The sequence below is a fragment of the Larus michahellis genome, chromosome 10 (genome assembly GCF_964199755.1).
Source record: "Larus michahellis chromosome 10, bLarMic1.1, whole genome shotgun sequence".
Classification (NCBI taxonomy): Eukaryota; Metazoa; Chordata; class Aves; order Charadriiformes; family Laridae; genus Larus; species Larus michahellis.
Genome location: NC_133905.1, coordinates 4,221,821 through 4,365,999, shown reverse-complemented (window position 1 = coordinate 4,365,999; position 144,179 = coordinate 4,221,821).

Below are 144,179 nucleotides of genomic sequence, written 5' to 3'. Positions count from 1 at the left end.
TCTTTCACTCAGCAATGTTGTAAATGTGGACTTCGAGTGACCTCAGGTAGACATTTACTTGAATAACCTTTTGGTGTGATCTGAATTCACATTTGACCTTTTCTTTGGTAGGTGGTATGGAACTGTTACAGTAATGAGAGCTTTCACTTGAAGGAAAGCTCCAAAAAAGGGTCTTCTCAAGCTGTATGTCACTACAAAACACAGACTGTTTTTATGACCATGATTTTCTTTGCTCAAAGTCTTACACAGCCTCAGATCCTTGAAAATTCTCCTTTTTTTTTTTTTTTTCAGGAGAAATACAATTCATTCTAAAACACATACAACAATCCTGGAGGAATTTCAGAAGTCCAAATATTTTGCTTTTCTCCTTTATTTACATTCCATTTGCTTGTTTTAAAAAACCATTTGGGTTTTTTAAAAAAAGTTCTTTGCATTCTTATGTTGGAATAATATTATCCGAGAAACCGCGTAGTCATGCCTTTTCACAAACATAATGCAGTTAAGGCATAAGTAGTAATTTAAGAATGCTCTTAAAATAATCTTGCATGGCAAATCCCTTTGTTTATGAAGATTAGAGAACAAATGATAAATTTTTAAGCTCAGCTTACTTTGCATCATGGTGATTTTGAAGACATATTCATGGACTCACTGTGAGTCATTCTTAGTGTTGAATACACTCAAGAAAAAAGATTCTTTGTAGAAACTTGGATAAATCCTGTGCCACCTGGACATAACCCCTTTCGCTGTTGACCAGTCAAAGTCATGCAGAGCTCAAGGATCTACCTGGAGACAAGAAATGATGGTTTCCAACACCCTTCCTATCAGGTTTTGTAGTGTTCACACAAAAAAACCCGGTAGTCCTGGACCATCAGTTATGTTTATATATCGCATATGAGATGATACTTCTGCATTAAGGATCATGGTTGTCTATCAACTTAAGCTATGAAGACCAAGAGCAGGTCATTTGGAGGAAAAGGTTTCTGAAGAAGAGGAAGAGGAGGAAGCACTTGACAAAGCCTAACAAATTACCTGATGCTCATCGCACTACTGATGCTCACTGGAGCTAGCTTATTCCCCCTCAGTGAGAGCCACTCAGAGCTGCAGAGAGAGATTTGTATCTGTGCTGGTTTTAATTCTTCATATTCCCTACAGAAACTGCATCCCATCCTCTATTCTTGCTCCATCCATGGAAAAGGTGAAGAAACTCTTTAGCGAGGAGCAGCATACCACTGTCAATATCTATAGCTATGACTGTTGCCATTTGCGAGGGGCTAGGGAAGTCAGGAAGCTCTTAGCCACTGACAAACAATTTCACCCAATAAACGGTGTTGGTATTAAGCTTTTAAAGGCTGGTAAATCTTCCGCTCTATTAAATCCAAACCCATGGAACCCATTAATTGGTGTCTTTCTTACAGTGAAGTGCTGGTTCTAATTTGACATATATTTTATGGATCACTCTACCCTTTGGTTCATAAAAATGATCTGACTTCTCCTCGCCTCGCTGGTCGAGGCCACTTTCCAAATGCCTGTCCATAATCTTAGATGAAAAATGATAGCCCTGGAAAGGTGATGTGTCGAGGAGTGTGAGACGCACCGACACACATGCAGATGCAAGGCAGCAATCTGCTGAATTAAAAGTACAGAGAGAGGAAATGATGAACCGTCTCGTTAACTCAGCTTGTCACTCCGATGGCCTCACTCCATGTAAATAAATAGGGGATGGGGGGAAAAAGAGAGCATTATTAAAGCACAGCTAAACCAAGAAAGTACTTGTGTCATCACCTGCTCTAAGCGACATCGCTAATGATACAGCAGTAGCCTCATGATGGCTTGGTCACCCTGGCCTCACCATGGCACTTCCAATGTGTGATCATATCCTGCAAGAGTCCGAGCACTGCGAGGGAAAGTCTCAGCATGTCCAATTCCTCTGGTTGTATTGATCGTTCAAGGAATCCATCCAGACAATGCTCGGTGCTTAACAGAAAAGACCCTACACTAATCTCTGAGTATTTCTATTTTTTTAAAGCTTGAAGCCCTACATGTTCCATATTGGACATTTTTTCCTCCTTAAGATTCTCTCCAAATATTGAATAAGCTTTGCAACAAAGAGACTTTTCTACCTGCTTTTAATCATCTAGTTAAATACACAAATAAGCTGAAATTCTGGGGTGCTCTGAAAGTGAAGGTATCTGTTCAACACCAGCAGCTCAAAATGATGAATACCACGCTCACTTCTAACTGAAATGCAGAAAGCAGCTTCATGCTTTAATAAAGCCACTAGGAAAAGTAGAATGAAAAAACTACCCACATCACGAAGCCAAAAACGTGTGTGACAGTTTTGGAAATGCTGTCTGACCTCGTGTTAAACAAGGTCCCCAGTAAATCACCAGGAAACACTAGTGAAAGGGCCAACTTTCTGCTGAGAGGCGCACTGAGGCTACCAGCCTGCAAGGGTCCATCTTCAACATCGCACTTCATGTAGGAGGAGCAGTACGAGCCCAGGGGAACTTGCTTAGCTCCAGACTTGCTGATTCTACTCTGCATTCCTAATTACACCCTGAAATTACTTTTTGTTACAAGGTAGCTATTTCTTTGCTTATCCCAGCTTCCTTGTACACTTTTAAAGCAATGATAGTACCTTCCAGCATCCGTCAAAGAGCTTGTACACAAACATATATGTATATGTCCATATTTACATCTATCTATCCATCCATCCATCCACCCATCCATCCATCCATCCATCCACCCATCCATCCATCCACCCATCCATCCACCCATCCATCCATCCATCCATCCATCCATCCACCCACCCATCCATCCATCCATCCATCCATCCATCCATCCATCCATCCATCCATCTACCTACCTACCTACAGCAACAACTGGACCAGGATCTCTCTTGTGATTCACAAGCAGCTCGCTGACGTAAGGGGTTGTGCCTGTTTTTCCTATGGACACAGGAATTTGCCCCAAACTCTTTCCTCTCAGGCGAGGAGGAAGTCTCTCACCTGAAGTTAACGCAAAGGCTTGAGGAAAGAGTTTAGACCTGCGTATTTCAGAGCGCCGTATTCCACACGAGACTGCTGGTAATTTGTGAAAATGGTAGTAAAATAACAGGAAAAACCATAATACATCTTTTCTCCTTCATGCTTTCCTCCTTTACTGAAAATGTGGTAGTAAAGGGAGGCACTGCAAGAGCTCTGAGTGGCCTCCTTTGAATTTCCTCATCAGCATCTATTTCTGCGGACTTTCTTCTGCTCAGCTGCACATCGGCTGCACAGAGAGGGCTGCAGCACTGTGTGAAAGGCTGCTCTCGTGGGCTACCCAGGCTGAGCGAATGCTAAAGCCTCCCCAGCAATGTTTTTCTCAAGTGGTTTCCTTATTTTGTGGACTTCAGAGGTCTCAGTTATTTCAATTACGGATAGCATGATCCACTTATCCAGATGCCTATATAAGTTCCCAGAAACTACAGGCTTTTTGTCTTTTGTTTCTCTATTCTTTCATATATATTGCATTTCCATCAGCGTGCGCTACTATCAGGCCCTTCACTATGACACTAGAGAGCAAAACTTGTCCCTAGAGACTGCACTCAATTTGTATGATAACAATAGCCACATTTGATAGCCATATACTACAAATTCTCAGCCATCAAAGGGGTTTCAAAAGAAATGGGGGGATTTGTTAAGTTTTTATTCTTGTTTGCGCTCCTACATTTCTATCGGGTGCTTAGGGGACACCGGTGGAGATGGGAGGGACTTGCTGGCAAAGGAACAGATTTCTCTCAAAAAATCAGATCAGAGGTCAGAAAAGGCTTTTCCCCGAGACGTGTATGGGCGGTCAGCCTTTACAGCCTTTTCAGTTTTCAGTGGCATCCACTTCTGGCCATCAGTTGCAAGGCTCTGACCAAACCCAAATCAATACGACTACCTGAAAACCTTCTGCGAACCCGCCCCTCGTGCCCACAGCTGCTCGGTGCTCCAAGTCACCCATGGGTTTTCTCCTGCCCGCAGCCGGACGGAAAGAGGCTGCAGGAGCCAGATGGCACGCAGGAAAGAGCACTTTGTCATCCGCACCCATCAAGGAGTTGTCCTCTGGTAAACTTACCCGTCTCTTCTGCTTGTCGTCTTCTCCATCCTCCCTCACCCGTTCACTAGCGGTAAGAGCTCCCTTGCCCTGCAGACGCAGGCTCTGCTCTGTGCTGCAGGAGGGTCCCATTAGCCCCCCTGCGGTCTTTGTCAACATTTGGGGCAGCTACACACGGGTGGATATGCTTTCACGGTCTCATCTTGATGCCCCTTATTGAACACAGCCTACGAGCAGAGGTGTGTGAAAGGTAAGAAAGAGAACGGGTGTGAAAGAGGCATTTCCTATCCGTATTTCTTTCTGTGCCATGAAAACACACCTCCATCCCCTGTAGCATTTAATCAGATCACTTTAACTTTCCTCCCAGCGCACAGGGGGAGGGGGAAAGTCCCTGGCTAAACCCAGAATGCCATTTTGTGGCAATTTATGAACAAACAAGCTTCCCATCAAACCAATCCTTAGAAATGTCACTCCAGGCTGGCACTAAGCAGAGATTAAACGATGGATTGTCAACCTTCCTTTTTTATTTGATGTTTTGAATTTCACTGTTCCCCTCTTTCATTAAAAATGAACTAGAGGGAAAAAAAAGCAGAATAAAATAGAAGCCTTTTACATCTAAAAGTCAAGATAATTATCTCTTATATCCAACCCACTCCTCCAAGACTCTGAATGAAGCCATCATTAAAATCTGTGTCCATCTGGTGACTTTTCCACAGCTAATTAGGTGAAGAAGCCGGTTAACATATACGTTCTGCTGAAATCTCTCTCTTCTGCCTTTAAAAAACTTACAGACATGGCCCATGTACAACCTGGATGCTGCTTGTTCTGTCCCTCAGGTGCTAGGAGAACAGGAGAAGAGACAAGGTGGGAGACGGCTGCTTTGGCGAGCTCTTCACCAAGGTGCTTTCATAGCATCAGGGTTGGGAAAAAAGGAGGAAGAGGATGCAAGGGACAGCAGGTTTGACTTCCGCTGTGCGGGAAGCCCTTTCGGGAGCTGGTCGGATGTTTTGCTGGCAATGTTTCAGTGCGTTTCTGCGTGGGGCTTCTTTTAATACTGTGATTTTCTCCCTGTGGTTTGTCAGGCACTCAGCCAGCCTACTAAAGACTCTCTACCAGATACCCATCTGCTGCATTTGTTAGAGCTTGTCACCCTAACACCTAGGGGCTGAAAGGTATTGATTCCTCCTGCGTCCAGATGGATGGTCCGTGGGATATTCCCTCCTCCTCCCAATCCTGCACCAGCTCTACTGTTGGCACTTAGAGGTCTGCCAATTTTCAGGACAGCCCCAAACTCACAAGAGCGCTCCTGTGGGAACCCTCCGAGACGGAATATGGTCCGCACTGGCTATTATAAATGCGAGTGGAGGAGTGAGCAAGGTGCACTGACTGCACTCCCGGTACAGTACTGCAGGCAGCATCAATCTCGGAGCGCTGAAACCTTCTCTAGGGTCACAGGAGAAAACTTCAACCACCCTTCCACCTTATAAGAGATTGGATCTCATGTCAAGGACAGTGGGCAAGTATTTGAGTGTGGCAACTGAGGGCATAAATCCATGAACGATGCTGCCATCAAGGACCCGGGAGTTCTGGCCAGATACGCACATGGCACATTGCCCAGGGTCAAGGACGGCTGACTGATGGACTTTCAGTCCAGACTGTAGCTCGCTCATCCAACCTAGTTTTCCCTTTGCGCGTGTAGTTGGCAGAAGCCTGCTGCCCTTTTCCACAAAGATCCCAGGGCTCATAGCCCCATAGCTCATAGCCCCATAACTCATATCACTCCAGTTTTGTGATCAGGCTTGCAAGTAATTGCTGGCAGTGCTGTCTCTTGTGTGTGTGCAACACACTTCCATGACTACATGCACATCCATCACAGGCCGGAAAGGCCCTTGGGATTTTTGAGGGCTTTTTTCCTTGTGGTCCCTCCTGGTTGAAGTCGGGCCCCACTGCTTTGCTGCTCAGCCGTCTCTATTTAGCCGTTCTGTTTGAGAAAATAAGCCCCTGAGAGTACGAACACTGCCTTCCTCTCTCCCTCTCTCTGGAAAATGTCTGCCTCAGTTTGGCACAATTATATTAATATAGTTATAATTCTAGAAGGATTGTAACAAGTGAGTAATACAATAACATCCCAATCTTCTCTCAAAGAGATGTAGCAGGGGCCACAAAGACTCTGAGACAAGGAAAGCAGGACACGGTGACCCAAAAGATCCTGGCTGCCTTTAATTTCTCTGATTGAGTTCATGAAAAGGGAAAATTACTGGAAGGATTTTAATTTTCATTTACCTCCAAAGTCTGAGTCCAAATGTTAAGAGAGCCCAGAAGGGTTAACGTTCACTGGAGTTCATCTCTAGCCAATGACTCCCTGCTGCTCCTAGATTTACATCATGCAATTGTCATTATAGCTAGAGATGACAAAACTTGATAAAATGAGCCCTGTATGGACAACGGATTGAAACAGAGCTTGGGAAAGAATTGTAGCAAGGGAGGGATTACAGGCCATAAATATATCACAAGAAAAGGACTTTTTAGATACAATCATAGCTCACTACAGCGTCATCTAAACTGCGATACATCCTGTTTTGCGCTCTACCATTCATGAGCCGTATAGGAAGGGCTGTACAATTCAAGCACACAAAGAGAATGAACAAAGACTATTGCCTTTAATGGTACTGCAGTTTTCAGGAACACTGGGTTTCTTCAAGGCCATGCAAGGAAGGTGCTGAGCCAATTAAGATATTTTTCATATCTCGTGATAAGTTCACTGTATTGGAGTTAACTCTGCCTTGTACATCTTCATCAACAATGCAATATCCCTTATACCAATTTAATTTTACATTGCCAGCAAGATAAAGGCAATTTATAAGTTTCAATGAGCGCAGCCTGGCTGGGCTCCAATCCAATCCAGGGAGTGTAACGTTTGCTGGGGAATTGCTCGAGACCTTAATGTCTGGCATATGGTGAGCTGCTTTCATTTCTGACCTGTGCAATTAAGGTCAGCGGTGAAAATTACATTAAAACAGTTCTTTATTAATCATGTTCTATCTAGGGCAGATGATGACGACCTCTAAGCACAGAGATCCGGCAACCACAAAACAAAATACTGTGAGTCTCAAAAGCTACTCACTAACAAAGCGTTGCAGTAGATTTTCTTTGGTGCTTTGTCCATGGCCTTGAAATATGAAAGGTTGGTGGTCATGTCTCGGGGGGAATAACAGGCAATCAGTGCTAGAGGGAGATCTTCATTTAAAGTGTGGTAGATTTCAGAGGGACCTGAGAAGGGAAATCCAAGGGGATTTTTTATGCCTCTTTCCTCTATTGGTGAAAGAGGTACTAGTTCTCCAAGGTGCTAGTTGCTGAAATGGCTCTGGTGTTTCTCCAGAGATATGATTGCCCGAAAGACCAACTGCTCTCCCTTTTGACATGCTGCAAAAATAGTGTTGCCTGGAAGCTTAGGCTTAGCAAAACTTTTATTTTCCTGAAGCTCAGCTCCTCATTTTCCCCAAAGAGACACAAATAAAAATAAATTCACAAACTGCCATGAATTTGTATCATGCAGCAGGGAGAAAGCCGCCACCCTTTCGTACTCCAAAGGACCGATCCAAAGCCCACTTAGAGTCTCAGACAGTGGTTTAAGCCATTTTTGCTTGTATTCTGTCCTATTCTGTCCTGACACATCCTCCAACCTTGCAACGCGAGCACGCGCTGCAGAGGTCTGTGGAGCTATTGACCCATTTGAACCCAACTGACGATCAAGTCGTACCGAGACCCTTCAAATCAACAGGTGCTTCATCCTGACATTGATGAGGCCGATTGTTGCAGTTTTTTTGCTGTACGACTAATGCAATGACGTTGTGACCCACAGTGTCATGAGCTCGTTCCCAATGTCTGGAAGAGAGAGAGAGAGGGAGATGAAAGGAGAAACAGACAGAAAGACCGTACCATTAAGCAGTGCCCCAGTGACAACTCCAGCCTATAAACGGGGGACGGTGTCAGAGTCCGTAGAAACAGAGCGATGCTGGGTCTGAAACAAGAAGTAGTACAAAAACTCAGCACATTGGAAATGAAATGTAAAACAGAGGAATCCAGTCAAAGGCAAAGATGAATTTCTAATTTCTATCAAGAGAAATATTTAAATGAGGGAAAGACTGTCTGAGCCCACATATCTTTATTTCAGCGTTCACAAGCATCTGCATTAGGAGCTAATAATAGCAATACTATCTCATCTCCCTTCTCATTGTTGTACATTACTAATGCTAAAAGAAAGAGGAAAAAGAATGAAAACGAGGTGTTCCTGTCCCTATTGTTCATTAAAACATCAAACAAGATTCAATTTGAAAAGAAAACAATAGCCAAAAAGTTCTGGTTTACAGTCAAATACGTTTACAATGTCAATTAATAAAATGAAGAATAAAGCAGGATTTCACCAAAGCTGGCCAGCCATCAGGAAGCCATTCTGGGAAGTTTCTCCCTGAAAATACCAGCCTGTTTTGGTGGGGGATTTTTTCTGCTCTCTTTGCAATTTTATGGATGGTGCAAACACCGTGAATTTTTCTAACAGTTTTGGTGTCTGCTTTCTTGTCAGGGTAAAGGCACAGAGAGCCTCCACACTGCTGCCACAGCTCTGTCCCAGGCTGGCGAGAAGGAGACGCTCTGTAGATTTCACGTCAGTGTTCAATATTAAATAGTGATCCAGACTTAAACAAATTACTGAGAAAAACCTTTTAAAGCTGAAAGCTGTATTAACTATCATACTCTTTGTACGATCATGCTTCCAATTTGTTTCTTAAATTTCAAGGTTAGAGGAGAATCACCATCATGGGAGAGGTCTTTGTTGCCAACAAAGGTGCAGGAAAACTTTTTTGAGAACATACATGTTCTGCAAGCAAAGATGGGGCACGGCTTTGTGTAAGCCAGGCTGAAAATGCTTAGGGAAGAACCTTGGATTTTGTAGGCCTCAAAGGTCGCTGACTACATCTTCATTGGGTTTTCCAGCTGCCGTGTGAACTAGCAGACATTGGGATGCTGAAACCTCGGCCTCCAAAGTTAAAGGCACCCTTTCAAATTATTTCACCAACATCAGGGCTGCAGCCAAAATCTTGCTGCTCACTTTGAGATGAACTTTCCCATGCTGGATCTTCAGCTATTGAGTGTGAAAACTGTTCATGGTGCGGGTGTGGTTTTGCTTTACACGTGTAATGGGGCAGGCACAGCTCCCTCTCTCAAACCCATTCCATTGTGACCCTCCGGGAACCTCCATTGCTGGTGCTCAGTCTCCTTAAACTCTCCAAATAGGAGGTTTCTGTTCCCAAACAAATGTCAGGCTTTGCTCCATCCTACCCCCTGGCAGCCCAGCCCCACTGTTAGGTCTATTTTTTGTCAAGGAAATATGGATTTACAGGGATCCAGCTGCTTTCTAGCCAGGTTTGGACAGGTATGAAAACATCAAGTGGCTCGTGAGAGGACACTCAGTAAGCTGTGGCTTCCACGGGAGCCTTTGCTTGCTGAAGGCTTGTTATGCAGATTATTTGTGTGCTCAGATCTCTGCTGCTTCTCCCACTGTCTACAGCAGACCGCCGAAACCCATGTTCCCAGGTAACACGACCAAGGATGCATGAAAAGCTGGGACTGGGCTAAAGCAGCCTGCTGCTGGGATCACCCGCCTTTCAGCCAGGACTGAAGAGCTTTTCCAGGTTTGGTACCGCTGGGATAGGCTCTATTTAACATGCTTTTGTAACGGAAATGTAAATCCTAGTTTCATTGGCTTCTGAGATGATACATCAGGCCATTACCAAGCCTGAATGTGACTTTGAGGAAAGTTAGAGAAACGCTGCGCCACTCGGTGTCTGTCTGTCTGCGTTGAGCAGCATCTGGACTGCTGGGGACTGGACTCATGCTGGACAGCATGGGGACTGGAACATGTCTCCTATGAAGAAAGGCTGAGGGATTTGGGTCTCTTCAGTCTGGAAAAAAGACGGATGAGGGGGGATCTCATCAACACTTATGAATACTTAAAGGGTGGGTGTCAGGAGGATGGGGCCAGGCTCTTTTCAGTGGTGCCCGGGGACAGGACAAGGGGTAACGGGCACAAACTTGAGCATGGGAAGTTCCACCTAAACATGAGGAGGAACTTCTTTACCCTGAGGGTGGCAGAGCCCTGGCACAGGCTGCCCAGAGAGGTGGTGGAGTCTCCGTCTCTGGAGACATCCCAACCCCGCCTGGACGCGTTCCTGTGCCACCTGCTCTGGGTGACCCTGCTCTGGCGGGGGGTTGGACGGGATGATCTCCAGAGGTCCCTTCCAACCCTATGATTCTGTGATTCTGTGATCTCACAGCAGCGGTCCATAACCTTTAAAGATGCCGTGCCTGGAGGTGGAGCGTGCAGCCGCACACCCCCGTCTTTCCTGCTGTCCCTACGCACGCAGTCATCCTACCCCGGCTCGCTGTAATTAGCCCCATAACTTTTGCCTCGAATAAATGTCTTCACTTCTCCTCTCTCCTCTTCACCATCTCTCTGAGGATTTTCTGAGGATTATTTTCACTCTGTTTTGGTTGTGGATTTTTTTTTTAACTAATTCCTTTTTAAACGTTAGCTGTGCGCCACCCTGCCCTTTCACCTTGCCAGTGTGACCTCTTTCTCTTTCCATCTACCTGATACGTGTAGCTCAGGACTTCTGTTATCCCTGTGATAGGTTTATTTATCACACTCTAATGATTCTTCTGTCCACGCTCCGCATCTCAAAGGCTGGCTCTCGGGGAAGAGGGTGAGAGGTTGCTGTGTAGCAATCTTTGTTTATTTTAAATCGCAGTAAACCATTTGAGCTGGAGAGGTGGGGAGAAAAAAAAAACACCTGTGTCGTCTTTTTCTTTTTTTTTTTTTTTTAATGGAAAAAATACGCCTGCAGCCTGGGCTTCTCAGCACATGAACCTTCCTAGCCGGAAACATCTTACCGGTTGAGAGAGAAAGAAATATGCAGCTACAAGATGTATTTTACCCCCACTTTATGTCTTGAGCGAGCAACAATATGTGACACATAGATCAAGATAAGTAGCTGTGCGGGCTCGCGCTGCAGTGAGCATGCCGATGTGATGTATTCCAGGCACAGATGAGTTCACAAGCCAATGCTTTACGCCCTTGGTCCCAAGACCATTCATGTCAGGGATATGCAGGGCCAGCTCGGTCTCAGGGACTGAGCTGAACTGAATCTGGCCTGGAAACTGGGCTACCTTTCGCCGTAACCAGCTGGAGAAGGCAATGTAAAGTTTCTTCAGGTTTTAGGCTGCAGGATAAGATCCTAACACCAGGTCCCACAGAAAGCCAGCTGATGCAAAATTAGCCCACCAGTGTTTTTCGAGCAAATTTGAACTGTCAGAGCAAGCATCCACCAGATCAGTGCTTTGCATCGTGCAGCCGCAGCGTAGCTGGTCCAGTACTGGCAGCTGTAAATCTGGATTTATTGTATCATCAAACCAGGGGTGTAAGAGTCTGTTGGTGTGGTGGGAAGTGGCTACGTGTCTTCAGTCCCATGGCAAAGCGACCTGTACCTGACCAGAATACGTTACATAGATATCATCTGTAGGAAAGCGTAGGATACTGCCTGACATTTTAGCCTGTGTTGGGGATGAACAAGAAACATCTGTCACAAATCTTAACAGAGGGCAGCTCCTGTTGTCCTCTATAATAATCACAAATAAAAATCACAACAGGAGTAAGGATTGGAGCGATGAAAGGCAATCGGTAAAACATCTGCAGCATTCAAGGTCCTGGGAACTTTTCATCTGTGCAAGTTAAACAGCCCTTCATTTCTCCTTCTAATAACTTACAAGCCCATTAAAAATATATATCTCTGTATTCCCTCACCCCTAACCCTCCCCAAAACCAAATCTTTAATCAGCTACACCTTTTAATGCAGAATCAGCAGCAGCAGCAATGAAGAATGACCCTGTAGCAGCAACCCGGGTGAGGATTTTTTTTCCTTTCGTTTTTTTTTCTTTTGCTTTTTTTTCTTTTCCTCAGCAGCTCCAATTGTGCCTTTGAAACATCTTTAAGCACTGGAGCTTCATCCTTTTGATTTCCTCCTCCTGTTTGTGTATTTTCCAGATAGAGCCCCCGGAAAAATGTTTTTTTATTGTTATTAGCAAGTCAGACATTTCTGCTCTTTCTTAAAGTACATGTTATCCTCCCGGGCTGTGCAGTCATCTGCTGCTTCGTGTCTGGACAGTACTTGGCACATGCGCTCCCTGTCCAAAAATGAAATCTCAAGGCACCACTGCAATGCAAGGAATAGCCACAGTAGAAACAATTATCCTTTTTAAGACCTCTTCTTATTCCAAAATATCCCCCATACGTAACGTCTCAGTCTCAGCTCTTAAATCCAGGATGACCTGGAAATTTTTAACAGAAGAGCCAAAGGCAGAAACGTAGTCTGATGATGATCATTGTTATTCCCCTTCATTAGAAAACCATATCCATTAGGTGACTGATATTTACGGGTCTTTCGAGTCAGTGTTTTGCTACATCATGAAAAGCCTCGGCTCTTAGAAATGTCAGCTGTGTGTTGTGGCACTGGTGAGGACACGGACAGGGGCCGGGCAGGTTTCCCACGCAGCGCCATCAGCTCACCTCAAATGTGACCGGCAGCGTCTCCTGCCACTCCAGCCTTGCCTGCCCCCAAAACTCGGTCAAAGAGCCCCAGGCCTGAAAATGTGTGTCACCCCAAGAGACCATGAAGGGATGGAGATAAAAGAACAAACTTCTTTCACCAGTAAAAAGAAACTGAGCCTTGGAGGCAGCTTCCAGAGGAGAAAGCTAGTATATTAATGTCTTGCAATCCTGGAACAGATCTCACTAAAAACCAACAAGCCTTACAGTACAAGTTTCGGTATTTTCTGCACAATCCTGCTCAGCATTAGTTATAAATCTTATCAGGTGATAGACTGTTTGTTCTCACACAAATAAAATAACAAATGGAGTGGAGATCGCAGAGAGCTGACAATCACCAGAGGCAATGCAACACTCAAGGCCCTTGGAATCAGAAGAACTTTTCAGCTCAAGAATCTTAACAGCTCTTCATTTCTCTCTCCAGGAACTTACGAGCCCATTAAAAATATATATCTCTGTATTCCCCTCCACCCAGAAGCCTTCCTCCTTCAACCAGCTGCACCACTTAGTGCAGACTCAGCAGCAATGAAGAATGGTCCTGTAGAAGAACCCCAGGGAAAGAGGTTTTTCTTTCTTTCCTTCTTTTCTTCCTTTTTGCAGATCCAGTCGCGCTTCTGAAATCTCTCCAAGCACCTGGCACCTTGTCTTTTCTTTTTTAATTTCCTCCTTTTTTTTTGCGTTTCCAGGCAAGGTAGCTGGGAGAGGCTTTCATCTTCATTAGGGCCATACGCTTCTGCAGGTTCATTAGGCTCTTTTTTTGTTGCTATTGGTGTGTAGTTGTCTGCAACAAGAAAAATAGCCTCAAACATCATTAGTCTGCTAAAGAAAATTTCAGTGCTCCTTCCTGGGGCTTTGGGAATTTGTGCTGTGTTGAAACTTCAGCAAAATCAAGAATCTGACATCAGGCTTCTTCCTTTATTCTATCTCATGACAGACATCGTTCCTCAGGGCCCAATCTTGCCTTTACATAAACTGTGTTGTAGTCTTAAATATAAGCCAGGGCAAACCAAGACCCTGATGTTTTTCCAAGGCAGCAACACACCTGCAACGATCGCTCCCTGAGGCGTGAGCTGACCCATTCATCATGAAGGGTGTTGACTCTTCACATAAAAATGACAGCTTAAATGGTATTTAATGATATTAGCGATTTCCCAGCTGATCATTTTAGCAGATTCATTCAACCGTGTGCAAGTTGGCAAAGCTTGGGGCGAAAGGCCACACCTGGCCATTCAGAAACAGCCCCCTTGGCAGCTGAGTGCAGGTGAAATCAAGGCCCATTTGTTGAAAAGCTTTTCATCTCATGTCAGCTATCGGGAGGGCTCCAGGACTCCGCTCTGCTGACCCCAAGGCTAACACACAGATACAGTGCGTGCAAGTTCCTCCTAATGGTTTTTGGCTTGCAGTCCTCTCCTCAGCATCTGTCTTGCTTACATTTGAGGCCAGTATTTTTTCCTAATTTATAGACCAAATAAACAAATCCACGACCTCTCAATAGACACCCTGCCATGCCCTGCTGAACACCAGGATTATTTCTAGCTGAGTGAACTAAACAGCCTGGAAACGCCAAAAGAGAATTTAGATGCCAAAGCCTGAATGTCGGTCCTCCAGAATTATTGGCCAGTGCTTGAGATAAAAGAGACAACCTTCTATACCAGGACTCTGCTCTCAAGGACAACTCTGTCTTAATCAAACTCGTAATCAATCAATCAGTCATATGTCAGCCAATCCCCAAAGTCAAATTTATGTAAACACCATATTCTTCTAAATACTCTAGCCACTTTACCCATCTTTATAGATGACTCCAACTCCCAATGGGCTCTCCTGGCTCTTCCCAGTATTTCTGTCTGTATGTGCACATATACCGAGAACTGTTTTAATCTCACCTGCCTGTTTTCAGGAGGACCTACGAGTCCCAAGGTTATCCTGCTTCTAACACTTCTCTCCATGGAAGGACCCATAAAATAAACAACAGATCATCTTTTGCTCTCCTGGCTATGTTTCACATATCTTCTGCAAATGACCAGTCAAATGACAAGTGCTGCCCTCATAAACTTCTTAAGGCATCTTCCAGAGACACGGTGGGCTCTGCACCGTGCTGAGCTTGCCATTGATCTCCATGTACATGGTATAAAGAAATAATCTTAGCCAGGCAATGAGAAACTGGAAAGGAGAATGTATTGCAAGCATATTTCATCAAAAAAAAAAGTCCTCAGACGTAATTGCTCAAACTAGACAGGAAAACTAATTGAACATAAGAACTGTGATAAAGCTCTCTGTACTTCATGATGGAGGCAGCACTGTTGGCTGACCTTAATCTGGCGGTATGGCACATGGGTGACACGGAGAATTGTTTGCAACCCTAGGAAACAGCCTGCAGCCTGGACAGGCTTAACATAAACTATGTGGCCACCCATTCAACTTCCTTGAAAGTAACAAGTGATTTTGAGAGACGTAGACTATGTGAGGTTTCCGTAGCCAGCTATTTTCTACTTAAGTGACTACATTTTAACCTTCCTCTTTAACAGTTTTTACTCTGCTGATTAGTGTTGTGAATACAAAATTTATGGCATCTTGAGTGAGACCAGGAGATTCAGGGAGAGCAAAATAAAATGTAATTTCACATCAAAATAACTCACAGAGAAGCTGCTTCACTGCCTGTGAGATTAATTGTCATATTTAATGCATTATAAACCTCTACTTGTTAATTTATATCAAGTAACCTCAAGATTTCCAGGCTGTTGCACCAGGCGGTTACTGATTGCAAGGTAGCTTGCTCTAATATTTAGGTCCAGCATAGCTATAATCCATTAGGATCTTACTGCTCAATTACAAAAGGATCATTAAAAAATTATTTCATCCCATGGCATTGATAATAAATCAGTTCTTCAAGACCGAGGTTTATTCGGCAATAACTGTGCTTTAGCAGATCAGTTTCAAAACCTTGAAATTTTGTTTTGGAAAACCTTGAAAGCTTTTGAAACCTTATTTTTGTTTTTGCATCCCCAGACTCCTGAGACCCATCTCCAATTCAATCACCTGCGAAGATGAAGACATCGCCTTCCCCCGAATCTAAGCCTGTCCTTGTGCCACAAGCCATTGGACAAAGCATCGAAAGGGTTATGCCGATTTACCTACCCACTTCCTAAGAATGATCCCTAAACATTTATTATTGTCCACCGTTCAAGACAAGAGATGGCGTGAGCTGGATCTTTGACCTGACTTGGCATGGTCCTCCTTGGAGCATATCCCTGGCTCTCCTTGTAAGTCAGTCTACCTGCCTGTAACAGGGATGAGGAGCAAGTTTGGTAACAGTGGCGTAAAATGAGAGCAATATTATTGAGGCTGTGTAAAGCCAACATCCATGACATAGGAGTGAGGCCCAGAAATCTGTTGTTCTCACAAAGGGAATTGGATAACTCCTTCGAGATTGTCTGGATTTACGTGCCGCGCTGTATTGCTGCCGCTGCACGGTAAGCACGTTTTCCTTCAGACAAGGGCAGATCACAACAGGCAAAGGAAACCTCGGTTTCAAGCAAATTTAAAGACTATCCATGCATGCTTTAGAGGCGCAAATTAACCCACCCCCCCCCCGACAAGCCAATCAAACAGCAGTGTCGTAAACGTGGAGGCATCAGAGTGCAATATCCCTCTCTGACTCTCTCCGCACACCATACACACACACACAATGTTCGTCTCCGGGTCAGTGGGAAAGTTAATTAGAAGAATGGAGTTTCTTGTGAAGGAAGATGCCACCCTGATATGATTCTGAGTCCTCTCTCTGCTTCTGATGAATTACAAATGACAGCAAGGGAAGTGAAGGACACCGGCGGTGACAGTTTGTCAGCCACGCTCGCTCTGTGTACGTTTTTTTGGGTGGGTAACTTTTTCTCCTCTGTTCATCACACACCATTCGCTATGACTTCCCTCCTCCCTTCTACCTCCTCTCCCTTTCCTTTCATTTGCCAGCAGGTGGCTGGAAGGTGAGAGAGAGGGAAGCCCCTTTGAGCAGACCTCGTGAGCCACAAAGGGAGGGATATGGACAGGGGCAGAGTAGGAGACCTCTGGACGGGGCTTTCAGACGTGATGACTGCTGAGCAAACAACATCTGCGAATCCTGCTGGAGCAGGTGCAGGACTGTGCGCGGGGTTGTCACTTGCCTCCAGACAGACAGGCAAAAAAGGAACCCAGCAATGAAACATTTCTTATCAAGAGATGATGCTTCGTTCCACCACCCTATGCATCCCTCCATCAATCAAGAAGCCAGCAAGTCGACTGGAACAAGGCTTACTCAATCCCAGTTCTTTAATTCTTCTGTGTATTTTTGGAAGTTGTTCATCCACTACTACAAAGTTGTTGCTTTTCTTAGGGGTGCTGTTACGGGAGATGGCTGCTATCGTCCTGGTACAACATGGGCTGGGCAGCAACACCCTCTGCCCAGTGTGATTTCTCCCATTTCAGTATTTTTCGCCTACCAAAATACAGGTTTCTTCCCCTTAAAAAAAAAAAAAAAAATTTAGTGGGTTTTACAACTTGAAACATTTTGGGGAAAACCTTTTTTTGAAGTTGTAAATACATTTCAGTGAATTTCAGAAGAAGAAAATTCTGCTTTTATTTTCTTGCAAGTGATTGCAAGACAGCCTGGGTTTGGATGAAAAATCTTGGGGGCTGTGGAAGTTTTACCAGGGCAGCAAACGCTCTGTGAGTGTTTGGAGTGTACTGCACTACTCCCAAGTGCTTCTCCTGCACAGAGGCAGCTGTAACGTGGGGGCCCTGAGTCTTGATCTTGGGGCCAGGATAAGGATTTGAGCACTTATTTCAAAGGATGGAAATTAAACAAATAGTAATAGAGAAAAGTATATGTTCATGAATCAGATTATGACCATGCCTGAGTGAAGACGATTGGTTGTTAACTCCAGTCCTATTAAAGTTCATAATCTGAAAGGCTACACAGCCCCTAAATAAAAGCTGAAATAGAATTCTGTGCTAACTTCAAGGTCATGTTTCTGCAGCATTATGGAATACATTAAAATGCTCAATTTATGCCTTGTAACTCACCAAAAATATAAATGAAGCTTATATTAAATAAACCTTTGCCAGGATCTCTTCCTCTATAACTTTTTCTCCTTTGCCCTCTATACTTAATAGAAAAATGTATTTCAATATGAGAAGCATTTGCTCTTTCCTCAGTGGAAGCCATCATTGCCCCAGGGGAAAAATAAAAAAAATATCTTTCCAAGTGAATGAAGAATCAAAGGTCTCAAGCCTCCTCTTGTCCACAAGATCCACTGACCTCAGTCCAACTATTTATTGTCCCTAGTCTAAGAGAGCAATGGTAACAACCCTGATTTTCTTTTGCTTGGGCCTAAGCCTGAGTTCTTTCCCTATGAGCGGGCACATCCCATATTGTGTGCAAGTAAGGTTGTTCCTCTTCCTTTACTCTCACCAGGCAGACACAGTAGTTTTGGATAGCAGAATTACCAGCCCATGTATTCAAGGACCACCCAAAAAATCACAGTGAAGCACTGGAGCATAAACGAGGATAACGGATGCGTTTCTTTGTTATTACTGCCTGCTGCTGCAGGAATTAAAGGAAAATGCCACATAATTAATTAAGAAGTGCTAGAATCCTCTGGGGAACGCTCCCACCAAGGAGAGTGCAGCACCCTGTTAAAAATGACCATATGCTCTTAGGCTGGAGTGGGATTACATCTGACCGTCTTGGAGCACTCACAGAGATTGGCCCCCTTGGCTCCTGCCAGGGAAGATACAGCTTCAAAAGTATATTGAGTGGGATGTCTGCTGAGTCTGTGCTTCTTTCACAGTGCATCCATCAAAATCCTTGTAACTGTGTCCTTCCCTGCACCCTTTCCATGGGAGGAAAGAACAGGGTTTGCCCTTTGAGGTAGGCTCAGATTGGAGTCACAGACTTGGCCACCCCGAGGGTGGGGAGGCTGAGGATCAGCTTCAGATCTCTTTGAATTCAACTGGAAATACCCTGCGCCTTGTGGCACACCTTGTGTTTAAACTTGTCAGGATATTAGCCCTCTGCCATGGATGGTGCTCTAGTGTAGATCCAGGAAGACCGGCCAAAGCCCCTTGCCAGAGCACTGAGCACCGTAGGATAATCCGGAACCACAGGTCCCTGCCTGGGAAGAGTGTCTATGGGCTGAAATGCCAAAATAATTATTATTTTACCACCCTTGTATTAAGTCCTCTACTGCTCAGACATCAGCTCCCAACCATTTACTTTGCTTCTTCCACCCAGACTGAATTCCACAGGACGTGTAGGCTTTACTGCTAACACACCAGCCCTTGCTCTTTCTGCCACGTCTACAATGCTAGTGATTTTCTTGGCTCTTGCAGACCAGATAATGCAGCAGAGAGGCTTTCGTTCACCTTCTTGCTGCGTCCCTTGGGCTCACTGGTGGCACCGTGTCCCATGGCTTTTGCCCTGAGCTGCTCTGCCAAATGGTTTCACATTTTGAAGTTCGAGAGGAAGCTGTTTCCTGCAAACAGATTATGAATTGAAATATTTCCCTCAGCTCCTGTTCACAGGATTTCTAATGCACTGGGCATCAGCTTATCCCTCTGATGAATCAAAGTCATTTTGCAAAAATGGCACCTTAGTGTTGCATATATATTGCCCCACTACAGCATCCCTGGCATATTTATTCAGTTTACTAGTCGAAACTAGTTTCATGCTACACTAAGCCCAGCAGGGTCAACACCTAACCTATGAAAATCAAGCTGTCTCTTTTCTCTCTGCTCCATACATCATCATCAACCAAAGCTGGATAATAGAAAGCAGGTTTTGATCCTGGAAGGATTATTGCTGCTGCTGCCTGGGATGTGTCAGGAAGAAAGAGTGAGTTTGCACTGGTTTGATCCTGCAGAACCTGGGTAAAAAAGCAAGTGTGGGGTCGCTTGTCATATAGAGCGGGGGCAGCATGTGGACAAGGCCTGTGGGTGTCTGTGGTGAGGCTGCAGGTGCGGCTGTGGCTTCATACGGACATACGAAAACACACCAACACAGAGAAGAGCTGCAACCCAAGGGTCGTGGCAGTACGATCTATCACATTCTGGTGAAGTCCAGATTAAAAAACACCCAATCAATGGACTTCTTGGTTGCAGCCAGGAAAGAAACAAATACCAGAAGCCCTGGAGAGAGGATAGTTGTGCGGTATTTGTGCTAGAATTCTCTGATGAACACAGGAAACTGCTGCCAACCAAGACTAGAGGCTGACCTTTCAATGGACCATCTAGGAGCAGAGATGATGGAGGATCCTGGTATTTCAACCATACCCTTCAGTACCTCTAGAAGCTTCCCACGGGCTGTGAAACATCTGAGAAGGCTTCAAGGACAACTGAAATGTTTGGTCCATGTGAACCGTGGGCAAAGGCCTGTCTGCATGTAACATGGATAAGAGAGGAAAGGAATAAAGGAGGCTCAGATGCTGAGCTTGCTAGTGGAGAAAATCAGGAGTTTGTATCTGGCTATCCAAATAAAAGTACATAAGCCATGCATATGTTAATTCAAACGAGTTATGTATTTTAAACTGGTCAGTGCTTTCTCCACTGCCTTTCACTGACTCTCCCTGATTTTCTCCATTGACAGCTCTACAATGGTGGTGGGATCACTCCCTTCGATATGTCAGTGGGCATCAGGGCTGTGCTTTGAAAATGGCCAACAGTCCACAGCTTTTCCGAGGGATCAGGAAGCCCAAGGGCCCAGGACATCTGGTTCTGGCAGTACCTGCAGAAATAGGCACAGCAGCAGGGGTGGGTGAGGAAGCTGAGACGGGGGACACGTACAGATCCCCACGCAGACGCATGCACTGCTACCATCCGCAGGTGTCACTGAGCCATTCCCTCTTTGGCTGACAAAGCCAGGAAAAACGAGCTTTCCAGAATGACCAGATGCAATTCTACAGCTTGAGCTAAACCCAAACGTCCCCAAGCCGTAGTAAGCAGGAACCGAAACATCTCTCATCCTCTGTGGAGCACGCACAGGGGGGAACTTGTAACACACACACACACACACACACACACACATTAATGTTTTGAAATCATAATTAAAAGCATGCATTTCCATGGCATGGCATACGCGGAGCTGCGGATTCCGAGCTGTACTCACTCCTGCCCGCTACACCTGCCCCGCTGCACAGCGCAGCTCCGCCAAGCTTCGTCTCCAGTTGTCAGTTTTACGTATCGCCGTGTTTAGCATGCAACCGGTGCTCCCCACCTGCCATTCACTGGAACTCAGCGTGGCCCCCCTGCTATTGATTAATTTGCGCTAATTAAAACCAGCAGTGTTTCTGCAGAAAAGAAAGATGTGTAAGTGTCAATAAATTATGGGAAATTTCACAGATTAAAGATTGCCAACTTCTGCTTGAAAATAACTAAACAAATGCTAATGGCTCTTTCCAAAGAGCCCAAATTCACTAACAGGGCTGTGTGAATGGGCTCCAGAGCTCGTCTTCGATTTCAGCGTAGCTAACATTTACAGCGATGCTCTGTCTAGGTTACAAGCTGAAAGACTTCATTTTTTTCAACATAGGTATTTCTGTTTTCAAAGCTAATTTATTCATTGCCGTTTGCTCTTCCTTGCCAGCTACTCAAACCAATGAGCTGAATCAAGATTTTTTAGTGCCAAGAACATGGCAACCCTACAAAAATCCCAAGCAAATAAACACAGGAATTGTGACAAGCCACCACGCCAGCAGTGCTTGTTAGCAGCTGCCAGTAATAAACCTGCTGGAAAGCAGGTGCAATGAAGGAAATTTTGTAAATCCGTAACAAACAGCTGGGGACAAGCCTAGCTTTTTGAGGGATGAAACTGGATGCAGGGACCTGAGATGATGGTAATTCAGAATTTCTATTACCCCAAAGCCGCGGACGCAGCCCAAGCGAGCGGGGAGCAGCGCGCCCGCAGGCATGGCTGCACTGCGATGGCTCTCTCCCACGTTCCTTTCCCTGCTGTGGTCTCTGTCCTCACCCCGCTGCTCCCGGTTTTCCATACAGCACCTTTCCCTGGTGGCAGGGAAGCCAGCAGATTGCAAGGGCAGCTTCAGGAGATGTCGGTTATCAGTAAGAGCCTCTCGGTCTCCGCAGCTCACCGTGGACTGATTATCCTCAGGGCTTACAGACACGCAGTGGCTAAAACCCAAGTGCACCAAAGTTTTGTAACTTGCCGGCAACTGAGGATGCAGACAGCATCGACAACAGGCTTTTCAGGGAGGACAGTGCCTTTCCTGATTTTCAAGTGGAAGGAGTGAATTCCCTGGGAACAAGAAGCGTGGTGAGGATTGACACGGTGCCAGCGAGGCTGAGCGTGTGGGGGCTTGGCAGTGAGAGATGTGTGTGCCATTCGTTACAGGGTTAGGCTTAATGACGCCCTCTTGCCCTTGATCTTTGGAGCTGTGCGAGGGGGCCGAGGGGGGAAAGAGCTTAAATGTCAGCTCTGCACTGAGGTGGATGAATTCCCCAGCATTAGCAGCGTCTGGCCAGGATGAGGTCCCGTCCTGGTGGGAGCATCTCATCAGACGTGCTGAGAGCAGCAATGACAAATCAGGAAGCTCCCGCCGTTGGCTTGGTGGGATTAATTAACTCCTGCATTGTCGCTGCCTCCAATTAACTCCGTGCGTGGCTGCAGGCTGGGCCCTGCTGGGTTTTGGTGGGGAAGGACCGACGGGGTGGCGAAGGCGGGTGTGTGGGAGCTGTGTGGCAGCACAGGGGCAGGAGCAGGGCAGGGGCTTGGCTGCACACACAGGAAGAGGAATGCAACTGGAAGCAGATGGAAACGTGGTACAAATATAACAGTGCAAGGTTACGCAGTTGGGTGCTACGTAAGTAAGAATATCTAGTGCAGAACTAGGTGGGGGGGGGGAAAGGGAACCCCTCTCCTTTGGAAATCTTTCTGTCAGAAGACAAATTTATTAGTCAGTCACAACAGAAGAAATCTCATCAGAACAAGCGTTTGCATGAGAAACAAGGAAGTACTGATGCCATTGTACAAAGCAGTAGAAAGGCTGTGCACGGGATATTTTGTACAGGTTATGGTTACTCACAGTCAAGACAAAATATTTTAAACTGAGAAAGGCATCGAGATGTCTGTTGAGAAGAGGCTGTTAGCCTGGCATGATGGGTTTCAGCCTTTGATCTGTGGACTCCTGGGGTCAGAAAGTATCTAGACCTTAAAAATGTTCCCCAAAGCATTATTTGATTCCAGAACTGGGTTGCCACATGGACCTAGGACAGAGATAGGACTGATGTCTCCATAGGTAGTGCACAGTATCAGACTGATGGTGTGTTTTGCTCTGTGGCTCACACTTCACTCCTACTGAGCAATGTACGTTTGGTCTGATACATACCTTCGGCTGTAATAAATCAATCTCAAGAAGTCCATCTCTATCACTGTCACCCATAATGACCAGTATCTCAAGATGAAAAGGAGCTTATAAAACTGTGTTATGATTTAGCATTAGCTACCATCTGAAATTTAGTCTGTTGTTTGTTGCGGGAAAGGCAAGAACACATGATTGACAGTTGTGGAAATGTTCAAAGGGCTTTAATCTATAGAGACATCTATCAGGTATGTTATACCACCAGCTGCCTGATCTGGCTAAAAACTCCAGAAACTGCACTCAAGAATCTAGTTTATGAGAACTGTGGAATCTCTTTATAACCAATCCAGTATTAAACTGTAGGAGGGTGGACAATGCTGCACTGATATACCCAGAAATCTGGGATGAGATTCATTTCATCTTCCTATTCAGAGAACGGATCCAGTCCACGTCATAGTTTTATTTTACAGGCTAGAAAGAATAATAGGCATTTTAAAGTGCAGTTCATCTCATCCTAATACGGACATTAGGACGAGCGCCTGTGTCTCTCCTTGGCTATAATTGGAGCCTGGGGTGCCTAGCTCAAATGGAAATGTCTGCCTTGTAAAACTGAGATGAATCCAACCTCTGGCATACAGAAACCAGGGGTCATATTTTCGCTTTCCTCCTCAAGAGAGACAATCTTTTTCAGCTGTTCCCATTCTGAATTGCTCAGCATTTTTCTGGATGGGTGCCTGTGTATTCCGTTGCGGTGTTTCAGGACTCTCTTTCTAAGCACATGAGCATTTTGCCTTGTCTGGCTGCCTGCCACGGGCCAACAACTATCCTCATGGCTGTCATGGGGGCTGCGCTCTTTCGTCGCTCTCCCAGCTCTTGGAGAAGAAGATGTGAACTCTGTTGTAAAGAGGGAGGAAGGCATGGCCCACGGAAGGGTAACGGTCACTCAACCCAATAAGCAGGAGAGCTGGGCAAAGGCTCCAACTTCTAATCTTCAGGCTGTGCTGTCTCTCCAGATTGCGGAATGGCATGCTTGTAGTTGAGTTGGGAGGAAGAACAAAAGTCCTTGGCAAGAGAGACATGGGGTTTAGGCTGTATTGAAAAGTCACGGGAAAAAAATTACAATGTCAGAGGCATTGAGTGGTGGATGAGGTAACCACAGTCATTTGAACTGAGCATGAAACTTCATGTTCAAAACAAAGCACGTGCACTTCTCCTGCCACAAAAACACTCTTGGGAGAGTTCTTGGTTGAAGTGGATAGTTTAAGGAGACAGTGTGAACAAGGTATTTTTCAACTCCTCCCCAGGCCCCTAAGTCAAGATCTTGCCCACCATCCCAAAGCATAAGGCGTATTTGCCTAGACTCTGAAAGACAGCAAGGCACTAGTAGTGTAGAGACAGCAAAAACGCCCTGGAAGAGCCCTGGGGACAGCTCAGGTACAAGGTCAAGGAGCACCTTGGACAGTCTGTACACTGGCAGATGCTGAAAGGAGTTCAGAGTCCAGCCAGCGGGGCAGAAGGTTGTTTTAGAGGTGAGCAAATTGCATAGTGAGCAATTTAGGTGGATGAAGAGACACTGAGGTGTGTCCCTCAGGCGGGACACCAAGAACTGGAACTGCAGAGGCTGACACTAGTCAGATGGGAAGTGAACGGGGGAGAAGCATGAACCTTGCACAGAACCTGTTGTCCAACATGATTAGTCCCCTGGGAGTCCTACATCCACTCACAAAAAAAGCTGTGTCGTAAAAAACCAGCTCCATTATGCATGGGCTGCTGGCTTCCCTTTATTGCCAGCTCCTCTGGATTCATATCAGGAAGTCTGGAAGCTGGTCATCCCTAATGAAAAGCAGAAGATATTCATTATTAAATCTGAAATGTTCAAATGCAATTGTTTGCTAGCAAATTTCAAGGTCTGTTTGAGTGATGTCTATGCAACAAAACCAACTCAATACAAACAATGATGAAGCTGCTCTGGTTGAGGCTGGTGATACACATGATTGTACCAAAACTTGCATTGGATTTGCTTTTTGCTGTCTCCAAGGCTGCTGATTCACCTAAAGAGGTGACTTCTGCCCTCAGAGCCTGAGGGTGGCTTCTTAATTTCCTCTTTCCTCCTGAGCTTAGCTGGAAGCTCAGTAGAAAGTATCAGATGTATGACTGACAGTGTTCGGCATCTTTGTCATTAGCCAGGCACTGAAGTGATAATTGAAGGATAATAACTTCTATTATTGACTCAAGGAAATTTAAAAAAAAAAAACTTTAATCCCAGAGATGCCTGTGTTTAGGAACTGATGCGCGAGAACAGAGGTGCTATGTGCTTGGCCTTCACTTCTCCCTTCTGTGCTCAGCACTATGCCAGGATCAGGCTCTACTTCTTCATTTGTGGCTGCAGACTTAACGATCCCTTCCCCATGGGAGTGAGATATGCCCCAGAACCATCAGATGTTCTCTCCCCGGACTTCACTGCACGCCAGGAAAAAACTTTCATTAAGCGGTGACTTGGAAACGTCTTCTCCAGACCTCTGCAACACCAGCTCTCAAACTATGCCACAAAACCAATGTTTCCTGCCAGGCTGTGGATGCTCTGCAGTAATTCATGAGAAAGTTGGGTGCTTACAAGATATTCCAACTACCATGCCTTTAAGAACAACAATATTCCTGCAGTAAAACATGCCTGAGTATCAAACTACTCATGCTGCAAACAGACTGAGCTCAAACTCAGAGAAGATAAAATGCAAATAAAAGTGAATATTTACAACGTCTAACTAGACAACACAGTGGCAGGTGAAGAAAGGCAAGAAAAAGCTACTTAATCCAGTAATACAAGGATCAGATCTACAAAGTCTCTTTCCTTCTCCCTGTATTTAAGTTTCTCTCAGCTGGCTGGATCTGCAGCGAAGGCCTGATGGTGGGGCTTCTCCAAAAGTGAGACTTCTGGGGAAAACATAATGACAATCCAGACAGTCAAGTCTAGAGAGCATCAACAGACAGTTCCAATATTCCCCTGTCTCTGCACACTGGGAAGCTTTATTCATGAAACGCCTCTTATTTTAAACTAAAACAGTGCCTATTATCTGGTCTCCAGACATCTCAGAACAATGTTTTTCAACAAAGCTGTAATCAAGAATGCTGTACTTCTCCAGGGCTCATAGCTCTCTCTATTGCTGGAAAATTGGGGGTTGCTTTTTAGTTGCAGACTAGAAGCAGGGGATGTATTTCCACTTATCCCAACAGGAACATTTTAGGCCTGAGTTACACTAGGAGAAATAATCTGAGGCTTCTTAAATTTTCAAGCTGCCTTTCATTTATTTATCACGAAAATTATTTTCGTGGTAAAGCAGGAAAGTCAGTTTGTCTTGTAAATATGCAGATGACACCCTTGTGGGTTGAGAGAGAAGGAGCAAGGCATGAAAGACGGCTGCCTTGGGTCCGCTGAGGAGACACGAGCAAGCGCTGACGAGATGCTGAGCTGACCAGAAACTGCATGACCACATCAGGATGGCATTGAGCCAGGGCTAGTACGCCGTGCTGACAGGCTGGGTTTATTTAGCTGCTTGGGCTCCATGCCACGGCACTGCAGTGAGATGGGTGCTGGTCAGCTTCGAGCGTGGGCAGAAGAAAACTGTGTCAGCGGGGACGAGGACACCTGCAGCTCCTGTCTCCTTCCCGCCAGTCACTCAGTCTGGAAGGAGTGAAGAAATGTGTCTTGTTTTCCTTCCCATGTTCTTAGCGCTTGCCAGTAGACTTGAAAACTGTCCATCTTTCCATTTACGCTTTGCAGAACAGTTTGAACTTCATGGATAAGCAAATATGAGCACTTTCTTACGAGGAGGAATATGTCCCATCTTCCCCATCTTCTCAGCATCCAGCAAAATGCTCCACTAGTCAGTAGTCAATAGTTGCAGAGCAGTATTTGAGGGTTAGAGGCTGGGCTTCCCTCGCTGCTCTTCAAACAAAGGAAACCCCTCCTGGTCACCCATGTTTGACTCTCCAGGCTCACATTGGAAAGAATACCTGAGGTGGGTGGCTAAGGCAAAGATTTAACCAGTAATCACGGCGACTAAAGCTGGTTGAGCAATGTGCAACTCCCAGCAAAAGCCATCAATGGAAGTATAAAAAGCGTGGCTTTTTCTAAATTCAGTATTTTAAAGGAAACTCAAACCCTGAAATATAATAGCCACAAGCAGAGATATTTCACATTAATAATGTCCCTGTTCTATTTCATGCAAGTCAAACTTCAGCCACTTCAGGCTCTCACTGTCTTTGTAGGTGAGACCTCCTGCTCACGCTCCTTCTCTGAGGGTTTCCGCCCTCGGAGAGGGGAGGCAATGACCCCAGGAGCCTCTGCCGTGCCCCACCACAGAGGAGGCGGCAGATTTAGGGCATTTGGTCCAATGTGGGGAATGAGAACAAGAATTGCTCTGACAAAATCCCCTGTGTGGCAGCATTTCCAAATCAAAGTATTTTAATAGAGACACAAACACACACACTGGGGATTGCATATTTTTTTTTTGGCTGAAGTATTTAGGGTTGCAGTCAAAATGTTTTCATTTTTTAATATTTGTTTTTGTGAGGAATAATTGAAGTTTTTGCTGCAAAGCAGATACTTCACACAATAAACATGTCTTTAAAAAAAAAAAGCAGTTTAGAGGGAAAATTTTCAACCATCTGTCTGGCTGAAGGACTACTGGAGAGGGAATACCAAGAGTTTATGTAGATTTTTTGCAACTCTTCTAGACCCATTAAAAATCAGAGGCACATGTGAGAAAAGGTAAAGGACACAGAAAGGAAAACAAAACAACAGGGTCAAGTGAAATGCCACAGTCAAAGGAAAGTAGTTCTGAAATAATTATGAACATTTTCATTCGCCATTTTCTATCTTCCTAATGTGCTTTTTCATGTTCAGCAATGGGGTATTGCCGACTATCCTTCAACAGAGAAGGGACTACATTGCCACGTTGCTGTGGAACAGTACGTTTCTCCATCGATGCCTTCCTTAAAATAAGCAGGGCTCTTCGTGCAGTGTGGTGCTCTTCAAAAGCAACCATCAGCATCTACATCTGGCCCAAACAACTCGGTAGAAATTCCCCTACGCCGTGAAGCCGGGAGTTGGTTCAGGTGCGCATGCGAAAGAGAGAAAACAGCAGCAACTGGTGGTTTTTCCCCGTGGCTGGCAGCCAAGGCGTTGATTATCATCACGCAAGCAAAGGATCAGCTCATCAGGGGCTTGTTTCTCTGCGCAGCTAAGGAGCTTAGCGCAATAGAGGTTAGCTTGATTCCAGGCAAAACAGCCAAACTGGCTGGCAACGTGGGCTCCACCTCACCTCTCCTCCCGGGGCTCACCCCCTCTTTTAGCATAAATCCTTAGCTCTGGACCCAGAGGAGGTGGGTGAAATATTAGCGGAGCCTCCGCCATCCTCTCTGTCAGGCAGCTTTATGGGGTCTAGCCCTTCCAAAAAAATAAAAAGAGGAGGGGGGGGAATCACTAAACATTTTCTATTTCAAAACAGATTTCATCTTCCATAGAAAGTAATACTGCCTCCAGCCATGTGTAACTTATTTTTTATCCAACGGAGTATATGGGCTTATAACTAGATCCTGATAGGAACCCGGGTTTAAAACATTATTCACAGCAGGTTATTTGATCTTTATTTGCTGAATGCACTCAGCTGAATCCCTATCTCCAAACAATATGAGAAATAAAATGCCGGGCATGCTTCATTGGCCAGCCAGCTCATCTTGATTTGCAGAGACGGCTACATCCCTCTCAGCAGTTTCAGAGACGTACCGTAGCCCAGGCACTAAGATGCAGTTTTTCCTTCATTCTTTTCCCACCTGAACACTTATCCTTTCTTGCTTTTCTCCTTCCCCCAATTAGGAGCTTTAAAAAACACTTCGGGCCGGTCCTTTCCTCTCCCTTTACCATGATTTTTGAGAAATTGTGCTTTCCACTGCATATTTGGGGATGCTCATTCAAAACCACTTGCCATCTGTTTTTGCGCAGAAGGTCAGATCCTGATAACCTGCCCAGGAAGCCACAGGACTTTGTGGTGAGATTGGTCACCTGAGGAAAGGTGGGTTGGTAGAGGCTGTGAGACCCTGGCAAAACTATTGCTACTTCATTTAATTAATATAACTGCTGTGACACACATCACGGATGACCTTGTCTCTACCACATAAACTCTGCTGCAGCTCCTAGCTGTGCCACAGCTAAAGGTGGACTTGGACATTGCAGGTGACTACTGGGACTGCTTCTTTAAAGACAACCCTGATGACTACAAACTGGATTCATTACTGAGCAGGATGGATAAGGCTTTGCTGCCCTGAAAGGGAAGCCAGAGCAGCTTGGGGAGAGAGGCTGAGCTGCACGCAAGGAGGTCAGGTTCTTCATGCCTTTTGACTTTTGATGAGGTATGCCTTTGAAAATCCTCCCTCAGATATCCCAAAATAAAAGTCTCCAGTTTTCAGGACAGAACCCCAAGCACAAAAAATGCTTCAGAAATTCCAGTGCAGCGGGTCCTGCTGTGTCAGGGCTTTGGGGATGATGAGCAAGTCCTTGGTGGACATCGCTGCAGTGGGATCATGTCATTAAAATGGTCAGTGTTCTGCACCGGTACCACAGATGCAGCAGGCAGGGCCACTGTTCGCATGAATATCAGTAGTTCTTATGCTCCCTTCTCTGGGATGCATTTCAAAGCCTATCGGCCCATCAGAGCTAGCTCCTCCTGCTTCCCTTTCAAGACATGCCAGGAGGCCACCTCGCTGCCAGGCAATGTGGAGGTTATGTTCATTTTCCCTGGGTGACAGCAGAGCAGTGTCACTGACCCAGCTGAATATTCCTTCACACAAACACGAATTAAAACCACCCCCTGTTGTCATTAACCGACTCTCTGTACTGTGCAGTGTGGCAGATCTGGCCCTGTTCTCCTTCGTGTACCGCCTGGGAGCGTCACCCAGCCTGGATGGATGTGGCAGCGACCGGGACAGCTCGGTGCTGGCTCTGTGGCGTGAGGGCAAACACTCAGGTTGTGTGTGGTTCACAGGGGAAGGAGGGGGAGATCTGAGGAGGCGAGAATTAAACGTCTCACTTTTCTTTCCCAGCAATTAACCCTGGAAAAGAGAAGAGAAAAAATAAACACAAACCAAACAGTCAGGGATGCAGCTTTGCATGGCTGGATTAGAGTCACAGTTGGCCTATCCCCTTGGGAACACTACTCTGCTATTAATAAAAAGATAAACAAGCCCTTTATTTATTTATTTTCCCTTCCCTCTCCGAGTCCTTTGATTTCTCTTCTGCTTCAGGGAGCCCTGCTCCCTTCCGTTAGCTCTGCAGAGGGAGTGTTTGCAGAGGGAGGGTTTGCAAGAGGCTGCTCTAGGAAAGACAAAAATCCAGGGTGGAGGGAGCGTGGGGAAGAAGAAAGTGGGTGAAAATTATTTTAACCATTTCTAGCAATCGCATCCCCTTGCAGGGCTGGCAGAAATGATGCCCTTCATTCATTCCTCTTCCGCTGCTGCAGCTGCAGGTCTCGCTCCCACAGGCTTCCTCTAACTCCCTGAGGCCACCCCGTCCTTGCAGGTACCTGTCCATCCCTCTCCACCCCTCAGCGCAGCCGTCTGGAGCCCCCTCGCTGAGCTAGAGACAGCCTTCTGGTTTTACCGGGTCCGTGTGGGAATAGGGGCTGTCAGGCAGAGCGCGTGAGGGAAGAGTTACCCACCGAGGAAAAGCTAATTGCCCACTTTCAGACAAGGTGATGTGTGTATCTAAACCATCAGCAGAGTGCATCAGCGGTTCAAGAAAACACAGAGAGGAAAAGCATGTCAATCAATGTCAGGTTACATGCTTTGGAGGGAATTTTTGCCAATTTTGTGGGCAGGACTGGGTATGGATTGAACTGTGGTAATTCTGTGGTAATTCTTTATACAAATTAGGCATTCAACTGAGTCTGAATTTTAAACATTTGCCTTAAAAAAAACCTAAATACCTGAAAAACATTTCACAAAGCTCCTAAATTAATGATGAAAACTATTTGCCAGGCTTCTTTGCTTGATCCTTAGAATGGGAAAAAATGCAGATTAAATGGGAGAGCAAACACAGAACTAGCATCTGGCTACGCACACGCCTGGGCACTACTTGTGTGCACGTTTGGGAGATCATCTCAACAGTGTCTCCAGCCTTGATCTGAGGGGCGGGAATGATTTGGTGTGTTACTGCTTATTGCTCCAGAGACATACAAACTTTGAGCAAAAAGCAAGAGTCATCAGCATGGAGGTACCCATGATACGAGTCGTCCCCGTGCTCGGTGTGTCCCCTTGCGGAGCCTGCAGAAAAGAAGGAGAAGGAGATGCCTCAGTGCTGCTAAGGGATCACTTGCGCTGGTCACCCTTGCCAAGTCTGGGTACCAGCCTTATGTGCTTTTTGCTGGTAAGTTTTTTTTGCTGAAGAGTTGTAGAGCGGTGAGGAATGGAGAAATGGGAAACAAGGTCACTGCAGGGGCACCTGAATGACAGAAAGGAATACGGCAGGGTCTCTAGGCAGATACGAGGCCAGGCACTGCCTCATCAGGAACCTTTGTCTCCTGGACCATCCCTCTGGTCTTTCCATCAACACTGTGTTGAACTTACTTTAAACATTTGGGAAATAAAAGGACTTTCTACTTTTTTTTTCTCAGCAAGTGTGGAGCAGGGAAGGGAGAGCCGCAGCTGGCACTGCAGCCGGGGTGTTAATGGTCGCATTAGCTGGAAAGGGGCAGCCAAACCAGGACGTGTAAAACCCTACCCAGGCTGCCCTTTAATTTGCTGTTACATGGAGTGGAAGATTTGAAAGTATATTTCTGGGTAATTAATTCAAAGAGTGATTCTAATGACTAATGCTGTCAGTTTTGACTGCAAGGGAGGTCTGGGGCTGGAGCAGGCAGTGAAGGGAAAGGAAAATGCTTGGAGGTCACAGGCAGATGTTAAAATATTTTGACAGCCCACATCCAAGAGGCTAACTTAATGAAAGGCTTTGGCCAGCACCTTCCAAGAGGTCTGAAACTGAATCCATTAATTTTTCCCCAGTAGAACATGCATGGCTTGGACAGTGGCTTGTCCATAAATCACCATTCTCCATTTGGTCAGAAATACCATCAATCGTTCTCAGTCTCCACCAGTCTACTCTCTGTGCCACTGCAGAAGCACCAGTAAGAGAGTAAGAAGGATTAGTGGCTCTTGAGTTTAACGCCCAAATTTTCAGTGACACATAGGGTAAGCTCTGTCTTCATCTCTACTGATTATTAAAGCCAGTGCCGCAAAGGTCCTGCACCTGTGTATGGAAATATACCTGCTCCGTGGTGCTGGGGAAATGAAATTAGGAAGCTCTATTCACAGTGTTATTATCTCCGGCTGCTTGGAAGGATTTAATCAAACCGCTGCAGCTTGCTGATGAGGGTGTCCGCACCTTGCGAGTTTGGTTCCTCCTGCACTGCGTATCCCTCTGGCATTTACTAAACTCCTCCATCCTACCCCAGTGGGCTTGGAGTCAAGCACAGCATTTGAAAAGGATTTACTGGGGACCATTCTGCTGAGGTTTTTCAAAAGACTTGGTCAGGAAGCTGGAAAGGCACAGCTCCTGGCAGTCGTGTTCACTGGCTTTCACTGCTTTTTTTGTGCTTCAGAGAGCACTTGGAGTAAACAGACAGGGAAAGAAAACTTGTGAACGTGGAAAATAACTGGGAGGTTGTTTGATTCGAGTTTGAATTTCGAAACAAGGTTTGGGTCAAGTCTTCTCCTTTTTGACTTCCTTAGCCTGTTTCCAGTGGTGAATTCAGTTCCTGCTACGTATCAGTTCCCCACTTCAGCATCTACAGTTCCTACGTTTCTTGTAATAGAGTGTGTTCATAAATCAGAATCCTTCATTTCCTGTCCTGTGCTTTTGTGCAGGACTGCAAAGCATGGGAAAGCCTTTTTTCAGCCCAGGCCTGGAGTGGTTGCCCTTCAAGATGGGTGAAGGGATGCCATGTGCCTGTTCCACTTGCGGATACACTCACAGAGGTTGATTAGACCAAAGCTGGCAGATTTCCACACCAATTCACTGCATCCATTTTGTTCAGTTCTCTAAAAAGCACAAAAGAAAGATGTCTGCATGCAGACATGGACATGTACAGAATTACATGTGCTGATATGTATGGTATAGACCATCACAGAATTCGGAGCAGTGTCTCACCAGCCTGGCGTTCCTGGAATTTATTTGGAGTACCAGGCTTGTGGGGGGGGACAGAAGACAACCTTTTCCTCTGCACATGTGCTTGGGAACTGGTGTATCGACGAAGGGCTTGTATAGCACTAGAGAAGTGCAAAGGTATCTACAAAAGAGATGCACAATTGCACACTTGCTTTACATGCAGACTGTGTCACTCCATAGATGAATTAGGTAAGTGCTTGCCCCATTGGCTAATCAGCTGTATTTGGGCATGCATCTGGACTTACTGCAGGGCCAAATTAAGCATATTCCTTCAGAGTCCGAAAATGTCTAGAACTTCTGGTCATGTCAATATTATTTGTTTGTTTATTTATTCTAGTTCTCTAAAGCTCCTTATCCAAGAACGAAGAAGGCTGCGTACCTGCAGTCTGCCTGAAAACATTTTTCATTAGCAGTGCTCCAGGATGGCAAATGAACAGCAGTATCTACATATATATGCAATTAAACCATTGCTTACACAATATCCACCTCCAGGTACCCCAGGAAAATCAATAAGTAACATTCCCGGATCAGCAGCAGTCATCAGTCCCTCTTTGCCATCAGTAAACAGGCTCTCACCCCCTGCCCCAACCCAAGGATGCAGGCGACAGAAGGCAGATGCAGCCCTCGCCTTCCCCTCTGAGCAGCTGACAAAAATCCCTCTCTCCCCTCGCGCGATAATAGCGGCAGGGAGGGCACTGTCAGGGGTGTGCCGGCGCGTTCTGCCTCGCTGGCCAGCGCGGGCTGCTCTTCCTTCACGCTTCGCTGCCGTTGAGCTCCGCGCAGAAGTTGCCTCCAGCAGCCCTTGCCAGCCCCCTTGATATTTTGGACACTGAGCGCTGCATGAACAATGAGACCGCAGAGCTTGGAAACAGCTCTTCTCTCTCCCGGACTGTGACTGGCTCTCACCGGTAAAAAGACGGAGAGATTTCCTTTTAGCACTTTATTGTGAAGGGACATGGGGCAGCTGGGAAGGATTTTTTCCTCCCTGTTCTTTCTCGTCTGCTTCTGCGAAGCCGGAGAAATCTTCGACTGCCGAAAGAGGGTGTGAAAGCACACGGCAGGTTTTGCAGATGCCCATTAAGAACATGAGGTACGCCCAAGACTTCTGCGTTAACTCACATCCAAGATTTTCATGGCAATGGCGTGAGTGAAGGTAATGTCAAGCAGAAGCACCGTGGGATCAAAGGCAGGGCCAGCAAAACCGAGTTTTACTGATGGGGAGAGCAGCTTTTATTCATTGCAGCCCCCAAATATCTCTGGGGCTTTGCCTTGCTCTGCAAAAGCCTCCCAGGTTTGCTTGTTCCTGTGAGGTTCCTTTCATCTTGGGTAGCAATTTCACAGCAGCAGCTCCTGAATGATACGAGCTGTGTTAAAGCATAGAGCTGGGGAACGTCTCCTCTCGTCGGGAGCAGGAGTGAAAGACCAGACTAAAGAAACTAGATCAGAGGTGAACACAGTTATTCTTAGAGCCCCAAAATCACCCAAGTACCCAGGGGCGCTTAAACAGCCTGGTGTTTAATCCTTGCACCACACAAAATAATTAGCATAGAGGGGAGCACATAATAATAGTGTTTCAGATTCATTTTCACATGTTGTTTTCTTGCTAACTTTTCATTTGGATATGTCTACGGCTTTTTTTCATCACTTCACCAGAGGGCACTGGTATCTTGATGTGTTATTTTTTCCCTTGGGGAAACTGAGGCTTAGAGCAATGGCAGGACTTGGCTGGGGTGGTCTGACAAGGGCCTGGAATCCACATTTTTCACAATCCCGAAAACCTAAAACCAGGGAGTCCCCAGCTGTGTGTGGGCGGCTAGGTAAGGGAGGGTAGGTAAAAGCAAAAAAAAAAAAAGGCAGCATGGTTCTTATCTCCAATGCCTTTAGAAACAACCTTTTATCCCGGTGTCCGGCAGAGTGGTCCTCCTCACTTAACGCGCTTGCTTAAGACCGTTGCCCTTAAACTTCTACCAGGGCTGAAGTTAATGTACTGCCCTTTGCCACCCCGAGCGAGGCCGTGCTGTAGAAAGCTGTGCTGGGCTGATTCCTGTCAAGACTGTATAATCAGAGATGGGGAAGACTCGGGAAGTGGCTCTTAGGAGGTACCTCCTGGGTTGAGAGCAACTTCTTTTTTATGTTTGAAAAATACAGCATTTTTCTACTAAGAAAGGAGAAAGTTATGTCTGCCAAACTTGTACAACTTAAAAATTACTTCAGGTTTTCTGTGAAATCCCCACGCTTTTGCTGATGAGAGGATAAAATACCAGATATCTGCCCAGAATGAAGCAGAGGAAGAGGGAGAAAAAGCCTTCCCCACCACTACAGCATAGAGATGCTTTAGAAAGAGAGAGAATTTTACCGCAGATTGAGGATGGATAAAATACTGATGTTGTCCCAGATCCTAAAAGCAGCTCCCAGCCTGTGATTAGAATGACTAATCTCGCTGTCTCATACACCCTTCACCCTACTAAGGATGGGTTTGTCAGCCAACATCTGTCGACCGGCTCCGAGCTGGATCTTAGCAGATGCAGCTGAGCTGCTGGCTACCCTGTCCTGAGACTTGTCCACATCTTGGAGCAATGCTGGCAGACACTAGAAAAATCCATGGGTTTTTTGGCTGATGTGAAGAGGTGCGGTGTGGTGCCTTTGGAGCAGAGGCAAGAAGGGGCTGGGGAGCGTTGAAGTAGCAGGATGAATCCAGCAACTGGAATAAAGCCCAGAGTCCCCATTTAGAGCTGAGGTTCAAAGGGACCTTGACTTCCTAAGGGTCTCATCTTAACCCCATGCCACAAAAACACTGAATCCCAAAGACAGCACCATTCAGCCATAGTACCAGTGAGCTTGTTGTGAACAACACTTACTTTTTGGTATGGTGAGGAGTGCATGGGAGTGAGCATGGGAAACCACACCTGCACAGGGGAATCATGCTGCAGGTGATGCGCTAGGACCGCTCCCTGGGGAATGGATAAACGGGCAGCGGGTCAGGAATGAGGTTCCTGGAACAGCTTCACCAGGGACCGAAGAATGAGAAAATGGTGGAGCACAGGTTGGCATTGAGCCTCATTGGCAAAGCGCTCTGGAGTGCTGGGGAATGGAGAAGCAGAGAATGACTTTGGCCAGGCTTCAGCATCCGCTAGAAGTGGTGTGCATGTGTGAGGGCTGGATAACCGAGGCTTTGGCAGGTTGAGGAATAAAAAGTGGCTTTTCTGTTATGTTGCAAAACCCAAAATTTCCTTGGGAAAAAATATGCATGAGTCAAATTAAAACAGAGCATTTGCAGGAGGAAGGATTCAACTCCCCGAAAAAAATCATTTGGGGGCTAACTTGAAATGCTGCGTTTGAGCTGAAACAAATAATTCAGAATGTTTGACCCTTATTTCTTTAAAACTCTTTTTGAAGATTCATTTTTTGAATGGAAAAGGCCGTTATGAAACAAAAAAGTTTCCCTTAAAAATAACTTCAAAATGAAGCATTGCAACATTTCCAAATATTTATTTCCCTTTGAAGGTGTTGAAATGCGGAGTGTCACACTTGCCTACAGCTTTGCCCTGCTCTTTTTTATTCAGCCAAAATCATTTTCTCAATGTAAGCTGAGCAGTTTTAGTTCCCTTGAAGTTCTGCTTTTTGGGATGAATTTACAATTTACTGAAAGAATATCTTTTCAGTTTTACTTTAGACTGAAGTAAATTAGCAGAGCTGTTTTGGGGAAGGAAATACTCAGTTTAGTTCCTGCTGTTAGAACTGCTGATGGTCTCCATTAACAAAACATCACTTTCATAAGACATGGGTTCATCTGAAAGTGCATGGAAGAGAAGACCTGAAAACAGAGCTGAGGAATGATAAAAGAAAAAAAAAAAAAGTTAAACGCATAAAAAGGCTACTTACATTTATGGGATTTTTAAAATAGCATTTAGATGGAAAGCTGATTCCCCATTTTTTTCCACGCTGGTATTTTTTCTCAGGCTATCTGAAATTTCAGGAGTTAAGGGGAGAAAAAAAATCTTGCATTGCACCATATATGCCCAAGAAATGCAATACAATCTGATTTCACTTCTTTCTCTCACGCCTGAATGTGCTCATTTTTGCTTACAAAAGGAAAGACACAAAAGAATTGTAAGAAAAGGAATCAGATGGTGCTGCCCGATACTGTTTCACAGCTAAAACGTGAAAACAAGACCGGCTTCTTCTGCCGACACCCAGATCTCAAAAAAAGGGTTATTATTCTTTTTAAAGGGAATTCTCTTAAAGGGAAATTGCTCTGAATTCAATCAAAAGCACCATTTATTATAACTTAGCAGAGCGGTTGCCTCCCGCTGCCGAGAGCCCTGCCAACGTGAGGAGGACTGGAGAGACAGCGTGCCTTTCGCCCACCTCTTCAGTCGCACCCGCTCCCAGACTCACGCTCCGGGTCTCCTACTGCTGCTGCGTCCTTTGCAGATGGACCCTAAGGAGGGACCTGCTTGCTGGGGTCTTACCATTTAGTTATCTCCTCCCTGGGCTATGCATGACCTTGAGAAATGTCAAGGTCGTACGTCTGCCCCAGTGCTGGATGGTGCCTCACAAGCAGCAGGGTGGATGGAGCACGTGGACACCCCAGGGCAGTGAGCACCCAGTGGCTGGCATCACCCCTCCTGCCAGGGGGTCCAGGCTCATCCCACCTCCGGTTCCCCACTGAAAGCCCAGACCCAGCTCGAGGGAAACAGAGCGAGACAGCACATGGTGTGCTGCAAAGGCTGTACTGGGACCTATATTGCTCTGAGAGGTCTCAGTAATGAGGAAAACAAATGGTGTTTTGTGGCTTGCAGTCATTACATAAATGTAAACAATTTCACCTCCTCCTGTGTCCAAGTTTCTGGATATTCGGCACAGTGTATGAGCACAAATAGATTCACCCCCTCCCTCCCAGGGCTATAGCTCCTCTAAGCAGATGTGTTTCAAAGGACCAAATCCCTCAGTTGCACTTTAGAGGAGGCTGCTTTCCTTTGTCTCCCTTGCTATTCCCTCCTTTGCCTTCCAAAATTTAGTGGCTTTTTACTTTGCTCAGGTCAGGGTGAAGGCCGAGAGAAACTGTGGTCCTAAAATCATCTAGTCTGAATGCTTTGTGGCTTTCTCATATGCTGGCAGGATAACATCTTAGCACAAGTGGAAGGAGACGCACTTGGGAGTGATTGTTATTTTTAAGTTCCGTCTCGGCAAACAGCCACTTGCAGCATTTACTGTCTGCCACATCGGAAAAAACTACATCAGTCCCCCGTAACCAAACGAACGCAAGCCTCGCAGTCTGGTTCAGCAAACATGACCTGTCATTGCGGGCTCTCCTGTGGTTTCTGTCATGGTTAAGTCTCATCCTCCTGGCTTTCATCCTCAAATCTCAAGCACAAATTGAAACAAGAGAAAACTTGCGGCAGAAAGTTTCCAGCCGCAGCTGGCAGGGCTGAGGCCCCACACCCAGGCAAACAGGGCAGCTGCTCCTTCACTTTGCAAAGCCGGCTGCGGAGCATGGGACAGCAAGGTACATCACTACCTGCCACCGTGCCCCCCCAGACTGTAGCACCACCCCTGGTTGCCATTGCGAGAAAGCTGGTTTACACTGCTGCTTTCCATCTGCTTCTCAGTTTGCAATTTTCAGTAGCATAGCAATTCAGGAAATCCTGGGTCTGGCTTGACTTACAAGCCTTGCATCGTCTCAGCTTAAAGGAAGCCCCTGCCTCACGCTCACGTATCAAGCAAAGGCACATTATCCTAAGGAATCCAGAACACCAGAAGTCTAGACTTTGCTCATTGCCACCGATTTGCTTTATAAACCTGGGTGAGTTACAGGGCTTATCTGAGAAGCAGGAAACATTTGAATGGTTACTTCTAGCCACCTCCATAAGCTTGCAGATGAAAACCTGTCGATGAAAACATTTCGATGAATGGGGCTTTATGCAGCTTGTGGTTATCTGAATAATCCTTAATACCAGCTCCCTCTTCCTGCCTGATTTCTGCTGTGGTTAAGAAGCCTAAAGTAGTAAGATTAAGAAGCCTAAAGTAGCAAGAAATATGCCCTAAAGCAGTCAGCTAAGGATCCTAACTTAATGGGAACATCTGAAAGCTGGAAAATTAGCTTTGCAGCATTGGCTGCTCTGTCTCAAGGCACAAAGGGATTGCTCCCAGACAGGAGGCAGCAAGAGGGAATAAAACCTGCACATCCTAGTGCCCCAGCTCGTAGGGCAGAACCCCAGCACAGTTTCAGCCAGGAAGGTTAGCACTATCCTGGAGCTGCTCGAACACATGCCGTGAAACAGGCCTCGCTTTCCCCTGTCCTACCAGCCCTATGAAAGATATCAAAGCAGCCCAGAGCTGGCTGTTTCCACCACAAGCACGGCCTGCCCAGAAGCAAGGAACTGACCCTTAAAACCTCCTCCAGCCCATGCCACAGTAGGACTTCCCCCTCCACTTTCTCCAAGACACATTCCCTACCCAGCCCACTGCCCTCCTGCCTTTTCCTTTTATCACCTGCAGCAGGGCCTAAAAGCTCATTGAACACACCTGGGGACATCCCACCAGCCCTTATCATTTCCTTCTCTGCTCTTCTCCCCTAAAGCCAGAAGAAAAACAGGGTAAAGCAAAGGACATACAAGAGGAGCTCCTTAAACTTTGTAGGTACAAAATACCTCCAGGAGCAGTAGCTAGCCATAGTGAAGCGGGAACTTCTGAAATGCAAATCAGAGGAAAATTCTGTCCTGAAGTTCAGGAGGGCGAGAGTTACACCAGCAATTCACAAAACATTTCTTTGCCCAGATGGTGCTTTGAACATAAACTGTCAAAGTCATTACTCTGACTTGATTATCAGGGTTATGTTTTCTTTATTCCTTTTAATATTCCATATGCTGGTCATATAATACATTTCTTTGTATTCCTCTTCCCTTTTATTCTCTTTGTTTGTTCCATTCATGACTTATCACTTTCTGGTGGCAATTTAATTATTGGATCTATATTATTAGTATCTTCTTTTTTTTTAGAATATAATAAAAAATTTCAGTACAAAACACTGCAAGTAATTCAATTTCCATCAGTGAGGAAGGAAGTTGGACGCATTCAATGAAAGGGAGGAGAGTACCTGGCTATAACATTTTTAATAAAAATATAATACCACTTTGTACTTTTTAGCATCTTCTATTTGGAGAACCTCATGGCTTCATAATCATTAATATTGCTTAACTTTTCCATTGCACTTTTCATCTATAGCTTTCACAGCACTTTCTGAAGATGAATCAGTATCAGCTTCTCTATTTTGTACCCAGGGAAAAAATGTGAAAGCCAATACAATCCAGCCAGCCAGGGTTACTTCTGGGCTGAGATCCCAGGCATCCTGGAGTCCCAGACTGAAGCCCTTTCCATTGGATCATGCTGTTCCTCAAGAGGAACTGCTGCTCATCCCTTTCCTAGGGTGCTAAACATCCCTGTCTCCTTCCCAGATCTCCTTCAGTTGTCCACAAAAGCCTAGTGTCCATCACTCCTCAGACTTGTGTCTGCTTTTGTGCATTCTGCCTTGTCCATGTCTGAATTAGACTGAGTACTTCTCCAGGCAGGACCTACACTCTCGCTGGGGTGGGAGAGCTTCAGTAGGATTTGCTGCAACAGGAGACAAAAGCAACTCAACCCCAGCAGCCCTCTGAAAACTTCCTGAAACATCTCAGCTTGCTCCTCAATCACCTGGGACAGGTTCTTGGTTTTACGTCTTTCTCTGCAAAGTCAGTTTCTCTAGAAGTAGAGAATGCTGGATTTGATCGACCACATTCCCAGTGACTTGAAGGAGGTGAATAGGGGTCAATAGTTCTTCTCTAGTACAATGTACTAAGCTATCAGGTTGCAGATTTGACATAAAGACATTGAAGCAGTTCTTCAGTTCACGTGGAGCTGAGCTGCAGAACACGGATACTGTGGATGCTGAAAGTTTACATGGGTGCAAAATATGGTCTGGATAAATCCACAGAAGCAAAAATCCCCGAAGAGCTGTTAAGTACAGAGGTGCCGCTTTGGGCTCCGAAACTCTCTGAACTACAATCTGGTGCAGTGTTCAAAGGAGGGTAATCACGTGGCCTCTATGCTGTTCCCTAGGCATCAGCTACTGGCCAGCATCTGAGATGGGATGCTGGGCTCACATTATGCTTCTCGGCAAGTACCAGGCCAGGCAACCTGGAAAGAAGAGGGTTGCCTGATGGCCCGGAAGTAGTACCACGTCTTGCACCACACCTGTGTGACTTGGAACTTACATCTCAGGACACACCGTTTCATAGAAGAAACTCTGTATGCAAAGCAAGACCTACCTTTTGCAGGCAGACCCCTTTGTCTCTGTAGTAGCTCCCTGATTTGTCCATGGGTACAAGGATCCTCCAGATAGGGCCTGTGGAACTATATCCTGAGCAGGAAGCAATTTATTTTGTTATGCATTCTTTTCAATTTCCTTGCTCCCTAGTAACATGCAAAATTACTCTCTAAGAATTAATGTCTCCAAATAATGTATATGATACTTCAAATTGGCTTTTTCCCCACCTCTAACTTCTTCCTAAAATAGGTAGGTTCTTACTTTTCCTATCCATAAAGACAGTTCTGCTCCTGAGGCTCCAAACGCAGCACTCAGAATGACAGGAGATGTTATTTTCTGATCAGTAAAGTGTTTAGAGAAAGAGCTTTCCTTATTTTCCTTCTTCTTTAAATACCAGTCAGTTTTCTTTTCTGTAGATCAAAGCTTTCATGGCTTTTTTTATTTGTTTGTTTGTGCATTTGTTTCTTAGGGTCAGAAATGATTTAGAACACAATGGAGAAAAAGAAATCACCCTGTCTTTCCCTTCTGCTTTTTAAATGAAAGCACTAAAACCACTTTCAGCTCCAAAATTATCACCCAAACTCAAAACACCCACCAAAAAAAAGAGGGGGGGAGACAGAAAAAAAACCCTAGAAACATATTCACGGGACTTGCATGTGTGTAGCAGATTTTTTTTTTTTTATATTACTAGGGAATTATTGTATCTGCGAGCCAAAACAACAGCACTCCCTGATGCCAACTCCAGCTGTTCCTCCCTTGTAAAATTTATGAGCTGTTTTCAAGAGCTTGGATAGATCTTGTGATGGAACTTCAGTGTAGCCATGAAGATATTTTTAATTGCTGCGATGTTGTCAGGTTTCCCTGTGACACAAAGCGTGCTGTTAGTTGGCTGATTAGAAAGTGTACTCCTTGAGATGACAGACTGCCGGGTCACTAAGCTAAAGTGAAAGGTCCAGCCAGACTTCAGATCTACTCCAAATCCTTGCTGGGAATGCTAGCAAACAGGCTGACAAAGGCAGGCTGAAATAGTTTTAAACAAACAAGGGCATTAGTGGGAGATGTCGATACCTTCCCAGCAAGTTCTCCACAGAGCTCCAAGTGGTGTCTTGCACCGTAGGCAACTGCAGCTCCAGTGTTTATGCCCTGCGAGGGATTCTGGCTGAGCCTGAGGTAAATACAGCAGCCTGCCATCAGTCCAAAACTTCTGGCCTCATGATCTTTAGGTTGTGATGTAAAAGTGACAACCTGAGCACATTTTGACGTTAGAAGTCTTCTAGCAGGTATCCTGAAAGTAAGAATTTTCTCTCACCTTATCAAAATTCACATTTCATAATTATAGTTTGCCTTTATGTCTCTTCTTCCCCTAAGGAAAGACTCATTTATTTATAAAATCCTAGAAAAGACCATGGCTTTTCATGGACAGACCATGCAGCAACATCATCAGTGCTGGATAAGTTGTTCAAAGCAACTGAAGCCAAGGCGAGATATTGCCATGTTCATCTAGCTGGAGGCTATTAGCTCAAGTACTCCATCCTCCATACATGCTCCCAGCCACCAGCAATAGAGAATAAGGCTCAAACAGATGACATGGATTATGCAACCACTAACTAACAAGGCCTGTGTCATTTCTGAGCTTGTGGCTTTATATATTTTCATGCCACAGAGATCTGAAACCTCTAAGTATCTCAAAACCTGTAAGACAAAAGCCTTAAAATATCTGCCAAGGACACACAATAAAGGATGTAAAAACTTAAAGAGGATATTGGAAAAGCAGTGGGATAATTAATTGCTACCTTTTAAGCAAAGCTGTCTGTAGTATTAGGACCCTTTGTGGCTTGGCATTTGTAGCCTTGGTAAATTAGAGCCATAAAAGAAATTGGCCTCTCTGGACACAGGTAAAATCAGGTGTAACACCAAGGGTTACCAGTTAGTGCATGGTCCTTCAGCCTATTGAAGATAAAAACCCCTAAGGCCTATGCTGCTATTCCCAGTTTGGCTTATGCAGAAGATACCAGGAGACATCCCCATGTGAGGCAGGATCTGGCCCAGCTGTCCTGGGGAGAAGGCGATGCTGTTAGTTACCAGGTCAAAGGACTGATGTGGAAAGTAGGAAAATCATGGCTTTATCCTCTCTTCCCCTTCAAAATGATTTACATCTGTAGGAGTGCAAGGAGCAATCAGCCTCTCTCTCTTGCCTGTTGAACCGTAGAGCATCTAATCCAAATCACTGTTAATATTTCATTTGAGTTCAGTAGACTTTGGAGCCAGCCCCAGGCTCAGACTTAGCATGTTCTTTTGGAAGCTCAGTATCTGATTATTAGTAAGATGTGAGAGGCTCCTGTGAAGCAGAAGCCTTAGCATTCCTGTTGAAATGAGACTTGAAGCAGTGAAAGAGAGAAAAAATGGATCTGCTGGGCTGCATCTTGCTCTACGCTCAGGAAACTCAGCACTGCTCCAGGAACAGAGGGAAGAAATGGAAGTGATGTAGTCAGGTGACTGGAGATATTTTAGCATGATATCATGTAGCCTGCAGTTCCCAGTGAAAACAGGATACGGGAACTTGCTGTTTTCTGGGATCTTGGTTAAGGATAAGCTCTGATGCTGTGTATATCTTTCTGCACTTGTTCTGAACTGCAGTGGTGGTGGAGTGTCCTCCACTCTGCCACATTAATTAGACAACAAAAGGCATAAGAGAGTCAATGGCATCAGATGGTGGAAGCTGTTTTTACATCCCTTTTTTACACTGTATAGCTTGGCTTGACTAGAGAGTTACCTAAAGGAGTAGGAAGCAAACAAGAAGACTCCTAAGCCGCCTCCTTTTTTAGTTCTCCATCCTCTCCCACCATGGGACCTTGTTGTGACGGGACTGGCAAGCCAAATGTCATGTCAGACATCAGAACACCTCCTGCTGTTTGGGGGTACGTGGTGTTCCCCATACCCTTCCTAATGACTGGAGCTCTCTCAGCTCTCCTTGGTGGTTGGAGTTGTTCCTCATTGTCACTCAGGTTGTCACCTCTGTGTCTTCCCACTGCTGCTGGTAGGATGTAAAGTCCAACAGCTCCAGGCCAGATCCAGTTAACACATCTCATAAGAATGTATTATTTTTGAGAATTAATAAGAACAAAAGATTACGGAGTGCATGTGTGTTTCCAGGATTTGGGGGTTTTGGTAGATTTTTATTGATATGACTTGATATAACTGATCTAGAAATGTAGCATCCTAGAAAATTCAGTCTGGACTGCTGGTTATAACTTTGACCACCACATTAGTAGGGTCTACCCATAGCTGTTTGATCTTTTATTACCAGTCTTGAGTTTGCTCAAAGGTGTTATGAGCTGTTTTGGAGTCTCTAATAAGTGGTGGCACGTCGACTCAATGCAACATGGAACCTTCCTGAACTAGAAAATTACTGTATCGTGGTGATCAGAAACAATGACCCTTGTTCTTATATAAACTGGTAGAAAAATCCATTAGTATCCTCAGAAAAGACTGGGAGAGACACATAAGGAGCTTGCTTAAGCCTAATGAAGTCACACTAGTGGGATGCCAAAATGTAACCCTTACGCCATGATCATTTTAACCCCAGGAGGACCACGAATTCTGTAAGTGCTCAGCCAAAGAGGCAGAGCTCTCCTATTAGCACTCTTTAAATTACACAGGTGGATGGCAAAGGAAGGAGAGGAGAGCCATTGCTGTCTTTCCTATGAAAGAAGGATTAACAAAGAGTCTGTCAGTAGGAGGCTGCTGGTGAGAGATCCCCATAATGGCAGAACAAGTGAATAGCATGTGTTTAAAGAGCCCATAATCCTATATTTACACAACAGTCCTTAATGGCTCATTCAGAGCCATTGCAAAGAACCAAGTAAATAGTGTGGTTAGAAAGTCTGTTACTTTATATTTACTCACTAGACCGTCTGCTGTGGGAGCTGTGAATGTCATGGAGAGCTAAAAGGAGCATTCTTTTGATTTTTTTTTTTTTTTTTTTGGCTATGAAAAGCTAACTAATAATGATACTGAAAACCACTTTCAACAGGAACTATACCTTCACTTTGGACCAGTGAAGGAGAACAACCATTAACACACTTTGTCAAGGAAAGGGATGCATTTATCATCACCTGGAGTCTTTTCATAGAGACTGGATGTGCTCTAAAAGATACGCTCTTATTCAACAAGACGTTATTGAACTCAATAGCACTCACCTGTGTGGTGGGAAAAAATTCATTTCCTTCACTGCAAGAACTACTGGGAAGGTATAAAATGGTCTGTTTTACAATATATTATTCAAATGGTCTCTTCTGGCTTTAAATTATACTGCATTTGAGACTGGACACTAAATTTATTCTTTCAAATGTTTATTCATGTAAACACTCAAATCTTCATTAAAGTCAAAACTATACACACAAATCAGAGTGAAGCAGACAGCTGAACAGCATGTGAAAATGAAGGTGATGCTAAATGTTTGGAGATTTGCATAGCAAATAATTATAAATCCAAAGTTAGTGGTCAGTTGTGAAATGCACTGTAAAGATCTGACGAAGTCCACTCAAACAAGAAAAATTCAGTGAAGAAGCTTCAGCTAATACCTAGTATTTTAGATTTCTGAAACATTATTCAAGATCCTATCTGAACCTTAACTAATTGATCCTCAAAATTCCCATGAGGTATCGGCAAGCACTGTAATGGAGCAAATAATTAATAAGAAATCATTTATGTAATGAATTTTTCTTTTTGTTTGTGATTGTCTACACAGATCACTAAATCCATTTATTATCCACAATGACTCACACAATTTTGTCAATAATACTTTGCTTACAAATAGTTTAAAATTTACAACTGGAAGGAAGAAGACACACTTATTGCTGTTTCCTGTGATCAGCAGGGGATGACCTATGAATTAGGAATCAAATATTGAATAACTGAATACATAATTTTAAAATTCTTTTCAGTAAACAATTTAGGACCTCCTGTCTGAGGACAAAGGTGTGTTTTCCTTATCTTAGAGGAAATGAGAAAATGTAGTTCAGGCAGTACCATATACCGATGCATGGTCACTCTCAGCGTGCCCAGGGAGGGTGACATGTAGAGTGGCTGCATCCATATGGGAAAAAGGAATAAGACTAGAAGCGTACGCCTTCCTGAGCCTTCACGTGGCTGGGGACCTAAAACTTAAAGCCACTACTGCTACATCGGTGCCACCTTGTTCAGTTAGATCTGATGAAGTTTCACAGTGATGTGATCTGCAGTTTCCTTCTCCCAAGCACTCATGCTACCAGAGTCTGAGAAATAAAATGTGCCACGAGAATAAAGGGAAATGGATCAAGAATATGTCAAATTGATGCTTCCTATCAAAATGGAATGGATTTTTGTGAGACAAATATATATTGTGGAAAATCCACTTTATGTAATAACCTTATTGATGCTTGGGGAGATAGAGGCACAGGCCAGCAACAAGGAGTCAGGAACAGCAACCAGGACTTCCCTGGTGAGAGATCCGAAGCTTATAAAACTTCACCCAGTGCAAGATTGTGCCCTCCTCTGTACGACAGCAAAGTCTCAGGAGCATCACCGATGTTTTCCCAGGACAGCCTTCACAGAGGGTAGGCCCTTTTCTACTGCAAACGTGCATTTCTTCATTGACTTTTGTAACACATTGTCGTGGTTTGGCCTCAGATGGCAACAAAGAACCACATGCCGCTCTTTCGGGCTTGCCCGATACGGAGAAGAATCAGAAGAAAACGGCAAAACTCGTGGGTTGAGACAAAGGCAATTTAACAGAACAGCAAAGGGAACAAGAAAACAACAACAGTAACACGGATAGAGGAATATACAAACACGGTTATGGAACTGCCGCTCACCAACTGGACCCAGCCCACCAAGCGGTGACTCCTGGCAGCTCTGAGTGGGCATGGCTGACATGGGATGGAGTACCTGTGTCCCTGCCCAGAACCTGGGGAGAATTAACCCTATCCCCGCCGGAACCAGGGCATACATTTAATTAACACAGCAGAATGGCCGTCAGTGCACACAAAGTCTGTGGTATTGGATATTGGAAGTTGGATAGCATCCCTTGCCTCCTATTTTCAGTATCGTTCAGCCCTGTTTTTCCCACTCCGCCTCTGCAGCCCCAAACTGCAAGGGGTAATTTCAGTCTGGATGCGTGGTCTCGTTTTTGAGATGATCTACCAGGGCTGTGAGCAGGGTGGTGTATGTATTTGTATATACACACAAAAGCCCCTTGCCTTAATTTCTGCCTTGCCACTCTTAAAAGGCTTTTCTCTATGGCAGCAGAGGGAATGAGGTCAGAGTAGCTGCTCTGGAGCATTTCGTAGAATCATAGATTCACAGAAGGGTAAGAGTTGGAAGGGACCTTAAAGATCACCTAGTTCCAAGCCCCCTGCCATGGGCGGGGACACCTCCCACTATAGCAGGTTGTTGCTTTCCAGTTTATTCTTTTTCTCCTGCTGCTTTGTCTTTTCCGCCTGAGCTGACATGAAAGGGCTCATCTGAAAGCGCAGCTGAAATGTCTCCATGAGGCCTGAGGAGGCGTGGGGGGACGCGGGGAGTTCGGGGGGGGGTCTGTACACCCCGCTGTGCCGGCGGGCACCCACCTGAGAGGACTTGAGCAAACCCAAACGTCTGGGGACCTGGGGGGTGATATCAGTCAGCAACATTTGTCACAGGTGGAATAGTTCACACATTTGTGGCTTTTTGTCCACCAGGCCCAGCAAGCGGGGCTGGGCGCAGCCAGGCCCGGAACTACGACTGCCGTCATGGACCCCCGGCTCAGCCAAACCCTCCTGGGCTGAGGGGCCGGGGGGAGACCCCACCACTGTAAACCCCCCAAGGAGGGTCCCCTGCCCGTGCCATGCCCTCACGTGTAGGGAACAACCCATAAAACCAAGGAGGGCCTCTGGCCAGTGCTGGCTCCTGTCAGTTTAACTCCTGAGGCGGGGGAAAAGGCTACAGGCCCTCGCTCAGCCCGGGCACAGCTGCAATTAACTTCGCCTTGATTGAATATGTCAATAGACGCCACTGCCGGACGCTGCAGTGGATCTTCTCCCACCCCAGCGTCTGTGGCCGGCGTTGGGAGCAGAGCAACGTTGCTGGATGTGGCCCTGTGGGTCTCGGTGGCTTCACATCATTTCCCTGAGTTTTTTAGTAGTCAAGATACCGGCTTGATTACATCTGGGGTTCTTCACCCAGTCCCTTTAGCTAATTAAGTGTTTTAAGATGCCACGATGAAAGTTATATAGACACAAGCAATTTTTATGAACTGGTAGCGTTAATTTAAACTCGATTCCAGCAGAGCATGCTGCGATGTTTCAGCCTATTAGCCCATCACTAATACAGACTATAGAATAGTTAATACCAGTCCATTCAAATTCAAGGCATATTTTGATTTGCTGAATAGCTTTAATTCTCCCAAAGCTGATCAAATAATAATAATAATAATAACAACAGTAACAATAACAATAAAGGCAATTCCAGTGTGATTGGCTAATCTGATGGTTTTGCTCCCGGTTTATTTTTAATTTCTGGCAGCAGTGATATTGGAAATTAAAAAGCTCTCTTGACACTCGAGTGACTCGAATCTCAGGCCAGATGAAATGAGGTGACTGAAGCAGCTCTGGGCCTTTTATTCTCTCCCATCATTATCACAGCTAATAAGAAGAAACAGGGAGGCTGCCCAGCAGTGAAGGCTGAGGACCCCCCCCTTCCTTTCCTTTTTGTGCCATCCAAGATAAAGTACTAATTATCAGGACAGCTCAAGCTCATTTGTAGGAGGAAGGGAATTGAATGCTGCTTCAGTGAAAAGACTTAGCTCCTGTGTGCCCTTGGGCAGGGATTGAGGTACTTTGGTGATTTAAGCATCCAAATTAAAACACCTTGAAGTGACAGGCAGACATCCCAGTGGGCTTGCTCCTAGGACCTCTGCTCTAGCTCTTGTTGCAAGGTACAGCAGAAAAAAAAAGAAAAAAAAACCAACAATTTCACCCAGATCACCATATACAGACAAATCTTTGAGATGAGACAAAAAAACTGAGGCCCTTCTCTGTTTTGGACAACCAAGGTGGAAAGATCTGAAGTGTACGTTTACCCCAGGACACAGGGAGATGCGGGCTGTGGGGAACACCTGGAGATTCACACAGTATTTGCTAGCAAATGACTTGTGGAGAAAAGCAATTGGATTGACAGTCTGGGGATGAATAAGAGTTTGGCTTGGTTCTGGCTGGAAAGGACACACTTTTATTCACGCAAGGCCTGATCACATTGTCACTGTTGTTACTGATGCAGAAAGCACACAGCAGTGCAGTCTGACCTCGTTAGGCACAGCTCCCTGATGCAAGGGAGAACACTTAAACATTGCATGTTGGTTGAAATGATCTAAAGAGATGGAGAGGTTGAGGTAAAGGTAGGAGGACAGTCCAACTACAATACTCTCTCTCCTCTCTCCCTCTATCCCAGGGAAGGAGCAACTCAGTCTAAACCGCTCTTTCTGGATGTTTGTCCCACCTCTTTTAAAAGACCTCCAATGATGGAGAATCTGCAGACTTTCTAGCACTCTCTTCCATATCTAAAGGCACCTACACTGTCACATGGAGAGGAGAAGCAGAAAGAGGACTGTGATTTTGCAGTGTGCTCAGCATTAACCAAAGATCACACCCAGATGACTAATGCACTCACTCTGGAGCTGTTGAGGGAGGCCACAGTGGGAATACAGAATGGGGGTTTGCGAGAGGGGCCCAAAACCCCTCACTGGCGCAAGGAGGATGCCAGCATCCTCTTTGTTCCATGGCCCCCGGTCCTGCAGTGCTCTGCACATCCAGGCTGCATCCACTAAGTTAATAAACAGAGAGTTTGGGCTACAGGTCTGTCAAATCCAGCAACTAATTCATTTGAAATAAAAAACAGTGTTTTCATGCAGGTGCTAAAGTGCTCTATCAGCAGGAATCTGTGTCTGCCATGTTCCAGATAAATGCTGGGAGAGGAGCACACCCGCCAGTGAGGCAGCGTGCCGCGCTCGCACGCCGCCCTGTCATCTGTTTTGTTAATGGCTCCATCGCTCGCCCGCCTCGAGAAGATGGCGCTAACCATGCATCACGGGGACGGCTGAGCGTGACTTACGGGCTTGGGTGCCGGAGGAGAGCCATTCCCCCTTCCAACCGCTGCACCGGAGCCCCAGGAGAGACAAAACACAGCCCTGCACCCATGAGTGGGAAAAGCAGCGATTTTGCTGATTTTGCTGATTGCTCTCAATAACTGCCACCAGCGAGGGCAAGGATGGGACAACTGGGGAGTGATACTTTTGAAGAGCACCCTCCCCATCGGGATGCTTGGGACTCACCAAGACAGTGGCACATCTTTGCTTTTATGGTCTTCCAGGTGTTTAATACTTCCCTCTCCGTCAGATATTACTTAGGAAGCTTCACCCTCACGCCCCCACAAGTGTTTTGGAGTGATGGTTCACACTGGGAGGCACTTGTCAGCTTTTATCCTAAGCAAGACTAAAGCAGCAGATGAGGAGAGCATTTTCCTCACCGGTGCTGCCGAGGAGCCTGTGCTCTCACATCCGAGGAGTTCGGGAGTGGGGAGAAGGCTTGCTGGCTGCTACAACAGCTCCCATGCCTAGCAGACACAGAGGCCAAGCTGGTAAATGAATTTCAGGCTAATGGAGGTGGGTGTTAAATATTTGCTGTACTTGAGCAGGAGGGCCTTTGTTACTAATTACCGGGAGATATTAAAGATGGGATGTATTTAAACCTCACTGTTTGCCATTAAAACACAGATTCTTTTGCTTCTTTTCTAGGCTAAACAGCCCATACACTTTGAGCAGTACCAGAAGGGCTCAGTGGATTAATCACTGTCCTTGAAAATAAAAAGTGATTTATTTTAATGCATGCAAATGTTAGGCATGAGATAGAAGCAAGCAGCTGCTGGTTTGCAGGCCAGATCAGAGTTTTGGGTCTGGTCTTTGCATACAAACAGGCCTTTCAGCCTCGGCTCTGACCTGGAGGAGAGCAGAGGCCAGGGGACATGCCGGGCAGGGGAGTCTCAGGCATCCCTTGCTGGTCCCCCTCCCGGCAGCAGCAGGTTCTCCCTGCAGCGCCTGCCATCCATCCTCAAGGTGCCTGCTCCAGTGCTGGGGAAAACATCAAACTTAAATAAAACCCTGGTAAACGCAGAAACTCCTCTACCCATTTCTCACCACTCTATCCTTTTAAGATGTGTGAATTATATGGCCCTCGGCAGCTGAGTAGATGGGTGAATAGACTATACTAACTATACTATTAACTACAGCTCAATAGCTATAAGGATCCCTTGGCCCTTTCCCTGTTGCTAAAAGTACAACACAGAAAGGCTTAAAACACTGCAGAAGATTTCTTCCCAGCTTTAACGCCTGTGGTACCATTCAATCTGGCACCCGGAATAACTTAGGACACCAGTCTCCATCAAACCCCATCTGCAAGTGCCTTGCGGCTGCCGACTCAACGAGCCCCTTGCCCGGAGAATCGTGGCAGCTCGGGGAATACAGACAGGCTGTCAGCATTCACTGTTTCAAGCTTGTCTCTTTAGGCTTCATAAGGAAATGCTGTGCAATGACACCCTTATTGGCCCTGAATGAATCAGATTAATTATTCCAATGAGAAATTTCCCCAGCAAGTTATTTTCCTGTTCAGTGCACTTTGTAAATATGAACTGCCTCTTCCAAAACCTTCCTGTGAATTATCAGAAAATCTTGTTTTTCCAGAAAGGAAACTGAGGCATAGGGAAAGGTAAATGACTTTCCTGAGACACAGGAAAATGTGTATAAATGAAAAAAGAACCATTTTATTAGCCCGCTTATGGGAATTTCTAAGTTATAATTACAGTAGGTGATGGGACAGATTTTTGCCAATACAGTGCGTGAAAGAGCAATTTTAAAACATTCTCTATCTGCAATTCTCAAGTGTTTTCTAGTAGAAGAAGGAAGCCCTGAACAGCACATATAACTGTCTGTACAACAAACCTGTTTTTCTCAGTTGCATCTTGCAGATCCATTAGAAATAGTCCATGAACTCCCATAGATCCCTGCTGCAGTGATTAGGAAACACTGTAGATAGAACATTTTCATCACAGTGGAAAAGAAGATGTTAGGAAATTTGGTTTTAATCCAATTCAGAACAGGAAAAAAATCTGATTTCCTAGCTGTCCACCAAGCAGAATGCCCAGCCAATTTTTGTTTTGGAATTTAAATTTTATATTGCAATAGAAAGACGAAACACTGTGCCAAAAAATAAAGACATATTTCTATTAGTGCGAAGCTGCAACTACTCATGGGATTTTAATGAAGGGATGCAAAAAAGAATGGCAGAACATTTCCAGCAGCACATCTGTGGTAACAGGGGCTATTGGCATAGGATATTAGTGTACTTTATGCATTTCTGCAGGCATGTTAAACTCAAATTATGCAGATATGAAATGAACACAAAAAATTCAAATAAAAACTTCCACCTATGTTACAGGGACTGAAAATGCCGAAACTTAAAAATTTCCCAAACAGAAGTTAACAAAGTTTTCTTTCACCACAAATTAGATTTTTTCCCTGGAAGAAGATGCTGACATTTCATTGATCCCCATAAATTTTTATTTTGACTGAATAGCCTTTTCCAGTAGAAAACAATATTGGCATAGAGTTCCTAAGGAGCTCCAATCCCAAATCAACATTTGCAGACCATAATGAGAGACAGGCAGCTTACTGTGGCTTAAATAAAGATACGAACTTTTTAGAAGTTTAACTACGGAAGGGTTGGAGAAAGTCTCATGCAGCCTGATGTGACCTTGTTCGCCTACCAGAAGCACTGAAGGGTTAAGAGAAAGCACTGGGTCAAGGATTTAGGAGAGTGAGCTCAGCAGTGCCAGCATCCCATCAGGGTTTGACACTCAACCAGACTCGGACTGCAGAAAACAGACGGTATGAAGGGCAAGGCAGTGCTTCCAACAGGATCAGCATGAGTAAACCATCTTCTTGCAGGCAACCTTACCCCAGGACATGTATGACATGACAAAACTGCCCTGCCCCTCAGGCTGACTCACAACGTTGGGACAACGGCTAATACCGGGACTTGTGTGTGCTTGTAGGGGACCACCTGGGAGGGAATGGGATGGGGTGAAGAGACAGTCCAGCACCACTCACAGCACTGAAAAGGTAAGATCCTGGGCTGCAATTCCCAGTGGATGGCAAAGCTGTAACTGAGAAATGGGCTGAGTTGCCAAAGACGCCTGTGTTTGTGTATTGCAAAACCAAGGGAAGGATTGGGAGAAACATATCTTCCAGTTTATGTTCTCCTTTCCAAGGCCTTTGATCTTGCCTCTTATTCCTAAAATAAACACAGGAAACTTTATATCAGGCTGGTGCCTGCTATTTTCTTCTGGTTTAGGAGGCAGTGCTGTGTGCTTCACCCCTGGCAGCCCTCTGTTCGCAGGAGAGCTGGGAGAGCTTGTGTCCCGAGGCAGCGCTGAAATGAGGATCTTCTCCTGAATGAGCCACAAAGCAGCTTACTCCAGATGAGCCAGGAGGAGCTGAGCGGAAGCGTGTCTCAGCTGGAAGTCTCTCTTAGCATCTATTACAACAGCAGGGTTATCTTTGCTGCTGAAAGGAGATGTTACTGTGAGCTATGACAAACTCATTGAGTTTTACAACAACACTGGAAAACTAACTGCAATGAATTTAGAAAGGATGCTCAGGGAATGCTAAGCCAGTCGCTTCCTGCCTTTAGTTTGGCACCACTTTTTAGACCTTGCTTTAAGGCATGATACATGAGTTTGGATTGCGTGCACGTGCACACACAAACACATGCTCATTTTTTATTTTTGTAGGGTTGCTCACAAGGGTATGGCTGTTGGGAGGTACTTTATTTTAGTGGAGAACACGGAATACTGAGTTGATTGGAAATGGAAGAGGACAAGAGGCTCCACTGGCATTTTCCTGAATTTGTCAAAGAACAATATCAATGGGCACGTGAAATCCTCAGGATTTTGTAGCAAATCAGCCCACTAATGAGAAAACATGCATGGGGCCAAAGCAGTGATTTCAGATCAAGTTTCTTGGCTTCAAAACTGCCACTCAAGCTACAGGAGAAAGAGTTGTAGCTAGCAGAAATGCCACTACCGCACCACCACTCTCCCAAAGCCTTGAGCCACAGGTGAACCCTTTACCTGACAAAAGATCACTAGAGCGGTGTCACCCCAGGACTGGTTTAGGGCAGGTAAAGGGTAGATTTATGCTGACAGGCTTTAGAGGAGACCTGGCTAGGGCACTGCTAGGCTCAAAGTCATGTCTCACACCAAGGGAGCTATTCAAGTGCCTACACACAGGTATCGTAGACAACGCATGGGGTCGCAGATGCCTGTCAATTGTGGGTGGACGTGATACAGGAATAGGTGGAACTTGTGGCACTTCTGTAGCAGTTTGAGGCAAGATGGGATGCCTGAAGGTCTTTTAATGTCACTGCGTTTCACAACCTACCTTACTCGCCAGGTAACCCAAAAATGCTGTGGGGAGCTCTATTGCTGGAAAATGCTAGCAAGGGCATGTTTTCCCCTTGACACACCCCCTGCAAGAGGAGTCCCAAGAGGGGAAGGCAGGCCAAAGTTATCAGCCTGTAGCTGGTACCATCCAGAGAAAAAAAATACAACAAAAGTCAATCCACAATGGCGAGATGAGCTGCAAGACCTGGAGGACCAGCAGAGCATCTCCATTGCTGGGAAATGTGCAATGTCTGCAACTGCCCCAGAAATTGATTTCATCCCTTACACAATGCCTTTTTCAGAGGGAAATTGAGGACCTTATTGTTATTTATTATGATCACAGCTAGATCTTCAGAGATTTCCTTAATTAGCATCATTAGACACACAGCTTAATCTTAAAATCCTGGGCTTGTCAGCATGGCAAATTAAAACTTTGGGTTTTTTCTCTTCTGTATGCTGGGTTGGAGATTGTGTGAAGAAAAACTGGAGGTCTCCTGACAGTTTCAAAGAGTGTGGGAATTTGTCTTTAATCTTTGATGACTAGAGCAGCATATGCAGAGCGGATGAGTGAGAAGGGTCAGTTCTGTGCCAGAGAGGGAAATGGGGGGTCATTGCATTTAAAAGAAGACCTATCCATTTGCACAACAGATGAGCTGAGCATACAGCCTGATGCCTCCCCCCCCAGCATGAGATTTCTCAAAACCCTCCAGGAACAATGGGGGAAAAACCTGCACCAGCTAATGAACACTGAATTCTAGCAGAAAGAAACCCTACAGAAGTATCTGTGACATCCACATTAATAGCAAATGAGTTAGTTGTGATTGATGCTATTCCAGCGAACACCAAAGGAATTAATAATGATTAGGGCCATTATTTTAAAGCATTACCCCCCCAAAAAAACCCAAAGGGAAAACAATTAGATGTCTTCAGTGGTTATCTTTCACAGTATACTTACTGCAGTGATCAGACACGATATTATACCTATTAATCAACAAAATGATGGAAAAGAACGTAACTCGTGTATATCCATGAGACAGTCCTTAGAAGCACATACCTTATTTGCAGCTCTGCTTATGAGTCTGCTGCTGCCACAGAGAAATACGTTGGGTTTTTTTTGTTTTCCTAGTCATAGAAGGTGTCTCATGACTGTGGAAACAGGTTGCAGAGTCATTCATTAAAACAAAGAAAACAAATAACCCCACACACACACTTAGGGACAGATTTTGCATTTTAGAACTTATGATTCTGCTTAGCCCCACTGGTTCTGAGGGAGAGCAGCCAACAGCAGATCTTTCTACTTAATGTGTTTGGGGTTTTTTTTGGTCATGTGTTCCAAGCCCAGTATAATCTGTTCTTCATCAGTAATGAAAGGTCGCAGTGAATCTTATCACTATATTGCAGGTGAGGAAACTGAGGCTCTGAGACACCGTGAGGCTTTCCTGAGGTCACACACTAATCAGTACAGAGCCAGAGGGAAATCCTGATTTTTGGCACTCTGCATTAACCACTGAGTTAATAATCTCTCTTTTGTTCATCTCTGGTGCGTTGATTCACTTCTATCATCAATGGGTCATGACCCAAAGTCATTGCTCATCTGTGTCATGGTCTTGCAATACAAAATGAGCTTTTAATAATTCATCTGAGCCTAATGGGTGGGTTCAAACACAGATGACAGCCGGGAGAGGGCTATGGGGTGCAATCTGTCCACCAGACAACCCACCCCATGCAGAAGACATGGTATTTCCATCTGTGTGATCCTTGCACTGACAGCAGGCCAGCACCAGTTGCTGTGAAAGGGAAGCAATGCATTCCTGCGCCCAGCAGCACCAGCGGATGCAGGCTCACACCCAACTCAAGCTTGGCTGAAGTTAATAGTTCATATGGTTTATACGTACACCTTCAGAGTGGGTTGACTGGCCAGGACTGGTTGGGAGGAAAGATGGTGGAAAAGTAGGATTGGACAATAGCGTGATGTATCTGCATCCCCCCAGGCACGGGTAGATGAAATTTCATTATATCTAAAGCCACAATATGCCAGAAGATGAATAACCACACCAGTGTCCCTCCTCTCTTCCAGAGGGTACTTATTATATCCAACATACCCACATCGTAGCTGAAGAAGGGAAAGGAGGCGAGCTTGAGCACAAGTTAGCGACAAAACAGCTTCAACTCTCAGGACTGTTTTCTTTTCCAAGTTAAATTTCAGCCGTAATTAAACTCTCCCAGACTGCATACGCTTGGCTTCCATTTTCCTTTTGAAAAGTGATCTGAATTTCCCAGCCAATTCTCTGTACCCCTCAGTCACAAGTTTGATGATTAATGTCCCCAGGCTGGGCTGAGAATCCCAATAGGAGCCTGTAATCAAATTCCTCATTGATTCCCGTGATACGGGATCAGAAGCACAATGATGAAGCAATCCTAATTTTGCAGCCAGAGCCAAATGCCAATTAGATCCTCAGCGGGTGTAAACTGAGCTGGCATTGTTCTCCCTGGAAGAGATAATGCTGATTTACACCCAGATGAAGATCTGCCATACCAGCCTTTTCTGTGCTGTAACCCTGTGCTCCCGCTCCCCTGGAGGCCCGATGGCCCATATGGAGGTGGGCAAAAGTGTTTTTCCATGACTGTGGGTGTCCATGTCTCTGGAGTAAATGGGAAATGATCTGCTTTCTCTGTCCCCACCAGTGGGACTAAGCATAGTCCTTGTGTTAAAGGTCCTTTTAGGCTGCCTGGAAGCACTAAAGTTTGGCAGTGGAAATATATCTGTCCATGCCTGCTCTTATTTCCAGCCTGAGCAACCACCCTGCCGTGGAATTGGGGGTGTGGCGTGGGTTTTGTTCCTGCACCCTTCTCCCTTGGGGAATGCTCTCCTGGCTCATGGCAACAACTCTGGCTCTTCACAGCTTCCAGAGCATCACAGCACAGCTCTGCAATGCAGGACATCTCCCCCCGCCTCCCCCGGCTGCTCATCGGTTGTCACTTAGCCCTTTCTTTCCACATCTGGGCTTAGCGTTGCTTTCAGAGACAAAATCCTTGTGATTCCACTACCACAGAAATCAAAGCAGGGAAGAAAAAAATAAAACCTTAAAGTCTGTCTTCAGAAAAGGAATGGTAGCTGCAGAAGGCTTTGCAGAGCCACCCACCCATCTCGAGCACCTCCGCGGTGGTGGGCTGCCTGGCTGGGGAGGCGGCTGCTCCGGAAGAGGTTAGCTTGCACCCGTACAGGAACAACCCACGTTACAAATCGCAGAAGCAAAACAGAACATATTCAGGGAATTAACTGTATGGAAAATTATCCAGGCTATTAAAAGCCACACGAACACACTGAATATCATGCATTTTAAGCATACACAGAAAAACATCATTTTGAAGGGGATTATTGTTTAAATAGGCAATAGGGGCTCTAGCAGATAAGCTTCCCGCTCCTGTCTTCTCTTATTGTCTGGAGTACATTATCTCCACCATAATATTCTCAGCTCTCTCCAGGAGTATTGTCAGAGTGAAATGCTATTTTAAAAGTATATGTTTATGTTTCAATAGACTTTATAATAGCAAACACATCCGCCCAAGACACAGTAAGTGAGAGAGAAAAAAAGGAGGAGGAAAAATCAAGAGACAGAGGTTGCAGTTTCCCTGGTATTGAGTATAACAGGAATAAATGTTACCTAGCAAAAGGTATCCTGTTTTTTTTTTCCCTCCCTGCTGAACGCAGGGGATCCCTGCATCCGGAGGAGGACTAGCTAACGTGCACTTGACAATGGGAGAAGGAGCCGGCAGCGGATGCCACTTGGACAACAACAGGTCTGTGCAGGACTCCAGCCCCTCTGTAGCGTTCATTGTCCCACCAATTCAACAGTGAGTTCATTGAATTTTCAAGCCTGCGTTTAGAAGGTGGGAAAACACCCCAATGCAAGGCTCCGTGCAATCTGCTCCGAATCGCGGAGAATTTCCAGCAACCCTCATCCTGCATCTTGCAGTTGCACAGAGGCCTGGAGGCAACCTGTTGGGATGCCTCTGTGCTTCGCTTTGCTGCGCCTGTCCACGCACGCGTGTAGCTGGGCCCGGCTGGGCTGTGGCATGTAGGCGCGGGAGGGGGCAGAAACTACCCCTGAGCCAGTAATTCACTTTGGAAACTGTCAGACATCTTTACAATGTATTTCTGAAAGATATACTGTATAGAGTGAATTTCTAACAAGCTTCCATGTGATTTTCATCTCTTGAGTGAGAGAAACCTGATAAAGATATAGATCCATTCTCACATCTTGGCATAAAATCATATCTTATTGGTTTAGATGATTCTGTGTCTTATTTTTTTATAGTACTAGTGTTTTCTAGTTCCAGCAGAAAATACAAACACTCAAGAGATCTCATTTTTCTGCTAAATGGATTTTCATTCCACATGAGTTATCTCTCTCTAGATATAAACATACATACACAGATATACCACATGCACCCCCTCACGTTAAATGCCAAAGACACCATTAAATGTAATGTTAAAATAAAAAATCCCTAGGCTCACGCTCAAAAATCCCCTCTTTTAAGCATTCACAATTTAAAAGATACTTAAATAGATGTTCTTCAAACTTGAGTCAATTTTAGCCTCTCTAGTGAAAGCCCATAAAACAAGCAGAGTAGTAATTTTCGGAGGGAGCTATTCTGGGAACAGTGCACGTGTAACAACTCCATTGTTACCTACGGGATGAATGCGTTCTCTACTTGTGCTCACCTGGCTTAAATAGGCCAGCCGAACAGAAGCAAACCCTCAGTAACCATAAGAAAATATTACAGAAAGGAATTAATCTGAAAAGGGAGAAGCAGTTGCTTCCTCTCTGAGAAAAAAAGAGAAACTACAAAGGACAGTCTGAATACTGAATTTATGGCAGGCTTTTTCTTACAGACTCAGAGCCAAAAATCTGCTGTCAGTTACATTAGTATAAATCTGGAGCAGCTCCACTATCATCATTAGAGTTACAGGCCAATTATGTAATGAAAAGAAGTATTTCAGGCTTGCCAAAAATCTTAAATGTAGGTCCCGCTTCAGGCCGTGCTGAAAGCCTAGATAAGTGGCCTGAATTTCAGCACACCCTTCACCAGCATTTCCTGTCACTTACCTATTATTATTACACCTATCAACAGTATATGTATAGATTTATACTGTGTAATCAAGCATTATTTGACCTTTAGTTCTGGGAGTAAAGGGGGAGTCGACCCATTGGCTTTCCGTGTCTTTGATGTTAAACTCTACAGACAAAACACTGTTTGGAAGAGCCTGATAGATGGCTGGATAAAATATCCAGAGAGATCTTAATGCATTTGTTTGCCCTTCCTTTAAGATACGGCTGTCAAAGGAGATTGTATCACCCATCGTGCTGGTGAGAGTCGGGATGACCTGGGATGCTGTAGGTGGCAGGGTTCAGAGGAAGATTTTCTCTAACTTTGAGAAAATACATTGTGGTATTGACCTCTTGCTTCTTGCTCTTCCCCACGGCCTCCCGAGAAGAGGTTTTGGGGTAGCAGCCGCTGCTGAGTTTATAGTGGATTGGGGATTTCTGCATTCTGGTTTAGGTAAAAAGCCTGATCTTGGACAGAAGACACATTTCCCTTTAAAAGTGTTACATAGCCCTTACCAGCTCTTCTTTTTTCCCAGTACCAAACCTGATGAACTTCCATTTAAAAAAACCAAACAAACAAGCAAACAAAACCCAAAAAAAACCCAAACAAAAAAAAACCCAAGAACTCATTTTGATGAACTGGCATTTACCGAACAAAAATTCTGTTACCAAAATCCTCCAACCATTTCTGCCAAAATCCAAGCCCCTGCACAGCTGCCACCCGGACACATGCGCATTCCCATGTGCGTACAGTGCACACAGACGTTTATAGCCATGCAGGTTTCACAAAACCTTGGTACTAAAGTCCAGCCGTGGCTGGAGAGCAAGAACTCTAATCAATTCTTATTCACCACGCTGTTGAAAGGTACAGTTCACAGAGCACCTGGTGTGGTCTCTTCCTCCATCTTCCTGAAGATGCAGAGTATGTAGAAATGTGAAGGGAAAAGAAAAGAAGAAAAAACCAGGTTATTCCCAGGGGTGTAATTGGCCAGCAGTGCCTGGATCATAGCCAGAAGATCAGAGGAAGAGAGGAGAGCACTGAGTAATGAACCGCATGCTTTTAATTTCACTTAAGAACTCAAAGCAGGAAAACCTGAGCTGTATCCATGGGGATTGCAATCAATAGCCAAGCAGATAACAAAGAACTGGTGCTCAGGATAGAAAACTGCCTGGGCCCATTAGTTTATTGCTCAGCCTTTCTTTGGGGACTCACTCTTTCTTGCCTGTGCTTTTGGCTCCGGCTCGGAATCCTTCAAACACTAGGGAGCAGCAGCTTCCTTTGAAAGCCTCCTGGCTGCACGGTGGGGCTGTTGCTGTCAGCTTTTGCCGTGTGCCAGCCCTTAAAATAAAGAGAGAGAAGCGGGGGAGAGGGGGGGGGGGGCTGGTGGGAAAGCGTTCCTGATGATAATTTGATTGCATGCATTAATGATCAAAGTGTTGCAGACTAATTACCAACACTTACCTCTCAGATATTAAGTTATCATTTATTTCCACACCACACCCCCCCCCAGCTTTACCTTTGCATTTACCCCCGGTTCAGGGTGATCGTCTGCAGCCTGACACCGCGACCTGCACACACGGACACCCCGGGGAAGCTGGACGAGCTCCCACCCAGGCTCTCGGGGAGCATCTCCTCTGCAGCACCACCATGGGCTCCTTTTGGTGGGTACTCTCCCATTTCGGGGGTCTTGGGCAACCAGGGCAGCCTGGGAGAGGGAAGCGGAGCAGGTTTTGCCATGATCTAGAAGGGTTCTTGGGGGGAAAAAGAAAAATCAATCAGCCACCTCCTCCTCTTTGTCGCATCTCCAAAGACTGATCCCTCAGGGTGGGTACCTCCTGCAAGGTGCCTGTGTGGGAGCCGTCCCAACTGGGTACCTGCCAAGTCAGAAATGCAAATAATGACAGTCCCAAACAATGTGCTTTTCGATGCTGCTTCCAGCATCCATTTTAACTAGACAAATGCCAGCCTGCTGCCATCTGGTAGCGAGAGGTACTAAAAGCCTCAGTGAGGAGCAGAGGGAATCAGGGGCATATTACCAGTTGCGAACAGGTTGCAGAGGAGGAGATTTCTTTTTAACCTGGGCTTTTCATACTGAAAAATGAGCACAAAGGACTCTGGTAATGATGAAGACTGAGGAAATACTCCCTCAAATGCCCCCTCTGCCTCTACCCTCTGTGGCAGCAGGAAAAGCGTCCTTGCCTCTTTCAGTGCCTTTTTTCTCTGGGGGAAGGGCAGGCAGGAGCAAATGCTGGGTTGGATTTTATTTTATGTTTTTAATTAGATTATCTTTAATTGACTAACACCTTCCCCTGAGCCGTCTTGCTCTGCTCAGAGACAAAATACCACGGAATTGGCCCATTTTCCAAGAGCACTGTGGTATTTCCTCTTCCTGCAGATAAATAACCTTCATGCAGACTTGGCTACCTGCTTGCAACTACTAGAAATAACCAAAAAATAGGGACCGGATTCACAACCAGTAGCAACCATCTTAACCTGAGTGCTGTCAGAAGAGTTGCATCCCTTCTGCCTGCTGCTAAGGAGCGCTCTTATTGCTTGGGAGGGACTATTCCAGGGGATTTTTGGCCTTTTCCACCCAACTCCTTTCACAGGGTGAAACTAAAGCTGTTGCTAAATACAATCTTCAGAGCTGCTAGTTCCGAGGTGGTGCTTGAGACACAAGTGGGTCCCCACAACCTTCTGGCTCCTTCATTCCGGAGCATGGCTGCATCCGGGGAGGTTCCCACGCATGCAGCTCGATGCTCAGCATCTCGGTGATGTTTGCAGGCAGCGCCACAATCGGCCGAAAGCATCAGGTGCACGGTGAGACGGTTTCGTTGGAGCGCACGCACAGCAGATGAGATGTCACTCTGTTTACTTACACGTACTGTGCGCAAACTGCCCATTATTGGCATCGCGAAGTTACTGGCTGCAGGAGGCACAGCATCGTCTTTCAAAAGGCTGTAATGAAAGTGGGTCAGACATTTTCCCTTCCCGGGGCAATGCTTTAGCATAAGCAGGGATTTAAGTGTGCACGATTCCCATTATCTATGATTGTTATACTCTTTCTCACAAAGGAAGGGCTTCATAATTTGACCGGATCTGTCAGATGCACACACAGCGGTGAAAATGGCCTATTAGACGATAGGGGGTTGCCCTTTCAGTGCTGAGGAAGGGCTCAGCCCTCCCGGGAGGGGATGATTCCAATCCTGAACTGATAAATTGTGCTTGATCTTAGCGGAAGCATTTTCGGGGGAGTCCCTTCATAGGGACATGCGGCTATTCTGCTTATTTTGTCGCAGGGTAGAGCCCAGCTTGTACCTGGGTCTCCCCTGCAGCCGAGGAGGTGGTTTCAGGCATGACCTGGCTGTTCCTGAGCTTCACAGCAGAGCCAAGGGTGAACCAGGCCAGCGAAAAGCAGACCCTCCACCCAGCCAGGAGTTGTCTGTGTGATGCATCTCCCATGCAGAGGACAGAGCAGCGGGTCCAGCGCCTGCATGCAGGAGCTGTGCGACAAGGGAATGTGTGGACCTTGTCCAGGCCACTGGCAGTGGATCATCAGACGTCTAGAAACAGGGTACATCACCCAAAGCAGTCAGGGAATAAATTAAAGTAGCAAAATGTCTGCCAGATGCAAGTGTCTTTAAGGCCCTGAAAAGCTGAGCTGGAAGCTATTTTAAAGATGCATCAAAGACTCCTATGAGTGGCCAGTCTGAGATCACTTCCCTGTCTCAGGCATTAACGTTTGGTGTCAGCTCTGCCCTCACTACAAACATTAGAATTAGAAGCAGAAAATGGGAACAGAACAGGAAGTCCTGTAAAAAAACCACTCCCCATAGTAGCCTTAAAAATTAGTTCTGTGGTTCTCCTTGAAAGAGAGAGTGTTCCAAAAGCCTTTCCTGAGATGACCTTGTTTCACAGTGCTCTTCCTCTTTGGAGGACGTAAGGCTAGTAGAGGAAAACGGAATTTAATAGGAAGGAAGTGAGGAAGATAAAGCGAAATCCTGTATTGCACAGGAAAGAAAGACAAGACTGGAAAAAACAGACAAACAAACAAACAAAAAACCATCATTGTCATCATTTAGTTGAAGATGGGTGAGATGTTGCTCTCCTTTGGGTACCAAGGCAAGTTCTGGGCCTGTTCTCACTGAAAGTTAAGATATTGTAAGTAGCTTCTGATTTCTTATCCTCCCCATTTCCTGGGAATTCGGTGGTGGTGTTTTTCAGGTAGCGAGGCTGTCTGGCAGCCCCTGGGACTAAAACCTCTCCCAAGGATTCTGAGGTAGACCCAGAGGGAAGAGGAGAAGAAAAGGAGAAAGTCCTCTTTTTTTTCTGATTTGCTGTTTCTTTCAGAACAACTGAAGAAATGATACAAATTGACTCTCAGGTGCCACATAATAATGAGCACTTGAGGGCTTCCATGTTTTCGGATGCCAATGAGCACACATACAAAAAAAAAAAAAAAGAAACATGATGAGACTGTCCCTCTCCACAAGATTAAAGCACAGCAGTAGTGAGGGAGGCAACTTTCTTGTGATGAACCTCCAACAGATCCAATATTTATTCCCCTTCCATGGGCCTCTGCTTACCACTCAGAAAGGTGATCTTTCTAAATGCCAACTCATCCAACTCTACCCCTGATTGGAGGAGAATTCAGTCTGGCTCTTGCCTCCGTACTGGCAATGATGATTCTTCAAATGGAAATTAGCCGACAGATTTGATGATGATGCACGAGCCAGAAGAGAATACAGCTCACTCTGCCATAGCTCTGCGATCTCCTCAGGGAAAACAGGAGTAAAAATCCATTTGTGTTTGCAAACAAGATATGTCCTGAATGTTCACTGGGGACCTCTTGAGCAAGGAGGTGCCAATTGTACTGTCGTTTTTCTAGACATCATATAAAACCTGCAGCCCAAGTGCACGAGGTATTTTCTTCTCCAATAAAGACCTTTTGCCCTTGTGTCCTATACTGAAAGTGTTTCAATTCCTGGAGGAATTTTTGTCCTTCCTAATGTGATTACTAATCTGGGGATCTCTCATGCAGAAAAGCAGAAAGGAAGTCCACAGTTTGTGTATTTTCCTTCTCTTTCACTCAAGGCTGCAGATAAACACGGTTGTTTGTCAGCCACACGGCTGTAGATATTGGGTCTCCATCAAACCTACCAGGACCGCATGTAGGTCAATAAGGTTTTCTCAACAAGACAGGAGGGAAGACTCAGGCCTCTGAAGACCTTCCAGTAGAGCCAGTGAAATTTAGGACTTAGGCAGCTCCAAGAAGGTACTCCCAGCTCCTTGCAAATACCTTGAATGCGCTTTTTACCAGAATTTACACAGAAACTCAGTTTTACTTATAAACTGAAGGGTTCTTGATAATGTATTGTCTTTTACCCCCCACAAGCTTGTAATTCCGAAAATGCACCTAGCAGCTAGGACAGACATTTAAGATTAGAGGCAGAAAGCTATTAGTGCTCTCAATTTCTAATTAAGGAGTAAAAATCTATAGCAAATTAGCCATCTAAATAGGCGATAGCACCATAAATACCTTTGTAGACCTTGGGCTAAATCCTTTTGCTCCCACCGTAAATGACTGTTACCCTGTGCTCCACGTTTATCTCCACAAGTGGATCTAATGCGAGAAAGCTTCATCAAATTCAAACAATGAGTATAATTTTACAGAGGAAATTAATGAGAAGCCTAATTTAAGACGAGGGTCGCTAACTCAAAGGAAAATTTAGCCTGAATATCTGAAAACACTACATAACAGGTCTATGAAACTGGAAATGTGTCGCTCCACAGAAAGAAGAAAAAAGGACATTTAAAACTAGACTGGAGAAAACATCACGGCACTGAGGGAGAAGCCTGTGGTGAGAGGGGAGGACAGGATGCGTAAATAAGGCTTTTTGTCCTGAATTTTTGTCCTCAATGAAGGGGGAAAGCCTTCCTGAGTTTACAGTGACAAAGAGAACGTTGCTGCAATCTCTTTTCGTTTAAATTAGCAGGTCATCCTGGGAGACGCAGGGAGGAGGAGGAGGGAGAGGAGGGGACCTGCTTCAAATGACTAAAAGAAAAACAAGGACATCTCAAAGGATGAAGCGAATTGCTCAGAAAATGGAGTTCACTTACATATGCTAACTTAGCATAAAAAGGCACTAAAACGCAAAACGCCCTGAACAAAATACAGTGAATACAGCAAGTTGGAGACGTGGTCACAGGGAGCTTGAATCCAGGTGCTGGCTTAGTAATTGGGTCAATGTCTGCAGATTCATGAGTACAGGTGTCCCACAGGGAAGCAACAGAGCATGCTCGTAACCTACCCTATATCTCCTGAATCCATCATCCTTCCCCAGATAGCTTAATTCATTTAGAAGAAGAAAAAAAAATAAAAAATCATTTGTTTCTAAACCCCAAACCAGGCAACAAATTTGACAGTGAAAGAGAGAGAGAGAGGCTGGCTGTGTGTCCTTGATAGGCTCTTTGCTTTCCCTGGGTAAGCCATGAAAGGTAGATTAAAAAAAGAAACTGTTGTTTCAGACTTGCCTCCCCAAATTTTTCCCTTGTCGTATCTATTCTGCTCTGTTCTCCAAGGGTTCCTGCAGGCTGTCTGTTGCTCCCTGAAAGAGCAGCCTTTACAAAGGCTGAAAGCAGTATGCATCTTGCCTCCTGCCAGCGTCCTGTTTGCAGAGCCATCTTGCTGGCAGCATGCGGACAGCAGATCTGAACATGCCCTGTGGCATGCTAATAAGCCAGGAGGATTTGAGGAGGAGGGCTCCGGACAGGCCTGGGGGGTGGCTCACGTGGGGGCAGGTGAGCATGCCTGGCTTCGGGACGACCCAACAGAAAATCTCCACAATCCTGTTGTCCTCCTCACTCTCTTCCACCAGCGCCTTGCATGACATGACTGGCATCTGCCACAACTTCCTCTCTCCAAGGAGAGGAACCCTTGTACAGCCAGCAGTTTTATTAAGGGGTCCTTTTTTTTAACGTTCAGGTTCCTTCATGGTAATTGGGAAGGAGGTGGGTAGAAGAAGGGACCCATCTGGCACTTGGAGAGAGACTCAGCAAGCGTTGCAGACATCCCACAGGCTGTGGGATTTGCTCGCAGCCACAAACTGAACTCCACCACAAAGAAGCTTTCTCCTGTGGTTAAAGGGATCATAAAGGACAGGTGTAGAAAAATAAGTCTGTAATACTACAGAGTCTCTGGGTAGTGTGAAGATGTATAGGAAAGACCTTGCAGCCTAGACCAGTCACTGTGGTGGTCTAAATTAGAAGAGGAACATATCCAGTCAAATGACTAGCTCAGAAGTGCAAGGGGCAATTGGTACCTCTCTAACCATACTGGATGTGAGACGTGTTTTCCCCAAAATATCAGCCCAGACTAATAAAGTTGTCTCATGTTATTTGCACACACACTGAAATCTCACAGTCCAGTCTAAGAATTATAAGACAATGACTATTGTAAATGTAAGATCATGAACAGGGTCTACTATTTGTCTTCAAAGTAATTTTGCTATTAGAGAGGGAGAAGAAAACAAATCAAGTAAATTATATTTGTTTTAAAATGATCAATCTCCTTATCTGACTCATTTGGCCAGTTTCCACGCTTGTCGGGTGTGACTGCCTATACAATTCCCCATTGTTTCTAATGACCTGTTCAGATTCGGGTTAATTGACCCACTCAGACATCTTTCATTGGCCTTCTTATTTTAATAAAAAGCACTTGTGATATGTATAAATACTAAGATGAATCAAGATAAAAAATACAGTTAAAGAAGGTTCTTATTTAGCCGTTTCCCTCCTTGCTTTTCTCTGGGTAATGGCTACAAGCGGGCAACTGGCAGTAAAGGAAGATAGAGTGCAACACGAAGGTTTCCTAATTGCTCCTTCTGGTTTCAAAGAAAAGGCACAGCCAATAGCTGCACCTTCGCCAGAAGGGCATTAATTCAAAGCCCATTGCGTTTATGGCTATCTTGAATCAAGCCTTGAGACCATTTTAAACCTGCTGTAAATACCTGAAAAATGGGTAATTAACAGTCCCTTATGAAGGTACTTCCTTGATGACCTGAAGCCACAGGTGGAGCACTGGAAGGCACGGGAGAGGTGTTCAATATTTAACTCTCTTGCAAGCTGGGAGAACAACATTTAAATTAGTAATAAACTCACTGGCACCTCCAAGCAAGGCCAGTGGCTGGAAAGGCAGAACTCCCATCCATTTTCTGTGAAACACCCGTTGGGAAAACTCAGCATTCAATCAAAATCCCTCCTGAAGTTCACTGAAACTTTTCACTCCCCAAAATTCCACTGCGGGGGAAGCATGTAACTTGACTGTGTCTTTAATCCTGGCTATATGCACAGACTATATTAGCTCCGTAAGGACTGTTTGGAATTGCACCTAGGAAGCACGCTGTGAACCCAGAAAGACCTTTCTCTGCAGGTGTTCAAAAGATGATGAAAAAGCCATTCACTTTGATGTCTACACTCAGCTTGCCAGCAGCAAATAGGGGCAGAAGTGGTGGCTATTTTAAAAGACCATCGGATTGAGGGTGAGGTAAAAAGATGGCCAAAAAAGGCAGACCAAAACCAAGCCTTTGGAGGACGGCACCTCAAGGGTACCTCAGCCCATCCAAGGAACTGATGGGGATGGCCAGCATCTAGACTTCACAGACACACACTTAGACCTTCTTATTCATTCAGCCTCCTTTTCTTCTCATTCAACGCCTCATTCCTATGCTAAAATGAACTCTCTGAAATGGACAAGTATGGCAAAATTAGAGGGCACTGTAGGAGTGAGAGAGGGAGAACCAGGTTGTGGCACGTTGGGGAGAGAGAGAAACATGTCCAGAGTATGGCTGGGAGGGATCTGCTCAGAAAAAAACCTGGGGAGGTCTGCAGCCAGCCCTGTAATTGTGACAGTCTTAATAATAAAGCAGGAACACTGTAGAAGACAGATGATCCAGAAGAAGCTGAGGGATTAAGGAGAAGCTTTGCAGAATTTTTCAGACACCATCAGATGTGCTTTAATATCAGCCAATGCTTCCTGGAAAAGAGTGAACAAATAATCTGGTGTAAAACAATTCTTCACATTTTGCCATATTTTTCTACTTAGCTTTTAGCATTTAGGGGATTTTTTGATCTTTCAAGCACAATTAAAGGGATTGTGAGGGGGGACTCTGTTCTTTTCCTCTCCACAGGTTCCAGGTTGAATTAGCTCAGTTTTCAAGTCAGTTTCTTTGTTTTAATAAGATTGCAGGCGTATGTTTAAGGGTTTTATACTAACGTAATTATGTATACAGATCAATAGAAACGCATATTATGAAGTAGGTACACAAGTACACCTTATAAAGGATACATGTTTTTCATACAGCAATCATTACATACAGCTTAGCATTTTGGTGATTGACACAACATTATTATAACTAAATTGGAAAGCATCTTTTTCTGTAGCACCTGCCTCGCTGTTTGTGGCAGAGAAGACGGATGGGAATTGTGAGACTCCTCACACTATCCTTTCCCCTTTTATTTTGCATTAATGCTCTGACGACGCAGACCAAGGGCGTGCAAATCTCTAAGCTGGAGTCTGGTTTTAGATGCCTTTATGCCTGGGCCATGGGTGCACCAAGACAAGCCAGGCTGCACAGCTTTTACTTCTTCCCTGCATTAAGAGGTTGCACATACTGGTAGACCTCAGTGGGCACCAGGACACCTTCCTGAAGTGGAGGACACTGCAGTTCCCATTGAATTGTGCCCTGAATGCTGGCAGGTGACTCACATCCACCTGGGGACACCAGTGCTTGTTTTAGCACTGGCGTTAGGGGGTCTCTTGCCGCCTGCTCGCTTTGCTCGCTGCAACTCCTCTCCACCCGATATGCCTCCAGCCAGTAGTATGGATGGCCATTTTGGCAGGGTTATCATTCTCTGTGGTACCCTGGAGCCCAGGATACATTTAGACACAGTAATAATACTGATAACGATAATAATAAATAAAGCTGGAATCTTGGGAAGGGCATTTATTTTAATGATTCCAGCTCTGCCTGCTACATTCAGAGGTAATACCAGCTATCTGTCTACGTCTTCTTTAATCTGGCCAACTAATTTGAGGTCATATTTATCACAAAAAAGGCTCTGGGTATTTGCAAATACCTCTTCTGTCTGTTCACAAGACTCAAAATTTGGATTTCCTGAAGCAGACAATCCCCAGGGCTAACTAGCCCAGGCCTGAGGCATTTTCAGTTTTGAGCTCTATCCTGCAAGTGGTGAGCGCTTCTCCCTGGTGCTGGGCTTGTTCACCACTCCCAACCTTCAGGGAGAATATAGAGATTAATACAGGACTTGAGCAGGGATACAGTGACACATATGCAAATATTCTCCCATCCTCCAGCTCTTCATGGTTCAGGGATGTGTTGAGCCAGAGATGCAATGTCTTCCTAGTTAATCACCCAGGTGGACTCCTCTTCCATGAACATGCTCATTCTCTCCCTGAACCTACGCAAACTTTGAGTATTCAGAATTTCCCGTGGGAAGGATTTTCCCAGCTTATCCACACACTGGGCAGAGAACAGCACCCTTGTGCTCACTCTGTGCCTGCTGAGTGCTCACCTCATTTGGTGCTCCCTTGTTCCTCTCCTGGAAAAAATGAGGAGTGTTTGGTCCCCCTGCCTTGCAGAGTTGACCGTGAAAAGATTTAAATCTGGCAGCAGATGCTTGCACCTCTGTGGGAAACCCACTGAGCCCTCATGCATCTTACAGCAGCCTGAGAGACATGTCGAGGGAAATTACTGGGCAGCATCTCATCTGCACTATATCTCTTAAGAAGGGTCTTGGAGGGCGGTTCAGAAACAAGCATCTTTCGGAGCACTGAGGCCGCCTTTTTAGCCTGACAGGTTGTGCTCTCACACTCTTTTTCTCTCGCCTTGTCATCTAGTGTGATGACTCATGCAAATGAAGAGCAGCTGAACTTAAATAAGAAAAGTCCTTAGGGACCATCAAAGGGCACGGAACTTGGGGAGAGGGAGGGAAAAATGTATTTGCATAGTCATCATGACAGTCGCCAGAGCAACAAACAATTAGGTTCTTCCTTGCTGATGAATTAACAACGCTTCAGCTGCAGTATCTGCTCCACAGTCTCTATCCAGGAGAGTCAGCCAGGCCTTCAGGTGTTTAACTAGCACTTGCAAAAATCCTCAAAAAGAGAGGAACTTCACTTTGGAGAGAGTTTGTCCTCCCTCAGGGCGTCCCTGGAGAGATAACTCCTCAACTCACCCTCTCGGCTAATGAGTGTCAGTGCTACTCTCTGCAAAAAATCCTCAAGGTGAATGCATCAGATAGGAACATACACAGATACAAAGCCACACAGAGGAAATCTTTGTTTCCTACAGGAGAAAAAATAAGGGTGTTTGTGTATGGGAGAGCGCCTTTTCTTGTCCTGCATTCCCCCCATCTTCCTTGCAAGCTTGAACTCCTTGAATAAAAAGGGAGAGTGTTGAAATGGTGTCTCTAGGTTTACAAATGCAGGCTTGTTTATCAACACGTAGCTAAATCACTACTGAAACGCCATCTTAATTAATAACATGACCTTGTTAAAAACAGCATTTAACTGCACGTGCTAATTCCTGCTTATTTCTAAGTAAGTCGTGTTTGCTCCCTATTCCCAGTAAAAACAAGTGTTTAGTCATCACCTCAGCTCCACAGAGTGCGAAGGCAAGTGTTCCTGTTATCTCCCCGATTGGACAATCTCTGGTGATGGCACAGGGCATGGAAAAAGCAGGGCCTGATTTTTCCAAGTCCCAAGCAGAGTTTCCAATGACCACACTTAGGGAGATCATCTGCCAGGCCAGGCCTTGGCTCTTGTAGTTCTGCGAGTGGCTTGAATGAGGCTGAAGATGGCATCCCTGCTGGTGACTTTTCCTTGCTGTTGTTTGCAGGGTCCTCAGCCTCAGAGCAGCAGGTCTCCCCCTGCACCAGAGAAGGGGCCAGGTATGGGAGTGGGAAATATGGGGTTCCCTCTCTGGGACCCCATGTGTCTCCTGCAGTCCCAGATTAAACCCTTGTGCACAACACTGTCTCCAGAGATCATATCTTCCTGGAGAACCGGCTGCTCTGGGAACCTTTCCATGCACATGCAATATTCCTCCATTTTAAGGGGTTGAGTGGCAGAATTGAAATAGCAAAACAAAACTAAGAAATCCTTTCTGTCTCCTGGTATCTTTGCTACTTCATTGCTTTATAATAAATGCACATTCCCGGGTGGCCTGAGGGCCCCTCTCTCCTGCCTGGGCAGAGGTGCTATTCATTCACGGTTCATGGGGGAGGGAAGAGCCACACACTCTCCTTTCACAGTCGTATAGCCCAGAATCAAGAACTCTCCACAAGACACTATCTAATCAAAACCAGACACTCCCTCAGGGCACCATATACATTTAGGAAACAAGGACAGTCAGCCCTCCATGACCAAACTTCTCAATGAAGGACAGAAGGGTCCTTTTTCCACCACACTCCCCAAGCTAGATTGGAAAATAGAACGACATTTTCCTCTCCTCCTCCCCGGTTCCCTACCCCCAAGTCCCAACACAAAAGCAAAGAGAGAAATAGCCTGCGCACAGCTCACCCGGGCAGAAGCACTGCTCGGGGGATGCGCCTGGCTCTAATTCCCTGCTCAAGACAAAGCGACTCTGAACATAACAAATGCATTTCTCCCCGACTTCCCCACGGTGGGGCTGAGGGAGGACATCCGCAAACAAGGCAGCAAGTGCTACTAGTAAGAGGAGAGAGACGATGAGGGGGCAGGATTCCTGGGTTTTGTTTCCGGTCCTCCCACTGCTCGCTGTAGGGAGTGTGGATAAGTCATGCTTAACCTCCCTCCAACACAGTTTATTTAGTGCCATCTGGGTTTATTTTTTGTGTAGTCTCAAAAAACTCGTGCTCACATTCACTTTGTTAGTGCCCGTGTGCGAGATCACACACGCAATAAAAGCTAGCGCCTGCCTGTCTCCGAGGACGCCCGATCCTCGCACATGGCAAACGAAGACCCCGGGACAGCTTGTGGCCTCGGCACATGGGCTGAGCCAGGTCTGGGGATCCCAGGGAGCGGGGTGGAAGCTGCAGTGTCAAGGTCATACTGTGAGAAGGAAGAGCCCCTGAGAATAGGGAGTTAAAACTAATGTGTTATTCTCGAGCATTTTTCCTGCTAAAGCAAAGGGGTACTTAAGGATGGGCCTTAAGTCCTTCGGTGTAAAGCACCATGGAGTGGAGCATGCCAGCCCTTCCACCCTGCTCCCCTGATCCTCGGGGGGAACCCGGGGCTTTCATGCTTCCCTCTCCATTACTCATGGCTTCTGTGGCGCACGGGCTGCTTCGGGAGGCAAGGAAGGGACAGCTCAAAACGGAAAAGAAAACATTGAAAGGGATGATTACATGTGGGAGAAAAGGAAAAAGCCCACTTTCCTCCTCACAAAGGGAAGCTGCTGGCTGATTGCTTTAGGCAATGCACAGAGGTTGCTTTGTAACACATGGTTTTCTATCCAGGGTCCTCTTTTAACCGCTGCAATAGAAGAGGAGGGAGAAAGAAAGAATGGAAGTGGATTCAAGGCCTCTTCACAGAGAAATGCCCAGCCCACCTTATAAGGCTTTTATTCATTCTTGTAAAAAATAACTAGATCTGCTTGAGGCTTAGAGAGCTCCAGGTTCTCATTGCTACCAACTACCAAGCCCAGATGGCCAGCCCGGTTCCCTCTGGAGTCTGGCAGCCACCTCCTATCCTTTCTCTTCCTCTCAGTGACGGGGTTTTCTGTAGCCTTCCTTGCACAGATGCCACTGTGTCAGGTCAGACCTGCATGGCTGGCCAGTGTCTCCCCACACCGTGAGAAAACAGACGTGTTTTTAATGCTGCCATCACCTCATCTAGCTAAAAAGGGCTGGAGGTGAGGGGTGGAGCGAAAACATAAGAGCAAGAGTGTATGAAGCAGTAGCAAAGATGATGAGAACGACCAAATAGCTATGGTGACGGGCAAAACACCTTTGTTTTTTTAACTGTACAACCCTCCAATGACTTCTTTCCTTCTCATGACTATGTTAGTCACACCCTCACCAGTCCATGTACTAAACTTGGCACCATGGGAAGCAGCCATTGATGCCAGCTCTCCCTCAAGACCCTCTGTGTCTCTCCAAAGCCATGTCCCTCCAGGGTCCCTCATTCCTCACCTCACGCTGAATCCTGTATTTTACACCATCACCCTTCTCGCTGGCCACACGTGTGTTTTCAGTAAAGATTTTAACTTCTGAGAGTGGAAAACACAGAAAAGTGCTGCTCTTCTCATGTGCGTGAACTTCTCTGTGTTGCCTTCTTTAGGAACCAATCCAGGGTTTCCAAATCCCCCAGCCTGGTTTCCAGTGCACAATGATTTACAAGTGTCCCCATTCGCTTACCCGTGGACTCTCTTTACATCCTGTTATTTATTTCAGGGAAGCAGATTTTCCTTTTGAATGATGTGAAAGCGTTTGCCTGACATGATGGGAATTTATGAATTGTGACTCCCAGCTCCTCCCCCAGGGCCCATGAAATCCGTGCATTGCAGGGGGCGAGGAGGGGAGAGCAGTGTTTGCAGACAGAACCGAATGGACACGGCTTCCTGGTGACAGGAGATATTTATGTATTTGCCAACGTTTTAGTATAAAAATAAGGAGAGTTACTGAGGTGTGTGCGGGGAAGTACAGAAGGAACAGCAAACTCAAACACAGCCATCAATCTCCTGCCTGTCTGGGGTGGGGAGTGGAGGACGGACCTCAGTTACCCGTCGTTGCAAGAAACCATGATGTAAGGATGCAGGTGATGGAAAATTTTCCCAGGCTCCGGTTTTCGGTTTTTTCTTTTGTTTTGTTTTTCTCATGGTCTTCTGCCCCAAGACCTTTGCATGGAAAAAGGGCTCGAAGTAGACAAGACCTGGATATGCTACGGCATTATCAAAAGTGGTGCAGGAACACGGAGAGATGGGGTAGTGTTTTCCTGTGCGGAAGCTGCACAAAGAAGAGAGAGCAATTCAGGCTTGGAGATACCATTAATTCCTTGGTATCTGAAAGGGACTCAGCACCAGGATTGCTGGGCATGTTTGTCAGCTGCATTATGGGCAGTGACTATCAACTTGGGTGATTGTTAACGGGCAGCCTTTCACAGCCAGAGTGGTTAGTATTATTAATGTTCCTAGGTTGCTTCCCTTCCACTTCTGCCCTTTTGCCTTTTTTTTCTCCCTTGCTTCTCCTCTTTCTCTCCCGGTGGTGTCTTTCTTCCTGAGCTGTCACTGCAGATGAGAGCTGAAATTTCTGCCTTTCGGTTCCATTCCACACCGAAGGTCTCGCCCAGGTCAAGAGCCTCTCCAGCTGCATGGGGATGATACTGAGAGCACTTCAGGCTTTTATGGGCTTGGAGAACATCCTTGTTGACTCATGAATTGCTGTTTATGTGCTCTGGTGTGGAATCCAGCAGACCCTCAAGTGTCTAATGTGTTCCTCCACCACCAACTTTCTCCCTGACTTTTGTGGCCAGTAGCTCAGGACCCCACACAAATGCAGCATCTTCACGGCATCTCTGAGAGAGAGAGGTGGTGGCACAGAAGGATCCACCAGGGCTCCCAGGAGCTCAGCACAGAAGAGCAAGGGTGCTACAGGGGGGAATCATGCTGTCAAGAAAACTTGAAATAGAACAAAAATTGTTGATTTTAACTATTTTCTGGGGCGCTTGCTTGTCTCTTCTTTTCTTTACTTGTTTCAGTAACAAGTCATTAAGCATTTGTGTGTATGTGTGTGTTTGCAAATTGTGTGTGGATAGTCATTTGGCTTGTACCATTTTGTGCTTTAATTGTAAAGGATGAGCTTTTTATAGAAGCATATTTCAGCTTATAGGCCACCCTGAGGATACAGCTGTCTTGTAATTCATAGTGTGTTACTGGTCAATGAAGTCTCATTATATTTATTTTATCTGTAGAACCAAAACTTCGTTTTCCAAAAGCTGAACATATCCAAGCACAAGAAGAGGATTCTGGGTACTCACATTTAGATGCAAGTACCACTTTGATGCACCCTTCGTGCAAGCATTCTCGAGGAGGTGGATGAAAGAGGCACAGGCATGGGTTGGTCAACCCACTGCTGCAAATTCAAGACATCCCCACCCACCATGTGTTGTATTTGTCTGACAAAAGCACCAGTCAGTTCCCGAAAGCTGCACGTGTTCTCCTTAGGGATCTGCAATCCAGTTGCGTTCATCCTGACACACGTGGCCTTGTCATGCTGGCATGGCAGGAGAACAAAACCATTTGACTGCAGGCTTTGTGCTATGAGCTCCTCATGAGAGGCTGAGGAGAAGATGCCTCCTGCAAGGAGCAGTGCCTGGATAAAAAGGAACAGCTCTCGATGCTGTACATCTTATTAATTTCCCTGTTTTCACTTGGGCCGCGCATCCTGGAGGAGTGATGGACTGCCAGCTCTGCGGCTACGCTGCCCCTTCCATCCTCCCCTCCCACCCCTCTGTTCAAAACCGACCAGCTGTGTGCTGAAGACACAAATAACAGCTCAAGCCAGAGTCAGCGGCAGAGGGACGGGGAAGGAGGGTGGCTGCGTGGCATGCAGGGACTCGAGGCGTGCAGTTGCCACATGAGATCTGAAGCACGCCAGCTGTCGGGACCCACCCCTGCAATCTGCTGGTGCACGCAGCACCGCAGACAAGGGCTTTAGAAAGGAAGAAAAAAACCCCACAGCAGCAGTAAAAATTATTTACCCAGAGTTCAGGAACCTGTTATTAATGATTTCTCCAAGACCTGCGTGCCAGCGCACTTATGAATGCCCACCCTTTCTTTGCTGCAAGCAAGAGCGAATATGGAGCAGGGCAGCACACCACAAACAGCTTCTGAGCACCACAGTAGCTGCCTGTCCCCACTGCCCTCCCAAGCGAGGACATGGGCAGAGTGCAGGCAGGGAATGGAAACCCAAGTACCTTAGAGCCCCTCGAGGCCTTTCTGACTTGAAGCGTCTTCCCCCAGATTCCCAGCAGACGTACAAACCTATAGACAGAGCATGTGTTCTCAGCGGAGCCACAGCCTGGGGATGAAAAGCAATTTCAGATGACTGCGGCTATGGAGCACAGCGAAGGACTTTCCCACAGAGCATACGCTACTGCCATACTCCAGTGTACACTCTGATGGTAGTTATGGTCAACCCACGCTTGAGGGTACAAAAGAGGGCAAGCTAGAGGCTAATTCCCTGACAACACACACTCCGCCGGGACTGTGGGGCATCTGCAGTGGACATGCTCGGATAACTCAGCACTGGTGGACTTCAATGTATTTATCCTCATTAGATAAGGAACATTATAGATGATGAACTGGAGAGTCTAAGCAGGGGAGGAGCTGTACGCTGGAAGATTGAACTGGGTAACTGATCTCTGTGCTCTGAACTGGTCTCCCGAGGAGCCCAGTTCAGCTACTGGTGTGACACTGGTCCTGGGCTGAGTCTTGTCTTCACCATGGGGCAGGTCTCCCCAGGGTAAAGATCTTACATTCATTGCAGGCGGCAAAGCTATCCTGCCAGTGGCCTGCCAATATCTTTTCTAGGGATAGAAAAAAAAAGAAAAAAAAAATCTTTTTTTGGAGTAATCTTTCCTTGGCTGAGACTGCCACCCAGGAGTTGTCCTTATCATCGTGTTTGTAGTTCCTGCCTGCCAAACAGGAACTGGATTTTAATCAACAATTTGTTTCCCTTCAGGGCATCAAGCAGTCCTGCTTAGACTTTGGGATGTGACCAACACTCCCCTACCCTTCATTCATACAAATGAGTAGTGCTGTTGCTTAGGAGTGATTTCTAAGCAGCTATGAGGCTAAAACTGGCCGTTTACACGATTTCCTCTGAGGACACAGGAGACAGGAGGGAAAAGCAAGGCCGGTATTCAGTATTAGGGAAGGCAATGACTGAAGCCTTCTATCTCTGTGATAGCTCATGGGGCTCTGGGTGTCGGAATAACCAGCACTCACTGAAGAACATGGGGAAAATAAATGGCAATAACTTTCCCGTTGGGAGATGAATTCTCTTGTTCATGCTTTCCTTTAGGTCTGTTCCAGTTGGGTCACATTTCCCTGAAAATGGGTCTAGACTAATCTAGGAATAACACCATGGGGCATGTCACAGGGGATTACCTCTAAGCAGGTCACCAAAAAATGCGAACCAGGAGCTTGCACAGAACGGTACCTATGCAAAGCAATTTCCTTTAAAACTCCTGTTTTCCAGAAACAGAGCTTGAGGTGAGTATTGTTCTTTTTCTGGAGGGTCGGAAAGACGGGTTTGATTCTTTTCTGCAGCATCTTTCACAGATGGAGGTTGCCTTCCTTGTGGGGGACTTGTTCCCCAATCCTTTCCCAGCCACTTGCCTAAAGGTCTCTCTGCTGAACACACGCAGATTTGGGGGATGTAGATGACATCTCTGCCTCTGTCTCAAAGGCATGACCGTCCTTGCTCACACGATTGTTCTCGTGCAAAGGGACTGGAGCCCTCACCACGGCAGTGTGCTAATTCTCAGTCTTGCCTTCAGCTTCCTGAATTTAATCTGAATTCTGTGTAACACTAATGTTATGGAAAATCAGTTGTAATAGACGAAGGCCATTATTGTTCTTCAGGTCAAGCAATCAATGCAGTAATTTCCTTCCACTTTAATGCTATTATTTGGCTGTAATCATTTCCAGTTGAGTTTGCATGAGAATCAAGTTGAAACTGCTCCTGGTCACATTTACCTGGAAAATTTTCAAGACTCTCCTCTAGAAAATCAAGACTTTATTCCGATGAGCTTTAATTAGTGGTGATCATGATTCTGTTACTCTCTGAGGATTTCTTCTCTTCCAGAGATGTCACCAAAGACAGTCAGGGGATGGTGTAAGTCACTGTGTATTTCTGTCTGAGAGCGAGCTCACTATGGCCTTGGATTGCAGCCTGAACACATTTTTGGTTAGCGTTTTAGCAGCAAAGCTAAAACAGAAACAACCCCTCTCTTTTATGGACAGTCACATCAGCCCTCAGTGATTAAGGAAACCCAGAACACTGCCTGGAAAGCAAGGCTCAAAACACTGCCAGTTTTCTTCCATAAATCCTGTTCCTTAAACAAGACATCCATATATAATAGTTTAAATAAAGCAGAGCCAGATGCAGCCCAGAAACAGAAAGTAGCTAAAAAGGATGCCATTATTTAGGGCCTTCCATAATACAACCACCATGGTTTATATATTGGTGCAGGGGTCTACAGCCCTTTAATTTTCCTGACAGGTTTATGCCCAGTTATCCCTTCGGAGGCTGCTTTTGATGCCTCTTCTGCACTCTGTGATATTGCAAAAGTCATGCAGAACGTCAACACAGATCCTGGCCTTTTTTGACTAGGACGTGTCTTTCCCCAACATGTTGTTGTGTGGTTTGGCAGAAGTGGAGGAGATCTCATGCACAACATAGCCAGGGTTCTTAAGTCAGCAGGGGCTGATTCAGGCTATGCATCTGATGTGCCTCGATTGTCCAGTATTCTGCCGTGTCTCCAACTAGCCGAGAGCAGGAAGAAGAGAAACTTTGACCCAGTTTCTTAAAATCATCACAGAGATGTGCTCTAACAGCATCCAAAAGCAGCAGCACTTCATAAAGGTCATTGTTTGCTGAGATAGACTTGGCCTGGCATCCTTGTGCCTGTTAGAAAGCGCCTTCTGCATCGTGAGAGCGGTGTCCAAAAGCAGAGGGACTGGTGGAGCAGAAAATTTGAGGCACACTCGGAAAAGCATGGAGTTGACTTTGCTAACCAGGTTTCCCTTGTGCTTAGCAACAGCTCCAGTGGGCCCCTGGGAGTTTTCAGTAGTCGGGAGCCTTGTTCCTTGGCAGAAACATAATGCTGGCTGTTTAGCATGCTGCTGAACCTGTAATCTACAGCCAAGCAATGGCAAACGTTGTAGCCAAGTGAACAGCAGGCTTGGAAGGGGGTTGTTTTCGAGGGCTGATTTCCTCTGCCATTTGCAAAAGGGCATCCTGCAGCCAGGCCATATGATTCAGGACTCTCCCTCACCGTGGATGTGCTGCTTCAGTGCTCGGCATGTGTAAAAACCGGCACCGCGCATGACGGGTTGGGGTGACATAAGGTGACTGTCCACCAGGTGGGTAAGAAGCTGATTAGAATTGAAGAACGTGCAGCCCCAAAGCACGCACAGCAAAACCAGATGCTGCGTTTGCCTGTTCCCCAAAGTGCTGACCAATGCACAGCTCCCTCCTGCACCTGGCACCTTCTGCAACACTATTTTGTTCTTCTTCTCGCATCACTATTACTAAACCTCCACTCTGTTCTGGCCAGCTTTCCTTTTTCATGGAGCCACTTGGGGTTGTGTCCCACTTCAAAAGCACATGTATGTATCTCAGCCCATCCAAGACCGTCATAATCATGATCCACAACATCCCTCGCTGCTCCTCTCTGGAGTAGTTTTGAAGCAATGGGTACCAATCACAATAAATTGCTCCAAATGGCACAACAGTTTGCTGGTATAGAGAAATGATGAGCAGGACAATTGTAGATTCATTTTCACTTGGACTCTCCGCCAGAATTGGTATGGACTAATGACTATGGCAAGTCGAGCAAATTTATTTTTGCCTGTGACCTCTGCCAGGATTTTAATGCAAGGTCTACTACACTAAACGATTACCAAAGGAGTATCTGTGTATGTGTATCGAACCACATCAGTGCGCACATTTCTGGAGAAGTGTGATGTGTACTTCTAGGGTAATCCAAACTTGGGGAAAATGTTTAGTTTTCCTCTCGCCAAAAGCACGTCATGTATTTGCATATAGTGAAAACAGGCACATCCTCTGCTTTGTGGAGCAGCGTTCCCCTCCTCCCCTCTCCCCACAGTAAAAGATGAAATTTCTCACTCAGCACCGTTCTCTGCTTCGTTATGTCCACATTGCTGTGTGTTCCCACACCCCTTTCCCTTCCTGTCATTTCCAGCAGGCAGCAGGGATCACTTGAACTAAGCTTTGTTGACAGAGGTGAGACAAAAATAAAATTGACTATAGCGTAATGCATTCAAAACAAAAAACTGGGCTTCCTTTTTAGCTTGTTGAACAAAAAGCCAGGATGCAAACACTTTCAGGAAATTCTAGGCTGTGTCTCAATTGTCCTTTTTTTTCAGTTCCAGCTCCAAATGAGAGACTTCATAATGGGTTATTTTGAGATAGAGAGACTCAACACCCTTCTGACAAAAGAAGCCACGTCCCAAGTGTCCAGATAGCACAGGGCTGCAAGACAGACACCATACACGTCGAAAAGCCAAGGAAAAGAGAAATTGATGTGTGGTTCACATCCAGGAGATGACAACATATTCATAATGCTCCCTGTCGCGGAGAGGGTTCTAAGGTGGACTGAGCTTTGGCAGACTACCTTGGGCAACCTGGTGACATTGGTACCATCAGACTGTGCTGGGCCACTTCCTCATGGAAAAACCTGACCCGTGCACTGCAAAATCATCCCGGGGTTTAGACAGCACCGTCCCCCATCCCAAGCTGCCGTATGAAGTTTGGCTCAGCACCATTTAGCTGGGCTGGAGCCTGAAGCATCCAGCATGAGCCCCACATTGAAGCAAATATGTGACAGGCAAGTGCAAAAGGAGACATGAACACCTTGGTCCAGGCATGGTAAATTCTCACTTGCTTCCTTGAGCGTGTGTCCTCACACTTTTCCTCCTCAGCCCTCCCTCCGTCTGTATGTCAGACTGGTCACTATCCCTGGAGTAAACTCCATCTGACAGCTAACTTGCAGGCTGACAGCATCGCGGGTGACTACAGGAGACCCACAGATCGCCCTTTTGCCCTTGTTAACATCTGTATTATGAGCAGCACTAATGGCACCATGACAAGCTGGAGATAGATGGACGCAAACAAACTCCCAGCAACAGTCACAGGAGAATTGTTTGCATCATTATCTATTTCTTCATTACCTGCCAAGAATCAGGGCATTTATTTTTTTGACATGTGCTGCTGGTCAGTTTAGCAGATGCAGGTTTAATTCTCATCGTGTGCTGAAGAGAGGGAGAAGAGACACAGAGGGATCAGAAAGGCTTTGCCCTTGTTTATGAGAAGGCTCTGAAATGTTGAAGGAAAGCTGAAGATCATCCCCAGCAGTGGTGCCAGTCTCTTTATAAGCTCTGAGCACAAGAAGCAGAAACTTTCAAGCTAGAAGCCAGTCATCTTCCTCAAAAAGAGAGGACTCGCAGAAAACAGGTATTGGGGCAGAAAATGGTAAAGAATCATAGAATCATGGAGTGGTTCAGGTTGGAAGGGACCTTGAAGACCATCCAGTTCCAACCCGCTGCCACGAGCAGGGACACCTCCCACCAGACCAGGTTGCTCAAAGCCTCATCCAGCCTGGCCTTGAACCCCTCCAGGGATGGGGCATCCACAGCTTCTCTGGGCAACCTGGGCCAGTGCCTCACCACCCTCACAGTAAAGAATTTCTTCCTGATATCCAATCTAAGCTACCCTCTTTCAGTTTGAAGCCGTGGGTAGTTCGGTGGGTGGACAGGAGAGCAGAGGGTACCACTAACTATGAGCTTCCTCTCAGCGTCCCAAAATATTGAAGGGAGAGGGAGTAATACCACCTGGGTGTGGGAGATGGTTAGGGAATATTCCTTTATCTGGGGTGACAAAGGGACTTTTTGGTCAATGTCAAGACCAGCTCATGGAGAGATCCATGGAGGAACATGCAGCCAGAAACTTCTCTGTAGAGGAACTAGACAAAATGCAAGAGCTGCGTGAACTGGAAAGAAGGATGGGCCATATCTCTTTCCTCGAAAATTAGCCAGATGTTTGGTTTATCCTCATGTTACTCTGAGTCACCACCATCTTTGAGGCCTGCGTCATCTGCAGGCCTCAAAACCAGAGATGAATGAAGAATGTTCTCTTCAGGATCCTCATTAGCTGGAAGGATATTCTCCCACTTGTAAGGATGGGATGTGGGGTGAGGAAATAGCGTGAAGTACGAGCAGCATGTGAATGTGTGCTACCTGCGTGGTAGATCTTTTGGTCAATCCACTGGAGGCAGGAATTAGCTTGCAGGGCAGAAACTTGATATCAAACTCTACAGGGCCAGAAGCTAGGGGAATATTGAGTAAATCTACAATTAGATCTCCTTCAAACACAGAAGAGTGTTAAACTGAAAGTCTAGAAGGAGAGCCATTTCTGAAGAGAGGGTGCAGGGGTAAGGCAAGGTGCCTGACTCTCTCCTCAACAGCGTATTTCAGCTGTGAGAATAGTTCACCTTTTGTATCCCATTCAGCCCTTGGGCTCTGCAGGCTTCCAGCAATGCTGCCAGCCAATGTGAATGTTGTTGGCTTTGATGAAATGGGCAGCTTCATGCTGGAAGCCAGACAAAGGCCAGCAGTTCATTAGACACAGGCCAAAGAGCATCTGCAAAGGGACATATGCTAGAGTTTTGCTTGGCCCTTAAGCGATATCAACTGCTGATGGATGTAATAAGATACATAGGGGTTAAAAGCTCCACAGTCCAACCAAATTCTTGTCCTGTTAAGGCATAATATTTCTAGTAGCCCCATGCCCTTATTTCTCCATGTAGGTAGCCAGAGCCTGTTAATCCTGTTGTATACATGAACTGGACCTCTTTTAGTTTTCCTGATCCTAAAGTCACCACTGCATTTTTAAGGCAACATGTCTAACGCAGGTGGCGTTACCTTCCACCAGGCTCGTAACGGATGACTCCAAAAACCTCCCCAAGACCATCAAACCTGATTAGAAACAAACTTTCCCAACTCTTTCACCAATAAGAAAATCCCATGGAACCAGATCCAGCAGGGAAGTAATACAACATGCCATATGATGCAAATACATATTTGTATGAAGTCAAGCCATCTGTTTTTGTTTTTTTTTTTTTTAAGACATTTCCCTATAATAGATCTCATCCCTTCATATACTTTTCTTATTTAAAAAAAAAAAAAAGAAGTTACCAAACCTCAAAATCCAAAGTACTGAGCTTACACACAGGAAGGGGTTGGAGAGTTTCACAGAGAAAAGTAACAAAATCTTTGTGAGCCATTCTGTGCTTTTCCAAAGGACCCCCAGGAATTTCTTCATTTAGATTTATGAAAGGACAGCATATTGATTATGTAACTGCCATCTGAAGTTTAATAATATATACACAAAGTAAATGGAGTTGCTGAGGAATTTAACTGGCCTATAAATAGAAAGTGGCATCCCCATTAATTCATTAAAGGTATATGCGGAGTGTAAGGTATTCCAATTAACATTTCATAAGATGGTTGTAGCATGTTAGTTATGAACCAGCATTTGTCATTTTCTTTTTAGCAATTAAATGATATCTAATTCCCTTGCCAGGCTGGAGCTGTCTCCTTTGATAGCTTTCAAAGTTTCTAGGGAGGGCATATAGAAAAGGTAAAGGAATCGTTCTTTTGCTACCTTTTCTTTTTTTCTTTTTTTTCTCTCTCTCTCCCTTTTTCGGTTTTTGCCTTTTTTTCCCCTCTTTCTCTCTTCTTTTTTTTTCTTTCACTCTTTCTCTCTTTCTGCCAAACAGAAAGCATTTTGCAGTCTGCATGGGCTTGTTCACCCATCATTCAGTTAAATAACCACTAGCTAGATATATCTTGCTTAACCACAACAACTGGCCTGGTACCAGATGAGCTTGATATTTATTTAACAAACAGCGCTGTCTTCGTAGATCTAAATTAGAGCCTTATTTGAAAAAATTAAAGTGTACCCATTACTGTTTGCCCTCAGTGAAAAATCCAAGTTCTGGTTACGTCCCTGCTCACTAGGATTAGAACTGTCACAATATTTATTTAACAGGAGGAGGCATGCTAAGCCACGCTGCAAACATTGCCGTGCCAATATGAAGAGGAACTTACTACTTTTTGCAGTGTTTCTTTCTCTGTACACGCTCTCTCTCTGTCCCCACCTCTTTCCTCTTCTTCCTGCCACTGCTGCCGTCCCCGTGCTCTCCTGCCCCCCTGCCCCCTCCACGTGCCCTCTCCCACACCTGGCATTTCTATTGCCCACAAAGTAAATCTGATGGAAAAATGCGTTTGAAAAAGGGCTGTGAAACCCGGGACTGGTGCCGATGGAGGGAAGGGGAGTGATGGATGGCCTGTCCCCTCCTTTCCTGGTGTCCCCTGTGCCCTAAACTGCACTGATCAGGGACAGTGGAGACAGGGTAGGGCACAGAGCTCTGCCCTCTTGGCTCCTCATCCTCCTGTATCGTCCTCCTTGGTGAAACTCATGTTGCACCACAAAACCTCTCCAGCAGGAGGGTCCCTTAGTTATTTTGTCCAGATCGGTTCCCACAGTAGCAAGGCCAGGTTCAGTTTGGGTCTTTTCCCGTCTCGTGGAAAAAAGCTCAATGTCAACTGTAAGGGAGGAGGAGTATTCTTCTGTTTCACTGGGCAACGCAAATTCCCATTCCCCACAGGGACTGTGTAAGCAAATGCCCTTGGTACAAGCGCTAGGATAACCTAGGCATTTTCCCTTCTTTCCAATACTAACGCAGATCCCTCCCTCTGCTCTGTGAAGCCTGCTGAATTTCTGGAGCTAGGCAAAGAGGGAGAGATGGGTTCATATCTCCAACCCTCTAGAAAGACAGCAGTACGAGGGAAGGAAAAGAAGCAGTGGAAAGGTAGGAAGAAGCCCGTGCTAAGCGGTATATATATATTTTATGCTGATAATTCTGAAAGAACAAAGTTGCTATCTCAGGAAGTTAGTATTTTTAGCCTGATTTCCTCGGCAATCATTCTGTCTGTCAGTTCCCCTCTAATAACTTTTAAACCAGTTGGCCAATTTCAATCAAAATTGACAGATAGATGATATTCTGAGTGGTACAAAGTTGCTGCAGGATTTACAAGTATCGGTGCCCACGTCGAGCAGAGAGACCCCAGTCCCCACTGCAAGGAGCACCCCATAAGGGATAGACACCATGGGCACAAAGAAATCCTCTGTGCAGGGGAGGAGGTTTAGACTGGATATTAGGAAAAAATTTTTCACCAAAAGAGTTGTCAAGCACTGGAACAAGCTGCCCAGGGAAGCGATGAGGTCTCCATCCCTGGAGGTATTTAAAAGATGTGTAGATGTGATGCTGAGGGATGTGGTTTAGTGGTGGACTTGGCAGTGCTAGGTTTATGGCTGGACTTGATGATCTGAAAGATCTTTTCCAACCTAAAAGATTCTAAGATTCTGTGTTAGCACCTGGAACCATCACAGTTATGGATGCCGCATAGAAATGTTTCTGCAACCCCGATGAAAACTGCGTCTCCACGAAGAGAAGAGGAGGAGAGGGTAGTGCAGGGGAAGGGGAGGGAGAGGGTTCATCAGGTTTCCTTTGGGACACATGCATTGCAGTGCAAAAGGAAGGAGAGCTCCAGGAAACACTCCAGGCCCTTGAGGAAGGATTGAAAAAGCAGGGGAAAGTATGGTATACCCTACAGCATCACAAAAATTAGGGATGGAGGAAACACTGCCATTCAGTGTACTAAAAGTATAATGAGGAAAGCAAATCCAACTGTTTCAGTGAACCCATCCTGGTCTCTGGGTGAGGAACGCTCCTTTCAAGGGCTGAATTCCAGAGCTGACAGACTTGTAACAGTCAATTATCGTTACAGCTACAGATGGGAAAACCTGATAAAATGAGTCCTGTATGGACAGAGGATTGAAATAGAGCTTGGGCAGGGATTGTAGCCAGAGAGAGATTAGTGGCCATAAATACATCAAAAGCAAAGGACTCTAAGACACATGCCTAGCTCAGCATAACACCACCATTTATAAACTGCCATGTGTCCCAATTCATACCTCACCATTCATGGGCATGCTAGGAAAGGCTGCACAACTCAGACCCAGAGTCTGCATGAAGAAAGACCCATTTCTTTAGTGTTACTGCAGCTTTCAGAAACACTGGTGGTTATTTTTTTCCAAGGCCAACCAAAAGAAGCAGCTGTGCCTATTAAGATGTTTCTCATGTGGCGTGCTAAGCCTGTGTTAGAGTTAACTTTGCGTCTGCATCTTCATCAACAATGCAACATCGCTTACTCCAATTTGATTTTACCTTGTCTGGGAGATGAAAGCAATTTATAAGTTTCAAAGAGCACAATCTGGCTGGGATCCAAACCCAGGAGTGCAGTGCTGAAAAGAGAATTGCTGGAGACTTTTGTGTCTGGCATATGGTGTGCTAGTTCCCTTTCTAATCTGGGTAATGAAGGTCGGTACGAAGTGCTGAGTTGGTCTTGTTGGCCAAGACATTTGATGACCTGCTCACACAGATGGGGATTTCAAACCCTGACCAATGTGAACTGGGAAGGGGAAGTCTAATCACTCACTTTGCTGACAACTTTGAAATATGTGTTTTCTTCCTCAGTTCCGACTACCTTTTTCGGAAGAAGACAACAAAAGTCATGACTGGGCTGCAGCAATGGAAGATTTCTACAAGCTGTGCCACATGGGGCTATTCGGTAGCGCACCTGGTGGATCCCACTAGCGTCTGTGACTAATTGAGAAGTTAAATCCATTTTGCTGGAGTGGTTTAGATTTCCAAAAGTCCTTCAGTCTATTCCAGCTGAGCTGATTAGAGTCCAGCTCACTGGGAGTCATTACTGTCAATCCCACCAGCTGGCCTGAATTTTGCAAGGAGAAAGAAGCAAGAAAAATACATTAAAAATGAATAAATCTATATTTCATTACTTTATGCAAACTGGTTTTCCCCGAAGGGGGTTCTATTCCTAACATTGTCACATCTTTGTGATGTTCCTATGTGGCTTGGCTTGCTAGTGGATCTTCTTCAAAAGGAGAAAAAGTATTTCAAGAGTTAAGTGTCAGCATCAATGAAATTAAGAGCGTTTTGGATATAGATGAGATAAGGGCACATACAGCCTCTGGATATAGACACATGTAGAGGTAATGAATTCAATATCTAATGCAAGATCTAAATTCTTGCATTCAGCCAAGTTATATTTATCACAGGCTCTGCTTCTTAGAGTACAGTCATAGCTGGAGCATGACTGGAAGTGCAGTTCATTTCAGTTACCTCAGACTACTTAGCAGCTGTATTTGCCATAGATTTTGCTTGCCTGCCGGTTCCAGGATTTTTCAGCATCTCTGTCACTTCTTTTGCGAACGGGAGGAAAGGGTAACTATCTTTGGAGATGACCGTACCAGCCTGGGAGCCTGTGTTTGGATGAACCCCCACATCTCCTTGCAGAGGGTTATTTGGTTGTTGCTAGTTGTGATTCTGGTAATCGCTCACTCAGCCATGAAAGAGTGGGGAAAATACCTGGGAAAAATGCAATTAACTGGAAGGTATTTTCAATTTTGACACACTCAGGTCCGTTCCAAAGAGTGGACCCACTTTAGCATGCCCTAAGGTGCCTGTAGGACCACAACTGTGAGTCCGTGGCACCACGACTGCTCAGGACTTTCTGAAACAGAATTATTGAATGACTGCCCCTCCTCCCACGGCAGCCAGTACCAGAGGGGTATTTCGCTCATCTGTCTTTTCACATCTGGCAGAGACCCCTCCGTGGGCTCCATCCTAGGCTAGGTTGTGATCCGGACTACCATCCTCCAGTCTATTCCCGGCTCGTGCACAGAGTGGTGGCAGTAGTCCTGCACAGAGGGGCATCTAGCCCTGATCCCTGTCAAGACAGTCGTTCAGTTGAGGGGGAGGCCTGAGGAAAGGGAAAATACACATTTTTGCTCTTCCTCATAAATTCGAGCAGGCCGTCCCCTACATGAGGTGTAAAGAGATTCTGCTGACCTAGAAAACCCTGTCAGAAGAAAACAACGAAGATTAACTAAAGCAAGTTTCGACATTTTTAACAGTTCGTCTTAAAATACTGACAGCAAAGGAGTGTTAGGAGTTGCCTCATGAGAAGTTCAGCTTCCCAGACACCAAGGGACAGCACTGGCAGCCACAGGCAGTCGCCAGCTCTTTTGCCCCAGAGCAGTCCATTACCTTTGGTGACGCATCCTCTCATTCACAGGTAACACGCTGGAGAGGTGTGTTGGGAAATTCATCTTGCTGCGGGTACGCCTACGCTGTGGTCGCGGCACAGAAAATAGCTCGCTGTGTGAGTTAGCCCACGCTGAGCTCCGCGCTGCTGCCGCCGAACCACTCCCGGTATGGAGGCATCCTCAGGTGCTTCTGCTCTTGCCGATGGACAGGTTTGTCGTCTACAAGAGAATTGAGGACTGCAGGTGCAAAGCTAATAAGGAGCATGGGGAAAAGGACAAAGAGCCAGGGTAAGAATACCGATTTAAATACATACTTAGATCCATCTCCTTCTGGTCTTCCTCCACCTGTAGTGTTTATGAGCCTAACATTTGTTCCCGAGTCTGGTGGATGCCAGCACAAGACCCATTTCCACCCCAGTGTCAGTTTACATTATTTTTCCCTCCATCTCAGATGCTTCTTGCTAGTCCAACAGAGGGATCTGTCACCAGCCCCATCGCGGGGAGATGAGCCTCCATCAAGCCCAGAGAAAGGGTCAGGATTTTTTGTCATTCAGTTTTCCTTTTTTCTTGTTCCCTTTTCCCTCTAGTAGTTTATTCAAGCCCAGAGAAAGAGCTTAGGCCCTAGCTCATGTAGAGCTCTGATGTATGCAAATCCTCCTTGTGCTCCCATGGCCCTCTTTTTTCCCCCTTCTTTCCTTTTAATTCTAGATTTGAAAATAAAATGCGAGCTGGCTGCACAGAGATCTCTCATGTGTGCAACTTCCAATTGTGGCAAATTGGAACTGTCGATGCAAGCAGCTCAGATTTATTTATATATTTAGGAGGAAGGAGGGAGGAGAGGGAAGGGGAGGGGGAGATGCTCGTGGTGGAGAGGAAAAAGAAAAATAACAGATCCAAGCAAAGAGGGATTTGAATCTCAAATACTGCTCCCTGGCCCATATTATCCAAATCCCTCCAGCCTTGTCCGTGACTGCCTCTTGCCTAGTTAAAAACAACAAGCAAAAGATCAAAAACATTTTTTTTTCCCCACAACACTAAGAGTTGTTGAGTTTTGCAGCTGCCTTTAGCCAACCAGAGTCTAACACCGAGACTGATGCAATTAATACTTGGTGCTTCAAAACATTAACATAGCTATTTATATAAATTAGTAACCTTAAGCCCAGGCGGTAGCATTATTACAGCATTACTAATTAAATCACAATAAGCTTAGTTTGCAGTAGTATTAATTATGAAGCTGACATAGTGATATTGGAGATCTGATTGGCCTATTGTCAGTCATTACCCGATTGGTAATGAACCAGACAGGCAATGAAAATCAAAGCCACCGCTCCAACAGTGCTGCTCCCATTTCCCGGGAAGAAGGGCCACCGTTCCAGCAGAGAAAGCACCAACATCCTCCATCAAAGCAGCCACAGCGTGTGCACAGCATTCGGCGCTATGGGGAGGCACGTGGGAGGAGGCTGTCTCCTGCCATCTCTACAGTCCTGAATCCCCAGGGACAAAAGTTACTCTTTTCTATGGCTAACGAAGAGGTCGTGGGCCTCTTTTGTGAGAGCAAGTGGTTGGACATGCCTTTGTCACCTCCAGTGAAGACTCTGATTTGAGTGGGTTGCAAAACGTCCTTATGGTGAGGCAGAGTTAGTGTAGGGAAGGACATTGATTTGTGGGCACCTCTGTGATAATTTATAAAGGGATTTTCATGAAGAGTTTGCCAAATGTCTTTTTTGACAGAAAGGGCAGTGGGACAAAGTCACCGTCTCAGGAAAGGGTCCTGTCACAGGCAAATGGTGCTGTGCCCAGGGGCAGGAGGAAAGGAGCGGGTATCAACAGCAGCAGGGGTGTCAACAGAAATCCAGGGGTGCAAATGAGGAACAGGGGCTGCAGGGGCTTACACCCGGTGTGTTCCCCATTGAACACAACATGATCTCCCAGCGCTGGGGCTGAGGAAAGGAGAAGGTTGGTACTAAAAAGCTGAAGAGGAGTCCAGGGTGGGGAACACATGTTGGTCTGAAGCTGCCCTTCTTTCACATGGCGGTAAGAGACAAAACAGGGATGTCTGTAGAGCAATCTCAGCCTCTGCTCTAGATAGGAGATGATGGGTTGATCTAGAACAAGAAGTTTGGCTGGGGGAACCCTAAAAAGTGCCTCTTTCAGACTTGTTTGGTGCTGCACTGTCCCAGGCAGACATCTAGCAGTGGTCCTCTCTCCTGTGTCAGAGCAGGTCTCCTGCACAGCTGGAGCTTCTTGGACTGAAGAGCCCGTAAAACAGAACAAGAGTACAGTCAGTGACAGCCTGTGCGTGTTTCATTAAAGAGAGAGCAAGTGATTGACGGGTGTCAGTTCAATCTGCACCTGCCTTTCCTTTCCTGATGGACCTAAAATGATGAGCACGCCATAGAAATGCAGTCCAGCCAGCTGTCTTTCATTCCTGTTATCCACAACCGCAATTCAAAGCACCAAAACACTCCGTGTCTGGGAGAGGGAGGGCAGATCCCGCGCTCTGACTCAGAGGTATCATCTGAACTTCTGCCCACAAAAGGGAGCCTCTTCTGAAAAACAAAGCAAACCGATCATCCAAGCAGGTGGAAGATTATCATGGAAAGTTCTGGTGCCATGGAAAGATCTGCTCATCTTGTGGAATTGGAAGAGAGGAAAGGTCTCACTCTTTTCTCACTGGTTTCTGCACCAGGTAAAGAATTTCCAAGGTCCCGAGCAGTTGGGGATCACCTCCAGCCATCGATGACATGGCAGATACCAGCCCCGATTGCCAGCTGGCAGATTTCTCCTCCATCCCAAGGGGGGCTTTTTGCTTCCTTTGAAGATGGGCAGAGGGATGCTGAGGGTTGTATTTCTACCCCAAACTGCTTCCTGCGTGATGCCCGGTGTGAAAAGCCTCTCTGTGCTCACAAGCCAGATAGATTGTGCTGGAACCTCCCCCTCTCCCCAGCATAAGTCTTAAAATACTGACCTGCAGCATCAACAACAGCAACAAAATAGCCTTGGTCTATCCAAAACAGAACACAGAAGTCTAAATGTCACACGCAAGGTCTAAACTAAACAGCACGTGGCTCCCAGAACAGACTGCAGGATACAAGTCCCTCCACTTTTTAAGGAAGCGGGCTCAGAGCTGCTAGGCATTTTTTCAGTGCTGCAGCGGGCAGGGCCACTGTTCGGGGCACGTGTGCAGAACTGTCTGCCATGAAGTACACGCTCCTTCAGGAGACCCCTGCCAGTTCACACCAACTGGGGATCTGACCCTTTTTATGCCCTGATGACAGGGCTCCTGGAGCCACAACCCCAAATCCATGGGGTTTTGCAAGGATTAAGTGTTCAAGAGTCGTTTAGATGCAGTGTTGGGGGATATGGTGGAGGGGAGAACTTTGTAGAGTGGGGTTGATGGTTGGACTCGATAATCCCAAGGGTCTTTTCCAACCTGAATGATTCTGTGATTCTATGATTCTGTGATTAGGCTCTGCATGCTAGCTACGAAGGGAAGGATGATACACTCCTCCTGTAGGTCCTGACTTTTAGAGACTTACGTTCCTGTTATTGCATAGGTCAGCAGATGGCACTGCTACATTTAGACTTACAGGATTTTTTTTCTTCTTAGCACGTAAATGTGGTTTCAGTTCTAGAAGAAATGCTGCATTGCTGTTATTGCCTCCTCATTGCTGTTTGACTGCCGAAAGTCCAGTGCTCCCCTGGCTACTTACCGATCCCTGACCACAAGCCACTGTTGAAAACGGGGTGACGGTGAGACAGTTTGGAAGCGGGGACTCTCTGCAGGTTGGATTCAGCCAAGTCTGTTCCAGGGCAAGTAGAAAGACTATTACGCTTAGATTATATGCAGTTCCTACAGTGCAGGTTTCTTTTTCAGAGTTGCCACTTAAGAAAGGTGTGCTGTAACGGTGGCAGCATCTTTAGCATTTCAGGACGTTGAGATGATGCCTGGGAGTAGCTATGCTGCCTCAGTTCCCCCTAGCCCAGCATCTGGTCCCTAACAGTGTGAATAAGGAGATGCTTAAGGTACATAAGCACACGTGACATTTCCCCTTAATAGTCCCCCAGCCATTTTCATCCCAGCGTTGTCCTGAGACAGGTGTGATCTCTCTTTTGTGCCCTTATCCAGTTTCTCCTGAAGCCCATCTACCTCATAGCACTCCAAAAATCCCCGAAGAGCTTCACTGCCAAACAACCTGTTGCATGAAAAATACCCCTTTTTCTGTTTGCTTTGAGCCTGACTCCTATTAGCTTCATCTGATGGTCTCGGGTGTATTTATTGTTAGAGGGAGTGACTGATCAGTCCCACCTCTTCGCGCCACTGACAGGTTTGTAGCCCTTTGTCATTCCCCATCAGTTGCTGCAGAAGCCAAAACACATGGAGGAGAGAGGGGTGAGAAGCAAAGACGAGCTGAGACAGTAAGATAAGGAGCAGGAAAGCCGGGACCACAGGATGGTCTCAGCTCTCTACAGCCATGCCTTTTGGCAGGCTCTGCCCTGTCCCAACGACGAGGCGGTGGACAGGGAGGCAGAACAGGCAGGGGGTGCGCGTGGGCGAGACGGGGCTCCTCATTATAATCCATATGGAAGGATAAGAAGCCACTTTGCCGCAAGGGTTGCCAGGCCAGCCTGCAGCGTGGCCCAGAGCCAGAGCTGTTCGAAACGTGAGGAGATGCCTGAAGACATTGGCAGGCATTTTAAGGAAGCAAAGACTGAGAGCAAAGAAGAGCGGGAATCCCAGGGGAGAGACTTAAAGCGCATTTAGGTTTAATTTGGATGGGAAGGTGAGGAGACTCTAGAGGGATACCTGCTCTGGCAATCCACAAACTGCGGCCAAAATCCAGAAGAGGCAGCTGCTTATCTAAGGCTGAGCTGGAAGCTGTTGGGGTCCAAGGAAGTCGGTAAGTAGCTATCAATGAGCACGGAGAGCCCTGGAGGGGGCAGGGACACTGGAAAGCAGCAAAGGCAATGAATTTGGAAGGAAGCCTCAGCCTCTCAATAAAATTTGTGTTCTTTCCACTTTATGGTCAAGGAGTTGCTTTCGCCCCAGAGAGCAGGGAGAGCCAGCTGCTCTCCAAGAGCTAGCGCAGGTGGTTAGGGAGACCCAGGCGGCTGCGGATGCAAAATACAGAGCTTTTCAGCAAGCCTATTGCAGTACTTTGATGTGATACGTGTGGTCACAGCACCCAGGCTGGCAGTAGTGTCCTTGTGGCTAAAAAAAGTGGTAGTTGAGCCCATCTCCCACACGCTATGGCGACCCAAGGGATAAGAGAACAAACTGGTCCTTTGTCTCTCAAGGGGGATCACTCTGGGAGAAGCCATTCAAGGGCCTTTGCTGTGCGCTTCTGGCAAGTTCAGCGAGTGCCTGGGTGCTGCCGAAAGCTGCATGGATGTCTGCTCAAGGGCAGGGGGCTGCAGCATCCCAGGGACGTGCTCACAAATCTGGACAGTGGAAGCAAGGATTTAAATGAGGAGAGAGAGAGGTCTTGCAAAGAGCGTGAGAAAACACATCTCCAGACATCAGAGGGGTGACTATGAAGGATGGTTTGGTCCCACCCCGGGCAAAGGCAGCTTGCTGGGTGCGTGGGAAGAGTCTCTCTCACAAGACTACATTTAAACAGCTCTACCGTGTCGCTGCCACGGCACATGCCCGGGGAGACCACGCAGCCCCGCAGAGCAAATGGCCAGCACTGCCTTGAAGCATCTGTAGCTCTTAGGAACATCAAACGCCATGACAGGCGTGAAGTGCCAACAGCAAGGGGACACCCTTCAGCCCCTTGGATGGGGACAGAGTAGTCTGCGTACCTAAGCACGTTCAAAGCTCCCCGATTTCCCGGAAGATCCCTGCTCACCCTCTCGCGCCACCTTCCTATTGTAATTTGCAGATGATAGGAGCAGGAAGGAGTACAGGAGCCAAAGGATTTTGTCAGGCTGAGTTGAAAACAGCAGCAGCCGCTGTAGCAGCAGGCAGATCCCAACCAGAAATGACCTCACCAAGCTGCTCGTCTTCTCCGTGCACTTTCATCCCTGGCAAAAGCCCTGCCAAGCCAGAGCGTTCTCTGAAGATGCCAGGCGAGAGCATCCAGCCCGCAGGAGGAACCCGCCGTCATTGCCGTATCACAGCTGCTCTTCGTGCGCTCATTATAACTAGGAGACGAAGCTGAAGAGAGGAGTCAGGGCTGTTTTTGAGCACCCTGGGCAGATCTTAGAAAACACAAGGTGGTCATAAAAGCATGCACTATGTTTTCATAGATGGATCCGCCTGGTGAGGGAAGGAAGGCAGGGGCTGTGATATTAAAAGAAAGGCTGCAGAAAGAAGCATTGCCTGGCAGAAATACTCTTCACGTACCTGGAAAGCATAGCTGTTTTTATTCCTTGCAAGGGATTTTTACAAGAAACAGCATGTTGCTTTGCTTTGTTTTGCTTTCCCTTGAGATGGGATTCAGATGCAGTGCTAGAATCCGGATTTCACCCAGCCTGGCATTTTGGACAATCTCTTCTGGAAAAGCTGCAGGTGTTGGAAACTGGATCCTGATCTGGACCTCATTGCTGAGACACAAACTCAGAGTGTGTTTGGAGGGAGGTTTGAGCTGGTGCCAGCCCCTACATGTAGTGAAGCATGGAGGTTGGCAAATACTGTCCAAAAAAACCACAAAGCCACCAGCTCAATATGGCTACAGATTTAAGCTCCTCTTGGACCCTGAGACGTTGCAAATGGGGTGTAAAGCAACTGTAGTCTGGCTTTGACAGAAGATGGAAATGGTGAAGGAAATGTCAAAAGCAATTTGGAACTGGAAGCCGGTTCTCTAGAAAGAAGACAAAAAGAGGATTTGGAGGACTGGGGTTTGAATATTTGAGTCTTATCACAACAAGCAATAGCTGTGCTCATGCTGTGGGGAGGGGCACTGAGGTCCTGACCTCCCGCTCATCCAGAGCAGGGGACCTTTTAGGGCACCTAATGCTGGTTTCCTCCTTGCCCACATACCTTTGCAAACTGAGCTTCCCGGGGAACTGGAGGGACTCCTGGGTCCCACAGTTTAAATAATCCCAGTGTGAGAACACCAATCCTCAGCAAAGACCTATGCCCAGACAAGCTGGGATGCCCTAAAGCGCAGCGCATGATCAAAAGATTACTGAAATAGGACTGGATATGAGACAGGCCCTGGCAAGGCAGCAGCCAGCTTTTCACAAAACCATGGATAAGCTCATGTTGACTAAAGTTTCCCAAACCTCCACCCCAAACATCAAGCTTCAACTCAAAACGCTGATTCCGACATCTGGTTATGGCATGTATTCCTCCTCACTGCCCCGTCTCCCTGCAGCTGTTCTGCATTTTCTGCTCTTCTGCATTTCTCCGTTGGGCTTGCAACAGCAATAATGTCTTGTTAATATGAGGTCTTCTTGTCCAGAAGGATTAGCAATTGTAGAAGTGCTCAAACCTGAAGGAACCCATGGGCATAAATGGGTCAAAGCTCAGGAAAAATTTGACACCGCCTTAGACATAAGGCTCGGGAGCAGACGATGAGATGGGAGCAGGGAAGGACAACAGGTTAGGAAGTGAGTGGATCAAAAAGGAGCTGGTTCACTGGTTTATGGGGAAAGGTGATGGTACGTCTCTGATCAGTAGAAAAAGCAGGTTAGTGAAAAAGAGGCAATGAAAAACAGCATTGGGGTTTGGGATCTTCTTCCACAAAATTGTAAAATTCCTGTAAGAATGGCATTAACTGACTTATGATACTGAAGTGTCATTCCAGCAACTGGATGCCTTTACCATTCTTTTAACGCCCTGTGGTAGTCCATCGTCCCTTTAGCACCCGCCTGTCTCAGCCCAGCAGCTCTGTGCCACCTGCCCCGACATCCACCCGTGCGGCTGCCCGGAGGCAAGAGGCAGAAAAGGAAGGGCAAAGGAAGAGAGATTATTTCGGCTTTTTCTCAAAGCAGGACAAGCGCTGTTAATATGCAGAATGCCTGTATATCTCAATTACACACCTCCCACAGGGGCCTATTACAGCTACCCTGGGCAGCCAACATGTGTCAACAGAGCAAACATCGAAGGCTGTCCCAACACACTCCAAAAATAAAAAGCAGAGAAAGCAGGACATGAGCCTGTCGGCAGCTGCTTCTTTCTTTTCTCCCCTGCCTCTTCCCCGTGTGGTTTTCAGGTCTAGCTGTCAGGCCCATGCCTTATCATTTTAACATGTGCACGCACTTGCAAGCCCCCCCCCGCCCCCACCTCCCCGCTACATGGTGGAAATCGGGAAATTAGCATTGCTCCACCACAGCTTATGCAAGTTCATGTTACAATTCAATGTCGTTGGTTTTTAAGTGGTAGAGACTGAAAGGTAGGAAAAAAGCCTTCCCAGTTCAAGAATGATTTTTGGAATACTGGTTCCTACCAGGCACACATATTACTCCCAAAGCCTGGGTACCTGAAAGGCAGAAAAAAGAAAGAGAAAAATCCATCCTTAAAGACCAAAGAACCTTACCCTTGACAGAGATTTGTGCCCTGAAACAGGCAAAAATTCCAAGCAGCCCAAAGGCTTCTGTACGTTTGTTATTTAGTTCCACTCAAAAGTGCTCAGAACCAGCCATGATGGAGAACAACACAAACCCAGAGGTACGCATTGGTTTGGCAAAGGGAGTGCTGGAATTGTTGACCGACTTCACTCTTATAAAAACGCCTTTTACTGCTACATCTTCTCCTGTCTATTACTATCTCAGCCCACAGACCTTTGGGCAGCACCACCAGGGTATTTATTCCCTGAGCTGAAGTTTCTGGTAGAGCTTTACACCTATGCAAAAACTGAAGTACCTCGAATGAACAAATCGTGGATGGGGAAAAAGGGCAAATCCAATTCTAGTAAATCCTTGCCGGTGTATTTACTGGGAGCTGCCCAGTAGAGCTCACAGCTTCTGCCGGTTGTTTTGGCCGGCACTCTCCTCGCACAGCACTGCCAACACGATGCCACTGGAGCCCCGCTGAGACCTAAACGTAGAGCCGTGGCTGACGTCCTCCCAGTGGCAAAAGGGTTAACGTGAAAGGGATGCTGTAGCAGAGAAGCTGGGCGAGTGTGTGTCTTCTCTGTTTTAAACTTGATTTCCTGTGATCGAGCAAGGGAGAAAAACATTCAGAATTACCGCAAATAAGTGCAAAACATTCTGAAGTCCCCAAAGGAGGACCTGGTTAGAGAGCAGCCTGTTGACTTTACGTGGCCCAGAAATAGCTCCTGTCTTCGTAGATGTTTTCCTGACGTATCATCCTCTGTATGTTACTGCACCTTCCCGGAACTATCTTGCTTGTCCTTTCACTGTTTGCTGTCATATCTTTCCATTATCTGAGAACATTGTATTGTTACCATTAGACTGATGCTTATCCACTCTTTGCCTTCCTTTTTTATCTTGCCTAGCCTGACTGCATTTCCTACCATGCGGGAAAATGTTTGTTGGTATGAAGAAATTCTTTCTGCCTGTTATATTTTGCACTTTTCGGTTGTTGGCTCTGTTGGACAGAAAGTGTCTTTTCTGTTACTTGCCACGCATGGAGGGCTCCGGCAGGAAAAAAAAGAGGTGAGCTTCGCTTTAGGTTAAAGCCCAAGGGTCAGATTTAGGCTCTTCAGTATCTAGCACTTCTGAGGTGGTTTCATATCTCTCTCTCCTGTTCTAATTTCTGAATCAAAGCATTGAACTCTTTTGAAAATCTGATTTATTCAAAGTGTCTGATGGAGAGGCAGAAAAAAGAGCTCTTGGTGTGACAATCTCTGCGTAAAGGAGAAATCAGGTGGTTTTGCTCTGCCGTGTTGCAGCAGTGGGGTACCCTTCGCCTCGTCCGGAACGGGAATGCAGCAGGCCCCAGTCACACTTGGCAACAAATGCTTACTGAACACCACGGAAGAAGTTATATTATCACACTGGTGGGCATCCCCAGCTCCTAGAGGGACACAAAGGTGTCCCCAGAGGTGTATGCCATGAGATGCCACCTCCTATTGCCCAGCTCGGCTGCCACCAGGTGGGTTCATCATGTCTATAAGCACTCCGTCCTAACGACCCCCACATATGATCGATACAGCCACCAGTGTGGCTTCAGCCTTGTGTCAGCCACGGGCAACTCAGCCTCAGAAAATGGTTTCCAGCTTGAAGATGTTACAATAGCCTTTCACGATGCTGCTGACCGTGCTTACATTACCCCAAATCTCATTATTTCCTCCATCAATTTCCTCTTCCTCGTATAAATTAGAGTGAATTACAGTATTCATTCAGAATAATGTATAGCCACAAATGGATTCACATCAGTCAGAAAGGGTACGTTTATTCATGAACACTTGAGTGTTTATTTCAAGAATATTAGTGGGGATAAATGAGCTTCAGAGATACCGGTGCTGTTAAGTAGCTGGGAGTATTCCTCCTGGAAGTGTACTTGAAGGTTTTTTGAACAGCTCCTATTTATTACGCGCACAATGGATAGCTGAGCACTTCCACATGCCTCCAGACATGACTTTAATAAAAAGGGATTCTTTCCTCCTAGTATGTCCCTCCCATCCATCCCAGCAGTAGAAACAAGACTGCGCAACATGGATGACCACATGTACCGCATGCATAGTAAATCAGAAATAGCTCTTACTCACTGCAAGCCATTTGTAGACGCAGCAGCATTTAAATTTGGCTGCACTGACTACAGTCTGAACAGTTGCGAAACTGCTAGTAATCAACACTTTAATAAAACTCATGATCTGCTTGCAGATAGTCTGGCAAAGAGAAAACTGCTAAAGGAGCTAAATCATTTGCAGGAATCATTTCCAGTGGGTAATTTGACCAATTCCAACATGATGGTATACATGTGCAAAAGCTCTGAAAAATCCTTTATGAATGGCCAAGTCCTGCAGAAAATGACTACGGAAGATCTCTTACTGCTGTGGATCAGAGATGCTTTATATCTTCATAAAGTAGAGACAGTATCTTTAGGAGACACCTGCCCAAAGAAATAACCTGTTTGTACAAACCACTGGGCTTTTTCCGTTCCATGAAACCGTCCGGCTTTGCAGCGCTGCAGCAATGTTTTACGCAGGGCCTCCAAGTCTCAAGCATGCACTTAAAATTTAGGAATGTTACGTGAGTATATCAATTTAGTGCTATACTGAGATTCTACCTGAAGTCTGTAGAGTTACATGAGGCTACACACAGCAGAGACTCTTCTTCAAAATACTTAGCTAATAGTTTACGGGGTGACTCAATAATTTAAGAGGATTAGTAGCTGGAAATGAAGCCTTGCAACTATGCATAGCTTATTTAGTTCCACTCCAAATTTACAATTATCTGATGGTTGTTTGGTGGCCTAGGTGAACCGAATTACCACCTTCAGACGGTTTTGTAGGAGAACTGCTGTGTACTTATCACAGACATCACATCGCCACCACAAATGGCTTGGCAGTGTAGCAGCTAAAAAAAAAAATCCTTCAAGGACTGACAGCTCCGGCACTGATCTCTCTGCTAAGGCTGCACATGCAAAAGCCCCGCATGAGACAATTTGTGGTGGGGCCCCAGTGTGAGGACCCTGATAGACTTCCCACAGGCCACCCCAAACACCCTTCGGTGCTGATGGATGGTGGTTAGCATCAATTTGGGAACAATTTAGGGAGCTGAATGCAAAAAGGTCTTTATCCCTTTTGAACTGCTGGGGCGATCTAGTCTCCCACTGTGGTATTTCCAACCTTCCTTGCAACCTTTGTTCGGAGCATTAGAATTATTGGAATGCCCCATTTTAGTGAGCGAATTTTATTAACATGCCTACTACCACCTTGACCCTTGGTACTTCTTCACTTGGTTGGCTGAGCGTCATAGAGCTGCTTCCAGGTGGGAGGGCAGGGCTGGATGGAAAGAATCATAGAATCATAGAATCATTTAGGTTGGAAAAGACCCTTGGGATCATCGAGTCCAACCATCAACCCCACTCTACAAAGTTCTCCCTTACACCATATCCCCCAACACCACATCTAAACGACTCTTAAACACATCCAGGGATGGTGACTCCACCACCTCCCTGGGCAGCCTATTCCAGTGTCCGACCACTCTTCCTGGGAAGAATTTTTTCCTAATGTCCAGCCTAAACCTACCCTGCTGCAGCTTGAAGCCATTCCCTCTTGTTCTATTGCTAATTACCTGTGAGAAGAGACCAGCACCAACCTCTCTACAGTGTCCTTTCAAGTAGTTGTAGGGAGTGATGAGGTCTCCCCTCAGCCTCCTCTTCCTCAAACTAAACAGTCCCAGCTCCTTCAATCGCTCCTCATCAGATTTATTCTCCAGGCCCTTCACCAGCTTCGTTGCCCTCCTCGGCACTCGCTCCAGCACCTCGAGATCTCTCTCGTATTGAGGTGCCCAGAACTGGACACAATACTCCAGGGGTGGCCTCACCAGTGCTGAGTACAGGGGGACAATCACCTCCCTCCTTCTGCTGGTCACCAGAAAGGGCAGGCAGCTGATGAAAGCACCCTCTCGGAAAAAGATTGGGACGCAAGAACACGCTGCCACAGTTCCCACAGCAGGAGAGAAACTTTTACTGTCCCAAAGCTTATTCCTGTGTTGGAGCTGCCACCCAGAGCGGGAGCTGGGAGGATGCGGCGGATCCTCGTGAGGGATACAGGAAGCATGGAAGGAAAACGGATCCAGTGTTTCTGCCTTAGGGACGTAAAAATCTGCATTTTGGGCAACCAGCCAAGCTAGTGTTTGATGAATAGACAATGCACGAGGAGGGGTGTTGCCCTGCCTCTGGGTAGATCAGAGGGGTCGTTCTCTCTCTGCAGGGACCAGAGCTGAAAACCTGGAAGGTGTTAGGAGGGCAGTGATCTGGGTGGAAGCCCGTACAGCACACCCCAGCACGGGCTGGCTGCTCAGAAACACCAGCAGGCGGGGCTCCTTGTTTTGCACGGTTGGAAAGGGATTCTCAAAGGAATTGGTATAGAGCGTCCAGACCTGGCCCAAGCAGGGGACGGTTTGGGGCAATTACAATCATGATGCCACCTGTAAAGCTGATCTGGGTCAGCAAAGGGCCTGCAGAGAGGGTTAGGGAGAAAACAGAAGGCAGCAGCACCAAGGTGACAACGGCAGGGCATCGCGGATGAGGACAAAGTAGCGTCCTAGGAGCTGTGTGGATCACCCCACTGGTATTCTCTATTTTTATTTTTCCTACTGAAGAGCCACTGAATTTTTTCATTTTCTTTTCCCCTGAAGAAGAGGAAAAATAAAACCAAATGCCTTCTTCTGAGGCATTCACACCCACTGACTCTAGCAAAGTTGTATTAAAAAGACAAGGAAAGGAAAACCCAATAAAGTGAAAATAAAAATCCATTAAAATTCCATTTGCTTTTACACATGGAGCTTATTTGCAGTAGGTGAATAGTTAGAGCTAAAGACTATAATCCTATGGCACGCGCAGCTCTATTACAAGGAGACGCTGATCCAGCACCAGCATCAGCTTGGCAAATAGCACCTGGCTTTAAGACAGAGGCTCTCCCTTCTGGGGGGCGACAGCCTTCCTCCAACGTTGACTTCGCAGGGCAGCCTCCTGTACCTGCTGCCCGTAGAAACGGGTCCTTGCTATTTTTCGGATGCTGAATGCAAAGCCTCCTCAAAATTCAGCTGCTCTAAAAAAAATCTGCCCCCAGTATCCATGCTGTTCACTCCAGAGCATTGATAAGTGCCTGGGCCCCAGCTCAGACAACCAGGGATTCTTCAGCCCCGATCCCTTCCTACCTCCATCCTACAAGTGACTGGAAACACAGAAGTGATCAATGAGGGATTTTTGGCAAAACAGGTTGAACTAAGATGCTGTGATGGAGTTGTCAAGGAACAAGAGCTGCTGAGATGTCAAGCTGCTAAGTTTAGTCCAATTTGTCCCAGTAGACATTCTCCCAAGGCTGAAGCAATGTCCCACACGCATAACCCCGTTGGGACTCACACCAGTGGGTGCCAGTAAAAATGTGATGCCTCCTTCCTCCCTCCCTCCCAGATGATGCCAGGTGGCGAGTTCTCCAGGTCCAAGGTTTCCGTATGCGTAGGCTCAGGGGTTTTGGCTCACCGTGGCATAGGAAGAACAGCCTGAATTGAAATTGCCAGGGTTTTGGACAGTGGGGTGATCGCTTCATTGCTGCCTGACCATCAGCAGGTTTCTGAGGATGTCTGACCCTGAACAGCCTTCAACCAGGTTTTCCAAGGATCTTTTTTTGCCACAGGGCCTGGACTTTGGGGACCACTTGCCCAAACTAAGCTCCTAACCAGGCTGCAAATTGGTCCTGGCCCTCCCTTCCTGTCTTTTCACCACCTTAGGATGCCTCTGGCTCTTCTTCGCCTGCCTCCTTTTCTCATTCACTGCTCCCCAGAGGACGATAAGCACTTTAGAAACGGCTTTAGGGATTCTCCGCAAGGAGAAAACAAGGAAACCCAGCGACAACAACCTAATCAGCAAACAGCTGAGCCAGGGATAAATTCACATGGAAAGCCTGTGTTTGTTTATTACTAATGGGTAACGGAGATGATAACCTTTTAATCCAAAACCATAATGAAATATGCATATTTGTTAATGTGCAACTATAAAATGCAAATCTTGCAAACACAATGGGGAAGGGCAAAGAAAGCACTCGGCACCAATCCTAATTTATTCCTTTGGCTTCAGACATTTATCCAAATTGAGTTGTGTACGTAATATAAAGTCAAATGAATATGTAATTGTAATGTATATGTATAACCATTTTCATCTCAAATATGCCAACTGTTTATCATAATAGGAAGTAATACATATTTTGCCGAATAAAAGGTTACCTATTAAAATATTTTTACACTCTTCCCACCCCAAGCTCTTGTGCTCTCTGTAAAAGCTCTATTTACACAGAGACGATTTCTGATTTTGCCTTTTGAGCCACGCTCCCCGAATTCAAAAGATTTAAAAGATTAACAAAGTAGAAGCGGAAAGATTTTTACACAAAGTTCTTTCTTTTTCACTCCCCTCTTCTCCAAGCAGCACAGAAATTGGTCTCCTAAATATCAATTTAAAACAATGGCTACAAAGCTGAGGCAATTTCCCCTTCTATTCCCAGCCCCCAAAGAAACAGCTTTCGCCTGTTGCTGTCAGAGTAACTACATGTTCATCTACATATTCATGCAGTAGCAACTAAGCTTTATTGCTAGTCCTGGTCACCGCTGCTTTGGTAAATCTTCTCTTTGGCAGCCTGGCAGCCCGAGAGCTAGAACCAGCATCACGTGCTGGCTGTGAGAAGATCTGCATCCGTTTGAGAGTGTCGTGATTTGGGATGAAACCAGGAAAATAAAGATTCAAGAAAAACCTTCTTTTCCTAAACTCACCTGGAATCAAACCTGCAATGGAGAAGTTCAGGTAGTTTTTCTTCTTTTTTTGGTGGGACCGTCACGCTTATGATTCCTGGGCTATTGTGTTGTGGGGAGTATTTCTGTCTGAAATCTAGCATGGCTTAATTGTCTGAAATTTGAATGCACTGCCAGGAAGCCAACAGCAATATTTCCAATGACTTCACCGAGCAGCGGACCAGAGGAGTCAAGGCAGAGCACAAAGGATTTTGTAATCACCCTCCACCCATTGCCTCTTCCGTCCCCCCGACTCCGTTATTCACTTTCCCACTGCTGCCGTAACTATGTGCTGCATTTATTCAGTCCTGCCCCGTCCATTCAGCATTTTCTTCTCTTGTCTTCTAAACAAAACATTTTCCACCTCTTTGTGTTTTCTGACTCTCCTGAGGACCAGAGCAATAACCAGAAGAAAAGAGGAAATCCCATTTCTTATTGCCTCAAATTCTACAAGTTCAGGGGATTTGGAGAAGCACACAAAGTGCTGGTGACTTACTAAAACTGGGTAATTTTCCATTCTCTTTTACACATACTCCTGAAAACAGAAGGAAAAAAACTGATGTAGGGCTATAACAGAATCCCATGAAATAAGTACAGGGAGCGTGAGGATTTGCTCTTTTTTTCCATTAAAACTAAAATGGCCTTATAGAAACGTGCCCTCAAACAGTCCAGAGCTTCACCCGCCTGTGGCCTGAAGGTCCAGCTCTCTGCACTGCCAGGAGTCGCCATCCCTCTGGCTAACGCGATTGATCCCCGGAGGGTGGTTGAAGGTTTCCTTGCTGAAACCTCTCCAAACTCCACGGAGGCTTTTGCAGAAACCCCATGGGGCTGCCAAAGTCAGCAGCAGTCAGAGCCACAGCGCGGTCACAGACTTGGAGAGCAACGACTAAAGGTCTTTAGAAAAGGAAAGTGCGTCCTTTTTCTCCCTAGCATTTATTTGCTCAGATCATTTATAAGGAAAGCAGACAGAAAACACCATGCTTAACCTGTTTCTCCCCGTCTGGACCATCCACAGAGACAATGCTCTGCAGACGGGCAGCACGGGAGAAGAGGCCCATTTGCTTTTGAAGGAGGCGGGTGAAGGGGCAAGGGAGAAAAGCCAGCAGGCCAAATGAGAAGTGCTCCCCTAGAAGTCTTCCATCATTTCAGACTCATAAATCATGATGCAGATTAATGAGAAATTAATGCAGTGCAGAAATTACTGGGGGTGAGGAGCTGTCGGTCAGCAGCAGGAGTGACTGTGCGTGAGACAAAGCGGTGAAGATCTCCAAAAAGAGAGAGGGCTCAGCAGCCTGGACTTGTTCTTTAATGAGGAAAGGCAGAGAGGTCAGCATGGGAACAAGATAGCGTGCGGCTGCATCGGGGAGACAAGGGGCACTATTTAAAAATCCCGTCAAAAGACTCTCCGGACTGATTTGTATTAAAGCCTTATTCACATCTTCTAATGAAAAATCCTCCTGCATCAAATCATAATATATAAGCTTTAAAAGGGGGAGAGAGAGAGAGAGAGAGAGAGTGTGCACAAGAGAGAGAAGGGGACAAAATCAAAGGAGTAGAGGTTAATTTCACTGTGCGCCTCCTCTGTTTGGGGAGGAAAAAAAAACACAGATGAGGAAAATAGCCTACTTTACCTCCTGTTCTATCCTCTTCGATCCTCCAGTGACATTATTTTAAGCATTTAACTTACTAATAGCAGTTAGGCTGGTCACATTTTCTCTCCATTTAGTGGCAGGTTTTGAGCGCATCATTTAGTACCGCGATGGAAGTGATGGAGCAGGTGTATGATGGATGACTCACTTCCCTGGTGCTCGGGCATTTGGGGCTGACAAGTAGCTTAGCGTGTTGCTGGTTCCAGTGCTCTGAGGCTCTCTGCCAAGCAGGGCGTGCAAAGGTGGGGAGAGAGTAAAAACTGACCTTCCTCATTTTTTCATACCTAAGGGAGGTGAGTACTGTCATCTTCTAAGGTAAATTTTCTCTCCTCCTCCATAAAAAGTGTTCTCGCTTTGAGTCCAAGCCAAGAAAGCGTAAATTGCGTCCTGACGCCCCAGCCCGTCCATGCAAATTTGCAACTGGCAGTGGCAGAAACTCGTGGGAGTCGTTGTGGAGAACGTGGCCGTTCCACAGCAGGTAGGGAGTCTTTATGCAAATGCCACAGTAGTACCTTCATTTATGGCTCCTGTTGATCCCACCGCCCGCGGGATGCCTGTAACCATAGCAATGGGCTCAGATAGGAAGGTTCTCTATTGTGCATAGAATAGACGGTGGCAGACGATGGTATCAGCAGAAAGAAGTATCCAGACAGAGCCACTGTGGATGATGAGTGGATAATGGGAGTGCGCACTCATTGCCCAGGCAGACGATGATCCATAACAATGGTGGTAAGTCAGGTAGACAGCAGCGCTCAGACACCATGGGATGGGCACGAGAAAGGAATGGAAAAAGAATAGAGGATAAATGAGGATAAATGTTCAGCTGACTCAAATGTGAATACATCCAGATGTCGCCATATACCATATCTAACAGAGCTATATACGTCCAGTCCAACTCCTGCTCAGCCCGTGCAGGTTTTTCAGGTCTGGAACAGGGTTGGAGGAAAGATGCGATGCGACTCCATCAGTTGAGCACAGTGAGGAGAACACATCTATTGAGTTCATAAGAGATGCAGCGGTGCTGGAGATGGTGCCTTTACACGAGCACCTGAGGACAAACGGCACATCAAAGCATGCGGATTTTGTTATAGGCATTTTTTAATGCAATACAACATTCCTACTGACAAATGGGTCTTCACATCTCTTATGTACTCCAGCTCTTATAAACTCCCCTTATTTCTTCAGGGGAGTGGGGACCCCACAGGTAGAATGGTCTTTCTCTGAGCCTAGGTGTGCCACAAGTCCCTTAGACACCAGGCAGGCTACGCATTCACCTCGATATCTCCTCTGACAGCTTCCTTGGCTTTTAAGAGATGTAGTCTTTAATATTGCACCATCGGGTGGAACATCTTTTTTTAAAATCTGCTCACATGCACACACGCACAAAGGATAAAATACAAGTGGGGAAAAAAGAAATCACAAAAAGGACCCCATTTATCAAAAAAACAATGGCTCAGTAGTGGCGGTGAAATAGAGATATTGTTACTTAGTGATAATAAGGGAAAAAAGCCATTGTCAAAATGATAAGGCCATTTCTGTTGTCTCCCCGAGTGATAATATCTCTGCTACCACTAGTGCCTGAGTATTGTTAGGATATTTCATGGCAAGTGTTAGACAGAATAAGTTATACACTAAGCCCACAGCTAACTCCGAAGCCTCCAACTTCACCTCCCCCCATATCCCTGTTGACACAACAGCCTCTTCTTTAATACCTTTGCAGCGCTGGTTTCTATTCCCTATGGCTTTTCGTCTGCTTCTGTTTAAATATAACACTGCTCCTGAGTCGGCTGACAAGGTACCTTTCACTGATAAGCAGCCCAACTTTGTCTTGCGATAGGTCATCAAGAAAGCCAGACTATCCCGTCTTGGAAAATGCAGGAAATGCTGGTAAAAGTGGCAGTGAAATGAGTCGGGGTAAGGAAATAAAAAAAAAAAAAAAAAAGAAAGAAAGAAAAAGAAAAGAAAAAGAAAGGAAAAGAAAAAAAAAAGAAAAATAATAACATTGAAACAAGAATACAGAGATCAGCTGAAAATCTCTGGCAGGTGCCCTGATGTTCTTGTAGAGTCTGGAGATAAAATTTACCCATCCGCTCAGAAGCGGAGGTTGTCCTCTCAACTTGACACGAGTGTGCCTGCGCTGGAACGCGATTCACTCTCTCATTGCAGGGGGAGAGGAGCCGCTCCGGCCCCACAGCCGCTCCAGCCCCATGGCACTTCCAGCCCCACGGCCGCTCCAGCCCCACGTGGGAGCCGGGCAGCGGAGGGAAGGTCAGTGCTGCACAGTCGGTCGCTACCCCCCTGCAGCAGTAAACGGAAAGGGAGTGAAGAGAGGGGCAAGGTCTCACGCAGAAGACAAATATTCCTTTTTGTTAAATGTATTTTCCTTTTCTGTATATATCATCAGCATCGCCACCAGCTGATGGAAACCACAGGGGCCCTGTTACCCGCCGCAGCGGTTCTCTCTGTGCTTTTTTCTCTTCCAGATCAGCAGGAAAAAGCAACCACAGGTGCACGGCCGATGTCCTGTGGGTTGAGACCAGTTTTCTAGCCAAGGGGCGGCAGGACGGTGCAGAGACGGTTTAAACCACCACGGAGGAGCCTCTCGAGCAGAGGTTGTGAGCTGCCCACGCCGGCCATGGGAAGCTCTGCAGGTCTGGGGGTCACTGCTTGGAAAACACGGCTCTCGGAGCTCATGCAGGAGGGAGAGCAAGCAAACATAACTGGGAAAGTGTATCCAGCTCAATAAATTAAAAAAGCAGCCTCATCCCTTCCAAAGAACAAGAAATATTCCTTCGTACTAGGACACACATCAGTGTCCACAGGGTTTGGGACCAGAAGCCTGTCCTCTGATCCTGTTCGGGGAGCAACCATGCTACCAGGGGCTGTGTCTTGGAAGGGATGGAACAGGGGAAATATAGTGTCCCAGACAAGAGACACACAGTTCCTTGTCTCATAGGCCATCCCTAAAATCTGGGATGGCATATTATGCTGGAGACTTCCTTCCAATATGGGAAAAGGTCTGTTTTCCATAATTGTCGTGGCCACTGTAAGATGCATGGAAGTACGTCTAATCTTTAAGTGCACCGTACAGTCAGTCAGTAAGGAAAAATCCAAATCCTGGAAGAGAAAACTGCTCAAATTGTCAAATTTCGGCACTCGATATTTAGTAATTCATAAAGAAGCAGCATTTCAAATACGGAGCCACGTTCCTCGCTTTTCTCTCCCCTGGTTGAAGGTAAGGGAACAGAGTTCCTGGCACGCTTTTGTAAGTCTCGCTTTAAAAAGCCTTTGTTGAAGGTGGATCTTTGCCCTGTCCTCTGCAAAAGCACGAGCAGCCCCGGGCGAGTAAAATGCAGATATTAACGGGATCGCCGGAGTGCGGCCAGCTCTGGGGTGGGACGTGGCTGCTCATCACCCGCGCAGCACACGGCGGCTCCAGAGCGAAGACAGTGCCTGCCCGCCTGGGCAGGGCCATGATAAATGTTTACAAATTATTTTCTCAAATGCCTTTGCCCCCTCCTTTGGAGGCAGTTAGAGTGATGCTGCCAAAAATAAATGCATAAACAAAAAGATCAGCATCCCGCAAGTTCCCCACGGAAGGTGACGTGAGAAGCTTCAGCAGCGAAGGCTGTGGAGGAAATAGATTGGGGAGGGCTGGGGTTGGTTTTTTTCTTTTTTAAATAAATATTTGAGGCGCACCGTGGGAGCTGAGCAGCAGTGTGGTAAGTATATCAAACACAGAGAATCCCCAGATTATCCGCTCCGAAGGTATTAGCTGTCTGCGGGAAACAACCATTTTCAACCAGTGGAATTAGGAAGGGCGCAAAAATATGGAAAAGTAAATTAATAAGGTGTAAAACGGCACCAGGAACAAAACAATCCCTAACAAGCCATCTGAATAAACCGGGCGAGAAAAATCAGCGGTGCTGCTGCTGTCTGTCTGTCTCTCCCTCTTCTGCAGTCTTTTTCTCTCCCCCGTCCCCGCACCCTTACCTGCTTTTGAAATCAAGCTGAGAGCGAGCTACACGGCTAATCAGGACGGGGGGCAGCTGCTCTCTTCAAACAATTTCTTAAATGCCTTCCTGAAGTCATCCATCTCCTCTTTGTCTCCGCTTTGCATCTTCCTGAGGCCTTTAAAAAACAGGGTGTAACATGTGGAGCTTAACAGTTGGCAAACGCTGATTTTAAGTGCGTTTGTACATTTGCAGATTGATCCCGGAATGATCAAAGATAAATAATCTCCCCAGCGCTCCTTTGTAAAAACTAATGAAACTTGGGGGGGTGGCGGGGGGGGTAAAAGGGAGGGAGGCAGTGTAAAGCAGGGTTCACATTTCCAGGATTTTTTTGATCACTTCATCGTAATTACTGAAACAATTTTTCCCCACCCATCCCCCCGCCTTCCTGGCACCCTCATTCCCCTCATCTCCGGTAAATATGTTTAGACGGACCCACTGCGTATAACCTGGCCTGGTAATAACAACTTCAGAAACTCGTTTCAGCTGTCTGTGCCCACCCTCCATGTCCTTTACAGGCAAGGGCACGCTGGGGAATGTACGTGGGTGACCTACAGGAATGGAAAAATTTCATTTACCCTCCCTCAAATGCTCCCGTGCCGGCCCAGGTTCTTCCCTTCCCGGGCAGGAGTGAGCTCTGCTACGGCTCCGGCACCGGCGGGTCCCCGGAGCTCTGCTCCTCCCAACCTGGAAAGGGGGAAACTCCTGAAGGAGTCTTTGCTCCCCATTTGTCATGCGTATGGGCATCTCCAGAGATCTCAGAGCGGGCTGATACTGTTTTCACAGAAAGCTGCGTGGTACTGATTTGGCACGATCCCTGGAAATGAAATAAAAATACAAAATTAATGGTGCTATTAATGCCATCCCTGGGATGAATAAAATGTCTAAGAGGAACCTTTGGTTAGATGCTTTAGCCTGCAGCCCTTCCTGACATCTTTAGGTTACCTATCCTGCTCATATAGTGCTATAATGAGCATCATTTCCAGATCAGCCATAAGGGGCACTGAAGTATGTCTTCCGAAAGTTCATGCTACTCTCTTAGCTTTGCTAATTCATTAAGCAGGAGGCAGACAGAAATATTGCTTGGAGAACAATGAGGAAAGATTAGAAACCTGTGAATTTAAAGTCTCTCCGCTCCGAACTTTTAACAATTGTGCAGCATTCGTAGGCTGTGAGTACGCAGAGAGATTCCATGGCCGTATACGTATAAATACATCTAAAAGCTTTCTTTCTGCCTTTGACGTGGAGAAAGGACTCATAAGGAAAGCTGCAAGCAGAGCACTTTGAATTGGCTGCAGTTTCTGTTCTCCATCAGCATCTGAACCGACACCAGGACCGAATCCAGGCAACAGCACATCGCACTCATTCTCCCGTGGGCTGCTCCCCACTCCCGGAGACAAATTACAGTGCGGAGCTGGACCCAGGTTTGAGCTTCGCACGGGAGCTCGCTATCGCATTCAAATGTGCTCAGGAAAATAAAGAACTCACAATGGCGCCTTTCCCACCAAAGGAGAAACTGAAGCGACCCAAAGTCTTTGATCCCGTGGACTGTGATAGCTGTTTCGACTCTACTTATGTGCCTCGCACTTTGGTCTCTGTTGGATTTGACAGACTTTATCCAAACTTCAGAAATCATCCCTGAATATTGATAGGGAGGTTTTAGTGGAAGCATTCAGCTAAAAACAAGCCAGCAGAAAAGAGGAAAGGAAGGGAAAGAAAACATTAGAAAGGGTCACGGCTGGATTTGCTGAACAAATGAGCTCTCTTGTGACTGCGAGATCTCATCATACTCCTCTCAATTTTGTTGTAGGAAGCAGCATAAGACAATGACTGACCTTCAAGTACAGTGTGGGAATATGCAGGCTGACTCTCAACAAGAAAACCCCCCTAAAAGAGTATAATCAGATTTCCCCACAGGACATCTTCTTCTACGCTGCTGTTTAATCTCTCCTACCGTATAACTGTGTGTACTTTTAAAATAGATCGATCATGCCTTAAAAAAAAAAAAAAAAAAAAGAAGGATATTATGGTTTGTGCCTGTAACGTCAAATCAGCTGGAGTGGAGGAGGGGATCAGAGGCAGACTCAGCTGGCCTACAAAATCCTTGAGCTGTTTGGTTACAGGCGGTAGATGCAATGCGGAGACGGATATACGGATATGCAGGCAGGCGATGCGCGCAGACCCGCCTGCCCAGCGTCCTACCGGCTGCGGGCAGCCAGCCCTCCCCGGCCCTTCACATCTCATCAGTGTTGCTCTTATTGCAAGAACACACCGAGGCCACGGGGACTGGCGGCTGCACAGGAAAGCGGGGGGATGAGACGATCCCCTTCCCGAAGCTTTGGCTATCAAAACCGACAGGGCAAATGATGGTGGGAAGGTGAGCGCCAGCCCAGGTTTGGAGGGAATGGCGTCGCCCTCAGACTGCACAGGTGAGTTTTAAGAAGCTACCCAGCCAGTTCCCATTCATTTCTGGTGGGATTTAACTGTCCGGTTTTAAAATGGTTTCAAACCTTCAAGGCAGGGCAGGTGAATCATTCCCACAAAAGAGGCTTGCAGAAGAGCTGAGACTTGACCCTGAATTTACCCAAATTTACTCCAGACCCTTAACCATGAGGCCAAAATCGTCTGAGAGAGGTCATTTCCTCCAAGGTCAAGAAGGACCAACCCCTTTAAACAGCTACAACGTCACGTCCTAACCCAGATCCCTTCTCTCTCAGCATGAAGACTTTTACACACACCCTCTAGGGTTTGATTTTCACTCTGGCTTCTAAGTGAGGAGCGCGACGTGAGGAGCTCGTGGGATGGGTCTCTCTCAAGTCTGTTTTATTAAGTGTATTCACCCCTGATAGAAAGGCAATATGTCACTGAAAATTAAAAATTAAATCCAAGACTTATCTGTGCAGGATCAGACAGGGAGAGAGTCTAACTTCACTCACTATGGTTTAACATTTTTTTCCTGTTGTCTCCCTGCAAACAGGTCCGTGGGCTTTTTGATTTATACTTTACCATCTGAAATGCATAAAAGATGTGGCGCTTTTGCTCCCCCATGAATCTTCCGCAATTTTGTTCAAAATTTTACTGAAGGTGACATGACAAATTACTGCCGGAGTCAATTTGTGCTGGAGGAGGGCATCATTAAAAAAACAGAAGAATAGGGACACACAAAAAAAAAAGGTAAAAGGAGGATGGGGGAAAGAATGAGCTTGTGACCTCTTTGAATATGTCACACTCCAAAAGCAGCGTTACCAGGGTGAGACTGGCAGGCTAATTACCCACGTGGCAGGTTCCTTGATTCAGGGGAAAGGCAGAACTCAAAAGCTGATTTGACCCATTCAGTAGGACTGTTCTGTTTCTTGTTATCTATTTTGGAGAGAGCAGAGGAGGAGAAAGAGGTAGGGTATTTCACAGCATCGCTCAGAGCAAAGCTTCTCCAGCCTTTCCGTGTCTCCATCGCTGTAATTGTGCCCTGGTACCCTCCTCTGGCATCTCAACGCATTGCCCAACCTGACTTTAACCCCAAGCCTCATGGGCAGGTAGGAAACCATTTGATTATGGCAGATGCTTCACCGCTTGCGCTGTATAAAGAAGGCTTTTGTCTTCGGTGCAGGTCGGAACAGTCAAGTAGCAACAGGTAATTTGATATGAAGAGCAAAATAAAGGTTTAACATGTTCATTTTATTTTCCCAATGAAAAGCACCGTAGTAAGCAGTATTATTATGAGTCGTGTTGCCATGTGTTACTTCTCCCACATCTTTCAAAGGTGTTGGAAGGGGAGCTTGTTTGTGTAGTGAATAGTGTCCCTGGTGTTTGCTTCTGTCTCTTGTTTCAACACTTTCTGCAGACAGAAAACTTGCCTCCCTGCCGCAGTCCTGGGGACGTTTTTCTTTGTAAACAACCATTTTCCCCACAAATGCCAAGGTATCAGCTGGGATCAAATTCCGAAATACTTGTGAAAATATCTGTTTTCACACATGGCTGGTGGCAAAGTAAATATTAGCTAGGTTACGCGCAGTCCTGGATAACAACACCGGATCTGGTATGTTTGGTCTCTATTGGTCCTATAGGAATTTTACCCTACTTATTTTTTTTCCAGACCCACAGATATTCTGAAGTGCCTGACGTCATGTTAATTTAGTGTTTCAATTCCTCAGCTAGAGCCAAGTCATGTCAGGGGTGACTTTATACTTTCCCTTTCCTTTCCTGAGGAAAATCTGTCACAAATGTTACTTTTGCACACAGATTACACGTTACAACAATCAGAAGATCCCGAGTATTATTTCTGTTTACACTTGGCGTACTGGGAAAAGAAAATGCAAAAGAACACATGGCTTTTAGCGCAAGCAAAATCTAGCGATCTTTTAAAATCACTGCACCAGGCTTAGCAGATGCATCCTGCCTAGACGCACCTGGAGTGCTGCTGAATTTACAACGCACGGTACGTCTGGCTTAAAATGTCTTCTATTTTAGGTACACTGACTGCAGGACACAGCTGCTGTGCTAGCAGACGTACCAAGTGCCCCTCCATGGACACGGTCTGGTGTGCAACCAACCTAGGTCCAGGTAGACGCCAGCCCGGCTCACGGCCAGACCCCCTGCGCAACGTGACATTAAACCGCAGCGTTTACCCGGCGGCTGCTCCCTGTGGAAAGCCCTGCAAGGTGTGGTGGATCCCAAGCCCATCTGGATTTCCCATGATCGAAAGGTATCCCCAATAAGATGTTCTCCGACCCTTCTAATGCACCGTTAATTTTCAGAGGACTTAAATTGGAAAAGGCTTCCTCTAACCATCAAGCCCCAGACCTCTGTTAGTGTAAGCATTGCATCACTCAATACTTCTTGTATGACGTTGGCCTCACTATCTTTGGAAAAGGAGGCGGTGCCACAACTGCCATCCTGAATTTATCCGTAGGCAGCGTGCTACCCTTTTTCCTCTTTGAAAGACAGTTCTTTCTTGTATTTTCCTTTACTTGGGTCTGTTGATCCCCCATCCTGGTGCTCATCTCTCAGACCTTTTGTGGTTTTTTTTTGCTAGACTCCTCCTGCAAGACAAGAGCAGCCCAGTAAACAGAGTGAAACGGTAAGTCTGGGCTCAATGGGGAGAGGGCTTTATCTTTCCTTCTTTCACAGCTGGAGAGAGAGAGGCCCCGGAGAGAGAGGGGTGAGCCTGGTAACGAGCATGGGGGGGCTGCAGCAGCCTCCTCTGTTCCTCTGCCACCCGCACTCTCGAGGACCGCAGGCTGTCCTGCTCCTGAGGAGATAAGCATTTTTGCTGGCTGGAGGAGCAAGCCTTCCAGGAGTGACCGAGCGAGCGTGGACGTCAGACCGCCCTGGCTCTCTGATGGCTCCTGCTTTGAGGAAGAGGTAGGTTTTGGATGCAGTGAAAAGTTTTGCGCCTCAAGGCGGTGCGTGCAGCGCGGGGGGTGCTGGGACAGCAGCTGAGCGAGGCACCAGCCCAATTAGTACCAGTTTGACCAGGAGCCATCTGTGCTACTGCAAATCATTCACAGCAAAGGCCAAGTCCAGATGCATGTGCCTGAACAGCTGAATAAACCAGCAGCGATCGGAGATCTGTGCAGGGCAGCAGAGCCAGGTGAAAAAGCAGAACGGAGAAATGGGGTCCTCTTGAAACCTGGCCTGAGATGAGCTTCTGGCTGGGACTTGGGCTGGCATTCTTCCCCCTCCATCTTGGCCTAACAGCCGGTCTCCCCACACATCTTCACTTGATCGGGTCCTTCCCCTCCCCGATTCCTGCCTCCCTCCATTTCTAGCTAGCTCGCAGCTGAACGTAGCACGCGGTCCATGCCCTCCCCCTTCCTCACTCCAAACACCCTCTGCTCTCGAATTCCATTTTTTTCTGTGAACAGCATTTGGGGACACAGATTGACTGAAAGCTGTGATGCAGTATAAGCAATACCATAAATAGACTCCAAATGACCCAACAGGAGCCTAGTACCCACTGAAGGATTGAAAACATTTTTCTCACTCCCGTGGAAAAAAAGAAGCCACCTGCTTATGTATGCCCGCAGCAAGCACTGCCTGTTAGGGCTCTCCGTAGCAATCTCCCCATTCCCTTGCTCCAAAGCTCCCCTTCTACCCACTTCCAAACCCCGGAGACCCATGCTATGTCCGCGTCTTCTCTGCTAACCTGCTGATGGACAGTGTCTCCCTCACCATCTTGGATGTGAGTTCGCTTCCCTCCTCTGCTGCGTCACTGGAGAGGGCTGTAATCTTCCAGGGTGTGTTGGTTTAGTGGAAGTAACACTCCTCATCTTGCAAACTCCTCCTACCTTGTGTTATCTATTCTATGCACGAGCTGCTCTCTAATAACAGCAGTGCAAGCCCAGTAGTAGATTTTGTCATCTTTCAGGAGGTGGCTGATAAACTAGTTTGGCTGCTCAGTCCCGTCATGTAGCAGCTGACCTACAGGACCACTGGTGCCAGCGACTTCACCCCAGTCACACAGACACAATCCTCATTTAACCCCCAGACTTGTTACGCGTTCCTCATTATTGTCGCGTAGCAATTCCTGTGCAGAATGAGCTGCCAGGTTAAAAGGGGAACAAAACCAGGTATTTGGGATTTCTGGTGACCCTGAGCCTGGCTGAACTCAGAAAAGATGCACTTTCCATTGCCCAGTTTCACACATGTGGAAACTGGGCTTCAAGAGAAGACAGTCCTTTCAATGTTTCTCACCCCTTCTTTATCATTAAAATACGAGATGCTCAACAAGTCATCCACTCCTTTTATCTTTTGTTCCTCCCCTCTAAAGAAGCATGAATTACAAAGTACCTGGAGGAAAGAAGGCTGCCCAGAAAGGCTCCTTTTCTTTAGGTTTATATCTAAAGCATCTTCTAAAGGAGTCTCAGCAGTACAGCTGGGACCCATCAAGCCTGCCAGGAAAGAAAAGCAATTGGCAGAGACCACTGTACAGTCCAGATGATCCCATATTCCTGGGCTCAAATGCATGTCCCCCTCCAGAAGTTCAAGGGTATTGAGATCAGATGTTTTGATTGACCTCATTATATATAGAGGGACCATCTGCAAAAGCTCAGATCTGGCTCCAAGCTTCTTCCAAGTCCAGGTCTGGGATTTTGATTTGAACCTCTGCCTAACTCATTCAACCTCTGCCAGGGCACAACGAAAGTGTGGTGCAAGATACCAAGAATCCTTTCTTTAATGGAAGTGCTGGACCAGATTTTCAGCAGCGCTCAACCCCTACTCTAAACTCCTGCTTCTGGCCTGCCTTTCGATGTGCCCACCATCCTATGGCTCCCCTCCAAACCTCAGCCTCTCCTTCCTTGCCTATTTCACACCTATCATCTGCCACATTAAGGAACCTATCTGAATACCTATTAATAGAGTAAATAAACCTGAAAAACAGTGAGTAGTGATGCATATATGGACTGTTTCTACTTGCAAAGGTACGTGGCAAGCGATCCCTTCCAAAGGGAATGTGGGAGATAAACAGAGTCAACACACTCCCAGATTCCCTGTAGGTCTCACACAGGCAAAACATTTCATAAACAGCGAGTAGGTGTGACAAGAGGCCTTTTCTCTTTCCTTTATTCCTGAAAAAAGAATTGCATCTTTGAGATCCCATTGACAGACATTCTCTCCTAACAATCTGCTTGACTCAACACAGGCCATGCTCTTGAGACTTGTTAAGGGAGGGGTGGGGAAGACATCTCTACACTGTTCTTTTCTTTCCTCCTTTCTTTAATCAAAGAAAGAAAACAGGGAAAGGAAAAAAAAAAAGAAAAAAAAAGGAGGAGGCAGGGAACCAATAGTCCCCTCCTCCCTACTCCTTGGCTTTCTCCTCTGTCTTCCTGGCTGTCAGATGCTCCGACATTCCTTGCACGTAAGTGTTTTGCTTCAAAAGTTAGAAGAAGAGAGGGAGAAAGAGAAACTGCATTGCACAGTCCCTGTTGATAAGGTTCAAAGCGGACAGAGATGCCTCAGAAGCACATGCAGTCTCTCCCTCTCTCCCTGTTACAAGGGAAAAAAGAAGAGCTAAATTCCATGGCAGACTTCGCTTTCTCCTGCTGCTGTTATCTTCCCTTGCACACAGGCTGGAGGTAGGGGGAAGACAGAAACTGTCCTGTTTACCTTGCAATTTCTCTCCGCCCCCAGCCCGCTTTGAAATGTTGTCTCTAAACTGCGTTTGCACTCCCAATTTTTAATGGCATTTGTAAAAAGAAAGAAAAAAAGCCTGGACATGCTTGTCTGCTGAGTCGTTTTTCTTCCCCCCCGCCCCATCATTTTAAAACTTCCCAGAAGCTAGGAGGAGCCTCACTGAGGTTACTCAAGGAAAAGCCTTGCGAAAAGTCTTCCTTGCTGTTAATATTTCCTCAACCTTGTCACTATCTGATTTCTACTTCCTCTGCCCCTTCATATATCCCTCTAATTTTCCGTCCCTGCTCAGCATTGGAGTAGCAAGGAAACACCACTAAGTTATCATCACATTACTCATCTGGGGAATCCAGCCAAGAATGCTTTGGCCTAGCAAAATAGTCACAGCCATCTGTCTGTCTGTTGCGCTAGAGGAGAAACAAGCACACAAGAAATAACCAAGAAACACACACACACGTTTACTAAAAAGAAAGAAACTGAAGAGCCATGAAAGTCAGAAACTAGCCACCAGAACCAGCAGTCACAGAGAATATTAAGATAGAGTTTCAGTCACTTCACTGAGAAATTCCAGATGAGCCTGGTGAGCTGAAAGCCCTCCCTTTATTGCCTTCAAAGGGGAATTAAAATAGCTAAGAGATTGGTGTAGGGAAGTCAGTAAAAGTTAAAGAGCTCATCAGACTGTCCCCTCACTTCCCATCTGTCTAATAGGAGCATCAATCTGCTCAAGGTACAACGTCCCCTGCAAGGGCACATTAGGACAGGTCCAGCTGGCAAATGAGGTTAATTTATGTTTTCTTGTTGAGGCGTTTGGGACTCAGGTGTTGGGTGGGTACGTTGGGGTCTACAGGTGAAACATATCTGCTCCTGCCTCTGTCAGGAGCCTCCTCCCTCATAAGGGAGGTGCGTAGATAATCTAGAGCTGGTGTTTGTAACCATGGCGGAGCAAAGCCCAGCCTGCACCTCCTTCTCTCTTCCTAAGCACTGCAAAGCCTTTTGACAGCGGTCTGGTTCCTGCCAGCCATGTGGGGTGGCAGTGTCACGTATGGATGAGCCTCTGCTTATGTGGTCCAGCCTATGGAGACTATGGCTTTGACTGTCTCATCCCACGATGACTGATGCAGGTGGAGTTTCAGTCCCTCTTGGAGCTGGTCAGTAGGAGAACACCTCTAAGTTTGCATCCCGAATGTGTTCTTGCATACTCTACAGCTGGGTTTCCCCTGCACCCTTCAGCTGAAGAGCCGGCTGGGAAGGAAGCAGGAGGCATGAGGTGGTGCCTGGGTGGGCGCTGGAGGGGATTTACCTCAGCAGTGAGTATCAGTACGTTCATCTTTTCCCTACTGTTGTTGCGTCAACTGCCTGAGATGAGTTAACAACTCAGAAGTGGTGTTTGAGGAGCACACAAAATGGGTTTGTCAAAATACAAATGATAAGAAAGGCCTGTAGTGTTATCAGTGTTTACTAGCGAAAGCTGGCAAGGGAAGGAAAACCCCTGACTTATCCCAGGCTGCTAACTATATCTAGATTGTTGCTATGTTAATAATTTATACCAAACATGTAATACTCTCTTTTCTATGCAGTGAGGAATTAATGCTGTAGATGGAGAATATTGCCATGCGCGGCCATGCAGTCGCTCCAGGAGGGCACTGGAGGCTGCAGGTTGCTTTTAGCCTGTTGCACAGACAGCAGAGCAGGGAGGGAGGATTTTTGATTGAAAGCGATATAATAGGCCCTGCTGCTCCTACCTGGATTTGGTCCCAGCACAGTGAAAAGCTCTTGTCTCCCTTCCTGGGTGTTTTCCAGCCAAAAGAAAGGAAACTCAGAAAACTCTAAGAAGTGAAGACCCAGCTCAGCCTCTACCTGGCCTGAATGTCTGAAAAGATAAGAGCTCTACTCATTTAAAAGATAAGGGGTGTTGTCACTGTGGACCTTTCTCCGAGTTCATTAGTTTCATCCATGTGCTGGATGCCATTTAATGCTTCCCTAACCCAAACTACCTCAGAGGTGCTGCTGAGGGATGACTTTACATTGAAAATAGATTCATATTGCTTCACAAAAAGCATTTGCAGTGGAGAGCACTGGCTGTTCTTCCCAAAAGGCCAACTCATGCTTCATGAAGCTAACTGGGCCACATCTGTGATTATACCTTTGCCTAATTTGACTGGGAAGATTCATCTGACACCTGAACCATGAATTCCCAGTCTGAGAGTGAATATTTATGGCTGAGGCCTTTCAATGTGGCTCAGGAGCGCAGCAGAAGAGCTGGGTGCTCTGGGGTCTTCTTTGTCCCCCTTGCCTGTCAATGGTCCTTGCTGCGGAGGAACATTTCACTGCATCGTGTTCAGTCCCTGTGCCAGGAGGGTTCCCATCGTCTTAATCACATGCAGTACACCACGTTTCCCCACTTACAAATACTTGTGGTGCTGAGGAATTTATCTGTGAATTACAGCCATCAAGAAACAGGGCACAAAAGTCATTTGCCCATGACAAAAAGGGACAGAGAGAAGAGAGAGACCAGGATGTGCTGGGCATGGCACTACGCAGCCTGCGCTGCCAGTTCTGCATTGCAGCAAGGGCATTGCACAGCCAGAGGAGCAATACTCCAAAGCCGCAGGATACCTGGAAAGGGAGTCTGAAATAATTTCGTAGCTGCCTCCATCACTTCCCTTTTTAATTCGTAGGCACGGGAGTTCAGATGCAAGCTTCAAACTTGTACTGGAGCAGTTTGGGAACACACATATAAGCCACAATTCAGGATCTAGTTCCCCACGCGCCCATCTCCTACTCTGTCCTGTAAAAGAAGCGTTTGGGGATGAAGAACAACTTAGTACAGAATAATAAAAGCAGAAGATAGTACAGAATAATAAAAGCGGAAGACTTGGACTCTGTCATCTATTCTGAAGAATGTGAGTTCGCTCATCAAACAGTGAAATAGCAATAAACTTCCCAGTAGGTAAAAGCAAACCCATGCTGGTTACTGCTGTATATTCACAGCTGGCCTCACCTAGCCTATCTTGCCTGTGGGCATGAGATCAGCCTGTTCTGCAAGTCACCTAGCTTTCGATGCCAAAAAACTAAAGTTTCTGCCCATCACATCTGAGGCAGACATTTCAAAGTTAAACATCTAGTCTGTTTTCAATTTTTCCTTCAAATACCAGAAGTGATTGCACCACATTATGGACTAATCGCCTGTCAAATTTAATTTCTTAAGCTGAGGCTGCTTTAGAGCCAAGTGAATGGAAAGGAAAAAATACCCTGTCCAAACCCACTAAATTATTATTTTTATGCCTGTAGAGTTACCTGGAAAGTGGAGCTTTTCCTTAACCTTTTTGTTTAACTATATGGCAAATACATTACTGTCAGGCTAGGGCATTATATACAAAATCTGATCTTCCAATAGGTCTTCACATCTAAACTGTAATGAACTGAATTTCATGAAAGTAGCACTAGGTCCATCTAGGAGCAAAGTCCTCTTCTGTACTTATTACTGAAGACCAAACACACGCATTCAATGTCTTTTCCTACAGGCTGTGTCTCTGTTATCTGTTGGAACAAGTCTTCTCCCTTTATATATACCATGGTCCACCTGAAGATCTCATAGAGACATAAAGGTTTATTAATGCTCTTCAATTCTAGGAAGGGACCTCACTGATTTAACTGTGTGGTGTCCACTGTACGATGATAACTATCATTGACCTAGAGAGAACTGGAGCCTGTGTGTGGATTTGGGTGCAAACCTAAAACCAATCTCAAACCTAGGCTCTCATTCCCCGCAGTTTTGGAGGGTAGACTTCAAATTTTGACAGGGGGCTGTTGGGAGGACATTGTCTGATATAAATTCACACACATTGGGAAAAATCTCAGAGAAGCCTCAGCGCGCAAAACTTTGGTGGGAAAGTCTTGTAGCTCAGCTGCTAAAATATCTACAATTTGGGTTTGAGTGTGGGTTAGTCTTTCGGCCCTGAGACTGTAAAAGGGAGAAGGACAAGGATAGGGGAAAAGGGAAACAGGAGTGCAGAGCCCTGGAGGAGCCGGGTAGGAGAAGAGGAGCCTAACGTTGTCTAAGGAAACCTTGAAACAGGAGGGAAGTAACATCAGAGGCTTCCAGTAAAGATGATAACCCTGTTGCTGTCAATAACTATGATATCTTTGGGACAGGGAATCTGTGCAGTGAATCTAAAATTTCCAACTTTTCCAATGAGTCAGGTAGGTATCAATGGCTCTTCCTTTTTTTAACTTACTTAAGAAAGCACAATACAGAACTAGAAAATTACTCGGGCGGAAACACCGCTATCCTAAAAGGAAGTTATTTTGGACAACTGCCGAAAAAAGAGAGGCAAACAAAAATTAAGATTGTCTGTGAACTAGTAGAAAACCTTTGAAGTAACTATAATCATTCTTGATGTATTATCAGAGAGACCAAGTCCAGCTCTGATCTGCTAGTGTTTTTCATCTGCAGGTCCCAACATGCTTTATAGCCTCCCTCTGCCTCCTCTCTTATAGGAAAGCAGGAGAGAAATTTGTTATGGCTGAGTGCCTCGGGTCACACAGCCAGCCAGTGACTGGCAGAGCTACCAAGTCTCCTGTCTCCCAGATGCAGTCTAATTTATTGATTTTTCTCATGTGGGTGTAGCCCGTAGCTAATGAGAAGAAAGAACAGCGAACAAAAAAGATTCCCAGCTCCCACCACCTATCAGAAGTGTCCACCCCATTTTGTCAACGGCCAAGCCGCCCCACAGTCTCTCTCATTTCCACCTTGCGCACCTTGGTTGGCTCAATCCTCTCCCCTCACCAGTGATTTCACACTGTGCTGAGCATCACATCAACCCTTTGTGGAGACAGGGGTGGAAATATTGAATGGGGAACAGAGTGGGTGTTTCTGAAATGATAAGAATACTTGTAAAATCTGTAGTTATTTGTGGAAACTACCATCAGTGAACAAGTTACCAGCCAACAGCCCAACCTCTAACTACGCCATGTAGACGTGGCCTGAAAGAAAGGCTTGAGGAAATTTAACTAAGCTTCTTCAAACTTTTTAAGCGATAATGGGCTGTGCCTGAACACAGTGGTTTCACAACACACACATAAATTCATGCACAGTGAGATAAGGAAAGATTTCACTCTCATGTTGGCATAGAGGAGCAAACAGCTGGGAATTCTGCTGAAATTTCTACCGAACCCACACTTTTCCTGGGTGCGCGTTGCTTTTGTGTGCAGCTCAGCAGCACAGGGGAGCTGAAGGAGGGGGGGGCAGCGTTTCTAGCCCCTCCTCAAAAGCACTGAAAACTCCCTTCTCAGCACCTGCAAAGGGGCTTTTAAAATGGCCGGAGCTGTTTAAGCGGCCGTGCCTGGTAAAGTGAAGAACGGTGTACATTCATCCATTCATTCAGGTCTACCACCTCTGTTGAAGCCGGTGTAGTTTTCACGTGAAGGAATTGGCTGTGGTGCTTAGGGCTTGGAGCAGCTTAGTGTGGTGGGATTTTAGAAGGAAGGGTTGCAATAGTACAAGCAGCGGGTGCAGGTGAAACAAAAAGTGTGCCCGCAAAAAAATACGACCGTTCCCCTCCCCCGACTCTCCCCCTCTTCTATTTCAATACACACGAGCACTGATTTTAATAGAGCTGACTTCTGAAAGGCAGCAAGCACAGCAAGCATGAAGGTCTGAGTATTAGTCTGGAAATAAGATGAATAAATAGCCTTGGGAAAACGCTTGCCTGCTATCTCTCCCACCACAGCCCCATCCCTCTTTAGGGAATTGCTGCTCCTCGTACATATCAGTTACACACTTGTTTCCCCCCTCTATCCCTTGTCCACCCCGGTCTCTGTGGCTCTGCAGTGCTCTCCATGAGCCTGATCTCTAGGGCAGACCCCAGCTGCCTCCTGAATACACATCCAGAGCCAGCCTGGTGCCCCCCCTCTCCCTGCACCACACTGTCCATAGGAAGGAAACCTGGGTCCCAGGCTGTGCAGGAGCCACAGTTTCTTCTGGTAGGTCTCCAAGGTGGACAGTCGGGGATGTAGGTCTCACTGTAGAAGATACCCGTCCCCCGTGATGTGGACACAGACAGTGCCTGTTTTCTCTTGGCTAGGCGCCTCTGCAGGCCTAGAGCCAGCTGGTGGGAAACACGAGATAATGGGAGCTTGGGTGGAATTTGTGCTGGCTGAATCCAGCCCATTTAATGTGTCCAGAGAAACTCTTTATTTTTTCAAAAGAGATGCAGAAAACAAGGGATGATTCTCCATTGTTCTCCACATTGCTGGCAATAGAAATGGAAAATATCCTGGGCCAAGCCAAGAGCTGCTCAACACTTTTGGGAATAGGGAGGTGTAAAAATTGTGTGCCAGCTGCCTTATCCCTTCTTCCTGCCTTTTAGTCAAAGGATGGGGTTTTATGTGCAGCCGACAACTGGGTGCCCCACCTGGACCTCCTGCTCCCAGCCATGCACTGCAGTCCTCTCCTCTGCACAACGCCGACCTTCCTGTGAGCTGCCTCCTGCAGAGGATTATTCGCTTCTTTTGTAGGGTTACTTCTCCTATCTTACTGCACTGTGCTTGAAAGTATTCCCCCCATAAATGAATAGGCTGCAGGGAGGTCTCTGATCTGTGTGTGTGTGATAAGGTAGGATCAGCACAGGGGCACAGCCCACCCTTCCTCCCTCTTAAGAGCCCCCGCAACTCCCCTGAGAGGTCCATCCTGCCGAAGTGGCTGAAGGTCAGGCTGGAAGGCAGAAAATAGGAGAACAACTTTTAAGCCAATGGCTTAAAAGAGTTCAAGCTCCCAGGTAGAACCATAGAATCACAGAATTGCCCAGGTTGGAAAGGGCCTTTCAGACCGTCTCGTCCAACCATCAACCTGACTCTGACAAAAACCAGCACTAAATATATCTCTAAGCACTATGTCTGTCCATCTTTTAAATACCTCCAGGGATGGTGCCTCAGCCACTTCCTCGGGCAGCCTGTTCCAATGCTTGATAACCCTTTCAGTGTAAAATTTTTTCCTAATATCCCATCTAAACCTCCCCTGGCACAACCTGAGGCCATTTCCTCTTGTCCTATCTCCTGTTACTTGAGAGAAGAGACCGACCCCCACCTCTCTACCCCCTCCTTTCAGGCAGTTGTAGAGAGAGATAAGGTCTCCCCTCAGCCTCCTTTTCTCCAGGCTGAACACCCCCAGCTCCCTCAGCCCCTCCTCATAAGATTTATTCTCCAGACCCCTCACCAGCTTCATTGCCCTTCTCTGGACCTACTCCAGCACCTCAATGTCTTTTTTGTGGTGAGGGAGATATTTGGGTAACGGAAAACCCTGTGATCAGATAGCATCAGAGAGGAATTGCTCTGGAGAAATCAAGACTCGGAGGGTAGATTGGTGTCAACAGTCCCATCTTCAACAAGGATAAATCCTCTGAACCCACTCATTCACCTCTGCAGGAAAACTGACTCTCAAAAGGCTAATGTAAAAGGAAAGGGCGGGTGGGGATGCTCTTTATATGAACTTAGGCATCCTGCTTGAGTAAGAGAAACACCCATTAACTTCAAAGCCTGTCCTGTTTGTATCTTCCTTTGAGAGGAGAGAGCCCCAAGGAAGCATCTTTATTTAGAGGGCTCCAGAGAGACGTTCTGTACTGAGCAGAGAGGAGCAATGGGCCAGGAAGGAGGGAGCCAACATCCCTGCTAATGCCAGCACTGTAATTAGGTGTGGCTGGGCCTTGCACGGGAAGGACTGGCAGGCACGGTCCCTAGGCCATTTGAGAAGGGACTGGAAAAAGTTGCCGCAAATACATTGTAATGAATAATCTCCTGCCACCCCCCAGGGGACTGAGGGGAGGTGGGGAGACTCAGACGTTTAAGTTGGTACCTAATAGGTCTTTTCCATCTCTGATTTCGATGATGTGCTGTACACAAAGCAAGAAGCAGCAGCTAAAATCGATGCACAGCCCGAGCCAAGCGGAGAGGTTTTAATCAATCTGAGAAGCCGTTTATTGTGAGGATCCAACAAAGCGACAGAGATTATCACTACTACACACGAAACCGGAACATGGAAAGCAAAAAGGGAGCATTGAGCTTTTGCTTCACAGGGGCTGGAAAGCGTACCTATTGCCTCTGTCTTGGACTTGATAGCGGCATAGCAAGAGTGGATAACTTGGGGAGGGGAACGAAGAGAGGGGATGATTAAATCCCAGCTACTAATCAATGCTGGATTTAGAATTTATCCATGAGCCAGCAGTGTGCCCTTGTCGCCAAGAAGGCCAATGGCATGCTGGGCTGCATAAGGAAGACTGTGGCCAGTAGGTCGAGGGAGGTCATTCTCCCCCTCTACTCTGCACTGGTGAGGCCACAACTGGAGTACTGTGTCCAGTTTTGGGCTCCCCAGTTCAAGAGGGACAGGGAACTACTGGAGCGAGTCCAGCGTAGGGCAACCAAGATGATTATGGGACTGGAGCACCTCCCTTATGAGGAAAGGCTGAGAGAACTGGGACTCTTTAGCCTGGAGAAGAGAAGGTTGAGGGGGGACATGATTAATGTTTACAAGTATCTAAAGGGTGGGTTTAAGGAGGACGGAGCCAGGCTCTTTTCAATGGTTCCCAGTGACAGGACAAGGGGTAATGGGCACAAGTTAGAACATAGGAAGTTCCGTTCAAATACACGGAAAAACTTCTTTACAGTGAGGGTGACAGAGCACTGGAACAGGCTGCCCAGGGAGGGTGCGGAGTCCCCTTCTCTGGAGATTTTCAAGACCCGCCTGGATGCAGCCCTGAGGGATGTGCTTTAGGCAATCCTGCTCTAGCAGGGGAGTTGGACTAGATGATCTCTAGAGGTCCCTTCCAACTCTGAAGATTCTGTGATTCCGTGAATAGGAATGGTTTTTTCCTCCCTAAGCTTGGGAAGAAGAGGAGAGCTTAGCCCTTAAGGTAAATGATGTTTTCCATTGACACATCTGGGTGAAATACTGAGGAGCTGTGACCAGACTGGCTTGCGGCTGGAAGGCCAATCTCTATGAGGGCAGATGTTCGGGACATTGAAGAAAGAGTACATAAATATCCTACACATCCATCTGACCTGCAAGTGAGAACTGGCCATTTCTCTTTCCCGCAGGGTTTTGAGAGAATGGAGGTTCAAGACATTTGCCAGCAGCAAACAGTGACAGCCCAGGGTGCAGAGGTGGGTGCTGTGCTGTCTGAATGCTCCTGCCTGTGAAGGAAAGCCACCTCTGACTCCAGACACGGGATTACGTCTTTGTTTCGTGATCCATGCTAGATGCCCAGCTCTAAAAACTTCTAGCATACTTAAAGTTAAAACTGGATCCAATTTCAGAGTTTGGGCCAGTTTTCTTCTGAATGTAACAACAGCGATGGCCTTCGGGATCAGGCGAGAGTGATCTCTGTGTTGTGTTGGCAGTGACAGTCTGAAGTAGCCCTGATGTTTAACAGCAAGTAACTGTAGTTCATAAACAATGGCCTTATAAACTATTGGTGCATCTCGCAACATGATTACCAAGCAGACAGTAATTAAGCTCCAGCAATTTCAGGAGCACAATAATTCTCATTAAACAATATTTGGGGGGGCTGTAGAGGGAACGGGAGGAACGACATCATCTAATAGACCTTTGCAAGACCTTTTCCGTCTTCATCTTCTTTGAAGTTCTGAATGTAAAAACCGAGCAGAACCATCACTTCATAGCAATAGGGCAAAAAGCACAGCAAAAAGCTGAAGTTCATAGCTGCCCAGAAGAGGACGGGAGGAAAGCGCAAACTTGGCTCAGTTCTCTGTCCCACCAGGAGTTACCTGTGTTTTCTGCACCCTCCCTGGCTCCCAGTTTCTCCAGACTTTTCACTCTCACCTGTTAGGACACCAAAAGTCTGACTACTTGCTGCCGTACCCAACCCAGGATCACAGCTGCTGGAGAGGTTGCGCAGGTAAAAGGACACTGAACAACATCACATGTATGGCAAGGCCTAAAGACTGGGCTCACTGGTGATTCCGGATCTTGCCTTTTCATCCCTACACAACCCAATGGCCGCTGCAGTTGCAGCCACCTTGGCTTTTAATTGCCAAAGATCAAAGCAGGTTCAGGCCTTTTTCACTGCCCTGGTCCCCCTTTCCAGAAGTCTGCTGGCCCCAGCTCAGCCCCTTTAGCTATTCCTGAAGCTGCCTTGCTGGAGCTGGCAGCTACCAGATTGTTGGTATCCAAGTGATCTAGTTTAAAAGCTCATGTGGACATGCCTGTGGGGCAGAGCCATCTCTCAGTGACCACTTTCTCGGCTGCTTTACTGCGGAACAGGATCTTATTGTCCTGTGCGCGAAACAGGACAATGCGGTGCAACAAGAGCCATTTTTTTTGCTTCTCTTCAGCCATTTACGTGAGCACGTACGCATTTTGCATCCCCATTTTCATTCCAAAACTTTCTGTGCCGTGGCTACAAGAAATGAACAGGCCGAACAAGCACCTGAGAGCTGCAGAGTGGAGAAAACCCAAACAAAACAAAACATTCATTAATCGCTCTTTAATGTATCTTTTCCCCCTGCCCTCCCCAAAAGGGGAGATGGTGGGGGCTGGCAAGGGGGAGGGAGGATCCCAGCAGAACAGCCTAACTATAAAAATACGAGTGCAGTTGCTAAAAGCCCAATCTATTTTCAAATGATGTGCTCTAATGGAATGTTGCTGTACATCTTTTGATGAGACAGGAGTCTATTTAAAAAGACAGGCGCTTTCGAATGTGCTTTTAAACCCCGTCTGTCAATTAGAACAACATCAAGGGTTCAGTGGCTGGGAAAAAAGATGACAGTAATGAAAAGCTGGGAGGGCAGCAGAAGAAAAGAAAGATAAAGACAAAAAAAGAAGTGGAAAAAAGAAGACAGGAGGAAAAGAAAGAAAGCAGTATTGCAAAAGAAGTAGAAAGAAAAAGGAAGTCAAAGCAGGGCAGAATAAAGATTCATAAAGAAAAGGGAAGAATAAAGACTCGTGAAACAAGATTGCACTCATTTGTCCCCCAAAATTATATATTCATTCATAGCCAAGAAGGATACGGAGCGCAGGGAAAGCAGAAAATGCAATGCCTCTTAAAATCTGATTCCCCGCATTACTCAGCATCTCTAGGTCAGGGGGAAGAAAACGGTGCTCAGTCTCTCCCTGGATGGATCCCGCACTGGGAGCTCTCCCTGCAGCTCCGCCACAGACACGCACAAATGCAGGAAGATAATTTAATCTTTGAGAGGCACTCAGATACTAAGGCGAGGATCACTGTAGGAAAAAAGCCCATGAGGAAATTTAGAACTGGAATTAAGTGCAGGAGTGAGAGAGCGCAGTAAATAAGGTGGTGGGCCACAAAGCGAAAATGGGAGGAAACAAAACATCAGGCTGGGTCCTCCCTGAGGGAAAAGCACCTGACCTGTGTGCAGGAGGTGTCAGGCAAGGCGAAGGCGCTGGTGGGCACTGCTTTAGGGGTGGGTACAGCGCACAGAGACCAGGGGCATGACATCTCTGTGTGTGAGGGTGCCGCTACTGCCATGCTAAGGGTGCTTTTAAAATCAGTTTGATCATGCGATTTAATTCATCAAAAAAGAAAAAAAAAAAAAAAAGAATTTAAAAGGAAAAACCCAGAAATCCCGTCATTTAGCACCATTTTGCCCCACACATCCCCCGCCTTGGGTCACGGGCAGGCAGGAAGCCTTTCAATTCAACACACTGACCTTTGCCACTTGAACTAATGATAGAGATTGATAACAGTAATAAGCTGCTGGAGTCTGCCTGGGTAAGGGCTGCGGGGAGACGGCACACCCGCACTGCCTTTAACCCCGAACTGCTGGCAGCTGCCCCCAGCACACGCTCCCTATGCTCGGTCATCCCGTCGTGGTACGATGGCGTCTGTCTTGCCCAAGCTCTCTCAAGGCCATGGCCAGCCTTGGTGGCTCAGTCCTCCTCCTTGTGGTGGGTGGCTGTGAGCTGAGATGTCCTCAGACTGCTTGGTGGGTCCATGCAATGGCCATGCTGTGTGCAGTAGCAAACTCCAAGGCACCATACTAAAAATCATATGTGGTTTTGGTTTGCTCTCTCAAGTCCAGTGCCCAAACTCATCCTGATGCAAGACTCAGAGGTCTGAATGCTCCCATAAATGTCAGTCATAGTGTTTCTGTGCCTCAGTCCCCTCTTTTGCAGAAAACCCTGCCATGCAGGGCCTCGTGATGCTCACCTGAAGCAGTGGAGTCCACAACCACACCACGCAGTAGGTCTGAGGCAACTGCTGTCCTGCAGGAGGAACAGAGGTTTTGGCAGAACAAGCTGTGTTTCACACCTTTGCCACTGTAAAGAACAAAAACACTCGCCAAGAAACAGTCCTGAGTTCCCACTCATATCGTTGGGATTTGGAGACTTTTGTTTAGTTAGTTTCTACAACTATACATTATTTATAGACACCGTTGCAGCGAGCCTTACAAAGTCGCAACCTTTCACATATCCAGTTCCTCGAGAAACAAAATAAATCCTCTTCCTCCTTCCCCTTCGTTGCTTGAGGAGTTGCTCATAAAAGCCAGGGCGCTATTTCTACAGGTTTAATTGCAGGCATTCACTCGGGTTACAGCAGACCATGATCTCAGCACAGGTTGCCGTGGGCAGGGTTAATACTACAGCTGGATGCATTACAGGAGCCCACAGGCATCCCGGTCGGTGCCGGCCCTTGCTGTGCTAGGCGCTGTACCAGGGTGCAACAAAAAGGTGGAAATACGTATGTTAAACCTGCGTGACGAGGAATTATCTCTCCAGATTAGACCCAAATGGATATACACAGCTTAATGAGTAAAACTGGAGGCTTCGTGTGGCTTTTCTCACACGACATTTGAAGAAAGGTACTTGCAGTCTCTCTCTTGTGTGCTGTCCCTTTCGTGGCAGCATCATTAGCTTACCCTGCAGGGAGAGATGTAATAAAAGGAGTATGCTGACCTGAAATACTTTATATTTTTGCAGCATCTGCTGATGTATGGTAACTTGTTGCCTTTGCAGGTAACTTTCTTTTATACCTCAGTCCTATTTCTGTACAAAATAGTGCTTGTTCACCACGTGTCTCCCAAGAAAACACTTTACAGGTATCAGCTGTGCAAAGAAGTTAATTGGTGTTAAATACTGGAGCTGGGGTTTTCTAAGGCAAGCAAGGGAATCGAGAGCCCCAAAGGCTCTTTTACATAACTCCCTTAGGCATTACTCCATATATATAATAAAAATAATACAAGGCAACAATTAATAGCAGAGCTGGCTGCTGCAGAATGTTCACAGCCACAAAAATATGAACCTTTTATCAGACCTTGGCACCCACAGGCATTCTTTCAAGTTCACCAAAGGCCTCCTCATCAGCCCTTATTTTCCAAGTTGGACGTAACAGTTTGGGAAAAATGAATGTGGTTCCACTGCAGAGTGCAGTCCCTATTTGCTGTCTCTATGGCAGAAAGGCCGGTGTCCCTGTCCCTTTTGGTCCAGGCTCCTCCTTTTTGTGTAAGGGTACTGTCTCCTCTGCGCTGGGGAGAGAAGGGACATCACACAGCGCTGGGCACGCAGAGTGGGGTTGGTACGGGGCACAGGATCACACCAAAGCTCACATTTGTGCTCAGCCCAGGTGGCACCAACCTGGGCACCGTGTCTGGAGGGGCGATGCTCTGGGCTTTTTTGGAGAATAAATGCATTATAGGCTGTGAGATGCTCAGATGCTCTGCTAAAGAGGGCCATGTAAGTACCTCAACCGAGTGGGTATGTTTAAGCAGTCACCACTCAGATCTTCAGTCATCATTACCCAGAGAAACCAGCTGTTCTTCTGCTATTTATGATCCCCCCCCCCTTAAATCTACCCTCCCTATGACTCAACCCACAGGCTTTAAAAAGTGTGCAGTGTATTGACATTTATATAGTACATTTCATACACTTCCTCTCAAAGCTTTTTACAAAGCCATGAATTACATACCTGTCATCCACTGAATTCATTCATCCAAAAAAGAAGCAGTCATTACGCACTCGGCAATAAGCCTCATAACACTACCCACCATTGAGTTTGTATATGTGTGCACCAAAGAGATAAAGTTACTTGAATGCCATCTCTGCTATTAATGCAACAGAGAGCAGGAGAAGGAAAGGACAAGGAGAGGGGGGGGTAAGTGATGGGTGGGAGGGTCTGGGTGTTTCTCCGTACCTAGATGTGGAGATGTAGCATATATTAAGTTCTTAAGAGGCTGCAGCTGCAGGGAAATAATTACGTGAGTGGCAAGGTGCCTCCATCCTGGCCTACAGGGGAGATAATAAAACAATAGAATACTTTGCATTTGTTTTGCTCCTTTCATTCTGGGATCCCAAAGTGCTTTTTAGACATTAATTAATTCTTATTAAAGAAAAAAAAAAAAAAGACAACACCATCACAACTCTGGAGCAGATCTCATTTTGGAGATGGAGGCACTGACAGGTTTGCAAACTTTCTCCAAGCTGCAGAAAGAATTAGTGGCAGAAATAAACCCTGGAGTCTTGATTCCCAGCTCACTGGTCCACCTCATAGGCTCACCTCCTTTTCATCTACTCCTATCAACCCTGCTTCTTTTTAATCAGTATTCGAGTGGGATGGCTTTCACTGCTGAGGAAAGGCTGCCTTAACTTTTGTCTCAATGAACCAAGCATATGCAGAGCACCTAATTAATATCCCTGGACTTGATTGCAGGCAGACAAAAAAAAAGAAAAAAAAAAAAAGATACTCCCTCCAGATTTCAGTGATTTTAGATGTATTTTCCACCAACCCCATGAAGCCCATCCATGTTGAGAGGGACTGGCAGGGACCAGTTCAAATCCATAGGACTGAACTGAATCTGCTGCATCCTGCACATGTCCTGGATTTCCCCTGAAAAGAGTAAACCCTGTGGTGCGTTACTCTTAAACCAGCTTTTACCGCAGCATTAACCCTAATTCCTCCTCCTCTGATGCATATGGTGCTGCAATGACATTTTGAGTTGCAGGATGCAGCAGGTTCAGATTTTGGGAGTCAAAAGCCTGTCACAGCCCTCAGTGGAAAAGGGCTAACCCTGCCCAGAGCAGGTGAAGAAGAAGTTGTGGAGGGTAAACAGCATAAACCAGGTTTTAAGAGATTAATTTGGATGAGGGACTGAAATAGAACAGTGGTAAAGTGGCAGTCCCTGGTCCCACTCAAACTCTCCAATCTCACAAGGATCCAAAAGCAGGGTTGAATGAGAGACTGCAGTTAAACTGGGGAAAGCATTTAAATGCTTTTTTCTTCGTTTTGCTACTTCTAATCTGGCTATTGTAAGAGGAGGTCCCTCTTCAACCCCCAGGCATACCAAGTTCATGAAAGGTGTTGCTCTAGAAGAGGAAAAAGCAGAAAATAGTGTGGGAAAAGAAAGGCTCTTGCTGAAGGCTGCCACCATTCTCACCTTTCCTATTCAAGGAGAAGCCAAGAGGAAAATGGTCTCTTTTTTCCCAGTGTCACCATCAGGTGGTATTTCAGACTCACTTCCACCAGATCAGTTTCATTTTAGAAGGGCAGAAACAGATTCGCCTTCACAAAAAAAAAATCAGTCCTGAGAAATCCACTGTTGAAATACCATCAGCTCATGATTTCCAGTCCATGAACCATTTTCTGGACTGTTCTGTCAGTGGTTGGAAAGGATAAGCCCATGTCAACAACGGATGTTCATAAAAGCTGCATCTTTACCTGAGTCCTGCTGAGGTCTCTTACCAATTTCTGCTGTCACCAATAATGAAGGTCGTCCAGATTATCAAATGACTCTGAAAGTTTCTGGTCAGGAATGAAGGAACCAGAACAGTAATCCTGTTTTGCATTTTTTTAGTTCCTTCTTGCTCGGTACGCAACCTGCCAAGCACTCTCCCAGCTCTGACAGCTTCCAGGTGACACCACCACTCAACCTGTATCAAAGCACCTATGATGAGTGATTAGACAGACAACCCGGTGGATGGCTAGGCATACAGACAGATAAATGAGAACATACGGATCCTTATTTGCACCCCATCCAGGGTATCATTTCCTGCAGTGTGGTATCATCACTCATTTCTAAGGGGTTTCTGCTCGCTCTGGAGGTAGATGAAGCAAGTGCAGTTCATTCAAGGCCTTGCTGTGGTAGGTGCCGATACAGATTGTGTAAAGCTACACTGATGACAAACCCCTTGTAGAGAAATACCCTGCCTCGCTGGGGATGAGTCAGGCCCAAAGTTTGTAAACTCATTTGCAAACAGCGTGTGGTTTAGCAATGACAGCCTCTTTCTAAATTCAAGTCATTAATTTATTAGCATTAATGTAACTTAAACCCACCTCCCTATGTTCCTTTCCTCCAGGCTCTGGCTGCAGCACTGAGTGCTGCAACACTAACGTGCAGAGTGTGCTTACAAGGCTGGGAAACTCATCTGGGAATCAAACACGTCAGTGACCAAACGCTATCTTCCCCCTCTTCAAAACCCAAAGGCCCCCAGGGAACAGGCAGGATCCGAATCGCTGACCCTCGTGTAGCATTCCAAAGCGACAACAACCTGTCTGGAGAAATAGCCTCCCTCTCTGTCTGCGTTAGCTGAAAAGCACAAACGTGGAATTGTTTTTGCCTCTGTGCAGCAAATCGCACTTCTCAATGGGGTTTTGGAGATTAAATACATTCAAAAATCTCTCAACAAATGGCAAAATAGAATATAAACCAACAAAGAGGGCATTGCTTTAAATCTAGCTAGATTGCAGTTGTTATGAAAAAATGTATTTTACATTTCTTTAGTAACTTCCACAGCAAAGCATTCAGCAGGTTACTGCTGAGATTTTAAAAGCAATATGTTGGATTATATGCCTAATACCCACTAATTTAAATGAAAAATAGAGGTAAGCATTTACAGCTCCTACATATTCCATCTCTCCCTCCCCAACACACACACACACACACAGAGATTTTTGCATGCACGGAGAAATCCCTTTGGCCACGCGGTGGTTACTGTAGTGGAATTGCTGAGCTGGTTATTTGGAAAGACCAAATAACTGTTGTCAACTGGCAGTCAAGAAGAATGAGATCTCTTACTGGAAACGTAGGAAAAAATGGAGAAGACAAAACGTTTTTATTCACAGGGTGTGGACAGAAGACCTATCACCCATGCCCTAGAAAGGACACCACAATTTCTTTGAGAGTTAAGATGTTCAGGGCATGCGGTCTTGCACCTCATCAGAGGTAACTCCTAGCGAGAAAGACTCATCGCCCTCCGTTCGGCTGGCCCTTCATCTCAGTCATGACCAGAATTTTAGCCGTTACATCTGTGGATGGTGCCACCGGGGCATTCCTCAAAGCCCGTCTCACAGCTCAGGCCAGGCTAATCCCACCTGTAAGTACACTGCGTATCGAGTGAGTTACAAAGGAGAAGGCTGCTGCGTGAGGCATGGTGTGTTGCAGATGAGGGCAGAGGGGGCTGAAAATTGTAGGAGATTTAAACCTGGTTCCAGTTCACAGTGATGTCAAACCACAGGAAATGAAAGCAGAAAGCGGAGATTTATGAAAAAAGTGGCAGGAGTCATTATTATGTGTGCAGTATTGATTGAAGAAGATCGTGTTGCCCCCAAATCGAAATGGCTTTTACGTGTTTGGGCCCATCCTGACAAAAACACTTTCTTCTCTGTTGACGAGGCCATGTTGCCATGGAGATGCAGGGCTGGATGCTTGGCGAAAGCACGTTTCGATAAGGTAGGTCTAATGGATATATTTTCACAACATTCACAGTTCCTTTCTGCTCATTTTCTCCTGAGCAGACTCGTCCACTTCTTCCATTTTGCCACTTGATGAAAAAATATCTTTTTAATCTTTTAATTTAGCTTAGATTTCCCTCCCTCCAGCACCAAAGCCTGGCAATTAAACTACTTACCTAAGATGCTCCACACCAAGGCCAAGTGCCTGCTTTTCATTATCAGGTTGAGTGGCTTGTTTTCACCCTCCCTCCTCAGTGTCTGAACCTCTTTGCTGCTTGCTGTATGTTATAGATGTTGCGATATAAGGAGCTTATACTTTCATGCCTTTGCTAGTGGAAGAGACTGTAAGATCATCTCATCTTTAAGACAGCCCTTCTGAAGTGCTTGGGACCACAAAGCAATATTATGTTGGCTGGTACAAGTCCTGGAGCACGTGCTGACCCTGTCTGTGCCAAAACCACTAACGCTAATGCAGTGTCACCTAACATAGAGGCAGAGTTTAGTTAAACGTTTTTAATTCTGGATGTGTTTGTTTGGTTTCTTTTTAATATAAGCAAATGGAAGTTTGTTTTAAACTAACACAAATGCATGAGCAAATTCTGTACACAAAGACAGACGTTTCTACATACAGGTAAGTTATTTCACATCCATTTCCATTTGAACATCTGTTACTGGTTTTTTCCATTTGAGTATCTTTTGACTGACTTCTGGAATCTGTTTAAGTATCTTTTGCAGGAATAGTGAACAGGCATATTGACTAGAAGGGGTGCTCACAGAAATATCCTGCTGGAAGGGAAAGAACATTTTGAAGGAATACTTTCAGTAAGTGAATTGAAAAAATATATATTCATGCCACAATATGCATTTATGCCATGTGGCCTCTGTGACCAATTAAAATTAGTCAATTCCTTTTGGATTGCGGATACTCCTAATGAACTTCTGAAGAAAAGAGCAGACCAAGAAGTATTTGCATCAACAATTTCAAACAACCAATTAGCTGGAGAAATCAACACCGCAAGCACAGAAAATTCACAAACAGAAAAGAGGCAAAATTCATCCAATAAATTATTCATCATTAATTATTTGTCCAGTTTCCTTTAGATCTGGTTTAGGTTATTACTAATGAGTTACGGAGCCATTTACCTACTAGGTCAGCCTTGGTTGGGAAGTGGAAAAAAAACATTATCTCCAGAGATGATTTGAAGGCAGCTCCTAGGAGCTGGTAACTCAAAGCTTACGTCACCGAGCTCTCTTGTTCCAGCTGACAATAACACAGCCCGATTTTCAATGGTGACAGTCATCAAAGAATGCATTCATCTTTTTCTCCCCGAGTCAGGGCTGAGACACGCTGTTGGGTCAATATTTTGGAGGCGTCATTGTTTAGTGCATTCAGCGAGTGCTCGAAGGACTGCAGACACCATGGCTGTCACTCAGACATGTTACAAAGCTTGGGGTGTTTCTTTGTCCTTTTGTACGTACTAGTGGTCTTGGGAAAAGAAAAGAAGAAACGAGATTGAGTATCATAGGATTCCTTGTTTCTTTGGCTTTGCCTCTGTCTGGGCTGTATGTCATATAACAGGGCTTTGGCCCAGGACGTGGGCTGTGAGATGTGAGGCAAATCGGTAAGGAATGATCATCCAATAAGCAAATTCATTTCATCTCCTCATGCTTCAATTTTCCCATCCACAAGACACTGCTAATGATACTTCCCCTGCTCTAAGATCTTTGGATGAAGGGGGCTGTGTATGCAAAAAACGCAGCATTAACTCTTTAAAAAGGCTAATCCTCTTTGTCTGCTTTAACCACAGAAGCATGCAAAGCTCAGTGTTAGATGTGTCTCTGCAGTGCAGAGGAGCTATAATTGGGAGCTCAGAAAGGTACAGGAGAGCAGGGGCAAAGACAGCTTCAGTAGGAGAGACCAGGTAGGATCCCACAGCTTGGAGAGTGGATCCCGAGGGAGGGATGTGATGAGGTCTATGGGACCATGGGTGGTGCGAAGGCAGCGAAGCAGGAGCACTTTTTCACTGTGTTGCACAATATCAGAATGATTTGGTAGCAGATTTAAAACACAGAGAACACAGCACTTTTCACACCACTCCTAGTGATACTGGGATTGTCCCCAAGAGCTTGTTATTGCTACAAATGGAACTGGTTTATAGCAGTATCCCTGACCGGTCTACTTACTCTGAGGAGAATTACCAGAGACCCCACCATCTCTAGGATAACTTGTCAAATTTTGCAAGGTTTTTGAAGACCTGTGCACAGTCCTTTCCTAAGGACCAGAAGTTTGCAGCCACAGTTGCGGCAGGTGAGGTTTAGATTAGATATTAGGAAGAATTACTTTACTGAAAGAGTGGTCAGGCACTGGAACAGCCTGCCCAGGGAGGTGGTTGAGTCACCATCCCTAGAGGTATTTAAGAAACATCTAGTTGTGGCACTTCAGGGCATGCTCTAGTGGCAGAAATTGTAGGTTGTTTGGTTGGACTCGATGATCTCAAAGGTGCTTTCCAACCATGAAGATTCTGTGATTCTATGTATATCCCTGTAAATGCCCCTGGAGGGAATACCAAGACTCAGAAGGCATCCTATTAACAGGTCATCTGCATCCGCATACGGTTGCATACAGCCAGTGGATGAATGCATGGTTTACTTTGGTTACCTTGCTCAGCTGATTACAGGATGGGAGATGGGAAAGGAGAAGGTCTGAGTACACTGATGCCTTCCTTGTAGATTTTCTCTGTGGAGTTTTCACATGGTCACGCTTCATTGATAAAATGAGTCCCAGGAAGGTTTATTCATTTTGCTGCTTATTGTTTTCTCTAACAGGTGCGATCACTATAATTAGGTCTGTACAACAGCATTTTCTTGTTACTCGAATTCCTTCTGTCTCTCAGATGCTCCTGGCTATAGCACTACAGCGGCTGCTGCTTGGAGAATGAGTGAAAATGAGTTGTTTTCTTTCCCTCCTTTTTCTTCATTCATCCGTATTAAGCCAAGAAAAACATAGCCTCCACCTCGCACAGATCATTTGCTCCTCATCTTTCTTGGGCTCAATTGAAGATGTTACCAAATGCCCTCACTCTCCTCTGAATCAGGCATCTCCCTTGAAAATGCAGCACAGACCAACACTAGAGACAGATGCAAGCACAGGAGCAGAGCGTAGCTGGCAAAAGATGTGAAGGCAAAGACCAAGGCTGTCTCTGGAGAGCTGCCCTTTGCCCCCAGTTTTGGAGGGAGGGCACCAGGCAGCTCCACTGTTGACTCTCTGGAGTGATGGGAGGGCCAAGGGGAGCACAGTAGTGGAAGTACCACCCATGGGGCCTGCAGGAGTGGTGTCGTGGGAGAGACTGATATCCAACGGTTGAATGGGTGTCCACTACATTTTTTCCTGATTTAGAGGCTGTATTTCTTCCCTTACAATTTAATGCACACACATATACAACCCATCAGGCAAGCGGTGTAAAAACAGGCAGCGCCCAGTTCAAATATCTGGGAATGTGGGCATGCATCCAGTTTAACCAGCAGAAAACTATCCTTTGAGGCCCCAGTAAACCAGCGCCTTCCCTCTCTGAAAATGCTGAGCCTCCGTAGAAAACAAGGGAAAACAAGTCTCTGTTGGCGCTGTACAGAAGTGGGATATTTTCCCTGTCATTTTCTTGCCTTATTATATGACGTGCCAAAAATGTAAATTCAAATAGTGCTTTGGAGCAGGGTCTTTCTGGGAATGACGGGGTGGCGTGTTGGCAGCGGCCTCAAGGCCCCATCGGTTTGAGGCTACGAGAGGTGACATCGCACTGAGAAAATGAGGCTCTCAGGATAACAACTGGAGGGGTACGTGCTGCTTTCAGTCAATCAAGCCCAAACTCAGCCACAGAGTAATCAAGCTCAATTCAACCGGCTTCTGTGTTATTATTGTTATTATTTATCACTTGAATTACTGGAGCACCTTGAGGAGGCAACTGAAATGAGGGCAGAGAGGGCTGGTGCTGTACAAAGATATAATGAGAGCGTGGCAGTCTGGCTGAGCACACAGGCTGCAGAGATGAGGCCGGCAACATGCAGGAGAGAAATGGGGTTGCAATTAGGCATTGGTAAAGTGAGTCTGTCAGCCCTGTGGGGAGGATCCTGCTCCCTGATTTTGGGCAGGCTGCTCAGCATCCTGCATGTTCAAGGCTCTTTCCATAGCTGGTGGAGACAGACACAGCAGCGCAAAGACCGATGTAGGCCCTCTGAGGAGCTGTGTGCTCCTTACTGAATGGGGGACACCACCTTCCTACAGGTCCAGGATGCAGTGAAGCACAGCAAAAAGCACCACCCCCAGGTTCAATGCAAGCTCCTAGCCTTGATAGCCCATGCCACACACATCAGTTGTTTCCATCCGATATCCTACACGTGCAGACACTCATCCCTATCATGCTCCACCAACCCTTCAAGGCCTTCATCTTTCCCATTCTTCCTCAGATACAGGCTATCATATCTCACTAAAGTCATTGCCCACTGCTTGCTTCATCCAGCCCGTCTCTCAGCGCCCGCCACTCTCAACAGTAAAGCTGATGCGTCCCTTGGTGTGTCAGCTGGGGTCTGTCCAAATGAGCCAGGAGTCAAGTCCCTTCCCTCTGGCTCGCTGCTGAGCTCACACCGACTGTCATCTGTAAGTAATATGCTAGACGTGTTTCCTTTTTTCAGTAAAAAAAAAAAAAGTAATTTATTTTCTAATTACAAAAGAATATAGGATAAAAAAAAAAAAAAAGAAAGAAAAGAAATTATGACTACCAGATGGCGAATCACCATTTAGCAGGAGCAGGCAAAGAGAGGACTCAGTCAATCACTGGGTAAGTAAGTGATAAGACACCAGAGTGAACTACCGAAAAGAAAGGCAGCTCATTACACAAAGCACTAAATTATTCTTATTGGGACTTCTCCTCCTTCTTTTCCCCTTTCTATTTTTTATTCTGAGCCATAAAGCAAGTAATTCCACTGAGACCCACTTTTAAATGATTAACATTTCCATTTTAACTTTTGTTTTTGATTATGTCCCTGCCATTAATCTTTCTGTCTTTTTCTGTGCCCTGCTGTTCACCTCATCTTCTAACTTTCTAATTCCTTCGGCCCGTCTCCCACACCCACAAAACCAGCCATAAGCCCTGCTGCTGGTGGGAGCCTTGGACGGATCAGGCCAAGGTCAGGAGGGATGGCCCAACACAGCATCGCCCGAGACCCCAGCATCTTCACGGCCCATCATCAGAGGCACCATCCCTCCAAAGAGATGTCCAGCCAAGATCACCTCCCTAAGCTTATTTGCATGGATGTTTGGGGGAAATTTAATAATCCCAGGTAAAGAGGTAGTCCTGAGATATACCTGGCCAGCAATCCTTGCTTGACTGAGATGGGAGCTGATGATATTGTGGCTGGCTGAGAGCTATTTCTGGGTCTATTCTTTTCTACTGAGCAACTAATTCATCACTGGGAAGAAAAGTTTTGGGCAGCACAGTGTTTTCAGCCAGCGTCACAGCATTGTCCACCTTTGCTGTTTGAGCTGGCTGGATGTGAACCATGGCTCCCTTTCCCCAGGGAAGACACTGGGGAAAAGGTGGTAGGTCAAAACAAACCGCGGCCCATCTTTGCATGTATCTGGGTAAATAGGAAAACGGAGGGAGCATTGATTACTCGTTGATGGCACCCATAGTGCCAAGGGGCCCAAAAGAGCTGCAGGTTCTGGGCTGTGTTCTTGTCCTGCCTCTGATGCTGGCCTGTGCCAGGACATTCCCAAAATCTCCGCCTGCCTCAGTTTCCCTCTGTTGCCAGAAAGGTAAATATTGGTAAAAACGTAAATACTTCTTTTGCAAAAGGCTGCTAATGTGGAGTAGAAGCTTGGGTTTTTACAGCTGCCCCCTGGCACCAAGGAAGACTGTTCCCCTTGGGGCAGCCTCTCGGCAGGAGCGAGCCGAGCCATGGGTGTTGCTAGCCCATAAATCCCCTCTCACTACCAGTTTCCTTGCCCTGTTGGAATTTATAGCTTGTTGATGTGTTTTTGGAGCATTAGGCAAAATACAGATAGTCAGGCATTTTATTACTCATTTTTCTCGCGTCTTAATGACAGAACGCAGCGCAACTTGGTAATGAACCGGGCTAAAGTGAATGCATGGGTGGGCACAAATTAAAACAAACCCAAGGACTGGCTTTTGAAAAGGCGTTAAACCTCAGTCTCTCACAAAATAGCTTCTCCTCTGCCTGACCCCTTTCACCGCCATGAGGGCTGCGGCCATGGGTGGGTGTAAGCGGGCATGGTGGCCTGCCTTTGCAGGAACCAAGGACACGTGGGTGCTGGGGGAACTCGTGGGTGATGTGCCCCTCCTTGGCTATGAAAGCAGCATGGCCGGGCCCACACCACATAGTACCTGGGGGGAAGGGAGGCCCCAGGGCCCAGGCCTCAGGCCCCGGCCCAGGCCCAAACCCAGGCCCCGGGACCGGGTCCTGGGCCTGGGCCGGGGCCTGAGGCCTGGGCCACAAGGCCTCTCATAGCACTACAGGCTGGCTCAGTCCATGAGGAGCCCAGTTGTTGAATGACAGTTTTGTCTTGCCTAGAAAACATGCAGGCAGAAGGGAGAGGTATCAGTCGATACATAAAGTACTTTTTTAGCAAAATGGGAGAGCTTTAGCTTCGAGCAGCACGGGGGCACCGCTTAACTGGTGCGGCTTAGGAAGATGGGTACTCGCTTGTCAATAAAAACCAAATCTCGCACTTGAAGCGAAAACAAATTAAAATTAATTAATCAGTGGAAAACACTTCATTTGAACTGGGAAAAGCAGATGCAACTAGCAAGTCTAGGTGGACAAACAAGATAATCAAATCAATACCCACAGTTTTCTTACTGGCTCGCAGCCACAGGCTACAAAGTGAGAGCAGGCATGTGGATCCGCTTCGTTTCTATTAGCTATCAGCTGGTTCCGTAATTAACTGGAATTCAGACCCGCTGGGGGAGTTATTGCCCTGTCCCTGGGTGGGTCTTGTCTGTGCGAGGCGGGCAGCTCCCTCCTGCTGCCTGTGTCTCCTAAATCTCATCGCACTTCTGCACAAACCTCTCTCCTTCCATTCAAACCAGAGCTGGATGCAAAATGTAAATTGTAGGAGGGTGGTAGATACTGGAGGGATCAACCCAGTTCATTGCTGTACCAGCTAATCAGTGCCATTGTCAACAGGAATAGCTGTAAACGAGTAGGGCCAGGTGTAGGACTTAGTTAATAATGCTCTAATTGAGACTAGATTATCGGGCCCTGATACAGGGGCAGGGCTGGGGAAAGATTTTGCTGCTTTTTTTGTTTTTAGCTGTTTAAAAATGCTGCTTATATTTTGCAGATGGCAGTCATCTTGTTCACGTGCCAGAATTATGTGTGCCCTCTGTGGACAACCCCCAGTGCCAGGGGTGTCATAGCCTCTGTGTGTGCTTTCATAAGCAGAATAGCTACAGAAAATGCCTAATATATTTAGGAAGAGAGCAGTGTCCCCCTTCCTATCCTGGCCCCAGCAGCACATCAGGTCCTGTGGGCTGAAAACAATGCTGATTTTAATCAGTGAAAGATGTCCTATGAAATTTGAATTCTAATACTCAAAAACCTGGCATCAGGAGGTTGGCAGTTTCCCAGTCTCTTACTAGAGATGGCCCAAGAGCATCTCAACTGAAGAGAGGAGAAGTTTTATTTTCTTTAGTTTTTAATTATTATTTGATATTTGCTCTCTGCAAGAAGAAGCTATCTTGGTCCTAGACCTGGCTAGATACTGAGAAGAAAGGCTCATAAATATTCATTTAAAACTGTTCCAAATTAATTGCAGTGCAATTCTTTGCGGTTTTTGCTTCTCACGAACATTCAAGCAAATGAGTTTTGCTAGGAGGGGTAGTAACCGAAAAAGACAAAATTTTAGCGAAGTGTAGAGAGTATTTGCCAAAACACCCCGAGTTTTTCACTTTGAAATTACAAGCAGTTTCAGTAGTGATCAGAACAGAGCATGAAGAGTTAGTATCATCCCGCTGGGGCCAAGAAATATGCTGTATCACCTGCATAGTCAAACGAAATGGGGCACGCTGCAAATTT